Raw genomic sequence first — 144179 nt, forward strand, 5'->3', positions numbered from 1 at the left:
TCGCTAAAAGATTAATGTCATCTGTGGTCAGCGTGCACAGACCCACCGCAGGAAGGCAGGCGGGCAATTATAGCCATCTCGTGTTCCTAATCCTAACCGCTAGAATTTTGTAAAATAGACTGAGTGCAAGGGTTAGTTTTTTTTTTTGAGCGGAAGAATTAAAAATTAGTTTTCCTTTCTGGTGATAAAAGCCTAGATTTACTTTAGCGATCGACTAACTAGAAAACCACCAAAAAAAGTATAGAAAAAGTTCCTTTAGTTCAGCTATACTCCAGTCGATTTTGTTGAATGTATGGGATGAAGAACATGACTTTCCAGGAGGGAAAAAACCCGCTTGCTCATGTCAGAGATCGATTGAAATAAATCATATAAACCTGAGGTCGGCAACGCAGTGCCCGCAGTGAATGTTTAGTGCACCCTCAGAGAAATTATTGTAAACTGCTTTGGAGCTTGCAGCGGTAATTTCGCATCGTAGATCGCAGTATATCTGAGAGATACATTCATTACTAGTATGTGCTAAAATGCAAGAAAACATAAAGAAAAAAAATGCAAATATATTTAAGTGAATATTGAATCCACATTAATTCATAGCCGAATATAGAAACTACAAGTTTCGTGCCAAATATATAGAAACTAAAAGTTTCGGCAGATGCAAGCATAAGTAGTGCCTTATGGGCAACTCGTAGTAAAGGTGGAGCAAGCTCCAGACCTCTTTCCTTAGTATTTTCCATAAATGTAAAGCACATCTTACAGAGGTCAGCAACCTTTTTAATATGAAGAGCGCAATATAAAATTGGAAAATTACGGAGGGCTCATGACACAGGCATTTTTTCTCTCATTTCAGGCTTAGAAATTCTATGATTAGTTGTTTTTAGAAAAAATGAGATTTTAAATTTTAACATTATTTTATTTACCTCGCTTTTACAATTATATTCATTCATATTTTTGTCACATATGAATGAATATAAAATACCATAAAAAATAAAAATAAAAAACGAATACAAAAAGAATATTCATGTTAACATAAAAACGAGACTTTTTGTGGTTATGAGACCATCGGTACTTTATTAATATAATCCCGCCTACTAGTTTCGCTAGCGACTGTCTAGCTTTGTCAAGGCAACTGTACACACAAAAAATATCAGAGAATTCAGAAACGTTGCTAACTATTAGGCAGTTAAGTTTGAAACTATGCGTGACAATGCGTGCATGTGTCGAGAAGCTTCAGTCGGTATCGTGGATACGTGTTGTATGCATACGTGTTACATTATTTTTCGCGTATTGTAGTTCCGTTACACTGAGAGTTAAGTTTTTCCATATATCTTTCAGTATGGCACCCTGATTTCTGTTGAGGTTGTTACCAGTTCTTAATACCACTGCCGCTTCCTTGAAAATTCTGTAACCGTAATCATCATCCAAATACGCATAGGGCTATTTTCCCAGTCAAATGCATAGTTTGAAGTTTCAAAGTGATGTGCTAAGCCTGAGGAGACTGTCCTGTTGTAATTGACATTCCCAACACACTCCTTCTGTCTGATTTACAGGCTTCTTGAAGTTTGCCCAATATATGAAAGACCGCACGTACATGGAATTCTATAAACACCTGGATATTTGAAAAATGATACACTGTCTTTAGGAGATCTTAGTTCTTGTCTGATGGTAGTGGTAGGCTTAAATACCACTCTGATGTTGTGAGATTTTAACATGCTCGCTAATCTTGAAGAGACTGAATCTACATAAGGGATCACTACTGTTGAAGAATACCGGGTGACTGTTCCTTGTTGTTGGAGGTTATGTTTGTAGGAAAACCATTCTGCGATAGTGTTATAGCAATTTGAGAAAGTTCTGTCTGTACCTCTTCTTCGTCTGAAATAAACTTTTTGGCTCTGTTCCGTAACATGTGAATGATGCTATGTTTTTGTGATCTATGATGGTTGGAAGAATAATGTAAATAACGTCCAGTATCTGTAGGTTTTCTGTATATAGAAAGTTTAAAATTATTCTCCTGCCTTTTCATCAGTATGTCTAGGAAGGAGAATTGTCTGTTTTTTTCAACTTCTAGAGTAAATTTAATCCTGTTGTGAAGAAAGTTTATTCTCTCTAAAAACACCTGTAGATTTTGCATGTTTTCATTCCAAACGATGAAAATATCATCAACGTATCTCCACCATATCGATGGTTTAGGTGTAATTTTGGTAAAAATTTCATTTTCCAACTTTTCCATGAATAGGTCTGCACAAGGTGGTGACAGTGGGCTACCCATTGCTAGGCCTTCCAATTGTTGGTAAACTGTGTTGTTTACTTTGAAGGCATTTGATTTAAGGCAGTGATTGAACAGCTGTGTAATGTCTGTAGGGAAGAGATCTTTAATAATGTTAATGACCTCCTCCACTGGAACATTCGTAAATAAAGATACTACATGCAGGCTGGCTATTATGTCCATTTGTGATGTCTTGACGTACTTCAGTTTCTCTACAAATTGTTGAGCGTTCTTAATATAGGACTCTGTTTGTGTAATTTGTCTGATTTGTCTAAACCTACAGACTGGACGTTATTTACATTATTCTTCCAACCATCATAGATCACAAAAACATAGCATCATTCACATGTTACGGAACAGAGCCAAAACGTTTATTTCAGACGAAGAAGAGGTACAGGCAGAACTTTCTCAAATTGCTATAACACTATCGCAGAATGGTTTTCCTACAAACATCATAAACTAGTTCCTTTATAAAGACAACCTCCAACAACAAGGAACAGTCACCCGGTATTCTTCAACAATAGTGATCCCTTATGTAGATTCAGTCTCTTCAAGATTAGCGAGAATGTTAAAATCTCACAACATCAGAGTGGTATTTAAGCCTACCACTACCATCAGACAAGAACTAAGATCTCCTAAAGACAGTGTATCATTTTTCAAATATCCAGGTGTTTATAGAATTCCATGTATGTGCGGTCTTTCATATATTGGGCAAATTTCAAGAAGCCTGTAAATCAGACAGAAGGAGTGTGTTGGGAATGTCAATCACAATAGGACAGTCTCCTCAGGCTTAGCACATCATTTTGCAACTTCCAACATGCAATTGACTGGGAAAATAGCCCCCTATGCGTATTTGGATGATGATTACGGTTACAGAATTTTCAAGGAAGCGGCAGTAGTATTAAGAACTGGTAACAACCTCAACAGAAATCAGGGTGCCATACTGAAAGATATATGGAAAAACTTAATCAACTCACTCAGTTTAACGGAACTACAATACGCGAAAAATCATGTAACACGTGTGCATACAACACGTATCCACGATACTGACTGAAGCTTCTCAACTGAAGCTTTGAAACTATGCGTGACAATCGTGACATGCACGCATTGTCACGCATAGTTTCAAACTTAACTGCCTAATAGTTAGCAACGTTTCTGTATTCTCTCATATTTTTTGTGTGTACCATTGCCTTGACAAAGCTAGACATTCGCTAGCGAAACTAGTAGGCGGGATTATATTAATAAAGTACCTATGGTCTCATGACCACATAAAGTCTCGTTTTTAAGTATTTATGACCAAATGTGTATAATTTAAATTCATGTTAACAATTAGCATGTATCTGTCAGATCAGATGCGAGCACCTTGCTTTATCAATTATAATGGCTAATGTATTTGTTTATTATGCAATTATAGTGTGGCTGTTTCTAAAAAAAGTAATATAGAAAGACATTTCAAAACTATTCATGCCACTTGTAATTTAAAATTTAATTATTTAAATCAGGAGGAGTCGGTAACGTAGCGCCAGCGAGCGTCATGGCGCCCGCAGTAATGCGCCCTTCATATTAAAAAGATTGCCGACTACTCATATAAACAGTTATTAAATGGTGTGGGGTATCGCTTTTGACCTTTTCAGAAAAACTACGTTTTGTCACAATCGATCTTCTCTTATTCCCGTTTCGTGACATGATCATTAAGTGATCAATGATATTTTGGATATGATTCCTTATTCATTTTCTACTAATTTGTGTACAACAGTAATAAGAAAACCAACTGGTCTATAAGTTTCCATTTTATGTAAAGTCACCTTATCATCTGCGTCATTAGCTCAGTCAGTATAGATGAAGCCATTTGGTCAGAAAGAGCTGGGTTCGATTCCCGTCAGGTGACGTGAAGAACCTTTATCTGGTCTTTTTCGACTAAAGGTGAATAAGCGGTCTCATACAGAGGTAGGTTTTTTTCCCACCCCGAAACTCGGGTTTTTGGTCCCCCAGAACAGGCAAACCGACCCCGTGAACACACATGGATTACACTCATGAATACGTCCCAGCCATGCACTGGTTCCTGAGCCCGGATAAAATTGGGAGGTTGGGGAAATCAATGGTGAACTACCCTGTAAAAATCTCACCAGGAATACTTTGTGGTCAATGCATACAAAGTCACCTACGGTCAGAAAAGACTGAAAGGGAAAATCAGTCAGTCATCTTATTAACTGGAATAACATTGGAAATTTCCGGTCAGAAGATACTAATCTCAGTAATTCATTGAAGTTGTCTAAAGTGGACAATTACGCTCAGTGGACAACCTACCACACTCACCCAACGTAACCGTAGGGTGCTAAGAAGGATAATATGTAAAAACCGCCAGTCGTCGGGCGACATGTTCAATGTTGAGTTCCAAGCATAGACTACAAGACGAATCTGCAATTCAGAACCGATGATCACAACGTGGGTTTCTCTATGGTAGGATCTCAACTTGTATTACCCAAACCAACATTCAGCGTCGTCTTCAGTGGTGCAAAGAGCGTGTACGGTGGGACGTGGAAGCTTGGAAAGCTATGTTATGGAGCGACGAAACACGCTACATCCTTTACCGAGCAGATGAATGGGTGTGGTGTAGCGGATCCCTGGTGAACGTCTCTTACCAGAGCATGTAACCCTAACTATGACCTCTTTTTGTGGTGCGAAAAACATTGAACTGAGGTAGGTATCTGAACATTCTGGACAACGAAATGCTTCCTACTTTGTGGTGTTTCTACGGAATTGACCATTGTCTCCTTCAGCAAGACAGTACACCGTGTCATAAGACTGCTGCTGTAACTGCGTGATTTGCGGATATGAATGTCACCGCATTTGACTGGCTTCCACAGAACCATGACCTCAATCTCTTTGAACAACTGTAGGATTGCTGCAGTCATCACAGTGAAAGGATGTCCTATATTTTATTAAAGTGGGTGCCACGACTGTTTGTTATTCACACTACGGTGTCTGTTGACTCCTTTCCGAACAATACATATATAATTAAGAGAAAATATTGCAGTTAAGATTTTTTATAAAAACATGACTTGTTTTTTTTTTACATGATGCACTATTATGTCAAGTGGTTAAAATATCCTCCATTTTGATGAAGGCATTGCTGACATTCTTGAAAAACTGATCTATAAACACCAATTAATGTACCTCTTGTAACTGTGTGAAGTTCTCTTCGATTTTTTGTCAGAAATGTTTAAGCGTTGCAAGTTTCCATTTGCTAATTACAACTTCTCAGAATCATGAAACTGTAATTCTTTAGAGGTTTTGTTTGAAATTAATTTCTCCACCATTGCTGGACTTCATTTACGTTTTCACATTTCTAGTACCACTTCAGCAGAAATTTTCATCGTTCAAACGTAAGGCTGTTATTGCCCACTTCAAAGCCAAATTTCCACCCCAAAAAGAAAAGGCGTTGCATAGTTATGGGCCGATAAAATATTCATATATTTTATTTCGGACTTGCAGTATTAGGGTAAGGGACCACAAGAGAGCGGCACATGTCTGTCGATCTCTCTTCACAAGATGCCGTTTATAATCACTGATAGTCGTGGTTAAGGTATCTCTGATTGGCTAAGGGTGTAGACTGATACCCTCATTCAAATGATCAGAGACAATGTTTTGTAAAACGATAGGTGTGGTACGCATTATGTGCTAACAGGAAAACCTGGAAATAAAAAGAACAAAAAAACTCCACTAAAGTCTTTTGTTCCCTCTTAAAGGGCGTTATATATAGAAATAGTTTCTCTATTCAGCCACTAGAATTAAACATAGGTTTTTATTCGAGCGGTCAAGCTATGGATGCCAAAGCCATTTATGCTGAGCTACACTTCCTTTCGAAATTAAAAGAATATGAAAAGAAAACAACAACAAAAAATTACTGACTTTTTTTACATCTTTTTAATAATGAATGTGCTATGTGATAACGCGATAAGGTTTTTGGAAGAACAATTTATGATTCAAAGTATAGGCGATAATTTTAAATAAGATTTTTATATAGCAAATTTCTGAAGCACAGACATACTAAAAAATATAAATTGCATTACTGAGCTCAGTCGATGTGACGCTTGCTTCCTCTGAACTAAGCTGCACGAAGATAGACTTAAGATCAAGTCTAATAATAAAGAGATCGACTAACTCGGAATTGGTTGAAGAAAGGCTCAGAAAAGGTTCCTCTGGTTTGCTATTAGACTCGAAATTAAATCTATCTTTAGGTGGAAACGTCGCTTCCACTGAGCCACTCAAGCCCTGAACATCTTTAAAATAGTTCTTTCGGTTAAGAAAGTATGAGTATAGCAGTTGAGCAAGACTATCCTTTGAAGAAAAGAACTTAGTTCTTTTCTAACCGAAGGGTGCAATGCAATGTCCGGCTGTTTTACCAATTGCGCTATGGAGACGGCTATGTTTTAAGTTCGTTTTCGAACTTCATCATAGACTTTCTCGATTTAATCAGTTCGATAGTAAATTGTTTTTTATTTTTTAAATGGCGGATTAATACCCACTAATAAATGAAGAAAGTTCGTTTCTGCAGAAAGCTTCATTGGCTAAAATCGAAACTATATGTTTCTTAATATAAATTTGTTGATACATTTCTTAGTCGCCAGACGGCCCTGTTTCTTGTCAAAATAACGTATATTGTGCCTTTCTACAACTGTTATGCTATGTAAGATGTAGTGGTTTTGTTGTGTGTAGGTTGTTAAATATTTGTTACTGTGGTTTTTCTTGTTATTAATTACCGTTTATGGGCTTCCAGATATATGTCGCCTATATGAAAGCATGCATTTAATCGTGGGTTTCCTTTATATGGTGCAATATTTGAAATGTTACTTTACGGTAGCAACACGGATTAGTTCTCTTTGAGGTAAAATGTTTATTGCAGTATTTATAACGAATTTTAATTTTAGGTGGTATTCTACATTTTCATGTGCAAAAGTTTTTGTATGGAAAATTGATTGTTTAAAAATATAACTGTGAAGCAAAGTACATGCTTTAGCTTAAACAAAAGTTAAATATGTATGATAAGAATTATTATTAAAACCATATCTCGAGATGAGCATTTCGTGAGGTTCAGAGACAGAAGGGAGGAAGAGATTTTTGGAAGGGAATTTTCTCTCCAATAATTAATAAATAATGTTACCAGTTCCTTTTTATTTTTTACATAATAGATCGATAGATACATTTATATGACAATAAATTCCGAGTAGAGAAGTAATAAAAAATAAATCGAATTGTTGTTACACATAAATACCCAATATTATTATTATTATTATTATTAAAAATATTGGGTATTTATGGACTGTACAGCAGGTTTCTGTATCCTGTGGATTTCTGGAAGCAGTAATGTCTGAGATAGGACTGTGAGAGTGATGGTAGATTCCTTGTTCATTAGCACCTGTTTCCACTATAATTGGTTAAGTCGAGCATTGAAAAATTCTTGGAACATATAGACACTAATCATATTTGATATTTAATGGAATGAAAACAACACAAGGAAGAATGAATTAAATAACCACTTAATGTATCCAGAATTTTATCTCTGTCACAGACACATCTTTGAGGTAATGTACAGTATAAATTGTAACAAACACATAAGCAACACAAAGAAATTGTAAACTTAGTAGACCAGAGTCCTAGCATAAGAAGGGTGCCCTACATGACCTTTCTTATGCTAGGAATCCAGAGTTACAATCCAGACATAGTTTATAAAATAACATCCATATTTATAATTCAATTTTTTTTCCCTTAAAAAGACAGCTACAGATTCTTAAAATAAATAAACATTTGAACTTGCTGTGATTAAACACTGTTTTGTTTTTGTTTAATTCCGTGGATGGTTTCCAAGGCATGGTCTGTTAAGACCTAACCATAGTCATGCATATGGATGTATTTTTTATGTTCTTCAAAGTAGATGTTTGCTGATTTTTCCAATTTGCATGGAGTAGGCCAACTTGCAGGAAGAAGTTGGTCCTTAAGAAAATGGATAAAGGTAGCCAATTTCATGTTGGGGCCCTGAAAGTAGTGCAGAGATTGCATTTTTTAAATTCTGGCTATTTAACATAATCTGGACATAAGGAATAGTTAATTTGTTTCTATAATCTGTAATATAGAGAAGGCAGAGGATTTGGGAAAGGATTAATTCATTTCTATCTTAAGTTTGAATTTTTTTTTTGTAGCTAATTTGAAACAGAAAATATATTACCAGCTTTCCATAAACAACTATGATGGATATTGAAAGTTTATTTTTCACATGGTTAGACTATAATAAATTTAGTTTAATCCTTTATCCAAGTGTGAGCAAACAAAGTTTGCACCTGAAAGTATCTTTAGGACTGGGGTAAGGTAGTACAATGTGTTTTGTAGTACATGTGTTTTGCATTATGGGAGATACTGAGATAGGAGTGATGTTAGCTTGCTCCACCTTTGCAATGAGTTGCCTGGTGTTGTACCACCTTACCCCAGTCCTGAAGATACTTTCAGGTGCAAACTTTGTTTGCTCACACTTGGATAAAGGATTAAACTAAATTTATTATAGTCTAACCAAGTGAAAAATAAACTTTAAACATCTTTCTCTAAATCCAGAGTAATTTAATAAAAAGGTGGCACACCATTTGGCAATTCCTATAGGTAGAGATGACCTTGCTAATGCTTCTGCCTGGTATCTCCACTTGGGCCTTGCTCCCACTGAAGAGATCTCAATAAAGGTTGAAACTAGTCTGGGTAGTGGCCCTTCCCTTAATGCATAACATTATTCTGCAAGGAGATTTGTTTTGCATTATGGAAGATACTGAGATAGGAGTGATGTTAGCTTGCTCCTCCTTTGCAATGAGTTGCCTGGTGTTGTACTACCTTACTCCAGTCCTGAAGATACTTTCAGGTGCAAACTTTGTTTGCTCACACTTGGATAAAGGATTAAACCGAATTTATTATGATAAGGATAGCATAAACGTCTCTTTTGTCTGTAGATTTTCACAAAGAATTACTTATCATATGAGTATTTTATTATCATGAAACATGAAAAACATGAAGTCAAGAGACATTTCTAAGGTACGTAATGGTCTGTTATACTACTTAGTTGTTCATTCTGAGCAGTGTTCTCATTGCTCAGAACAACTGAGCAATTGCTCAGGCTGTGCATTCACTCACCATCTACTCTTCATGCAGAAAAATGTATTTCTCACTTTCTTGCTCCCATCTGCTTCATTCCCCTTGCAACTTCCAGGAATTTTCTATCTTTTGTTTTGATATCTTCTGGAAAATCTGTGGTGCCTATTTGATAAGCATTTTTAACTTATATTTTCAAATCTGTGAATTGCACTGCCTTTGTCTATTCTTATCATTGTAGAGTCCTCATGTCATCTTTGTTTCCTGTCTTTTGTATTTTCTGTAAAGTTGTTCATCCCCTTGAAATTTAAGCAACCAGATCTATGCATAGTAGCAAAAAAAAAAAACAAAAAAACTGTCCTCCTGTTCATCATCTTAAAATTCTTTGCTTTTTCTTCTTTTAGTATAGTTGTACCAGTAGAATATATACTGTGGATTTCCAAAGTTTTCAGTCTTGAAATTAAAGTAAACCTCTTGAAAACTTCTTGAAAAGCTGTGTGAGCACATTCCTAATATTTTCCCTGGCTGTGCATCCTCTTCAAAGCTATTCTTCAAACAGCTATCTCCTTGCAATTTGTTTGTTTATCATATTAATAAATTTAGTTTAATCCTTTATCCAAGTGTGAGCAAACAAAGTCCTGATGATACTTTTAGGTGCAAACTTTGTTTGCTCACACTTGGATAAAGGATTAAACTAAATTTATTATTAGTCTAACCAAGTGAAAAATAAACTTTCAACTTGTTTATCATATTGTTGCCATAAAGGCTGAATAGGAATGATTTCAATAGTGGGCTCTCTGAAGCTCTATGAAATACTTCCCCCCCCCCCAATTCACTTGCGACTAATGGGTTAGCTTTCTATCAGACAGCGAGTAGCTAAACTCATTTGGTGTAACTTAAATTTGTCATATTGTAACCTGTATACAAATCCAACTTAATTTTCCCAGTCTTTACTTGGTAAAAATTAATCCTAATTAATTTTTTCAAAGTTTTCATTTTGGAAAAATGCAAAACTAATTTTTTTTTTTCAAAAATGAAGGGAAAAAAACAACTCTCCTACAAATTGCATTTATACTTTATCATTTCTATTTTATTACCATCCTGAAGTGCATAATATAACCTCTCCTACTCCAATGACAACTTCATCCTGTGATTAACCATGTTCTGGGTGGTATAATCCTAATACTCTTGAGACAAATTGCTGTTAGAAATACCTGTCCAGCCATGATATGCCACTTTGCTCCCATTAAGGGAAATGTGTATACATTTTTCTATATCACATCTTCCCCTCCATGACTATATTTTTATGCAAGCCTCTCTGGGGCTCTTCACTGCATATACAGGTCTAGAGATAGATAAACTTCCTACTTACATGAATAATTAATTTTCACTTAAGCTATTCTTCAAACAGCTATCTCCTTGCAATTTGTTAGTTTATCATATTGTTGCCATAAAGGCTAAATAGTAATGATTTCAATAGTGGGCTCTCTGAAGCTCTGTTATGAAATACTCCCCCCCCCCAATTCACTTGCGACTGTTATTATTAAAAAAATATTATTACCCCCAAGACCTTATGGAGTCAAAGACTCATCTGGGAGGTCTCTTTAATCACACACACAGCTCATCATACCGTGTCTTAAACACATTCACACTTCTTGCAGACACCACACTCTCAGGCAAGGCATTCCAATCATTTACAACTCTGCACGAAAAAAACCTGCCTCTCACTCCCCTACTCAAACCTCTTTATACAGTTTCCAGGGATGACCTCTGGTTCTCCCCTGATCTCCCACTATTTTCTGTAGAACTACTCCAACATTGATCCTATAACAACCCCTTACCAACTTGTAGGTCTCTATCATAACTCCCCTCTTCCTCCTGTCCACCAGACTGCAAATTACATCTTCTCAATCTTTCCTCATACTCAACATTCCAGAGGTCAGAAACTACCTTAGTCAGCTGCCTTTGGACCCTTTCCGACATCTCTTCATCCTTATGAAAACCAGGTGACCAAATCTGGGCACAATAGTCCATGTGTGTCTAATCAAAGTCTTATACAACGGAAGAAGAATCTCCCCACTTCTACATGTCAGTGTCCTCCGCATCATTCCCAGAAGCCTTTGTGTTTTCTTCACAATTTTGGCTGTGTCCCCTAAATTTTAGATCCTTATCCACTATCACCCCCAGATCTCTTATTTCCTCTGCCTCCAACAATATATCCTCACCAAGCATAAATTCTGCATCCCATCTTTGTTTTCCAAATTTTAACAGGTTCGCTGCCAACTACGAGTATACTCGTAATTGGTAAACCAGCTACACAAGCCAGCTACAAGTATACTTGTATGACGCTTACTGCTGGCAACGAGATTACTGTACTGATCTTGAAGAAGTGAAAATGCTTGGCTTGTGGAGCTAGCATCAAAACTGTGTATTCTCATAGACGGTATATGCTCTGCACAAGCCAACTACAAGTATACTCGTATGATGCTTACCGCCGACCTTGAAGAAGTGAAATTGCTCGGCGTACGGGAACAGACCATGCCGAAGTAGCGTGGCAGCGAACGTGTTAAAACCTTACATTTTGCAACATTGAACTCGCATCGCCATTTCCATGTCCAGTCACTCAATTTATTCAAGTCTTCTGGTAAGGCCACTACATCTTCATGGCTCGTCCCAACTTTGAATCATCTGCAAAACAACTGAATATCTCCATCCAAATCTTCACCAATATCATTAATATACAAGTTAAACAGTAATGGTCCTAAAACAGACCCCTGAGGCACTTCTCTAGTGACTTTCCCTTTCCTTGATATTGCTCATCCATACACAATTTGTTGATACCTATCAGATAGCCAGTCTCCAATCCAATGCACTAATCTAATATCCAACCCCATCTGCTCTTTTGACTGTTAACTTATCATGAGGTACTGTATCAAAACCCTTTGCGAAATCCAAGTATATTACTGTGTATCCTTCTCATCTGTACAAGGAAGCAGTCACTTTATTATAATAAGTAAGTAGATTACTAAAACATGATCTCCCTTTAGCAAATCCATGCTGTCCATCAAAGATAATACCATTGTAGTCAACCCAACTCTGGATCCTAGTTCTCACAAGCTTCTCCAACAACTTAATGCAACACCTGACACACAGATAGGCCTCTAGTTTGATGCTTGAGTTCGATCACCTCCTTTATGAAGTGGCACAATCTTGCCCTCCTTCCACTCCTTAGGAACTTGACTGAACGCAAGACTCATTAAAAAAAATATGTCAAGGCAGGTGTCAACTCCCTGGCACATTCTTTCAGTATACGTGGTGATATATTATTAAGTCCCATAGCCTTATTAACATCTAGTTTACTCAGCTTCCCATACACCTCTTGCTCACTTACAGTCAGTCTCTCTTCCCCATCATCAACTGAGCTCAATCTCTCCATGAAGTCACATTCACAAGATTGAAAGACCTTTATGAACTGCTCATTAAGTATCTCCACCACACTGTCCTCAACAGCTGTCTTTATACCATTTTCTCCAATCAATGTCATCCTTCCATAATCATTCTTTCTTTTGTTGGCCACATATCGAAAGAACTCCTTAGGATTCTTTTTGGCTTCATTAGCTAACTGCTGTTCATGCCTCTCTTTAGCTACTCTCACCAACCAAGTCACTCGCCTTGCCTGGTCTTTGTAGACCTCATGGAATTGGTTATTTCCACTTCTCTTATGCTGCCTCCACAATGTCCTTTTTCTCTGTATTGCATGCTTAATCTCTTTATTCATCTATCTCACACCCACCTTATTTAACTTTCTCACCCTTGGAATACATTCAGACATTGCATCTACTAGACTTTTTGAAAATCCTCCAAGCTGTATTGATCTCTTTTCTAGATAACTCCTCATTCCATGCTACACCTGCAAGCTATCTCCTGAGCTCTTCATAATCACCCCCCCCCCTTGTAGTTCCACATATACCCTCTTCTTGCAGAGGCCCTTGCACTGCTGGCAACCACCCAGGTAATCACCTCATGGTCACTCTCACCATTTGGTGGATGATTTGACACCTCATTGATGATTATATCCTCTGATGAGAGATGACCAAATCCAAGAGCCTCAATCCTCGTGTTCCCTCTGTTACATACTGTCTGAGGTAGTTATCCCTCAAAAACTCACTCATTTTCTTTACTTCCAGTTGTTATCTCATCATTCCAGTCTATATTGCCATAATTAAAATCACCCATAATGATCACCCTTTTCTTATTTGCTTGGCTAATTTGATTATACATTTCATTATCACCACCATCCACATTTCCTGGTCTATAACAACATCCCACCAAGTATTTGATTCCATTCACCTCTTCTCACACCATACTGCCTCAAAACCACTATTTCCCTCTTGCATCTCTACTTTGTATGGACATAACTCTTTCTCTATCATCAATAGTACTCTCTTCCCTTTTTACCCCTTCTATCCTCGTGTAACACATCATACCTTTCCATCTCTATTCCTGCCAGGATGTCATCCTCTTCCGACCATGTTTCACTTATTCTGACAATCTTTGGGTGAACAAACGCAATTAGTGCAACCATTTCATCTGCCTTGTTTCTTATACTTCTAGCATTTGTATACAAACACAACAGCTCATTTCTGGATCTACAGCTAGTTCCACTGATACCACTCACTCGATGTGATTTCTCCATGCGCCGCTTGTGCCATTTCCCTTTCTCCTTCATTTTAGAACCCTTTTCAATTCCAACTGTTTCCTCCCGTTCCTTTCTACACATGCTCTCGCCTCCTCTTGGAGCATCCACCTTTCTCATGCTGTGCACCCTGAGCCTCCCTGTTTCCCTGCTCCTCTTGCACACCCATTCTCTCATTTTCTATACTCATTCAACTCCCTTCCCCATTCATAACCACCTCTTCCATCTCTCCTGTCACATGGTGCGACTCACACCATAACCATTCAAATGCAGTCCATCACACCCATACAGCTCACTTTGTCCCTTAAACTCATTCCACACATTAACAAACTGTACTCCTGTCTCATCTCGCATTTCAGCCAGCATATCATTCATAATCCTTGCTCTCTGCATTAGCTACATCTATGTTGAATTGCATTGCTATTTTGAAACCAATATCTTTGCTGTATGTTTCTAAAAAAATGTAACATCTATGGCAAGGTTTGACACATCTGAAAAAATCAAAAAACTAAATGCATTAATAGGATTAAATTCCTCAAAAAGTGTAAGCTAAACCATTTAATTACTACTTGTGAAATTAAAGAGAATTTTTGGTGTATTAAAGCCCATTGGATTTATGTGATTGTGATGGCAGATCATTTGCTTTATAATATGTCAACTTGAAGAAGTCAGAAATCCTTAGCCCTCTTAGATATCGACATCAATTCCATTAAGGTTCTTCATACATCAGTTTTGACTACATAATCATTCATCATATATCTCCTCTCCACCATGTGGAGAGGAGATATATGATTTGGTAGTAGGGGACCATCTCTTTGTAGGGGACCTCTCAGATGTTACTGGCCCTTTTCACCTTTGCCTATTCTTCTCTTACTATAGTCTTTGCTCTATTTCTGAGTTTCTTTTACTGTCCTATTTTCCAGACCACTGCTTGTGCTATGTTTGTTTGTAGCATGACCATGGACATCCTGGTAGTGTTTTACTGATTTGGCCCCTGCTTCAGACCAGATGTGTATCCTGGGATGGCCCAGCCAGGATAAGTTAGCTAGTGGGCTTACCTACAGTGGTCACTGGTACATGTCTCCTTTCCCATTACCTGGGGACAGGGCCCTAAGCTTGCTGTGGTACGAGTATGGCATCCAGAGTAGTGCTGACCTTACACTTCAGAGTACAGTCATTGATAGTGGGTGTCCACATGCAGTTCTGCAATGAGTGTGGGAGTTCTGGTACTGAATTTTAATTTCATTTAAGAATGAGTCTTTCATCTTCATATTTATCAAGGGGACTTCAACAAGCCCTAATCAGATAAAAAAAAAAAAAAAAAAAAATCAAAACACTAGACACCTATAACCAGGGTGGGCTCAACAAATATGCTAAAAAAGTCAAACGATATACAATTTTTTTTTTAAAAAATGACAAACGCTAGACACTTTTAACCAGGGTTCGACAAATATGCTTGCCCATTGCAAGTAGATTTTGTCAACTAGTGAGTAACTGCAGATAGGACAAAATAGAATATTTTTTATTTAATAAAAATCAAATTTAAACAATAAATTTTAACTTTAAAAAGCATAGACACCACTGATCAGTTTATGGAACCCCTGTTGACTTATTGAATTGAGACATATCATTAAAAAATTGGAGGGTCTTGGGCAAGTACATTTTTTACATGGCGAGTGAGATTTTGCATAATTTGTCAAAGCCTGTGTATAACTATACCATCATGTCTAATGATATACTGGACAGGTAAATGTCCCCTTTATTTATTTATTTATTTTTATTCAGAAGGGCTTGAAATGGCTTGGCAGGATCTCAAGAATCCATGATAAAATGCAATTCAGGAGTTATTCTCATTGAAACATCCTCCCAGAAACACTGGGAGTGATTCTTTTGTGCAGTGTGAATTCAGAATACCAGTTATGGTAACTCCCCTTACAAAATTAAATATTGTGAGTGTGATATTGGAGAAAGACCTCTTCAAAGTTCTTGATGAGATTTGCTTTGAATTAAAAGCACAAGGAGTGACTGTTGTAAGAATTATTCTTATATGTAGGGATAGTATTTTAATTTCTATTCTGGTATAAAATATCATCCTTTATTTAACATTCTGAAACCTTACCATCAGTGAAAGCTGGGTATACATCCTGAATCCTTTGCACTGTTTCAAATGCTAGATATATGCTAGAAGCTCATGTTGCCTGTTGTGGCTTTGTCATCTGGGCCTGATGCAGCAGTAAAGAGCATGAAAATAAAAATTGCAAAAAGTAAAATACTGAAATATTCTAACTGCAAGGGAGATTATCCAGCAGTGTAAAGATATAGTGATGACAGAGCAAAAGATATTGAATCAGGAGACAAAGAGGAAGTATTCCACAACATTTATTGGAAAACCTCTTGTGCTGAGAAGTAATAGTAACAAGACATTAATATTCATGATTATCACCTTTTCACAACTATACCATCCCTGAACGATGTGTAATCTCAACAAAGTGAATCCGAGGACAGGAAAAAAAAAATGGTCTTACTTCTGAAGATACACCAAAAGTGATTTCATTACATCAAAACCCACAAATTACAAATATATTAGTAATGTACTCCAAAGGATAAAGGACATATCTCCAGATCTGCTAATAGTTAAGATCGATACCTCTTCCCATTCCAGAGAAAAATTATATAACTACCCAGTATTCTGAATGGAGTAGAATTTGACAACATGGGCTATTTTTCACCAAGGAAGAATGGATACTGGCCATCCAAAATTCATCAAACAGGAAAAATTCAAGACTGATTAAAAAAAAAAAAAAAAAAAAAAAAAAACGCCCTCATAACACGAAGCCAGATAGATACGTCAAAAATAAGTAATGAAATTATTCCTAAACTGGAACAATCATGGATTCTCCAAGAATATTGATTAAATTGAGACCCTTCTACAGAAGTATAAACTAGTGTATTTTTGTGTGCAGGAGACATTCTTCAAACCTACCTGCCCACAGAAGAGCTTCATCCTTGTGGGCAACTATTCTCATTTCTACCAAGTCCCACTCAACATAAATATAGAAGTTGCTGCTGTTCATCTCAGTCAGACCTGTTATTACAATATGCTGCATTTGTTTACCATCCACTCTAGATATCTCCCAGGATGACTTTGATGATCTAATTTTGCAGCCCCCCCTCGCAATGGGGAGATTTAAATAGCCACTGCAGCATGGGGATAGTGCTCATACTAGCTTTAGGAATAGTGTAGAATGTGCATGACAGCAATCTCACTATTTAAGTGGGAAACCAATAACATATAGGAGTCATTTCCCAATGATATTTACTGTTTTACAACAATGTACTCCATTTTGAATATTACATTGGGAATATTGAATAAGTTGACTGGTTCACTCTGTAATCCTTAGCAGAAGTGGATTCTGTGTAGTCAGGTTATCTTCTATCAAAGAAGTAGTGAATCATGTATAAAGTATATAATAGAAGTTGCTATAATTGCAATACTGAAAACATTTGGTCAGTTTCCAACTTTCTCTAAACCAGGGTGGAATGCTGAATGCATAGCATCCAAGATCTTCAGAACAAACTTGGGGTATCTTCAACAGATACCTCACATTCAATTACTTTGAAACATGCCTGAACTCCAGCATGATATATCCACTGTCAGCCAAAAAAAAAGTGATTCCTGAATCTAGCACATATCTTCAGTAACCAGATTCAACCTACACTAAAGAGGTCTGTGATAATTGGACAATGAAGGGCAGATATACTACCCACTCACTTTGCTCGTGGAACACAGTAGATGCACAGCTCATTTAAAAGCAGTTGTTCTTGGGGAGAGTTTTGTCAAAACAGTGGCAGTATCCTATTTTCATCCCACAAGTTCCTGGTCATGAAAAGCGAAGCAGAAAAACATCAAATTTCTTTCACTTCGAATGCTTGAAATCTTAGAACAGGCTGTTTATGAATCTATCATAACATATTAATAATGGAATCACTTACATTAATTTAAATGTAAAATTTTATTTGTAAAATTTTTGACTGTTTCATAGCCATTGTGAATACAGTTGTAGGAAAACGTAAAATAAGAGAACAATTCAATTGAAAGTGCATGATATTATGGGCCCTATCGGCTTCAGGAGAATAGTTCCATATGCATTAATAGGTATCCAAAATAAATTACAATAAAATAATTTAGTTAATAAATTATTTTTAAATATAAACAATAAATTAATTACAAATTAAGGAATACGTGGATGGTGATCACGTATTATTAGTCAGTATAACTTCCCCAAATTGAGAAAGTGTAAGGCAATTGTTTGTGTTCCGGTTTGGGTTGTGAATGTGTGTATGTGTGTGCTTCGCAACTTTCTTTGTATAGTCATTTTCAAAAGAAAATGACTTTTGTGTAACACTTTGGTTTTGCTCCACCGAATCCTGTGTTTTGTAGATAATGTGTAGCTTGCTAAACCAGATTTGTTTGTTTTTTAAGTGAAATGTATTCTTGATGTTCTTCAAGACAAATTTATGCAGAGTGACCAGTCTATCCATAATAACATAAGCTGCAAGAGCAGAGGATTCTGTGAACTCTAGGATAAGAAAGAGGATGATATTTGTTTTTGTGAGAGATAAAGACAGTATTCAGCTTGCAAACTAGATAGACTTGTAAGTTAATCTGTTGAAGTAGTCTTGCAATTTTTCTGAAAGTCCTTTAACATATGGAATACAAATTCTGGTAATTTCTTCATGAGGCAGGGTTAAGACAATGACCATAATTATTGATTATTTTATTGATAGGTTTGTATTATAACCATTAGATATAAAGGTAGTTCTGATAATAAACAGTTCTTTGTTTGGAAAAGAATCTGTAGAACATATTTTATGTTCTATGGATTCTTTTCTTTTTTTGTTTTCCTATAATTTGTATTGACAATGACTATGAAACTTTGCTGAAAATTTTACAAATAAAGACATTTAAATTGATGTGATTTCCTTATTATTCGTTATGATGAATTCTTCCTCTTACGTTCTCAGTTTTTAGAACAAGTTTATGACTCTACTGAAAGCTGCTTTGCTTTAATGCTGACCAACTGCTGTTAGCACCAAATGACATCCATTGGTTTGGTTTTTTAACCTGTATTTTCTAAACTGCTGGGTAAAGGCCTCTCCCATTGCAAGAGGTTGGGTCTGCTTCTCCCATGGTGACCCACTCCATCTTGGGAGTGTATATATAATTGTATAAATGAACGTGTGAAGGTGAAAGATAATCTCAAACATTTATGCCCGTGGCAGGATTCGAACCTGCAGCATTTTAGCTGGAGAGCGAGTATGCTAACCACTCAGCCCACAAGGCTGATATGACATCCATTATGAGATGCTTATAATATATTGCCATTCTCCATACATCTGCTGCTGTACTAGTCAGCAGAATGTTCTCTGAGAATCTATTTCTAGGAAAAAATTATTATTAGCTTTTTTTTAAACCAGGTAAGAATCTCAAAAATATACCAAAAAATTATTGTTGTGCATGGTCTTGTTAATAATGGTTAACTCTTGACTTTTATGGTTTCAAGAGTAACCACCTTTTTTTTTCCCCCAAGATGTAATCTACTTCCTGTAAACATTCAACATTAGATCATTTTATGACCTTTTTTTTTGACCACTAGTATTAATAAATTAAAGACTTAATTCGGTATGTTAGTCAAGTAAATAATTGTTTAATATCCAACTAGTTTCACTGACTAATATCTGTCAGCATTTTCAGGGATACACTGGTAAGCAATGGAAAGTAACAGAAACTAACTGACAATTCTAAAAATTATATAAAGTTATCACTGTGCATGATACAATACGTGTGTTGCAAGTACAACATTTTGTTTGTTGAGATATTTATTGTAATTTCATGAAAGTTAAATGATCTAATTAGTTTTCCATATATCTGGTAGGATTAGGCCTTGATTCTTATTTAAGTTACCTGTTGAATGGGCGACTGTAGTAGCTTCTTTGAATGTTCTGGAATGGTAGTTCTCTTCTATGTAGGGCATATGACTCATATCCCATTCAATATTATGGTTGGTAGAGGCAAAGTGGGAAGCAAGACCTGATATATCTTGTCTGTTATTCCTTACATAGCCTATGTGCTCTTTCTTTCTTGTTCCAAAACTTCTAGATGTCTGTCCGATGTAATTGATGCTGCATGAACAGGGTTCCAGAGTATTTGTAGAAAGGATGGCTATCTTTTGGGGATCATAAACTTTTGAATGGTCTCAATAGGTTTGAAGGTTACTCTGATATTGTATGGTTTAGAAGAAGAGCTAATTTTTTGGATATGGTACTAACAAATGGAATTATTATAGAGCTGATGTATTGGGTTTCATCTTGTTGTCTTTGTGGTATGTCATTAAAGAGAATTTTGTTGATGAGTCTTGTAGGGTAGCCATTTAGGGATAGATCTCTGGATATTTTCATTAATTCTTCTTGTAAGTCACCAGGGTCTGTAGTTCACTGTATAGCTCTTTTTTTTTTTTTTTTAAACATATGGATAATGCTGAGTTTCTGGGATATGTGGTGAGATGAGTCAAAATGGAGGTAGCATCCAGTGTTGGTAGATTTCTATATACCGACAGGTTGATGCTATTGTCAGTTTGTTTCTTAATAAGGACGTCTGGGAATGGAAGTTTATTATCTTTTTCTAGTTCCATTGTGAACTTGATAGTGTTGTGGAAGCAATTAATTTTGTTTAGATAATCTATTAGTTCTTCTTTTTCATGATTCCAAATGATGAAGATGTCGTCAACATAGAATTTAAGTTACCTGTTGAATGGGCGACTGTAGCAGCTTCTTTGACTGTTCTGGAATGGTAGTTCTTTTCTATGTAGGACATATGACTCATATCCCATTCAAATTATGGTTGGTAACAATAACTAGGTTAGTTTCCTAGTTTTTGTTACTTTCCATTGCTTACCGGTGTATCCCTGAAAATGCTGACAGATATTAGTCAGTGAAACTAGTCGGATATTAAACAATTATTTACTTGACTAACATACTAAATTAAGTCTTTAATTTATTAGATCATTTTATTTGAATGAAGATATCATTATAGAATTTTCCCTTAAGAATGAGCACCTGGTATCAGTTTTCATTAACATAGAAAAAAATATATGACACAACTTGGAGGTTCAGCATACCAAAGAACCTATGCAACTTTAGAAGGAATCTCCCACTTTTCATCAAAAACTTTCTAACTGAACCTTTCAAGTCCATGTGGGAACCTCTCTCTCTTCTCCAAGAGGAAAGTCCTGTAAAGGTCAGTTTTAAGTATCATGCTATCTGCAGTCGATTGAACTTGATAACAAAACAACTTCACCCTAAGCATTTGCCTTCTCTGTAGATGACTTCACCATACAAGACCATTAATGTGTGCTTTTGCTGCAAACATAGTCTTCATCCTCCCAAGCTAAGATCAAGACCAACAGTAATCTTAGTTGCATAAGAAAGTTCCTGGGACTCATATTTAATAAAAACATTCTTGCTCCACAGTGGGATAAGTGCCAAAGAGTAGTAAATGTCCTTTGCAACCTGTTTTCCACCTTCTGGGGCACAGACAGATGTTCTTTACTTAGTCTCTACTGAGAACTTATTCAACTAAGATTCCATTATGGATCCCAAGTCTCTGACTGAGGGAATGATTCAGCATTTGGATCTTACTTACCATCAGGCAATTAGAATTGCAACTGGAGCATTCTGGAGGTCACCTTTTTCTAGTTATGTTGAATCCATATGAGAACTATCACCCATATATTGAACCACTATTCACATTTGGTCAACAATATCTTTCTTAGCAAAATACAATCAAAATAAAATCCTTGCCAAATCATTCCACCCTTTTTTAGTCAATGTTGGGGAAACTTATATAACACAGAGGATGTTAGCTTTTAAGTTACACTTTGATATACACATACTAGCCACTGAATTGGAAACTTTTATTTAATACCATGTTGGACATATAGGAATGCAACTGCCAATACTGATCCTCTTCAATTTCATCGGTCAGGAATAGCCTTCATCAAATGCTTCAGTCGTTTAGTCAATTGCTCTGCACAGGAAGTTTTGTTTATCTTTACAAGCCTTTTCAGGCGACAATGATCTTGTTCCGACTACAGTTATGCCTCTTAGATAAGCAATGTAGGTTATTTTTCCATTGATTAAACACCTGGGATATCTAACCTTTTGAGAAACCAATCAGCTCTGCTGTTTTCAAAATTGTTGCTCCAACCAGATAGGCATCCACAATAAGCCCTTTATCAAACTTCAAAAGATCCTTTGTTTTTCCTATTGTTATCGACAATATTGTCTATTACTGACCAGCAGCATTCTTAAATAGTTGCCTAGAACACGTGAATTTCCAAGTTTGCACATGAAATGACTTCACACCCAAATTTTGTTTGCCTACACTTGGATAAAGGATGAAACCAAGAATAAAATTTCTTGGCATCTTTAATTTATAGTTTAACCAAGTGAAATAACTTCCATCTATCTCTAATCCCAAGTATTTTAGTAATAAGGTGCGACATCTTTTGACATACTTGTATATGGAAATATGATTTCTGCATTACTTCATTACCTTGGTATAACTTCTCCCACTGATGAGACCTCAATAAAGGTCAAAACCAATCTGGGCAGTGGCTTTTCCCATAATGCATAGCATTATACATGTTTGTAAGGACATGTATAATGCTATTAGTATATCATAATGCAATGCAATATGTGCATTGCATTATGGGATACTAAGGCAATTGATGTGAAAGTAACCCACTTAGGAAGTGACTTCACACATAAACTTTGTTTGCCTACTCTTGGATAAAGCATGAAGCTGAGAATATAATTTCTTAGCATCTTTAATTTCTGATATAGGAAATGATTTAAGGGAAAATATTCCGTTATTTTCCAATGATGGAAAGCTCGGAAGAACAATAGTCAATCAATGAAGATTTATAGATCTTGCAGGATGACTTAGACTGGCAGTGGACAGAAGATAGTGATTTCATTATTGTGCAAATTGTTATCTACGGGATTGTGCACAGTAGGCCAAATGTGGCCTTATTAAAGACTAATAAAGGAGAATAATAACTTCCCCATTCCTGCTTGTTAGTGTGCTTAACAACTGAGTAATCTGATGTGTGCTTTTTTGGCCACCTTTACAGTGTGCCTTCTAAACAACTCTGTCTCCACAATTGTCCCCACAAATCCCTAACTTCAATTTCCTGCAGTCCATTGCCATCAGTGTAGTACACAGCTTGTAATCTCTTCATCCCAAAATGCATCGCCTTTCACTCGATCACATTAAAATGTGGCCAAGTATAAGGCCATGTGCTAGATTCTGTGTGGATGAGGAAGTGTCAGTAAGGAGGCAGAGGCGAGTGACCAAATTTGTGGCAGGTTTATTTCCTAGGATATATTGTAAGTTTATGGACCTCAAAGACTAATTAATAGGCAAAAAAGGGGAGGGACATAGTGAATTATACAGTAAGTTATTAAAGTGAGTTTTATGGCATTGACACTGTAGACTTTTCACTGTATGGCAAGAAGTGAGAGAACAAGGGTCACTCCCAAAAATTGTGTAAGAATATAGTTAACCAAAGTTGTTGCTTATAGGGTGGAGAATTGGTGGAATGGGTTGTTAGAGTGGTCGAGTGCTTTGTTAGTGAATGAGTTGTCAAGGAGAGGTATCATAAGTATTGTGTGAACAATGGTTAGAATGAGCCTCCTGCATTCTTATCTTTGCCACTCAGCCAACGACTAGGTTGGCATTACTAATAGTAATAAATTGTGCAATAGGTTTTTAACTTTTCATGGATGAGATAAAATTAATAAGTTGCTTTCATTCTTATATAATATACTTCATTTTGGGTGTTTTTAATTTCAGATTACTGCTTGAATTTTTCTGTTTGCATATTATTGATTGATGTCATAATGAGTGCTAATCTGACTGTAGCAGAAACTGTGGAAAAAGCTAGAGAATACCATTTGGAATTGCAGAATCTGTTGTTAAAGCTGGATGAAGCAGAATCTCAAGTATAGCTGTTATTTTGTACTTCACATAAACAAATGAATATTTAGTAATTTATGTGCATAATTTATTAAATTGAATATTATAAATAAGTGTGTTTTTAAAATTCAATGGTTATATTGTTTTGAAACAGACATATTAATAAGTAAGAATACTGAATAATTTTTTTCAAAATTTTAACGCTTGCTTTTTATATAGATCCAGCAGACTTCGGAGAAAGCTGAAGAGACAATTCAAGACCATTTTACTAGTATAATCAAAATAGTTGTCACAACTCTTGAGCATAGGAGGAGCAAATTACTGATGGATGTTGCTAACATACGTAGTTCTTCAATGAATCCATTGGCTGAATGCAGACAGTTAGTTGAGGAAAAGCTCTTAACTGCTATGTCACTTCTTGAAGAAGGTTTGCAGTTCTTGTCTTTTGAACTACTATACAGTGTGTTAATTCCATATAATATTTACTATTGTTAATAATTATGTTTGCATCCACATACATAAGCCAACTATTTATGTTTTCTGCCCTTGCTTAAGGGTCAGCACTAAATAACTATCAGAAGACTTTTGTATAATCTGTTCTATTCCATATGATAGAGTGCTACTTTTGATAAATAAGTTGTCTTCTGAGTAGAGAATTTGAATGAAATGGTACTAATGGTTTTGAAAGTGTGAAATAGAGGTGGGCAGGATAGGATATTTAGTGGGATATTGCTATAAGCCAGGGAACACAGAGAGTGATGAGCAGGAAATGTTTAGGCAGAAAAACTTAGCAAGTGATGGGAAGTATGAGAGATTTTAACTATAGCGGTATAAACTGGGCAGAGGAAACGGTGTATAGTAAAGGAATGGAATTTCTGGAATTCTTGAGATGCAGATATTTCAAGCAACATGTAGAAGGATCAGGAGCTATGGATTTGATTCTAGCATCAGAGGATTTGATTGTAACTGTCATCAGTGTGCCTGTTTAGTGAGAGTGATCATGTAGCCTTGATGTAGATGATGAATAGACACGCAGAAGTATCACGGAGAAAGGAATTTATGTGGAATTAAGGTAGATGACTATAATAATCTTAGAAATCAGCTAGGGACAGTTCCATGGGTGAAAGAATTGGGAGTGATATCAGCAGTGCATAGGAGCTAGTTAACATGTTCACACCAGGGTGATCATCACTCTCTCGCCATATCCCTAGCTATCTGACAGGGCAAGAGAAAAACACTATGCCTTTTGGAAAATTTGGCTTGCATATTGGCAAATATGCAAGCCTTTCATGTTGTGATGGTGCTTTGATTGCAACCAAATCTGCATGGGGGGGGGGGAACTGACATATTTGTTTTAGGATATATTAGGAAACAGTAATTAAGGAGAATGCTATATTTGGTTGGTATATTTGAATTACTAAAAGGTGTAAATATGCGAACCATCATTAATGAGGTCTGACACAGAAAAAAGGAGACTGTGCCTGTATCTCTTTTTATTTAACAAATTGAGAAAATCAATTACAATCTCCTTCAAAATAGTTCCGTTCTGAGTTGACACACACAGCTGCATACAATGTTGCCAATGTTCAAAGCAATTCTGCAGATCATTTTCTGAAAGGTTGTTGAGGATCTCCATCGTTTTTGCTTTCACATCTTCTATGATAAAAAATGGGTTCTTTTAAGTACCCACTTGATCTTTGGGAAGAGCTAAAAGTTGCAGGGAGCCTGGCAAATAGAGTGGGTGCTCAAGCACAGTGATATTGTGATTAGCTAAAAACTGCTTCACATACAAAGCATTGTGCTGGCACATTGTCTTGGTGCAAATTTCAACCGTTTCTCCAAAATTCTGGTCATTTCCTTCTCATGCGTTCGTGCAATTTTTGTCAATCAAGGTAATACTGCTGATTTATCATTTGACCACTGGGAACCCGCTCTGCCATTACAGTACCTTGGATATCGAAGAATCAACATGGCCTTGAACTTCGAACTACTCGTGTGCTTTTTTAGTCTTGGAGATGTTGCTGACTTTCACTGCATTTATTTAGCTTGGTTTCTGTATACGTAAATATCCAAGTTTCCTCACAAGTAATTACCGAATTCAACAAATCTGGTTCATCCTTAATGCTTTGCAAAAGGTGCAAACACAGTTCCTTGTGACGTTCTTTTTGTTCATTTGACAACATTTTTGGAACCATTTTTGAATAAACTCTTTTTGTTATTCAATTCTTCCATTAAAATGTGTCGAACATTTTCTCCTCTCCAAATGAACTTTCTCAGCTACAGCTTGAACACCCAACCTTTTGTCTTTTCGAATGACATCTTGCACTTTTTTAATGTTGTGAGCGGCCTGGGCAATCATTATCTTTCACTTTCTCTGCCTTTTGAAAATTGTTTGTGCCATTCAAAAACACATGCATGAGACATGCATTTCTTCACCTTAAGCCTTATTCTTCTGCAGCTTCGCTGTTTGTGGTGAGTCTCCTCTACAACTTCTTGTCTTGGGCTGTAGCCACATCCAAGTTCTTCGTCCTCAAGTCCTCCTCCTCCACCATCTCCCTCCATCTCTTCTTTGGCCGTCCGCGCTTCCTCTTTCCCTGCACATCCATCTGCATGACCTTTCTTCCCACATACTCTTCCTCTTTCCTCATGACGACCAAACCATCTCAAGCTTACCTCTTGTATCTTTGCTCCTAAGTTCGTAACTTCTTCTCTTGATTTTTTGTCCCTCAGTCAATAATTGAAAAGTTTCTGTCATGGATTTCTTTAGTTTCACAAGAAACTTGATGTTAACTCGCTGTTCGCTCTTGCACTCCAACATTTTCCCACCGAGGGTAAGAAAATGTCTATATTTGAACACGAGTCCACTTGTATTGAGTAAAGCGATGGAGTTGAGCTTTGTCTCATGGTGACAGGTTAGAACGTGCTCTGTAGCCATCTCTTTGTCTCTCTCCTCTCGCTCTCCATTCCCAAGCTATAGGGATAGTTGTTTTTTTGTGTCGGACCTTGTAAGCCGAGCCTCCATAGCTCAGTCGGTATAGGCGAAACCCTTTGTTTGGAAAGACCTGGGTTTGATTTCTGTTCATGATGAGGAACCCTTATCTGGTCTCTTTTGACTAAAAGTGAGTTAGCCAGTCTCATATGGAGGTAGATGGTTTTTCATCCCTCAGAACACATGGGTCTACAGTCATAAAATATATACTTAATCCCTCATTAGGAGGGCTCAATCTGCCCTAAGGGACGAGGGAAGAAAGGGGGGACCACCATACTAAATAAATCATTAAGCCACGCGAGGATGGAAAATATAAAGGAGAGAAAGAACAAGTGTAAATAGAAATGTTAATTTAATATCACATAATAATAATCACAAGTAATAATAGTATCACAAATGTTAATTCTTAATACTTTGCTTGCCAGTAATGAAAACATTACTGGCAAGCAAATTACTAATAATTAACATTTATGATATTATGTGTGTCCTATAAGTTGCTAAGTAAGGCAAATAGCATGTGATCCTATAAATTCTAAACATGCATATATGATGGCATAATTAAAAAAAAAAAAAAATTTATGAGGAGAGGGAAAGAGATTTGTTTGCAATTGGAGGGCCAATGAACTAATAATGTTCATTGGCCCTCCATATACATGTTGGTTGATGGAGCAGCAAATCATCAGCATTTAAAATTTGTTGTGCTTGTTATGTGTATTTATTTTTTTGTTTTATTCATATTTTACTCAGTTTTCTAAGAATTCTTTTGTTTACTAAGGATCAGTATATATACTTTTTATACAGTAATAGGATACATAAATAATTTGATTATCATCGGAATTCTCTACCCTTTCACCAATCCTACATTCATTAAAATTTTTTTGTCAGTGGCTGTTTTTCTTATCAGTAATAGATATCTCATATATAATTAAATAATGGTGAATATTGTTGGATTCTTTTGCAGGAATCCAGCAATATTCACCATTTGAATGCATGTTAAGTGATCACTGTCTCTAATTTTGAATCCAGTAAAACAAGTATTATAGACATAGATAAAAAAATGTGCAAGTTGAATAGTGTGACTAAATTTAATGTTTTAAAAAAGGATCAAAGATAACTTTTTTTTTTTAAATACATTTTATATAAAAATAGGTTTGAAAAAAAGAACCATATTATAAACTTGTGAAATATGAAAAGACTAAAAAAAATAAATGACAGCCAAGGAAGTCGTTTGCAAAGATATATAAAAAAAAACCCAAAAAATTTGCAAAATCAGGAGAGAAGAAATTATGCAAAATTTTTGTCAACTCAGGATGTTCCTTTTAAAGGACATGAAGAAAATGATAGAAAAACTAAATTATTTTTAAAAGTAAACAGTAAAAGTCATAGTAGTACAGAAGGTATATCATGAGGATTGCAATATTCTGAAGATTTTTAGTGATGTATAAAGATAGATACTCTAGATGTCTGGAGTAATTAAATGTTCCAGAATGGTAAAAATTTTTTATCATTAAATGGCAGAAAAAAAAAAGCTATCAAACTGAATGTGGAAAAGCAACTAGAGAAGATTACGTATAATCTATGTTTATATATATATATATATATATATATATAAGGTAATGATCTTCACATCTTCTGTAAAGAATTTGAGCAGACTAGGTTATCTTTTCATTGCTTTCATTGAATGTGTATCCTTTTATTAAGTATACGGATGATATTATTGAGCATACAAAGATTAACTGACAATTTAGCTGGCAATTACATTTTGTATTAACTAAATTTATGAAATTTCAATGTTTTCTGAGGTTAATTTTAAAACCTTGTCTCCTTTTAAATCTAGACAGATGGGTTAGTCTTTGTTCACAGTTTGACAGTGGACATTGCAGTAGGTAGTCCATGCAGTGTAAATGCGTGCATGCGCATGACATAGTAACAGTGGCATCTCTATGGTTGAGTAGTTCCAATACTTGCCCAGGAAAATCTCTTCTATGAATAAATTTTATTAAGCCTTTTCACCCAGGGCTAAGTTGAACTGAGACAGCAGTATTATTTCAAGAAATCCTACAAAAGGCAAACCAGCCTTTGAATAAACTCATTCAACAGACATAAAAGCTGCCATTGAAAACTTAAGCCAGCAGAATGTTAAAAATGATGCTTTATCAAATTCATGCAGGTGAAGAAGTGACTTGATATTTGTAATAGCTTTCATATTGTTATATATGAAGAGTTATTTATACTCTTGTACATGTGGCTTATCAGTTTTATCACTGGCTTTTGTGTACTGTTTTTTTTTTCTTTTCTAGTGCTTCTTGCATGGCTTGCAGAAACTTAAACTGCTTTCAGTAACTTCTGATAATAAACACTGAGTTTTGCAACATGCAAAACTCGTCAAATTCCTGATATGTACCTTCAGGGAAGTGTACAGAATATCTGATAGGTGATATGAATGTTACTGACCAATTTTCTCAGTTTTTATGATTAATGGTTCCAAATTAAGGATAGCAAACAATCTGAGCTTTCAGTGCATGGTGTTCTGATTGCTGTGAGAAAAGTTGAATATATTGTTATTACCAGATAACAAACATCCAGTACACCATTTACTGTTTACTCTACTATAGAAATATGTCACAAAAGTTATCTAGAAGTTTTTATACTTCAGATAGCATCTTACAGCACTTCTACCTAAGCTGTTGAGTAATGTCATGAGTCAACATGTTTTTGTAGCTGCAAGTAAGTATTGTAACTGTAACAGACAATTTCTAGATTAAAAACACTTTGGAATGAATCATCTGTTACATATGGTAGTTAGTTAAAGTAATTAATTTAGCTGGAATTTTTTTAAAGAAATTGATATCTTTAAGTTGATCCTTTTGCAGTGGGCTATTTAATGCAATAATAATTTAATTTCATAACCAAAATTGATGAAATCCACTATGTAGTTTTTTTTTATCAAATATGAAATAGAAATGTCTGTATGTTTTAAAATGTTTATTCACAGAAAATAATTCTTTTATATCATTTTTTAAGGGGATGGTATTTTGAAGAATAATTTTAATACAGATGAAGACAAAATATGTTCTTTGTTAGAAAAATCTTCAGTTTTAGGAAGGTGAGAGAAAATGTAATGCATACATTTGTTTCTCTTCATACTTTTTTCTGTTATAATTTTATTATAATACTTTATGAGTACAGTGCTAGCTGAGATTATATTTTCAAGTTCCATCATCTTACTATGGATTAAAATCCTCTTATATAGAAAAAATGAAAACTAGACCACTAATGCAAGGTCAGATAATAGGGATGCTCGAATGTATATTCCTCATAGATGTTTTATGCAGTAATATATGAATTTAATGTATATTTTATTATTACATGATATCTCACCTTCCATATATCCAGTGTTTTCAGACTCATGACTTAAAAATCCAAAAATTGTTTGCTCTGCTGTCTGCTATATGCAATTAAATTTATAGATTATTTCAATATAGAATAACTACTACTTAAAAGTCTAAAAATCAGTCACTCCAATATCTCTTTTCAGTGATTATCCAAATTTCCTATCCTAAGATACTCCCCCCCCCCTCCAGACCGAATGATTCTTATGTTATGTCTTGTTTATTGTAGTAGACTATGATAGAAAGCTTACTTTTGTGTAGAAGGGAAGGAGGAAGAGGGAGCCTGAATCATGAAATGACATAATGAGTTTATGCAAATATGGAGTTCGATGCCATCTTCTTGGTGTGAATTTCATCACTCAATGTAAGACTACTGTCTAACTTATTTGGAAGCTTGAAGTAGCTTGAAAAAGTTCCGTGTTTGGTCTTTAGAGCAGGGTTTCTGGATTGCATTAAAAAAAAAAATCATCTAATGCCTTTTATTCCCTTGTAGAGAGTAGGTAGGCAAGGCTGTTTTAGTAATATCTAACTTGTGGAGACAATGGCAGATCAATCCCCACTGTAGCTAATTAGAGATAACTGGCCCAAGGCTATCACTAATCTTAAACAGCACCCAGTGAAGAGATTAGGCTAACAAGTCGCTCCATCTCATGGTCCCTCACTTTAACACAATATTTTTAATGTCTGAAATATTGTGGGTCCATTTTTCTTGAGTTTAGAGGACAAAAAAAAATCCAAGTTTCTGACTGAAAAAATCAACTTGCCCTTGCCAGAAATAGACGGAAAAAAAAAAAAAATTTTTAGCCCACCCTTGGTACTAATCTACTATAGGATTACAACTTTTTGTGAGTGAGTGGGTTGGAGTTACATAAAAAAAAAAAAAAAAATTCTGTCTCTGAGATCTGCTCGGTAGTCAGTTTACAATAGTTGCTTTTTTTAAGGACATTTATAGTAATGTGACTTGTCTGTTCGATGTGGGAGAGTGATAACAGAGGTATAGACAATGCTGTTTCCAGGTTAGATCATGCCTGAGGCAAACAATTAAATATCACCCCTGACAGATTATAAAACAAAAATATAAGAAAATCTCCAATTGCTATTTTGTTTTTATTATAAGAGAAACATTAATGCAAAACGATTACAATAATAATATTAATTAAATGTTTGCTCTATTGGGATATCGCACAATAAAACTGTTTGTAAGCTCTTCTAAATTTAAATTATAAGGTATGTCTGCCTCTAGTTGCTAGACCAACCAATCTTTCTTGGGTCATTGCTGTTTGCAAATAATTTTTAATCAGTTGGCTTGGAAAAACTTCTTTCCACACTTTCTACACTAACAGGAATTGTTAGCATAGCAACGGCACCTACTGCAATATGGCTGAATGAGTGCCCTTATTAAGCCATGCCGTGAGGCAGGGTGCCTCTATGCTACACCTTGTCAACAGAACTGGATATAGATTTCTTCACTGGATTTAACTGTCTTATACTTGACAAGAAATTATATTCTTGTTTTCTCTCATATTTTATCTAAGCATAAGTTTAGTCTCTCAAGGAATCATGTTGGAGGTTTAATGGAAGATTAATAGCACAATGGAAAGGAGTAAAAACTAATTTAAATGCTTCCAATATTTCATCTCAGTCACTGAGACGTATTCAGGGATTACAAATAACTTTCGTAAAGCACAACAATCAAGACAACATAATATTAAATAAAGTGTGCACCATAGAGATTGCACCACTCTAGAGTGGTGCACCCTCTATGGGTGTTTGTAGGTAGCCTAGGATGTAAAGTGGGACCTCTGACAATTATTGTTTCCCAAATTTTTTTGAAGTTTTATGCATCCAGTTAGCTCAGGATAGAGAGACTTGGAAGATAATTTGCAATATTTAATTTTTAATATAAATCTCTTTTCACATTGTATCATATTGTGAATAAACTCTGATGGTTGTGGAGCATGGTTGTTTTCTTTCAGGAAATCCTGTGGGTTGTATTCAATGCAAGGCCAGATTGACCATAGTCGTGTTTGCAGATGTAAGATTTATATTCTTCTAAGCAGATAGATTAGCAACCATCTGTCTGTCCGAAATAAGCTAGCTTGCAGGAACAGGGTATCTTATATACTCCAAGCACTAAGAGAGGAGGGAGCTGATCTTTGGTAGATCAGATAAGGATAGCAAGTTTCCAGTGGGGTTTAAAAGCTATGTAGAGGTTGTACATTTTTTAAAGACCTGACTATTTTTTTTCTGATCTGCTATGGATGTAGGGGATGGTTCAGAAATGCCATCACCATCCCCTACATCTGTGGCACATCAGTTATATGGTTATATTATCATGTGGTATCATTTTATAACCTAACAGTTATAAAAATGACTGGGAACCTGACCCCATCTTAAATGGAGTTAGGTTTGCAGTGTGTGTGTGTGTGTGTGTGTGCACACACACACACTGGGAACTCAGAAATTTTACCAGGTTTTAAAGCAAACATTATTGTGGTTTAAAAGGATAATTGTTTTTAGAATCACTTTGACAAAATGCATAAGCAACTGTTGGATTCATTTTGTCTGTCTATAGGCAAGTTATTTTTGAGAATCTGGCTGGACCGAGTCAGTATTTGGAATCCTTACAAAAATTGGCGATCTTAATATTCATTTCAGTCCAACTATTTTCAGGGATGCAAAGGACAAATATTATTAAAATTATCTCATATCATCTACCCCTCACATGCTAGGCTCAGAGGCCTGTCATGTCCAGATTATTTTCAGAGTTTAATATAATCTCCATTCTGCCTTTACATTGTTTAACATTTTGTTAAGGTTTGTATTCCTGTCAGCAAACCTTTTTTGTTGATGTGTTTGATAAGTATGGTTACTTTAGTAGAAACTTCATCAGCGGTAATGAGGCATTTCTCATGGAGTAGTTCTTTTAACTTAGTATACATGTTAAAGTCCTCTAGAGGGCTTGTGTGAGGTCTATTGGGAAGGGGAATTGAGGAGGCACTTGTCATTCATACTTTGCCATATCACATACTTCGCGTGAAACACATGGCCTTGCAATGTCATGCAAAATGACTGTTTCATAGAATAAGAACACCAAGAAACAGAAAACATGTGCGCACACACACAATTTACTTAGCGCCTGGCATGCAACAGACATGAAGGTGGAAATTATTACATCACCACATTATCTACACACACACACACACACACACACAGTGTGTAAAACTTTTGAAATGATTCATCGAAACCTAATTAATGCTGCACTAGAGGCATTAATCCTGTTCAACATAATTTGCTATATCTGTCAGTTGGTGTATTCCAGGAGTGTTCAACCCGTCATCACGATTGACCGGTTATATAATGATATATAATGATATTATACATCTTCAATATATATATTATACATCTTCAATGATATATAAATGATATTATATATCATTATATATAATATAAATATTATATATAATGATAAATAATATTTTATTTATCATTATTTTGTATTATTTTTAATTCGCTTTAAGTTTATTGCTATTGTTTATTTATTTTTCGTTAAAATTGTCAAATCAATGGGCCGGGTAAATGAATTAATTTGAATCAGTGGAAGTCAAACAGCAAGCCGAGTGAATACAATTATAAGCAAAATGTAAAAACTCGATTGTAGCTTAAATATTAAATATTCCAAAGCACATCACACCGATTTTTTACTTAGGTTAAGTTCCATGTGAATATTGTAAAAAAAACAAACTTTGTTTGTCTCGGTATAGTTTGTATTAGATATTTTTGTAAATAACTCTTTTGAAGCTAACTGTATATACTGCTTTAATAAGAATATGTTAGAATGTTAAAAACAAAGGCAATGTTTCTGTTGCTAAAGCTGTACATGGCGGCATTAGAAAGATTGTTATTGAAACTTGTATGTATGAGAAAGGCTTGCAGGCGCTAAGTGTAAACATCTCCGAAGTCAGTCAGAAAGAGTTCAAACAACTTTACGATGGCCGGAAACTTACAATCAAAAGAAAGAGGAGAACAAAAGGCGTACCGAACTTGAAACTTAAGATGAAAGACTCGGAGCGATTCTTTGGGGATTGCCAAACTTCATGCGAGGTCTCAGAGGAAGCCTAATAAAAAGGGACTGAAGCAAGCAGAAGGGGTCCGGGTTCCAGAATTGCTGTCAGAAAGGAGGCGGCCGCCTGGTCCAGAGTTTCCGTCAGAAATACTGCCCGGATCCACTTTGCTTGAGAGAGGAGTTTCCCACTTCCAGAAAGGAGCTTCTCGGTTCGATACGTTGCTAGAGAGAGACTACTTTTAGGCTGCAGACAAGGTTTCAAATTGCCGAAAGGAAGAATTCCAATTGCCGGAGGAAAGTTTCCAGGCCAGGTTAATATCAGACATTCACCAGTGTGTTGTGTTTTCATTACAATTTGATGCAAACGACTTCACTGATATTGCTCAGTTAATGGTATTTCAAGATTATTCAAGTAAAGAAGAGCTTTTGAAAATTATACCATTATTGGGAAGGACTAGGGAAGAAGACATTTTTTCTGCATTTGATGAATTTGTGAAACAACACAAACTTCTGCTTTTTAAACCTGTGTCTATTACTACTGATGGTGCTCCTGCAATGATAGGTAATAAATCGGGCTTCATTTCATTATGTAAAAACGATGACAAATATCCAGATTTTTTAACGTACCACTGTATTATTCACCAACAAGTACTGTGTAGTAACAGATTAAACACAAAAGATGTTTTGGATGTTACATTTAAAATTGTAAATTCTGTTCGAGGAAAAGCCCTGCAATGGCGGTTATTTAAATTACAGGCAGATGATGATAGAGAACTTTTGTTGTACAATAATGTTCGCTGGATCAGCAGAAGTCAGTTTTTAGAAAAATTTCTTGTATTAATTAACGATATAAAAATATTTTCTTGATGAAAAAGGAGATATTATCCACAATTGAGTGATAAAAGATGGTTGTTACACTTATCATTTTTAGTAGATTTTTGTACGAAATTAAGCAATTTAAATTTAAATTTAAATTTAGGGTGCTTAAGGGTCAAAGCTGTATAACTGAGAGGAGACCTCCACATACCCTTTAAAGGAATGCGGAGAACCGACCAGGGCTTCTGGCCTAATGTCCAATCCTCACCTTCTCGTGGTGCACCCTGTTGGGTATCTACTTTGATACTGAACGAACGAGGATGGGCTGGCAATTTGGGATTTAGCTGACCAAATTGTATTCTTATTGGTTAAACCAAAATAAAAAAAAATGATGGTACAACATGACAAAATTTCATGCCGGCTGGGGCGTTGCCTGGTTGAACAAGGCCCCCATTGTTTTCGCCAGGGAACCAGGGCGAACAGCGAAAAGTCAGCTACTGGAACAAATCTGAAAACAAACCCCAATTCAACATCACCAGAGTTAAAGATCGGTACTATCAATGTAAGAAGCCTGAATGGCAAAGAAATGGAGCTAGCTGAGGAATTAGATAAGTACCAGATCGACATAATAGGGGTGACTGAAACAAAAAAGACCAAAACTGGTGAGATCTTTCTGAGCAATAAATACAAAATGTTATATTCAGGCAATGACAATCAAGGAAAAGAAGGAGTAGCCATAGTATTCAACACAAAATACGAGGCTAATCTTCTTGAATGGCAATCAGTCTCAAGTAGAGTAATGTGGGCAAATATGATAATGGGGAACTGGACAATGAGACTTATTTGTGCCTATGGTCCCACAGAAGGTTCTACTAAGGTAGAAGTGGAGAAATTTTTTGACGCTTTAGAAAAAGCAACTGACACAATGAAAAAGGAAAAGTTGGTCCTTGTTGGGGATCTAAATAGCAGAGTAGGAAATGATTGTGAGACATACAAAAATATTTTGGGAAAATTTGGAGAAAAGAGCAAAGCTAATAATAATGGCAAATATCTGTTGGATTTCTGCTCAGGACATGGACTGGTTATTACTAACACCATGTTCCAACATAAAAATGTGCACAAATTCACATGGAGAGAAGAGGCTAGGAATAAGAAAAGTCTCATTGAAAATGTTATTGTTAATAGTGATGTTTTCTCCCTGGTGCAGGACACCAGAGTGTATAGAGGATTTAAAATTGGAAGTGATCACTATTAGTCTTGAGCAGGATAAAATTGAATTTCATATTGAAAAGAATAACATGTAAGAAAGTTTTAAAGCGATTAAAAGTTGAGCAGCTCTCAGATGTGAACTGTAGACTAAAATACAGAAAGATTATTGAAAAGAAAATGAAAGAGTTTGAGAACAGGAATCAAACGTTAGAGATTCAGTGGCAAACTCTGAAGAAAACATTGATTGATTCTGCCAGAGAGGCATGTTGTGAGGTTGTGTGCAAGGATAAAAAAATCAGAACTCCCTGGTGAACACAGGAAGTTAAAGAGGCAGTGAAGGAAAAGAAGAAAGCATATCAAAAGTTCCTGGCAAATAAGTCACCTTTTACTCTCACAGAATACAGAGACAAATGTAAGAAAGCTAAACAGTGTGTAAAACTAGCTAAACAAAAGTCATGGGAGGACTTTGGCAAGAATATAGAAAATAAATATCAAGAAGGTGGGAAAATATTCTGGAGGTTGTTGAAGAAGCTTAGGAATGGAGGAAAGAGTGCTGTAAAAGGAGTTAGAGATGATAAAGGTGAAATGAAAACAGGAGAAAAAGATATCCTTGAAGTATGGAGTAATTACTTTGAAAAACTGCTAAATGAAACAAGCAGTGATGACAGCACAGTGATAAAAAAAAAACACTGACCAGGCATGCAGTCAGGAATACATATCCATACTTGAAGTAGAAAAAGCCATCAAAGGCTTGAAATGTGGAAAGGCAGCAGGAGTAGATGATATTCGACCTGAAATGCTCAAGTATGGAGGTATAAAAGTCTTACAGTGGCTGCACTGCATAGTTCAGAAAGCCTGGACAGAGGGACGAATTCCCGATGATTAGAGTAGAGCTCTCATAGTACCCATATATAAAAAGGGAAATAAAACTGAATGTGAGAATTACAGAGGTATTTCCCTACTGAGTGTTCCTGGCAAGATCTATGCAAGTATACTTGAGAAACGGTTGAGAAGAATTGTGGAAGAAAAGCTTGGTGAAGAACAAGCTGGATTCAGGCCAAATAGAGGCTGTCAGGATCAGATCTTCACTTTACGACAAATAGTCGAGAAAGCATGGGAATATAACAAAGATCTGTATCTAAGTTTTGTCGATCTGGAAAAGGCATATGACAAGGTGCCAAGAGAGAAGCTATTCAATACACTGCAGTTAATATGGTGTCGATGGGGCATTATATCAAGCAATACTTAGTCTTTATTTGAGTTGTAAGTCAGCAGTTAGAATTGAAGGAAGTACAGGAAGATGGTTTAATGTTAAATCTGGTGTGAGACAAGGATGTACATTATCCCCTCTGTTATTCATTATCTATATGGATCACATTATGAAAGAAAGTGGTATTAAACCTGATATCAAAATTGGAGATGTTAATGTCAGCTCTTTGCTTTATGCGGATGATGTTATACTTCTAAATAAATCTGCTACAAGTCTGCAAGATTCTCTGACTAAATTGAATAGCTGTTGTAATAGGTATGGTATGAAGGTCAGCAATAAAAAGACAAAGACAATGAAAATAGGCAGAATCATTGGAAATGTCAACTGCGTTGTGAATGGAGAACCTGTGGAACAAGTAAAACATTTCAGCTACTTAGGCACGATTTTTACTGAAGATGGTAAATTAAATATAGAAATAGACAACAGAATCGGCAAAGCTGGTATGGTGGGAAGTCATTTGAATAAATTCATATGGAATAAGAGAGAAATTAGTCGGAACACTAAATTAGCTGTGTACAAGACAGTGTTGAAACCAGTTTTAACTTATGGATCTGAGAGCTGGGTCAGAAGTAAAACACTTGACCAAAGACTAGAGACCACAGATATGAGAGTCCTGAGAAAGATTATAGGCATGAACAGATGGCATCAATGGCAATATCATATTAAAAACAAGGATATTAGGAAAGAACTTGACATTGTCAGTATCCAGGAATGCGTTAGCAGAGCTAATCTTAGGTGGTATGGTCACTTAAACAGAATGGGCGAGGAAAGATTAGCAAAACAAGTGTTCTCTGCCAGGTTGGCAGTAAAACGACCGAGAGGAAGACCAAGATATAGGTGGATTGATACGGTACAAAATGCTTTAGACGATAGAAATATAAGATCTGATAATGTTGGAGTCTTGACAAGTAACAGACTGATTTGGAGGAAAATTGTAGATAGGAAATTAATAATGATGTAATTTTTTTTCATGTAGTACTATCATATCCTGTACACCCCTTAAGGGTACATGGCAGGAATTTGATAATGATGATGACTTTCTTTTGCTGGGGAGATGTTCCATGCTCTGGCATTCCATTTCCAGATCAAAATGAAAACAAATTTAATTTCCATCTTCTAAAAATTGTATACCTAAGTAATGTTTGAAATGTTTTACTTGTTCTATAGGTTCTCCATTCATAATGCAGTTGATTCATAATTTTCAATACTTCTGCCAGAGCAGAAGCATTGAAACATAGGAGAAGCATTGAAACTCAAATAAAGACTAAGTATTGCTTGATATAATGCTCCATTGATGCCATACAATTGTAGTGCTTTGAATAGCTTTTCTCTTCTTTTTTCTTTTTTTCTCTATGCCTTTTCAGATGTGTGCAGCACAGACCTCGAATAAATCTTGCTATTATGCAAATCTCTTTCTAAGATTAATCTGGCCATTTTGTTTCCGACACAAGCTGTACATAGTAGCTTAATGGTTATTCATTTGTCACTAGGCAACAATTTGCTTAGCTTTCACCACATTTTCATTTCTGTGCAGAAACTGGCTGTCCACAACATGATTAATCCTACAGGGACTCCTACCCCTCTTTAAACATTAAAAACCAGTGGAACACCTGTGCATGGCTCAGATTGTCATCACTGTAAACTTTCAGTCTTGGTATGCAGCAGTTTTCTAATTTACAGTAAAACTTTGTCACTGCTCTTTGCTCCATGATGCAACTTCTGACATGCTGCACTCACACACTATTAGTTCAACAGTTGCCACATGAAAACTGCTTCATCACCCGACTCGAAAGTTGTACCTGCAATTTCAGCACACTTTAGCTGTCAAAACTATAAACACTTTTGTTACTTTTATTCAAAGGACTGTCCTAGAAAAAAAAAAATCAGTCTCATTATTTAACGGGCATACTGTGTATAATACGTATTATGTTGTGTATTAATAGAGTACTCATTCGATGTGTAATTCTTTAATAAATTTTCTTAATATTAATTTTTAATTAGTTAATTTGGTTCAATAGCAAGTAATTTTACAACAAACAAGTACCTGAGGGATTTCCAGGTTCAGTTAGTGTTGTTGTTAGGATAAATAATAAATGGGAGGGGGAAAGGAACCTGCTCTAGGGACCTAACCTGATACTTTTTCAAGCCACTTCAGTTTTTTGCTAAGCAGGATAGTGATCTCACGCTAAACGATGAAAATTTATATTCACAAATATTCATATTGCAGTGAGATTTGAATTCACAACTTGCAGGTTGGAAAGCAAAGATTGTCTACTCAGCCAACTAAATTTGGTAGAATTTAGAATTATCTGAATATTTATGGAATTCCAACTCATTGTTGGATTAGTCACAATGCCTATTGTAGTTCTTCTTAAACTTGTTTTATTGATATTGCACTCACTAGTCCCTCAATCAACCCATTCCATTCATTTCCCACTCTGAGCAAAAAAAAAAAAAAAAAATCTACTCTTTTAATCCCTGCTAACCACTGTCAGGGATGACTCCCCGTGTTCTCTCTTCTCCCGCCTTGCATTGATAAGTTTCAATACTACATGTATTGAAACTTATCTACATCTGTCTTAGAAAATCCTTTTAAGTGCATATAAAAATATATAAGATATATAAAAAGAGGATATGAAATTTCTTTTGTATTCTCTTTTCTAATTTATCAACCAAATTTTGCAGTCCAATTCAATGTTATTGTTCACATTTCATTTTATTATCATTATTATTTATGCAATATGTCCAGGGAGTCCAAAGACTCATCAAGGGAGGATGCCTTGATGACGCTTTGGATTCCACCACTCAATCCACCAACTACAGCTACACCAACACCATCTACCACCCACCACCATCACTAGTATTTTCACAGACAATCACAAACATCCATGCCCACGGCAGGACTCGAACCTACAGCCTTTTGGCTGGAGAGCAAATATGCCAACCAGGCCAGCTATGTCTTCTCTGACAAGAAGAATGAAGCAAGAAAACTGTTTCTGTACTGTATCTTGCTTACCTTTCTCAAAATTTTCTCCACCACTTTCTTTTTACAAAGCCCATTTGATCAAATATGAGCAGCATAGTCCAGATGCATTCATATTAAGACCATATAAAGAGAAACACATGTTTTTATATGTCCTACTAGTAAATGATCCTCTGATCACATGCCTATCTTTTTGTGCTTTTTTGCGCACTTTCACAGTATGTTTCCTGAATTTCACGTATTGAATTTCATTTTGGTTTCTTGCAGTGTAGTCCAAATCTACATGATATACATCTTGCAAATTCCTCAATCCAGACATTGAATATTGAACTAGTAACCTTTATCCATTACTCAGTGTCAGGCTCTTCAAGGCTTCCTGCAGGATTTCTGTGTTACCTTTATTTACTAGTGTTCATCAGCACAGAACTGAATACCCTTCCCATTCATCAAAGTTATCTCCAGCAGCATGAACATGCAAATTAAACAGCATGCAGAGTTCTGTGTACTCTGTGACAAATCACTGGCCATTTGTCACAGACATAGCCCATTTGTCTTTGTCACTAGTAATGTCTGTCCTAATTAATGATATCTTTCAAAGTTCAGTATCATGATGTAACTATTTACTTTATCCATTTTACTTTCTTCATTATAGACAGTGAATAAATTTCTATAGCCTCCCCTCCCCTTTCACAAAGACTCTCCCTTCATTAATAAAATATATTCCTGACCAACTATTTTTGAATTCTGGTCTTAACTAACTTTTCTGGTATCTTAACTACTACTCCTGAGATACTAACTGGTATTTATAATTTGTCATGGTGTCTTGAAGCTTCCTTAGGTCCACTCCTTGGGATCCTGTCAATACTGAGATTTCAAAGAGACCCAGTCATAGTTTCTGCTGATTATCTCACACTTTAAAAATAAATTAATAAATAAAATAAGAGAATCAGCATTGTAGTATATGGGAGAACCCGTTTAATCCTATTGTTGTACTCTCATTAAGATTAGGCCCTTGACATGTTTGCATAATTTTAGTCTTACTTCAGGAAAGATCTCACAGGAATGGAAAGAATGTATGATAATCCCATTTACTGGGAAAATAGGATTACACAAAGGTGGTGCAAAGACTGATGTGTCTATTGACCTATCAGTATCTCTGGAATGATGGTGAAGATTTTAGAGAAGTAAGTAAGAATTCATATATAGAAATGGATGGACAAAGAAGCTATACTTTCCAAGGAACAGCATGGGTTTATTAAAGGGAGGTCATGTCTGAGCTTGCTCATATTTTATGTTATGGCAGGTTTTGATAAAGGGAATGGATATGCTGTGATACTGTTGCACTTTGCTAAGGCTTTGATAGGATACCACATGAAAGGCTGTTGCATAAACTGGAGAATATGAGATTGGAATGTAAATGTTGGCTTTGATAAGTGAGTGGCCACTGGACAGGTATCAGAGAGTAGTATATTGAAGAGTGTGTGTGGGGGAAGTGAATCTGTCAAGTTTAAGAAGTAGTAGTAATAGTGTATTCCAGGGTTCAGTCCTTGGGCCATTGTTTGGGCCACTAATGAGTCGGGATGTGTAATATAACAGCCTCACCCTGTTAAGTCACCTCTACATTCCTATGGTGTGGCCTGTTTCCATAAAAGAGGCTCTGGCAAAGCCAGTTAATATTCCTGCACAAAGGGATACCGTTCTAGTCAGAGGAAATGTCAACTAGACCAGCGATTCCCAAACTGTGGGCCGTAAGTTTTGTTGAGTGAGGCCTATGAAATAATGAAAACAAATTTAAAATGTTTTAAGACTAAGTAGTTGTTTTTTTTTTAATCTTAAAAGAAACACTGAAAAAAAAAAACAGAGGCAAAAGGCTTCACTCCAGCGATGCAAAATTATTCAAATTAAGTGGATATTGAATCCAACATTATTTCAAAGCCGAATAGAGAAGCTACAAGAGTTTCGTGCTGAATATAAAAACTATAAAAGTTTCGGCAGATCCAAGCGGTAAGTGAACCTTTCATGACGGGCAGAGCTTACTCCACCTTTACTACGAGTTACCTCTGTCATGAAGGGTTCGCTTACACTTGGATCTGCAGAAACTTTTATCATTTCTATATTCAGCATGAAACTCTTGTAGTTTCTCTATTCGGCTTTGAAATAATGTTGGATTCAATATCCACGTAATTGGATTAAAAGAAACATATTTACATTTTATTATTTATTTTTTGTTATTTTTTATATTTTAATGATCGCACATTATATTTTGATGATTGCACAAATTTGTGAACCAACACTAATGTGCGAAAAAAATCACACGTTGGTGTTGTTTCACAAATTTTGCTTAATGAATATTAGTAAATATATGCTTATTCATAAGTTTCATTTCAAAGGTATTGATAAGAAGCACAAATTTCAAAGGTCTTGATAAGAAGCACAAAGCCTTGAATATAAATTGTATTGAATATAAATATTATAATAATATATGCCTTTATTATGATTTTTTTTCAATGGGGGGGGGCGTGACATATTTTAATTTTTCCAAAGGGGACCTTTACATCCAGAAGTTTGGGAGGCACTGAACTAGACGACCATCATGTGGTGAAATAATATCATCTACTTTATTTGAGGTCTGAAGTGGCATATGCCATATTTGGTGTCAGAGTAGGGATTCTGGTTTTCCCCCTTCCTTCTCATCTGTGCAGTATGAATGATACCCTTCAGGGCCATGAGAAATATACTTAGAAACACATAACCTGCTCCATTTCGAGAGTACATCAGTTAAAATGGTAGTGCTGTGGGCTGGTCACCAGTTAGTGCCATGGACCTAAACCTGTCAGTAATGAGTCAAGAGGCTTCCTCTTCAACTGATGCATAATCCAGCTGCCAGATCATGCCTGGAGAGGGAGTCCTAGTAGTGGTATGTGGGGGCACTGTTGGGATCACGTCTTGACACAGAGACTGATTTCTCTCTGTAATGGATGTTATGTCCAAGAGCATCTTCTGTTGCTACACGCCATCACTATATGCTTCCATCTAATTATAATTAAACTTATGAAGACTTGCAAACAATGACAGTGATACTGCAACAAAAGTGAATCTCCCTCATAAACTAATTGCATCAAAAAAAAAGTTACAACATACAAACTAAGCCAGAATCTCTTCTTTAAAAACTCACTTTCACCACATCCCCTTTACTAACATCCATGGCATTAACACAAAGTTAAATGACATTTACCATCACCTTCAGTCTACCAGACATCTTATTCCTCACAAAAAAAAAAAAAACTCAGATTGCATCTACTACTATTGTCCACCTCCAATGTCCGAACTACCCACTTCATAACTCTTTTTGCCATGAGGTTGACACCTGTGCTCTTGCGATATACAACATAGCCCACCAGAGAATGGCTAATTTAGAATCCCCTGCTTTTGACCTGCTCTGATTCAAGGTTTTTATTTGTTGCAATTACTGGTGTCCAGGCACTGATAACCACTCAGACCTCTTTACATTCCTTTCCATGAAACTTCACCATATGTAATCCAGCTATTGAAATAGTGAGGTAATCTTCCTGGGCCATTTCACTGTGCACAATTCCAACTGGCTTCCCTTTTTCAACACCACCAATCAAGTCGGATGAGAAACAGAAATCTTTGCTATAAATAATGACCTAACACAAATCGTACATCTACCTACTCAAATTCCTGATAACCCTCTTCACCTCCAAATACTCTTGATCTCTTTTTGACCAGTTCTCCTTCTAGATACACCATAGAGGTCACCTGGGTAACTCAGACCATAATCTTGTACAAGTTCTCTCTCTCTCTCGCACAGAATGCCCCTCTCCAACTACTCTTGCACCATAAAGAAGCCATTTGGAATGACCTCTGGAATTTTTACTTTTCCTTTCTCTGGTCTAACTATTCCACTCATCTGACCCTAATACCTGCTGCAAATAAATCACAGAAATTATCCTCATTGGCATGATGGTCTTCATTTCCCCATTCAACTCGTAATCCTCATCCACTTTCCATAGCCTTGGTTCAACCAAAAGTATATCAAAGCAGTTGTAAGAAAAAAAATTCAGCTTGCTGCATGTGGCTCACATCAAGAACTCTAGCTTCATGCTCTGCTTCAAAGGACAGTACATATGCAGATCAGTCATCAGCAGATCCAAATTATACTTTATAAAGACCAGTAGCAGAAGATTTGCTTCTTATCCAAATGGAGGCTGTGCCTTCTAGTCCCTTGCTAAGGCCATTGGACACAACTTCTGCTTATTTGCCCCCCCCCCCCCCACCTCTCCGAGACAGAGAGGGGAAGGTGGGAGTGATACCATTCTAATGGTATTAATGTTACTTCCTCCCAAAGATAAAGCTGACTTCCTGGAATCACTTTTTTCATTGAACTCCTGCATAGATGACAAGGGAGATTACCTCCTATCATAACAGAATCCAAATGCGTCCCTTAATTTTTCAGCAAAAAGACATTGGAAAACTACTAAATAACTTTGACACTAAAGTCTTCTGGCATTTCTCCAATTATTCTCAAACATTGTGTCCCAGAACTCACACCCATCCTACATAGTCTCTACATTCTATTATATACATAACTGGTATTTATTTCAGTGAATGGAAGAAATCTCATATCCTATTACAAAAATGCTGATAGAAGTCTGCCTCAAACTAGAAACCAATTGGCATCACCTCTGTCTTCCAAAATAAACGATAAATTCATCAATAGCCAACTCCTTCACTCCTTAGAGGCCCACCAATTACTCAACAACCACCAGGAAGAATTCTGCCATTCAGGATTCACAGATGACCTTGTAGCTTACATCACCCACCACTGAACAAAAGCATTTGACTGTGTGTGTGTGTGTGTGTGTGTGTGTGGCACTGAGGTAAGCTAAACAAATTGTCAATTTTTGGTTTCTATGCCACCCTCTGTAATTGGGTAGCTAGCTTTCTCTTGTCTCCCTCTCTTTGAGCTTCACCACCAGTGCTGGAATACCTCAAGGCTCTATCCTATCATCTGCTCGTTCTCCTGTACATAAATGACTTATTCACTATCACTACTGATCTTATCCACAGCTCTTTAGATGATAGTACTCTCAAGTCATCTTATTCATTTGACAAACTATGCAGTACTCTGGCATCCCAGGTTACAAGATCATATACATACTATCCTTCAGTGGGGCGAAGAAAACCTTCTCATTTTCAATGCCACCAAAACACAGTCTTACCTTTTTTCTCTTGCAAAAGAGATCTGATCTCACCTACACTTACCCTCGGTAATACACAAATCACCAGACAAGATCAGATCTGTCTGCTTGGACTAATGTTTACTTCCAATTTCTCCTGGCATAAACACATTAATAGCCTTCTCAGCATTGAAAACATCTTTCATTCAAGATCCAACCAATTCTTAACTATATGCAAATCCCAAATCTGCTCATGCTTAGAATACTGCTCATATGTTTGGTGGTGCACCTAAAACTTCCCTTAAAATCATTGATTCTGTCTAGAGTTCTTCTCTTCCTCTTTTATTCTATCCAGCTCTGTTCTCTGACCTCTGGAACAACCTTCTTCGTGAATTATTCCCAAACTTTCTCCTGCAGCTCTTCAAATAATAATAAAATAAATAAATAAAAACATCAGTAAACATTTATCTCAGTCCTCATCTTCACCCCCATACATTGTACTTGATGTGCTTATAGGGCTTTTGACCTCTCATGCATAGGATCAATAAAAGGATATTGAAAAAGGGCCTTGACAGGGAATCAATTTGTTTGTTGATGGTGCAAAGAGAGGCAATGTAGTCATATGCTACTGAGCATTTACAGGGTGATTTGAATAGGCTGTACATGTGGGCAATGAAAATGACTATTAATTCAATGTTAGTAAGTGTAAAGTTATGCACATTGGCATGATGAGATTTCCATTGCCATATTATATTGATGTGATTAGCCTTGGAGTAACTTACGAGGCTAGTGATCTTGGAGTTATGGTGGATAGAGATTTGAAGGTTGGAGATTACATAACAAAAATTGCAAATACAACTCGCAGGATAATTGCAGTGTTGAAACAAACACTAACATGTAAGGATATGGAAGTCATTTTGCCTCTTTGCAAGGCCTTGATACGACTGCACCCAGTCTTCTGTGCAGATTTTTTCTTGGGTTCCAAAGGAATAAAGAAGCTGTGGAAAGACTACAAAGAAGAGTTCAAAGATGATATTAGGATTATTACATGTAGATTATGGAGACACATTCAGAGTATGTAGGCTGCAGACATTTGCGGACAGTAGGAAGAGGGACAATATGATAGGAATATATAAACTTTTGATAGGGTGTTTATAGAATATCAGTTGATAAAATTTTTCATTATATGGTAGGTGAGGAGTGGACAAGGTGGAATCTGTGGAAGTTAAGTTTGTGTGCAGTTAAGAAAGGGGCAAGAGCTAAATTTTTCCCTTACAGAATGGTGAGCAAGTGGAACAGTTTGCCTGTTGAAGTAATGAGTGTGAATGAGTTTAAGAGAAGATATGACAGCTTGGTTGGATGATGTATGGCCTCAATGAATCCTCAACTCCCTGGAGGTCTAATAATAATATTTTGCAATATTCTGAGCAGCTCCAGTTCATCTCCATTCTTACATTTCTTCCCATCATATTAATCAGTGTATTATCTCTATGTGGATAAAACATCTTGTCATTGTGATCACTCAGTAATTACTTTTTTTTCTGCTCTCACCTTCTTAGTTTGTATTCATTAAAGATATCTTGTTATGGTCATGTTTCTTTATTTTTCACATACCAAGAGGGTGTTTTGGAGAGCATGGGGGGTGTGTTTTGACATGGGAAAAATAAATTTGGAAACCCGGGTTTTGTGTTAATAATATATATATATTTGGAAACCCGGGTTTCCAAATTTATTTTTCCCAAATTAATGTGTGTGTGTGTGTGTGTGTGTGTGTGTGTATATGTATGTGACGTGAGGAGCTGAAGGATCTTCCTCAGCCATGGCCAAGTTAGCCAGTCTTGGGCATGGACAGCAGGGTTTTTTCCCAGTCAGTTTATTCTGGGGTTTTTCATCCCGCAAAGCAGGCAAACTGGCCTTGAGAACTCAACACTACAGGCCATAGGATACACCGAGGCATAAGGCTGACCACCTTATCCTGTAAACGGAGTGAGGTCCAATGATCAATGGACTCTCGACACCGCAAGGTAAAAGAGGGTATAAGGAAGATGAGATATATATATATATATATATATATGCTATTGTGTTTAGGGGCACATATTGGGGGGGGGGGGAAGGAGAGGGTGTACTTATGGGGAAACTGGGGCAGGGGAGAGCGTTAACGGGGTGTGGACTGTTTCGGTTGACTGACCATCATCTGAACATTTTCGGAATGAGTGTAGGGCTATGTCAAGACTGGAAGTCGAATCTGCCAAATAAGGGTGTTTGTTGTTGCTAAATGGCTGGAGGCGTGGCTTAATTTGTAAGTTCTGGATAGTCCAACATTCAGAAATTAGGTAGGGGTGGTGGACGTTGATTGAATTTTCATCGCATTTTATGGCAATAGTTTCGGATATTCTAAGCATTGTTTCATTGTCTTGTTTGTCTATGATTATGGCCTTGTCGATTTGGGGGATATGTTTCAGTTCAAGAGCATGAGCTGCAATTTCTGTTTTCCCTGTAGTCTGTGTTTTATTTTTCTGTACCATAAGTTGCCAAGAGGAAAGAAGGGGAAAAAACAAAAAAAAAAACAATAAAAATACATAACACTGTATGGTGCAAAAGAAACAATATATGGAATGGTATGTATTTTATACAGTAGAAGGACATAGGAATAGTTTGTAGTGGAAAATTTGCTCTAGTGAATTTATTATAATGGTATTTGCTATAGTGAGAGTTGACTGTACTTAGGTTGCAAGTTGCTAGTTAGTTGAAAGATTTACAAGAAATTAGTTTAATGTTAAATTGGATATAAGAATGTATTCTCAATTGGAACGTAAGAAAGAAAAGTGATGGTAAAGTGAGCGCAAAAATAGGAAGTGTTGAATTGAATTATTTCCTCTGTGCTATATAGCTTTTGCTAGTGTGTTATAAAGACTTTTCAGCAAGATAATGTGCATTTAAGTCATGATATAATGACCTTGGTTGCTTCATCTGTAATTTTGTCCAAACCAGTAGGTTGTAGTATAGTCATCTCTCACTATAGCAAATGCCACTATCACAGTATCTCTCACTATAACATATTGCTGAAAAGTCTTGCCCAGAGTCTCCATAGGTATAATGCTGCATTCAAAGAAATTCATTATAATAATCCATTTCTCTTTAGTCTCTACAGGTTTGAGTAAATACAGTCAGTTCTCAATGTAGCATTCTCTTCATTCATCATTCCTTCCTCTGTCTTGTGGAATAGTTTCTTCTAGCCTCTAGAAACCAAGGAAATTTAGTCTGCAGTTATTCAAAAGAATGTAAACTCCTGGCTTGCCCATTATATACTACTGTAAAAATCTCCCATAATCATATGTTTGTTTTTTATCATTATCATATGTACTAAATATAAATTTCCTAAATAGGAATAAGTTTTGTTATGTGATAGTGTGCATTTTTTTTTTTTTTTTAAATTTGTATTTAATAGTACAATTGTATATGTTAGTATCACTAGATACTGCCATGGCATAACAAAGGAAATTGATTTTATATATATATATATATATATATATATATATATATATATATATATATATATATATATATATATATATATATATATATATATAAGTTGTAAATTTGCTCATTGTATTTTGTAATCCTTAGTGATTTACATAGAAATAACATTGCACGTATATTATTGTATGTTTGTAGTAGTGTTCTTATGCTATACACTATTACGACAAGTGCTGTAATAATGGCAGCTGTTTTGTCACTAGAGTTTTGCTTTGAATTTCAGTAGAGGGCATTCATGTTAGTAGTGAGTTAATAGTGAGCTTTCACTGGGGGTGATGGAAATACTAGCAAGCAACCAATTATACAAAAAGGGAAGATCTGTAAAGAAAGAAAAAAAAAGCTACTGAGTTAAGTTCTGTGATCTCAGAAGAGCATTTTTAAATGCATCTCTATATACTCTTCAGTGAGGAACTTCACAGTATAATGACAGTATAAGGACAGTATAATGTATCAAGCCTTCATATATTAGTGAGAATATTATGTGCTTAATGAGAGGCAAGAAATATATTCCATGGAGCAAAATGGAATCTGCTGTAAAGTTCTTTTGATTGGAAGTGTCCTTACAACTGCTCAGTTAAATGTGCTCCTATTGTCATAGCAATTATCTTGCCTACTTCAGAAAAGTGAAGCAAAGATGTGTTTAAGGAAGCTTGCTTACTTCAAGATACATGCAAGTATATTAGTCAAGTGAGATCTTCACCTTCTTTTATTGTGAGAGTAGGAATTTCAAAGGTGAGACAGGATGAATGACTATGTAAGTAGAAACTTTAAAAAAAGAAACAGATGATGAAAAGCACAGGAAATTTCTGTATAGTCAAAAGAAACAAAGAACTGCCTGGCTGTTCTAATTCTAGAATGGTCAGGCAGTTATCCTCTATATTTAATCAGAATTTAAGAGTTAGATATATAGAATATTAAAATTTACTGATTGCAATTCTATAGAGAATATGAATGACAGATCTTCTGTGAAAGAGAGAGAGAGAGAGATTATTAAATATACGTAATTTTATCTATTGTATATATTTATGTTTACAATAAATAGTTTCATTTTTTATATATTTGAGCCTCATTCTTTGGATAAACACATGTCGATTTTGAAGTCAATGCACCATCATTAGCACTAATCTGAAATATTTTAACCAACTACTAAACAAGAAAAATAAAAATTATATATAAATATTGTTATATGCAAAATTATATTGCCCTCCCTGCAAAATTATATGAAATATAATTTTGCAGGGAGGGCAAATTAAATATGAGATTGAGCAGGTTTCAAAAAATAAGGTAACAGCTTGTGATAGAGATTGGTTGGTCATCTTACAGGAGAGTACTTTGAGGCCAATCTAAGTATAGAGACCTGAAAGGTTACCAAAACACAAGTGTTTTAGTAACCTGTTTAATTATCTAGTCACTTTATCTCATTTTCTTATTACAAAATTCAGGTGCCCATTCTCTTTCACCCTTCTATCCCTAGATCAGGCCTCTGATATTCTAATCCCTAATGAGTTTCAGCATTTCTAATTCGTCATACCTAGGCATCCCCCTGGTATAAATGCTAGGTATTCCAGACTACACAGAACAACTCTTTGAATTCAGGTCACCTATTATGTCACACTTATCTGATCACTATGTCCTTAGACCAGTTTGTCAGTCTATAAGTTGAAAATCCAAAGTTACCTGGGAGGGGAATCCCTTCCTCTCCATATATTTAGTTTAAAAAAAAAGAAAAAAAAAAGTCCTTTTATTCCAAGATGAAGTTCCTTGCACATTGGCAAGATTTGAATCTAGATCTTTTCCATTACCAAAATGTACACGTCATATCATCCATTTGACTGCATTTTGACCTATCATGCATATGGTTATGTGTATGATAGGTTAAAACACATACCTTGCAAGGGGAAATAACAAGTTGAATGGTAGGTTAAGCAGTATTTGCATTTTCTTTTATCATGCAACAGAGATAACATCAGTGAGACGACTGGAAACAGTCATATAAAGAGGTGCATAACATGATCTGATTTTTGAACAAGGAAGGTGTTGTGTTAGCAGGAATTCATTGCTACTTGGCATAAGTATATAAAGCAAGCATCATAGAAACAGGCTTGTATTTGGTTTGTTCTTTAATAGATTTTTTTCCTTGCAGGATAGATGGCTCACTGCACTGGTAGGTGAGACAAATGTATAAATATCCTTGGTGATTTGATTGTCATACACATTTATGTTGGAATAAAGTCCATCAAATAAGAGTGACCGAGAGCTAGTTGAATACATTTTATATGCATACATAGACAAATAATCTGAAATGATAAACTAGCAATATACAGGTATCCGTTGATCATCATCATCATCAAATTCCTGCCATGTACCCTCAAGGGGTGTACAGGATATGACAGTACTACATGAAAAAATTACATCATTACTAACTTCCTATCTACAATTTTCCTCCAAATCAGTCTGTTACTTGTCAAGACTCCAACATTATCAGATCTTATATTTCTATCGTCTAAGGCACTTTGTACCGTATCAATCCACCTATATCTTGGTCTTCCTCTGGGTCGTTTTCCTGCCAACCTGGCAGAGAACACTTGTTTTGCTAATCTTTCCTCTCCCATTCTATTTAAGTGACCATACCACCTGAGATTAGCTCTGCTAACGCATTCCTGGATGCTGACAATGTCAAGTTCTTTCCTGATATCCTCATTTTTAATATGATATTGCCATTGATGCCATCTGTTCATGCCTCTAATCTTTCTCAGGACTCTCATATCTGCGGACTCTAGTCTTTGGTCAAGTGTTTTACTTCTGACCCAGCTCTCAGATCCATAAGTTAAAATTGGTTTGAACACAGTCTTGTATACAGCTAATTTAGTGTTCCGACTAATTTCTTTCTTATTCCATATGAATTTATTCAATTGACTTCCCACGATACCAGCTTTGCTGATTCTGTTGTCTATTTCTATATTTAGTTTACCATCTTCAGTAAAAATTGTGCCTAAGTAGCTGAAATGTTTTACTTGTTCCACAGGTTCTCCATTCACAACACAGTTGACATTTTCAATGATTCTGCCTATTTTCATTGTCTTTGTCTTTTTATTGCTGACCTTCATACCATATCTATTACAACAGCTATTCAATTTAGTCAAAGAATCTTGCAGACTTGAAGCGGATTTATTTAGAAGTATAACATCATCCGCATAAAGCAAAGAGCTGACATTAACATCTCCAATTTTGATATCAGGTTTAATACCACATTCCTTCATAATGTGATCCATATAGATAATGAATAACAGAGGGGATAATGTACATCCTTGTCTCACACCAGATTTAACATTAAACCATCTTCCTGTACTTCCTTCAATTCTAACTGCTGACTCACAACTCAAATAAAGACTAAGTATTGCTTGATATAATGCCCCATTGACACCATATAACTGCAGCGTATTGAATAGCTTCTCTCTTGGCACCTTGTCATATATCCCTTGATATATGAGGTTAATTAATCCTTGATGGACGCCGCATATATTCAAAATATCAAAATCACATTATTCAATGTTAAGAATTAATGGGAATAATTATAATTAATCCTGCAAAATATAAAAATTTAAACATCATTTATTTTTTAAGGTGACATGTATTTATGTATTTTATTTATACATATTTGTTACATAAAAGCTTATCTAAATATTTATTTTTTTTATAAAAAAAAAAGTTATCTAACGTAAATTGAACATTGGTAGCTTTTTTTCTCCTCCATGATTTTGTAATAACAATCAATTTGTTTATCTAAACCGTGACTAATTCATGCTTCTCTCTACATTTGGATCTATCTCTAGTATAAGTTCTTTTGCCTTCTCAGTTGTCCTAAACAATTCAAGTTCTTTGATAGTGATTTCTTTAGATACATCTTCCATTTCTTCAGTTTCCTTTTTTTCTTCCTCTTTGTATGCCTGTTGATGTTAGATTCTAAGAAGATCTTCGTTACTCAGGTCTTTCGAATGTGATTCAAATAATTTCCGAATATTTTCTGAATCGATATTCTCAAAGCCAAGAGCACTTCCAATCAAAACAATAATATCGATAACTTTGTTGACGGGATTAATAGAACTACCAAAATTATTTGCAGATTCAGGCAAAAGATTCTTCCAGGCTGCTCTCATACAGTTTGCTGTCACTTCTTTCCAAGACTCGTGAATGTTTATAACTGCTTGTTTAATATCGTATTTTTTCCAAAATTTCTCTAGAGTGATTGGATCGTCTCCAGTTGTAGCTTGAATTGCCTGGGCGAAAGTTCTTCTAATATAGTAAGCCTTGAATGCCGCTCTGTGGTCCATAGACTGTATCAAAGATGTCGTATTCAGTGGTAAAAATACAACCTGCACATTACTATTTAAATCATTAAGTGAGGTGGGATATCCAGGGGCATTATCCAATACTAAAATAACTTTGAACGTTAAATTATTTTCATTGCAGTATTTTTCAACTGCAGGACAAAAATGCGAAGTGAACCATTCTTCAAACAACTGTTTGGTAAGCCATGCCTTTTTATTTGAGTCCCATATTACTGGAAGGGATTGTTTGTTACAGCCTTTAAAATCCCTTGGGTTCATTGTTCGATAAATTAGCATTGACTTTAATTTAAAATCACCTTCAGCATTACCTCCAAGTAAAAGTGTTAAGCGATCTTTGGATGCTTTATAACCAGGTGTGGTTCGTTCTTTTCTTTGCTAAAAATGTTTTTGTTGGCATTTTCTTCCAAAACAAGCTAGTTTCGTCTACGTTGAATATTTGACGATCGTTGTACCCATTTTTTTCGATTATTTTCTTTAATTCAACTGGATATCTGCCTGCAACATCTTTATCAGCACTTGCTGCTTCGGCTGTTAATTTTACAATTTCCTGGATCGAGATTTGAAATTTTCTAACCACTCTTTGCTTGCAGAAAATGTTGCAGTCACATCTTTATTTGTTTTCTTTAAGTGTAGAAAAAAGGCTTAAAGCCTTGAGCCTAAGATTATTGCTGTCAATGGGAATAACCTTCTGATTACAATCTTCTAGCCAAAGAAATAGTAAATCTTCCATTTTGATCATTAATGGGCTTCTGTTCTCAGTACATTGTATACTCAAAGATGCAGATGCCACTTTGCCTTGTTTGCAGTACTCAATCGCTTTATTTAAAATGGCTCGTATAGTTGATTCACCAAATCCTAGAGCTCTTCCGATGTTTGCTTTGTTTTCTCCATTATCAAACCTTTTAATAATGTCAATTTTAGTATCCAAAGTGATAAGTTTTTGTTTATTACACTTTTCCGAGGCCATGGTTACGAAGGGTAATGCTTTACATAATTTGAAAATTACGTGATATGCAGATAGGCCGTAAGCGTACACTGTAATACATACACATATATACGTCTGTACGCACCATGCTCTGCTGATAAATTGAAGCACTGAGAGTGAGTTACTAATGTTGGAGCACGACTCGTACCACATGATCTGATTGGTTTCATTGACCAAGTCTAACGCTTCACTTATTTTCAAACTTTTTGGGCCGCACTAATCAAATTTGAACCTGCATATATCAAGTTTATGGTCACAATTTTTTGTGCACTAATCAAAGCCACATATATCAAGGGATACCTGTACTTGCTGTTTAAACTAATTTTAACACGTAGGTTTGAGTTAGAAATAAAAACATTGATCAAAGATTAGAAGTGAGGATTTTGAGGGAAACTGGGAAAGTGGAAAATTATGGCATTAATGGCAGAACAGTATTAAAAATGAAGAAAGGGCCTTAATATTCAAGAATATTTAAGCCAAACTAATTAAAAAAAAAAAAAAAAAAAATTCATATTTATTTAAATAGAACAGAAAATGAACAAGAATTTTATGCAAAAATGGAAAGGAAAAGATTCTAAGGATAATAATGAGTTTTTAATGTATTTGTGACATAACATAAATTATTACACATATTCGTAAGAATAAGGAAGAATTTTTATTATTACAAATATTTTGGCCAGAAAGTGGCCCATCATAAAAATATAATGCTGCGACATTCAATCATTTTATTTAATTTTTGTATTTCAAATCGTTTTAATTTTAACTTTAATATGGTCTCATTTTATTTTGTAACCACTGTATGGTAGTGCATATTTAGGTGACATTCTTTGTTCTAGCTTCACCTTGTGATTATGTTGGCACGCTGATGATGGCTCATCAATTTCTTGCAATTTTAAAAATATTTATTCTTGTGAATACATGTCTAATAATCTGTGATAGGTATAGATTGATATAGTTAGAACTTCCAAAATCCATCTAGAACTAGTTGAAGTTAACTATAGCTTACTGATTAAAGAAACATTAATCAGCTGAAAGATTCTGCAGTTTATATGTTAGAGAGCAAGTGCACATAATTCTGTGCTAATCTAATGTATAACAATTATTCCAGTTATTATTGGTGACATTTTTCTGATAATTTTAGGATAAAAGTATTGGATTTTCTGTATTCCTGAAATGGATGTCTTCATGTTTCATATTTTATTGATGACAAAAATGTAGTATTTTTGATGATTCAATAGATAAATGAATTACTGTAAATGGAAATTTAAAGTGTGCCTTTATTTTAGTATACCAGAAGTTCCAGATGTCACCCGTGTTCCCAATATCTCTGTTCACTTTGGTAGTAACTTTCTTTCTCAGTTAAATGTTGCAGCAGAAGCTCATGGCAAAGTTTCAGCTTTTAGCCATGTAAAAATTATAGGAGTGGAAGAGAGGCCTGGAGGGCTTGTAATTACATGGACGGAGGTAAGCAATTGGTAATGTGAAATTAATTTCAAGTAGTTGCTATTTTGATTTTTCATTATTTTGTAATGTGCAGTAAATAAACCTTCGTGTACCAGGCTGAAGAAGATGATGGATGCCAGGAGATTCAACTGTACCGACTTCAGGGTTGCCATGGAGATGTCCATAAAAATCCACAACTTACAACTTCTTTTGATGATGTCTACAAAGGACCTGAATGCAGTTTTCATATGCGTGACTTGCGTGCAAATGATCCATATTCATTCCGTGTTTCTTATTGCAATAGTGAGGATAGTGAATGGCAGCCATGGTCTTTACCATATGTTGCTACAACAACGTTACCTCACTATGGTGAGTGATGGTTAGCCATTCATATTTTGAATAAGTTTGAAAATATAAACATAACTACTATTTTATGAATCACATGTTTAATAGGTTATGTGAATTATTATATAATATTTGTCTGTTTATACTAAAATTTGAAGATTGCCCATTTCATGATTGTTCTGGTTTTGCAGATATCACCTAGAGCAAACAGTACTTCACACATCTTACTTAATCAGAAATTATTAAACTATGTTCATGCAGAGTGAAAAAAAATAAACAGCTTATATATAACAAATGGTAAAACGAAATTACAAAACAGAGAAGATACTACATACCTTTTTAGGTATTATTGGTAACCATATCATCCAATGCCTGATAATGCTTGCATATTTAGTCAGACTGCCAGTTTGTAATGACTTGATAGTGTCATTGAGATTGCTACATAGGTGATGCTTTGAAGGTTAGCAGCATACACACACACATTGCTGGCAGTGTTTACAGTGCTTCCAGAACAGAACCTGTGATTTGTCATCTTCTTTTTATGGGACACTGCACCTCCATACACTACTTGTTGGCTTCTATTAGTCAACTAGCCTTGTAACTAAGCTACCAAATGAGTTGACTGTCCATCAGTATCCTTCCCAGTTTCAACAGCAGCTTATCATGTAATACTCGATTAAATGATTGAGCAAAATCACTATATAAGCATTTCCCTTGTCCAGTACGCTAGGCACTCTATTATAAAATGTAGCCAGGTTACTAAAGCATGACCTCCCTTTAACAAATCCATGCTGCTCTCTGGAAAGATTTCCATTCTCGTCAATCCAGGTTTGTATTGTCTCTAACTAGCCTTTAGCGTCCTCAACACCTTCACCACTACACTTGATATACACACTAACCTTTAGTTCGACACTACTGACTTGGATTCTCCTTTATGCAATGCCACTGTTTTTCCTTCTTTCCACTCTTCTGAACTGTTCCTGTTGCCAGACTTCTGTTGAACAACCAAGCTACATGCATTGCCAGCTCTTTTGTACATTCCCTTAATATATGTGGTGATATGCCATCCAATCCCACTGCCTTATTAACATCAGGGTTACTTAATATTCTAAGCATTTCCCATTCTCGAATTGTCAGTTTTCTGTCCTTTTTTGCTATTGCTATTGAACATTACTCTTAACCCCATGCATGTTGATAACACTAACGAAATGTTAATTTGAACATTTCCACCATATCTTCAGCAGATGTGACGTGTGTTTCATTTTCAGCAATTAAAGTCAGTCTTCCATATTCACCCTTTCTTCAGCTATGTGTTTTTTTCTACTGTTAACATAACTATAGAATTCTCTAGGGTTTTGCTTTACTGCTGCAGCCAGTCCCTTTTCATATGCCAATTTCTCTCTCCTGACTACACTTATCACCTTCCTAACTTGCACCTTATACTCCTCATGCTGTTGATGGGTACACTGTTCTTTATATCTCCTCCATAATATTCTCTTTCTCAGAAGTTCATGCATAATTCATGATTCATACATTTCACTCCTACATCCTTTGAACCTTAGGATTACAATCACATTGCCATAAGTAATTGATTCCAGACCAAATCCCAGGCATTACTGATTTCTCTCCCTTTCAACTGATCAAGCCACTGCACATCACCAATCTGTTTCCTTAATTTATTATAGTTCCCTGCTCTGTAATTCCACACATCTTGTTCTATGATCACTTTCCCCAATTGGTGGTGTCATGTTGACATCTTCTGTCATCACTGTATGAAATGGTATTGTTAAATCTAACACTTGAATCCCGTGTGTTGTTTCATATTGCACGAGATAACTGTCTCTGAGTAGCTCAAGAAGTTTGATCTTCTTACTTGCATATGATATTTCTGGCTTTCAATCAATACTTTCATAGTTCACTCATTATTGTCATCCTCCTGTAACTCACCAGTCTCATTTATTTGAACATTTTAGAATCAAATTCCTCTGCATTCCCTGCAGCCTATAGCAACATTCTGTTAAATATCTAAAATTTGTGCAAACCTCACACCAAATTGACTCAAAGCCATTATCATCGTTTTCTTCAAGTTCCACATTGAGAGGATATAACTGCACTGAAATCAGTACCTCACTTTCTTGTATCTTTTTTATTGTTTCAAAGAGTGCTATAACCTTCATATTCTATTCCCACGAGCATATCATCCTCTGTTAACCATGTCTCACTGACGCCAATGAATTTATGGACTCACTGTATTAAGGCTGCAAACTCTGTGCCCTTATTCCTAATGCCCTTTGCATTGGTATACAAGTATCATTGACTCTGTTATTCCTATTGAGGCCATCCTTGCATCCCTACCTTGTCTTCCTTTGTCCCTTATCTCACACCAATTTTAGCATCTTATACTCACAGTCCCAGTGTTTACTTTTCATTTCCTTGACTGGCCACACACTCTCCTGCTCTCATTAACAATCTACCCAACTTTACACTACTACTACTCTCACTCAAATGCAGGCCATTTATAGCAAACGGCTCTCCTACCTTCAAATTTCCCACATGTCAACAAACTCACGTCTTCTCTCCCTGCACATTCTAGCTATCATGGCATTAACGATCATTGCTCTTCTCATCAGTTCTCTACTGTCATGCCTTGGTAATACACTCAAAATTCTCACACTCTTTCGCTTCACTGTCTCTAGCAACAATCACAAATCATGTGCTACCTCATTCACAGTTGCAAGCCATTTGTTCCAACCAGCACAGTCAACTCCTCTGTGTTTCCTCTCCTCTCCATATCCTTAGTCTTCCTATTATTGCTTTCTCAGATATACTATTTTATCTGAGATATAAAATAGTATAATAACAGTATACTATTTTACACCATTCCACTGATACCTTTCTTCTGACTCATCTGCCGCCTTCCTTACACTTCCAACTGCCGATCTCTTCTCTCGTTCTGAACATGCCTTAATTCATTTCTCAGCCTTACCAATTCTTTACTTATATCTTCACTTACATCTTTTATGCTGTTTTCTTTACCATTCCTCATTTGTTCTACCAATCCATCATCTTTCTCATCATCTTTTGTCTTGCTACACTCTGTCGTGCCATTTACCACATTTACACTACATTCACTACTCCTGACTTTTGCTATGCTGTATCACTTATGTCATTTATGCTACCATCAGTTGTTTCGTAACTGTTTTACTACTCATTCACTGCTTTTTTTTTATTAATCAAACAAACACTCATTTTTCTCATTCCATTCTCACTACTATCACCTTCAGTCACCAATACGTTACTGCCTATGAAGTCCACATTCAAATCACACTTCACACACATACACACTCTCCTTCCATCTACCTTAAAAATTCATAATTTATCAGCATAATCCAATGAATGCATATAGCACACTTCACATTTCATAAAATGATTAAAATCAAAATTTAACTGTTGTACAGAGAAAGCTGCTGTCATCTTGCTTTTGATACCAGTTAATATACCTTGCTCTAAGTTTAACAATTTTATAAATGAACTCGAACAAACAAGCCCACACACTACAAACACTGCAAGTATACAACTTCTACCACAACTTGCAGATAAACATGCAATTATTATCCACGATTAATTAATCAAAAAAATTATCTGAACTGGGAGCCTTCTTTCACAAACCTGCCATCGAACACCACCTGATGTTCTAAAAAGTGAGTTTTGTTACAGTTTATACAGGGTTAAAGACAGTTTCCAGGAATGGAAAACCTTCTTTCTCTTGCAGAATATAGACTAAGTGGTGTATAATTCTCCATCTGATGAATCTACAATATGAATATTATGTTGTGCCTGTTGAGCTGTGGAAATGGCATTTGCTTCCATGGCACCAGGCTGTCTAAAGATACTGTTTAAGATTCAATTCTAGTCACCCAACAAGAAGGCGAACAACAACTTTTTCTAACCTTTTTTTTTGACCAGCTCCTGAGTTACTCATTTTTATGAAGAAGTTACAAGGGAAATAAGTTGTAATGTTATTTGTGATGTGACATATTTGAATTTCACCAAAGCCTATGATTTCGTTCTGCATTTGTCATATTGATTAGTTGAGTGGATAGTAATTTGCTCTCTATTTACATTCAACAGCCTGTGGATTCAGAATCCACTGTGGTAATGGATGTTTGTGAAAGTTTATGGGATAGATGAATTTCATAACCCAGTGTTTGACTATGCTGCTTATCGAAGTCCTGAAAATGGCTTGAAAAAAGTTTCATGTTTGGTCTCCAGAGCAAAATTTATGGATTATCTAATTCATAATACAGCCATAGTATACTTATGTATTGGGTTGGAAAATAAGTTAATTCAGTTTTTCAGAGTGGAATGAAATGCATTTTATTTAATATATATAATACATACTAGTCGTTATATATTGACCCTCTTTATCAATGACCTCTTACCATCTGTCCACCAACTTCATTATGCCGCGTTCATAAAACTCCCAAGGTTTACTGGTGTTAAATTGTTGTTAATTTTTAAATATGCTATCAAATGTCTTCACAATTATATCTCATCTTCTGCGCCTTTCTAAAAACTATAATTATCCATTTAAACCTTTCTTCTTAACCTTTACTATACTTCTGACTTATGGCCGCAAATAATAAAGCTCACGTGTGCAAAACTTACAGAACAAAGAAATCGCCTCTGGCTGGAGCCAATCTCTTTGTCTGACCTACTGGTGTTTATTCTCGAATTTGGAAAATTTATTTAGTTTCTAGCTGTGCCATCAAATTCGTGGGTGGGAGGTGAATCTCCCTCCAGAGAATAACACACAGTAAACCACACTGAACTTTTCTCTCTCAATTCTAAGTAAATCTATCAACTTAAATTTTCTATTATGCAGTCGTGACAATATCTATTTTTAAGGCTCACACAGATTCGAATTAATGAGTAGTGCATTAGAAATAGAAATCAGGCAAGTTTTTTAAACAAGGAAACAATTTATTTAACATCAATGAATTGTACAATGGGTTAATTTTTAGTTCTAAGTAAATTAGCTTCTATGCTTCAAATCGCAACTAATGATTACGTTTACAATTTAGTTCATCATAATCAATTCTAGTAAGACCATGTGTCCATAATTTTCTCTCATTAAACTTAGTAAAACTCGGATCAATTTTTACATAACATTCTGCAGGTTTAGACAATAGCTATAACATTAAATACTCGATGTTTCACCTTAAATTTCAGCCAGACCTTCTCTCACATATAACAAAATATTTCAAATATCAGCATAAGGCCTAAAGTCCTCAATTATCACTATAAAACAAGTCCCTTAATTAAATCACCGTCACAATCTTTTTCTCTAGCTAAACAATGAAAAGATCTTACTTGAACAGAAGTCTGTACCTCTCTGAATGATCCTTGACATCTCCTTCTGTTCCCGTTTCACTTTAGTATTGAACTGGGTTATCCTCTTCTGGGGCTTGTGAGATCCTTCTTAATTATCAGCGGACATCAGGAACTTGGAGGCATGGAAAATCGTCATCTAATTTCTTCTAAAACAGCTTATCTCAGTCACATTGGTCCCTTGCCAATTTTCTATCTGGAACACAGGTCTCCGATGGCGATTACAAATTATCTCTGACAATGTGAGCAAAACTCCGCTGCTGTAGCGTACATCGTAACTTCAGGTCTTAACCCCACGTGACCTTGGATCTCCTTGCTGACCCAGGACCGGATTGACTAGAACTCGTACTCCAAGAAAAGACAAGACCCCGTTTCAACATAGCGAACTGCTATTTATACGGTCCCGATGACCTTCGTTTTTGCTTACGTCATCGTCCACTGGGTACCGTAATTTTCTGCACCCGACACCCACGTCTATTGGTGCAATTAGATGAGCTACCCCCGTGTAATATCACGCTGCACGTGTACAGTAGCCTCAGGTCATGACTTAATCTTGTTAATCCTGTCTGGAATTTTTTTGTTCACTATGGCATACTTAGACACAATACAATCTCCTTTGTTCTTACGCAAAACTATTTATAATACATTATTCATAATTCAAAGAAAAACATTATTTCTATTACAATTACACCAAGTTTATTCATTGATATAAAAGTATTTTAGCAGGATTTAGTATACTTGTAAAATCTGAATAAAAGGTATTATATTACTAAAATCCCTTTTGTTCAAGATTTAACACTGGTGAAAAACTGATCCAGGTGTCTTTTGACAGCTTCCTCATTAGCGAAGGTATCCCGTTCAAAGAATTCTGCAATGATCGGAATAAGTGGTAATCAGAAGGTGCCAGGTCCGGTGAATATGGAGGATGCGGCAAAACATCCCAGTCAAGACGTAACAATTTACTCCAGGTTGTTAACGATGTGTGGGGGTCTGGCGTTGTGGTGAAAGACAACTCCTTTCTGATTTACCAATTCGGGACATTTTGTGCTAATTGCATGGGCCAGTCGCGTGAACTGTGAACAATAGACAGTTGAATCAATCATTCTGCCTGATGGTAACACCTCGTAGTGGACAACACCTTTATAATCCCACTACACAGAGAGGATGATCTTCTTTGGGTGCAGTCCTGCTTTCGAAGTTGTTTGCAGTGGTTTGTTCTTGTGCCCCCATGAACTTTTACATACCACGTTATCGTACATGACTCATTTTTCATCTCCCATAATCATCTGCTTAAATTTCTTGGCATCGTTTTCTTGGTGACGTTGCAGTGAATCACAGATGGATATGCAAGCAATCATATTGGCCTCAGTCAATTCATGCGGCACCGAAACATCGAGTTTTGAAATCCCAGCTTGTGTAAATGGTTTTCAACGCTTATATGGGGCGCATCACTGATGTCGAAATCTCCAGAACAGAATTTGGCAAACCACTTTTGGTATAAATGTTCTGTTAAGGAACCATCCCCATTTGCTTTTTTGAAATAAAAAAAGCAAAATAAGCCTGTATTGTACGTTATTTCCTTCTATTTCTAAAAATATGTTACACACACGCAACTGAAGTAGGCCGAATGAAAATTTACTGAAAGGTTATGTGAAATGTCGCCTTTCAACTGTGCAATAGCGTTGAAATACAATAATAGTAACAGGTGAAGTGGCGTAAACTTGTACTAACGCATAAACCGAACGAACTTATTTGCCAACCCAATATTACAGGTGTAGACCTGTAGTGGTGCATCGATGACTGTCTAATGAGATAGCTAGGAAACATAAAATATCATTTAGAAAGCAGCCCTAAGAGTTACTCGGTTACTGTTAGCATTTAAATTTTGTGGAATGATCTTAGTAACAGGCTATGGAAGCAATGAATTTATATAACTTTAATAAAGAATAATAATGGAAAATACCTGTTGGATTTCTGCTCATGACATGGACTGTTTATTAGTAACACCACCATGTTCCAACGTAAAAATGTGCACAAATTCACATGGAGAGAAGAGGCAAGGAATAAGAAAAGTCTTATTGACTATGTTATTGTTGATAGTGATGTTTTCTCCCTGGTGCAGATCCAGAGTGTACAGAGGATTTGAAATTGGAAGTGATCACTATTTAGTCTTGAGCAGGATAAAATTGAATTTTATATTGAAAAGAATAACATGTAAGAAAGTTTTAAAGCGAATAAAAGTTGAGCAGCTCTCAGATGTGAACTGTAGACTAAAATACACAAAGATTATTGAAGGGAAAAAAAATGAAAGAGTTTGAGAACAGGAACCAAACATTGGAGATTCAGTGGCAAACCTTGAAGAAAATCCTGATTGATTCAGCCAGAGAGGTATGTGGTGAGGTTGGCTGCAAGGATAGAAAAATCAGAGCTCCATGGTGGACACAGAAAGTAAAAGAGGCAGTGAAGGAAAAGAAGAAATCATATGAAAAATTCCTGGTAAATAAGTCAACTTGTGCTCTTAGAGAATAGAGAGACAAATGTAAGAAAGCTAAACACTGTGTAAAAGCTAAACACTGTGTAAAACTAGCTAAACAAAAGTCATGGGAAGACTTTGGCAAGAACATAGAAAATAAATATCAAGAAGTGGCAAACTATTTTGGAGGTTGTTGAAGAAGCTCAAAAATGGATGAAAGTGTGCTGTAAAAGGAGTTAGAGATGATAAAGGTGACATGAAAATGGGAGAAAAAGATATCCTTGAAATATGGAGTAATTACTTCGAAAAATTGCTAAATGAAATGAGCAGTGATAGCAGTGGTAAAAATCACTCAACAAACATATACTCAGGAATACATATCCATACTTGAAGTAGAAAAGGCCATCAAAGGCTTGAAATGTGGATAGGCAGCAGGAGTAGATGATATTCGACCAAAAATGCTTAAGTATGGTGGCATAAAAGTCTTGCAGTGGCTGCACTGCATAGTTCAGAAGGCATGGACAAAAGGATGAATTCCCGATGATTAGAGTAGAGCTCTCATAGTACCCATATATAAAAAGGGAAACAAAACTGAAAGTGAAAATTACAAAGGTATTTCCTTACTGAGTGTTCCTGGTAAGATTTATGCTAGTATACTTGAGAAACTGTTGAGAAGAATTCTGGAAGAAATGCTTGGTGAAGAACAAGCTGGATTCAGGCCAAATAGAGGCTGCCAGGATCAGATCTTCACTTTACGACAAATAGTTGAGAAATCATGGGAATATAGCAAAGATTTGTATATAAGTTTTGAAGATCTGGAAAAGGCATATAACAAGGTGCCAAGAGAGAAGCTATTCGAAATGCTACAGTTATGAAGTCAATGGAGCAATATATATCAAGCAATACTTAGTCTTTATTTGAGTTGTAAATCAGCAGTTAGGATTGAAAGAAGCACAGGAAGGTGGTTTAATGTTAAATCTGGTGTGAGACAAGGATGTACATTATCCCCCCTCTGTTATTCATTATCTATATGAATCATATTATGAAGGAAAGTGGTATTAACTTTGATATCAAAATTGGAGATGTTAATGTCAGCTCTTTGCTTTATGCAGACGATGTTATACTTCTAAATATAACATCGTCTGCAAGATTCCCTGACTAAATTGAATGACTGTTGTAATAGATATGGTATGAAGGTTAGTATTGAAAAGACAAAGAAAATAGGTAGAATCGTTGAAAATGTCAACTGCGTTGTGAATGGAGAACCTGTGGAACAACTAAAACAATTCAGCTACTTAGGCACGATTTTTAGTGAAGATGGTAAATTAAATATGGAAATTGACAACAGAATCAGCAAAGCTGGTATGGTGGGAAGTCAATTGAATAAATTCATATGGAATAAGAGAGAAATTAGTCGGAACACTAAATTAGTTGTATACAAGACAGTGTTGAAACCAGTTTTAACTTATGGATCTGAGAACTGGGTCAGAAGTAAAACACTTGACCAAAGACTAGAGACCACAGATATGAGAGTGCTGAGAAAGATTAGTGGCATGAACAGATAGCATCAATGGCAATATCATATTAAAAATGAAGATATTAGTAAAGAACTTGACATATCAGCATCCAGGATGGCATTAGCAGAGCTAATCTCAGGCGGTATGGTCGCTTAAACAGAATGGGCGAGGAAAGATTAGCAAAACAATTGTTGTCCTCCAGGTTTGCAGGAAAACGACTCAGAGGAAGACCAAGATATAGATGGATTGATATGGTACAAAGTGTCTTAGACGATAGAAATATATGATCTGATAATATTGGCGTCTTGACAAGTAACAGACTGATTTGGAGGAAAATTGTAGATAGGAAGTTAGTAATGATGTAAATTTTTCGTGTAGTACTATCATATCCTGTACACCCCTTAAGGGTACATGGCAAGAATTTGATGATGATAATAAAGTATTAAGTATTTGTTATAACCAGAGGATGAGTTAATTAAAAACTGATGCATAATAATCTGATTTAACTTAATATGTTTGTATATAAATATGTATGTTAAAGGCAGATTGCTTAATCAAAGAAAAGTAACTGGAAGGGATAACCATGTAATCTGTCAGTGAATCTGAAGTAAGTAATCTGAATGTGGAGAACTAACTAGGGATTCTAACCATGTCCAGTTTCGTCTTCCTGTTCTGGGTGCATCATCAGGGAAGAACAGGATGAATAGGAAAAAGTCTATTACTGGAACATCTTTATACTTAACAGAAGTGAAGAAAATATCATCAATATGAAAAGCATCGATGATAAAAAAGAGTGGAGCTGGTAGAGGAATTGCAGAAGTACCATATTGTCAATATATTACCATCCTGGTTGGACAAGCTCTCCAATCACTGTCCATGTACCACTCTCCATCCAGCAGGTTGGAGGTTTGAATCCTGCTTGGCCATAGATGTTTGTGACTTGTCTTTAGGTGCGAGATGAATTTCATTGCCATGTGAGACCACTTCCCTGCTTATTGAAGGAAAGAAATAATTTTTGCATTATATACAAATAAATAAAAAATGGGAAAAAAAAATTAAAATGATTCAAATGAATTCCTTACCCCAAACTTAATAATGATGTATTATAGGTTTAAAAGCTTTCATGGCTGGGAGATGCATAAAACCTTTTATATATAATTGATGTAATTGAGACTAAGAAAAAAAATGTGGAAGAGAAAAACTTGGAAGAACTAGAAGAAGAACAAGCTGAGTTTAGGCCAAATAGAGGTTGTCAGGTTTAGGTTTTCACTTCTCAGGAAATAGTTTTGAGAAATCTTCAAAATACGAGAAGGATCTGTACTTAAGTTTTGCAGATCTGGAAAAGGCATATGATAAGGTGCCAAGAAAAATCTGTTCAAAATGCTACAATTATATGAAGTAAATGGAACATTATCATCATCAAATTCCAGCCATGTACCTTCAAGACTTATACAGGATGTGATAGTACTACATGAAAAATTTACATCATTACTAACTTCCTATCTACAATTTTCTTCTAAATCAATCTGTTACCTGTCAAGACTCAACATTATCAGATCTTATATTTCTATCTTTTAAGGCACTTTTTACCGTATCAATCCACCTATATCTTGGTCTTCCTCCTGGTCTTTTCTCTGCCAACCTGCAGAGAATGCTTGTTTTGCTAAACTTTCCTCTCCCATTCTGTTTAAGTGACCATACCACCTGAGATTAGTTCTGCTAATACCTTCCTGGATGCTAACAATGTCAAGTTCTTTCTTAATATCCTCATTTTTAATATGATATTGCCATTGATGCCATCTGTTCATGCCTCCCTAATCTTTCTCAGGACTCATATCTGCAGTCTCTAGTCTTTGGTCAAGTGTTTTACTTCTGACCCAGCTTGCAGATCCATAAGTTAAAATTGGTTTGAACACTGTCTTGTATACAGCTGATTTAGCGTTTTGACTAAGTTCTCTCTTATTTCATATAAATTTATTCAATTGACTTCCTACGATACCAGCTTTGTTGATTCTGTTGTCTATATCCATATTTAATTTACCATCTTCACTAAAAATCATGCCTAAGTAGCTGAAATGTTTTACTTGTTCTATTGGTTCTCTATTTACAATGAAGTTGATATTTTCAGTGCTTCTGGCTATTTTCATTGTCTTGTTATTGCTGACCTTCATACCATATCTATTACAACAGTTATTCAATTTAGTCAAAGAATCTTGCAGACTTGGGTAGCAGATTTTCATCTGTATAAAGCAAAGAGCTCACATTAACATCTTCAATCTTGATATCAGGTTTAATACCACTTTCCTTCATAATGTGATCCATATAGATAATGAATAACAGAGGGAACAATGTACATCCTTGTCTGACACCAGATTTAACCTCCCTACTGGCTGATTTGGATGAAATAATGAGACCAAATTGCATTTCTTATCCATGTTATTCAATGGGTGTTACAGAATCAGATCCAGATTTAGCTGGAAGTCTATAGACATCATGGCCAGTTGGGGGGTTAACATTAAACCATCTCCCTGTACTTCCTTCAATTCTAACTGCTGACTTACAATTCAAATAAAGACAAAGTATTGCTTGATATAATGCCCCATTGACACCATATAACTGTAGCGTTTTGAATAGCTTTTCTCTTGGCGCTTTGTCATATGCCTTTTCCATATCTACAAAACTTAAATACAGATCTTTGTTATATTCCCATGATTTCTCAACTATTTGTCGTAAAGTGAAAATCTGATCCTGACAGTCTCTATTTGGCCTGAATCCAGCTTTCTTAACCATTTCTCAAATATACTTGCATAAATCTTACCAGGAATGCTCAGTAGGCAGATACTTCTGTAATTCTCACATTCAGTTTTATTTCCCTTTTTATATATGGGTACTATGAGAGCTCTACTCAAATCATCTGGAATTTGTCCCTCTGTGCAGGCCTTCTGAACTATGCAGCCACTGTAAGACTTATACCTCCATACTTGAGCATTTCTTGTTGAATATCTACTCCTGCTGCTTTTCAGACTTTTGATGGCTTTTTTTCCTACTTCAAGTATGGATATATATTCCTGATTACATGCATGGTCATTGTTTTTTACCACTCTGCTGTCACTGATTGTTTCATTTAGCAATTTTTCGAAGTAATTACTCCATACTTCAAGGATATCTTTTTCTCGAGTTTTCATGTTTTTATCCTTTATAATCTCTAATTCCTTTTACAGCACTCTTTCTTTCATTTGTGAGCTTTTTCAACAGCCTCCAGAATATTTAGCCACCTTTGTGATATTTATTTTCTATGTTCTGACCAAAGTCTTCCCATGATTTCTGTTTAGTTAGTTTTACACAGTGTTTAGCTTTCTTACATTTGTCTCTGTATTCTCTAAGAGCACAAGCTTGACTTATTTGCCAGGAACTTTTGATATTCTTTCTTCTTTTCCTTCACTGCCTCTTTAACTTCCTGTATTCACCATGGAGTTCTGATTTTTCTATCCTTGCAGACAACCAAGACAACCATGGAACATTATAGAGAGTAATATATGGTCTATATTTGAGTCAGCAATTAGGATTGAAGGAATTACAGGAATGTGGGTTGATGTAAAATCGGTAAGATACATATGCACACTTTCTCCATTTTTATTCTTTTATTCATCATTTACATGGATCACGTTATGAAAGAAAGTGGCATTAGGTCTGATCCCTTACACAAGAGGTCAAAGGACTTATAAGCACGTCAGTGCCATGTGGGGAGGTGCAGATGAGGACTGAGATAGAAATTTATTGATGTATTTTTGTAGAGTTGTAGGTTGTTGTTTGGGAATACTTCATGAGGAAGGCTGTTCCAGAGGACAGAGTGGATGGAATGAAAGAGGAAAAGTATGATAAGCAGGTTCAGTGTGTTTGCAGCTGCACTATAAAGGGATGCTGGGCAGCTGTTGCTCTTGTATTAACAGGTACAACAGAAAGTGGAGGAATGATGGTGACCAGTTCAGTGGAGTAATAGATGTGAGATAGAGGTTGAAGTGAATCTATAAGAGAGGAATCATCTATGAGCCGAATTGCTTTTCTATGGATGGCATCAAGGATTTTAAGGGAAGTTTTAGTTGCCCCCACTCCAAACATGTAAACAGCATTCTAAGCATGGGCAGGTTTGGGACTTGTATATAGTTAAGTGTTGGTTGAGTGTAAAATAGCATCTTGAATGAAAGAGAACACCTAGTTTTTTGGAGATGCTGAGGAAGCTATTAATGTGATGTGTTTATATCAGGAGAGATTGAAAATAAATGTTAGTCCAAGCAGATATATCTGATTTTGTCTCGTAATTTGTGTATTACTGAGGGTAAGTGAGCTGAGATCCCTTTTACTAGAGAGATGGCATTGAGCATGATAAGATTGTCCTCATCACATTGAAGGAGTATAATATGTAGATCAGTGTTTGTCTCTGGTTGTAGATGATCTTGTAACTTGAAATGTCAGAGTACTGCATTGTTTGTTAAAAAGTAAGATGAATGGAGAGAACTATTATCTGCAAAGCTGTGGATAGGATTTAAATGATGTTACTTCATGTAAATGATTTTATACTACTAAACGTTATAATACAAAAAATTTTTTTGTATGAAAATGTGGTCAAAAGACAGACTATGATATAGGGCAGGAACACTGAAAGCATCTGCATCCTAATAAGGGAAACTTAAGTAAGACATTTCAGCTGTTTTTAGTGAAGATGAAAAATTAAATATGGAAATAGGGAACAGAATTAACAAAGGATTTAACTGAGTAAATTTATATGGAATGAGAGAAATTAGTTATGAAATAGCTGAATACAAGACATAGTTAAAACCAATTTTAACTTATGGATCTGGAATGCATGTTAGAAGGAAAAGTTGATTAAAGATTAGACCAAAGATATGAGTTGTGAGAAAAATTGGAGGAGTGAAGATGAAAATAATTTATATTTTAGAGTTTCAGTAAGGATGTTTCTGTGCTGCTGTTACAAGGAGAATACAAGATAGTCATTTTGTGCTATCTCATGTTATTTAAATATGTGGAAATTGTTTTCTTAAAATGTTTCTAAACCTGTGGAGAGATGTCAGTAAGACTGATGGCATTGAGACCATCACTCTGGAAGTCTGAAATAGCTTGAAAAAAAAAAAAAAAGTTTGGTCTCTAGAGCAGGGTTTCTGGATTATTTAACCCTTAGCCCACTCATGATCCTAATACTAATATACCATCAGTTTGCAAGTTTTCACGGTATTCACATAAAATATACACATGTACAGTAGCAAATAAATTAATCTGAACACTTGTGTTTTAAAGAAAAATTTTAATTTTGCAAGATAATAAGTACAAAAATTAAACTGCAATTTTACCTAACAATTTATATGTATTCCTCTAATAAGTTCATGCCTAAGCAAATTATTTAAGCAAATTCATTGTAGAACACATTTTTCTTATTTCTGCATCCCTAAACCATATTTTTATAATGGATTGTATTAAGTTATCTTTGTATCACAATTTAATTTTCCAAGTCCTCTTTCTCACTATGGCCACAAATTTTCTTTTGGATTAGTGTCAGGAGAGCTACCTGGCCACTAAAGCAATCGGATGTTATGATTTTTAAGGAAATCTTTCACTTTTTTTTTTAAATGTGGATCCTGTTTGAAGATGAGTTCTTTGTCTTTCTGGATCTGTGGATCACTCTTTTCTTCAATTTATTTTTATATATTGGCCACTTTTCATCATGGACCATCATGTGTAAATGATGAACATCTTTTTTAGCCGGGTGTTTAAGAGCTTTTTGAAAGTGGCAGGAGAAGTCTTCTCAGCTGTTGATTTGCAAACGTAGTGTACCTGCTCTCCTTGGATAAAGAAATGGCTCTCATCTGAGAATATGATCTTCTTTCACTTCTCAACAGTCCAACCTTTGTACACTTTTGCCCACTGGAGCCTCTTTTTTTTGCATAGCCTTCATCAACAATCGTTTCTTTTTTGGTCTGTGAGCAGTCTTCCCTACTTCCAACAATCTTCAATGGACTGTCATGCCAGAAACATTAATCCTAGTAGTTGCCAAGTCTCTGTTTAAGTCTACAGCAGGCAATCTTGGATTCATTTTGCTTTTTCTAACTAGTAAATGATCTTGAGTAAGTGTAGTTTTCCTTTTTTGCCCATATTCACCTTTTCTGTAAGGGGAAAAGATTCCTGTCTTCCCAAACCTCTTTAAAATTGCATTAACAGTACCCAAACATAAAGCACGATGAATGTCAACTTGTTTTCACTATTAAAAATGCACAACACTATTAATAAACATTGTAGAGGTAGTTAAAACACGTAGCACTCAACCAAAGTAGTGAACTGAAACAAAAATCAAACGAAATCGAAAACTTGACAAAAAATTTGGCTTGTTTGAATTAATTTGTTTGCTACTGTATATAGTGGGGAGAATACCTTGAATGGAGTCAATTAATTGCATAATTTTTTTATGAAGCTAGTCCCATGCATGAATGTTACTTTTGATTCCTGACAATTTAGAATTACTTAATATTTCTCAAAAGCATATAAATCTGATTTATAGAATTGCTAGGTTTTGTAATTTCTTTTTACTTCTCAGAATGGGACTCTACCAATCTATGTTATATGCTTACCAATGAAGCAAAGATTGCTACAAGAAACAACAGACAGCCAGCTCTTGTGCTTTATTCCAAGTTACCTCTACAAAGGTATTTTGATTTAAAAAGAAAAATTGTGTAGTTAGTATAAATTACAATATTATCATAGCAGTTGGGGTGGGGAGAATTGAAAACCAGCTTGAAATAAATTAGAAATATGTTTAAAAGTCGATCTAAGTTGGTAGCAATGAACAAGAATAATTCATATTTTTTTAATTACTCTAGTTCATTCTGCAACATCTGGCATTTTGATTATATTGAAATGAAAAGAAAATTTAGATTTCAATACCCTACCTTATGATGATCCACTTATATAATGCTTTTTTCAGTCATTACCAGTGTCCATTTATATGATGCTACATCTGCTTGTGTGATTTGTTTCAGTGACATGATGCTACCGTGAATCAACTGATGCAAACTATTTGTGAACTCAGTTCATTTACGATGTTGTTACTCACTATACCTCTGTTTTTGTGTTTAGTTGTGAATTATAAACTGTTTATAACTATTTTATTGTTGTTAATAGTGATAGATTAAATTGAGAGTAAGGGTGCTGTTGCTCCAATGGAAAGAAGACACGTAAATCTATTACATGTTAAGATTAAATTTAGTAATAGTGTATCTCACACCAAGAGAGAGAGACCACAGGCTAACCTTACTGCAATACTCTTGTTACAGTGTACAGGTTAAAAACAAAGATACTTTTCTAAGTGAAAAAAAAGCTCTACACTAGTTAATACTACAGTTATCAGTAAGCATAATCTTATTGCTGAAATAGAAACTTTTAATGTAGATTGATGACCAAACTGTTACCTGGTTGGCAGGTTTCCTTAAGCCAAGCTATTCAGAATTAACTTTTTCATTTGTAAAAATTATTATTCTAAATTTTTCTTTTGCATATCTGACATAAATAAATGTTTTATTTTTTTTATTAGATCATTTATCCACATATGTGACTGCTTAAAAATGTCATTAAACCATTACATGCATTTTCAAGTAAAAAAAAAAAAAGGGTGTATGTGTATTTGTCAAGAAAATTAAAGAATATGTGGAAGGAAATTGAAACTGGAGAGAGAGAGAGAGAGAGAGAGAGAGAGAGAGAATATGTATTAAGTGTTTCAAAGTGAGTGTCTGTTAGGTGATGTGAACACAACAAATACAGACGGTAAGATTGAAAATGATGTTATTAATGTCAAATGTGCTTCAATGGAAATAGAGGAGAATGAAATGGATATTAATAAAGCAATAGCGTGCTTTTGTCTCTCTAAATTCGTAAATATGAATGCTGATCACTGTATAACCTTAAAAGAAAGAGCGTGCTTAAATGTTATCCTTCATAGGACAAAGCATGAAATTGAAAAATTGTAGAAATGGCAAGATTTATGCAGGGCTGAAAAAAGAAAGAAGCAGGTGATCTGAAGGAATAATAAAGACTGGCTGAACAAACAAGAAAAACAAGGAGAAAATTATGTATGGAGACTCAATGATCAGGGAAGTACTTAACAAAAGTATGACAAAATTGTGTTTCCCATATGCAAATATTCACAATATTAGCCATGCCATCTGGATGCAACAAGGTAAGTCAGAGGAAATGATTGTCTTGGTTGGTACAAATGATTTGTGAAGCGAGAAGTATTCTGTGAAGGGAGGATGTAAAGGACTTGTTAGAAGAGGAAAAACTGAAGACAGAGAAGATGAAAATTGTAAGTCTCTTACAATGCTATGATAGAGGTGAATTGAGGAGGAGGGCATTGATAGCTAACTAGTCTACATGTAGATTGTACAAAAAGAATGATGTAGAATTTGTGGATCTGTGGTCTGTTTGATGGAAAGAAGCATTTGTACAATGCTGATGGACTGCATATAAATTGTTTTGGTATTAGGTGTCTCTGGAGAGAGAGAGAGAGCTTTTTTTAACCAAGTATGCTGAATTGCAAATTCAGGGAAACTTAAGCAATTAGGGTGGAAGCAAGTGAGTTTGTATGAAGGCACCCATGAAGCGAGTCAGTGTGAGAATGACTAAGTGAGGAATCTAGTCTCTCAAGCAAAAATGTTGAATAGGGTAATCAGTTCAGAAAGTAAAGGTGGATGGGGAATAAAGGGATGCTATAGTTTCTATATACTAATGCCAGAAGTATCAGGAAAAAGGAGGAGGAGAGCTTTTGGCATTGGTTATTGGTTAGTGCAACCTTGCCAAGGCATTAGTGAGACTTGGCTGACGGCAGATGATGTAGTTGAATGTGAAGGGTTTAGTATTTTCAAGGAAGATAGAGAAGACAGGATGGGTGTGTATGTAGGGGGGGGGGTACTGCTGCTGATGATAGCATATGAATTGCAACCAAAAAGAATAGGAGACAGACAGGAGGATGGCCGTTCATTTGAAGCAATCTAGTGTGAGATTAAGGCCAGTAAGACAAAATATACAGTTGGTTGTTGCTATGGAGCCAGGGAGTTCCACAGATGATCTGGAAGACATGCATCACCAAATTAGTAAAATGAGTAGAGGTTGAGTAATTATTGTGGAGGACTTCAACTATGGAGATATAGACAGGAAGGAAGAAAGATCACATGGCAGGAAGGAAATAGAATTTACACACCTGCTTACTTAAGTTTCACCAATTGCTGAAAGTGATCATGCAGTCTTGATTTTGGGGATTGTAAAACATGAGGAATATTCTATCAGGAAGGGATATTTGTGGAACTACAAGGCAGGTGATTATAGCATGTATATGAAGAAACTTAAATTTGTACCATGGCATAAAACACTCCTTACCCCCTAGGCATATTAAATTGTATGCCTAGGGTAAGGAGGGTTAATCACGTAAGAGTTTGATGTGATGGATGAGTAATATCATTAAGCACAAGCTGCAGAAGAAGATTATGCTCTGGAGGGTATATAAAGAGAAAGGTGACCAGCAAACTCATGAACAGTGCTCAGGCAAGGAAGGCAAAATCAGATTATGAGAAGAATCTAGCCGAGTAGGCAAGAGGAAATCCCAAAGAGTTCTTGCGTTATCTGGCAAGTAAGAGGAAGAATGACTATGGAAAATTAACCTTAATGAGTGATGATGATCACGAAGAGACAGAAGTGGATAAAATAGTTGTTACTGAGTGACCACTTTGCAAGGGTATATCATCCTAGTGAGGTTAAAGCAGTGTTTGTCACTACTTTAACCTTGTGACAGACACTAATGTAGGAACAGAGGTGGATGAATTGTGGAGGTTCTTAGGATATTGCAGAATCTCACTGTTAAATATAGCTGTAGGATTAGATGGGATATCAGCTAGGGTTTTGAGAGAGTGTTCAAGAGAACTGGCAATGCATTTGACTAGGCTGTTTAATTTAAGTCTCAGCTCTGATAGAGTTCCAAGGGAGTGGAAAGAGGGCAAAGTAATTTCTTTGCATAAGGGAGGTTCTAAGACTGCATTAGCAAATCGTAGACCAATCAGTATCTCAGGCATGGTGGTAAAAGTACTAGAAAAATTGCTAAAAAGAGAATTCAAGAATGCATAGATAAAAAAAAAATATATATATATATACTGTATGAGGGTCAACATGGTTTTGTGAAGAATCAGTAATGCCTTAGTAATTTACTAACTTTTTATAATAGAGTAACAGCTGAGTTGGATAAAGGAAATGGTCACATGATGAGTTTGCTGGATTTTGCAAAGGCATTTGGCAGAATACCACATGGAACTCTGTTATGCATAAGTAGAACAAATGGGGATAGATACGACGCTTCTTAAGTGAATAAGAGGGTGGCTGGCGGACAGATATCAAAAAGTGGTGTGTGTGTGTGTGTGTGTGTGTGTGTGTGTGTGTGTGTGTATATGGAGGGGCAGAATTGAGGCAAAAAGAGGTGACTAGTGGTGCACTGCTGGGACCATTGCTGTTTAAGTTGTACATAAATGATTTAGGAAATAACCTAAAAAGAAATATGAAGTTGTTTGCTGATGATGCAAAATTAGGTACAGTTACTGAGTGACCACTTTGCAAGAGTATATCATCCTTGTGTAAATAGGCTCTCACTATGTGCAAAAGTTAATAGGTGTCGGTTTAATGTCGAGATATGTAAAGTTATTCATTTTAGATAAATAGATTACAAGCTGTGTATCACATTGATGGCACTGTACTCCAGGAAATAGATGAAGCTAGAGAATTAGGGGTGGTGGTAGACAGTTAAGTTAAAGTTTAGAGGATATATTGCTAAGGTAGCAAAAGCTTGGCTGTTGAACACATTAACAAGAGATAAGGAAGTTGTTATTCCTCTCTGTAAGGCCTTGATATGACCACATCTGGATTATTGTGCTCAAGTCTGGTCCCCTGGATTTCTTGGGGATGAGGAAGCAGTGGAGAGGATTCAGAAGCGAGTGACTAAGATGGTGAGTGGTTATGGAATGTTCCCTATGAGAGTAGATGGAAGGTGCGTGGATTGCAGAAGTTGGTTGATAGGAGAAAAAGAGGAGATATGATAGAAACATTTAAGTTGCTTAAAGGGTTTTATAAGATAGATGCAGGGGAAATGTTTCAGCACTAGGTTAGAGGGACCAAAACAGGGGATCATCCCTGGAAGTTGAATAAAGGTGTGGTTAGTAGGGGTATGAAGACTAGATGTTTTGCTTGGAGAGTTGTGAATGAGTGATTGTGGGAGAACTAGGGGCCATCCATGGGCCCTAGTTCTCCCACAACCACACCTGTTCTGACAAATTTTCTCTGAATTAATCTTGTGAAAACCCTCAGTAGTTCGAATGTCTCAATCATATCACCCATTTTCTGCCTATCAATCAGTTTCTGTAACCCACACATCTTCAACCTATTCTCTTAAGGTTCATTCCATAGACCAGCTACTAGTTTGGTCACTCTCCTCTGGATCCTCTCTACCTCCTTCCCATCACCAAGAAAACCTGGCACCCAGGTCTATGCACAGTAGTCAAGATGGGGTCTTATCAATTATTGTTCCTCGATAAAGAGAACAATAGCCTGCTTTTCTCTTCTTGTCAAGGTATTCTTCAGTAACCAAGTGATCTGATGAGATGCTTTAGCCACTTTTGCTGTGTGCCCCCCCCCCAAACTTTAACACCCTATCCACTAACACTCCCAAGTCTCTGGCTTCGTCAATTTCCTGGAGTACAGTTCCAGCAATGTGGTATAATGCTGCTAATATTTTCACCCCAAAATGCATAATCTTACAGTTTGTCACATTAATTTTGGCATCGTGTGTATTCACTTTTGCTCTGCCCAACTTTGCATCATCAGCAAATAACTGAACAGTTCCTCTCAGATCCTTTCCTATATCATTAATGAACAAATTAAATAGCAGTGGTCCAAGAACAGAACCCTGCTGCACACCACTAGTAACAGAACTTCTTTTGGACTCAACTCCTGAATAAATTACTCTCTGATATCTGTCCATCAACCACCCTCCTATCCATCTCACCAACCCTGTATCCATCCCCATGTGCTGCAGTTTAGTGATTAGAATTCCATGTGGTATCCTGCCAAAGGCCTTTTGTCAAGTCCAACAGTATAACTGTAAACCCACAGTTATAAAGCATGGAAATTAACCACAGAAGGCAGGCTTGAAAGATGACATTACCTGTTCACAATGAGTTTAACAACCAAGTTACAAACATTATGGAGCTTATGACAATATTTTTATTTTCTGATGAACCATCCTGAAATAACTTGGCAGTGTATCAAGAAAAATAGTTCAAATATCAAAGGCAGTCAACGTCAGAACAGCCTTCCAACCAGTCAACCCTTACGAAGCTTTCTACAATCTCCTTTTTATAAACATCTGGGTGTATACAAGATTCCATGTTCTTGTGGAAAGAGATGTATGTAGGTCAAACTGGGAGAAGTTTCAAAATCTGCAATAAAGAACATATAAGTGATGTTGAAAATAAAAGGGAAGATAAAAGTTGACTTGCAATGTACATCCTCAAAGAACACTTCAACAAGTTGTTCAAGGAGACCTCAGAGGTCAGCTCAAAAGGCACACTAAATAGGTACCAAGGAATGATGCTTCACAACATTTGGAAGTCTTTAATTAATATGTATAACATTCAAGACCTTTTCTGCATGGCATCGACTATGCCAACAATCAGTTTATACAACCATGTAGAAACTGCACATAACATGCTTAATGATACTTATGATTAAACTATATTCCAGTCTTTTCAATTTATATATATATTTCAATTTATGTGGAAAGGCAGCTGAAATAAATAATATTCAACCAGAAATGCTCAAATATGGAGGTATAAAAGTTTCATGGTAGCTGCACAGCATAATTCAGGTCAAAACAAATTCCAGATGATTGGAGATCTCTCACAGTACCCATCTATATCAGGGGTCAGCAACCCGCTCGCTGCATGCGGCCCAAACATGCATTTTTGGCGGCCCATAAAAGTTGACCATACTTATTTGGCATGTATGTTGAATTATTCAGTGATGTATTTTGTATGATGAATTAATCAGTTTTGCAAAGAAGATGTTAGTCGCATTTGGAAGCACATACATTTGCGAACAAGCATTTTCTGCCATGAGTTTTAGAAAAAACAGATTTTCTTCTCGACTGACTGATGAATATTTGCATGCTTTGATTCAAATTTGCACCTCAGATTATAAAGTGGTTATAAATAATTTGGCTAAGTGAAAACAATCTCAAAAGTCACATTAAGCAGGGAGACACGCATATTTGATGCATAAACTATATTACTTTGTTTTTAAGTGATATTAATTTTTCATTGAGTTTTATTTTCATGCTTATTTCATATCTCGTACTTTAAATATTTCTGTGTATTTTAAGATTGATATAATGAAAATAGATAACGTACGTATTTTTTAACTCACTATTTTCTCTTAATTAAATGCTTGCAGCCCGATCCTTAAAAATAAAAGTTTAATGTGGCCCAAGAGTCTGAAATGGTTGCTGACCCCTGATCTATATTATAAAAAAATAATAATAAAAAATAAAATAATGAGAATTACAGAGGAATTCCCTTATTTAGCATTACCAGGTAAGATTTATGCAAACATAATTAGGAGGTTAAGAAAAATTGTGGAGGAGAAACTTGGAGAAGACCAAGATAGCTTCAGGCCAAATACTAGTTGTCAGGATGAGATTTTCACTTTAAGGCAAATCAACAGAAGTCCTCCTGGAAATATAAAGAGGATGTGTATTCAAGCTCTGCAGATATCTGGAAAAGTCATATGAGAAGGTACCAAAAGAAAAGCTGTTCAAAACATCACAATTATATGGTGTGGTGTTTTAAGTGGATTAACTGCTCTCCCCACTTTGGGCAGCTAGTGCTACTTTCCCTTGCCCTCAGTGAAAAAGGGGGAGCAGCTAATCTTTTGTGCTCATTACTTGGCTGTCTTTTTTAAGAGATGTACTATATGTGTCAGTTCAAGGGAACCCGTGTAATATTTTTGTTTTCTCTTTATTTTTTCTAATTTTCTCTTATTTTATCTTTATTTAATCTTATTTATTCTATTTCTATAATTTCTTTGTTTTATCTCTGTTCATTATTTAACTTCATTAATCTTTACTCTACTTTTAGTATATCTTTCCTATACCAGAAGAACCCTAGACATTTATTTTTTTGATTAATTGACTGTGCACACTAGTGTTCTCCTTGTGGTATAAGATATATTAATACTTCCAGTAGAGTTCTCTTTCTATTGTAAAGCCATTCTCAACAATAAACAGTCGTGGCTATCATTAAACCCCCCCCCCTGCTCATTGGATCGTGTTTATTTTGAAATCAGGCGGCACACTTTGTAAACAAGACAAATATATTTATTTATGCTAATGTAATTATACAAATCACACAATACTGAAATATTCTTTCTTACTTCACTTTAAGCTTGAAACATTAGAGTAAATTAACCTTTAGTAAATTCACGGAGTTATACAACATATTACAAACTTATCAACATTTTAAAAGAAAACCATCAACCCATGTACATTCTAAGGAATATCATGCTCTGTTACTTGTAACTAGAAATTCCAACTATCACTTTATGCAAACTATTCTCAGACTATTTATAATAACTCTAAAAGAAACCTATCAGTCCTTCTTAGACAGTTTCACATTTCATAAGCATAATTACAATGGAAATCAACTCGCATATCTTCTTTATTGTGCACTCGTTCTTATTTTCAAGTTCCTTGACTTCTTTTCCATTTCAGGTTTTGGGCTTTCACTCAGAGATTCCATTGGCTCCCGGGTGCAGCCTGGAGCACGATTTCCCAGTGTTTAAGATTCGGGCGAGGGTCCGACGATTGAGGCCTATGCAGATTGTCTTAATGGCAACACACTCTGGTCCTGTGATGCTTCTCCCTCAGTAGTTTTTCACCTCCAGTAGCTGTCCGTGACTTCATTTGGATTGGCGAATACAGTGGATCGATTCCTACTGACGTTCTTTCCTCCTTTTCTTTTCCTGGCATCGATGTCTTTCTTCATTCTTGGATGACTTATATACAAATTTCTCAGGACTCTGGACGAAGGGTTAAGATCCCCGAACATTCCCGCGCAAGCTGTCTTGACCTTCACTTTAACGCTGACTTTTAGTTCACGCTGAAAGTGCACATTTACAAAATGGCAGAACTAGGTTAGATGTGTACCGTCCTTTTACCACTGACCTTGAAGGTGGTATCAGGCTGACTTTGAACACAATAAATTTCACTTGCACTTTATACAAAATACCGAGACATCAATACATTGCCGATTTCTATATTGCCTTTGAACCTTACATTTTCAGACATCTTCTGTTTTTTTACAATCTAGTATGCTAGTTCCTTGGGCTTAAATACATGGGCTGTTGAGATTATTTGCAACGTTAAATACAAAATTATTTTGGTATGTTATCGAGATGTAACTGCTGTAAAAGTCGATGCAAGAAAAGGAAAATTTATACTGCATTGAATTTTACACCTAAGCTTAATAGATCAAATAAAAGTACTCTGGACTTTTATAAACCTTCAACACTTTGGGGATTCATATAAAGCTCTTAAGGGGACCACTCAGTGCTTGTTGTAGGAGGAGTAGAGCAAAAATTTATGAAAGTTGAAAGCTGCAGCATTTCAGCACTACAACATTGTAATTGTTGCATGTATATTTTTGATTGTGTCAGGCTAAATACAAGTTAATTAGCTTGAGCTATGAAAGAACACTTGTAGAGAATTGCCAAGATCAGGACCAAGCAAACAAACATTGATTTGCATGAGGTTATCATTGTAAATGCCACTGCAAGTGATTTGGTATGATATCTACTTTAACAAAAGCTCATTAAATAATAAAATCATTTCCATCATCTTGTATCAGTTGTCTAAAGTGACAAACATTCTGCCTAATCTTGATTTTATGCTGCAGTTTCATTCATTCATGGTTAAATGTAGAGATGAACAATGACTGATTATCATCATGTAGACAGATGCAGCTCAGCTGATCTTTTGGTAATTGGAACTTTTACAAAAAGATGAACATGGTGAAAAACAAATCTCTGTATCAGTTACAAACATCCCTTTCCACCATGAGAAAATCACAAATATACTGAAACTTGAAACCATTGCAACTTGTACACAACTGATGCAATACGAGGGTGGTCTGAAAAGTTCTCGGCCTAACAATGAAAAAAAAAAACAAATTTATAATTTCAAAATTATTTTTCAACATAATCTCCCTTAAGACTAATGCATTTATTCCAGTGATGCTCTAGCACCATTATCCCCTTCCCGTAGTGGTTCTCAGTAAGATCTGCAAGGTACCCCTCTACAGCTGCAATCACCTCTTGACTTGAAGAAAAATGCTGACCATGAGGAAGAATTTTAGTTTTGGGAAGAGAAAGAAGTCAGAGGGAGCCAAATCTGGGAAATAGGGTAGATGTTCCAACAATTCATAGTTGCAGATCTCTTAATTTTTCCATTGCCAAAACACCTTTGTGGGCAGGTGCATTGTCCTGATGAAAGATGATTGTTTTCTTCTTTAAACTGGGTGTTTTCTCACGAATTTTTTCATCTAGTCTGGTTAAAAGATCACAATAATATTCCCTGGTTATTCTTTTCAAGATAATTAATAAACAAAAATGCCTTGAGCATCCCAAAACACCGATGCCATGACCTTTCCTGCTGATGAAACAGACTTTGTCTTCTTTGGCACTGAACAACCTGCTTCTGTCCACTGTTTTGATTGCTGTTCGGATTCTGGTGTGTAATGGTGAATCCAAGTCTCATCCATATTAATAAATCAACCCCAAAATCAGTTTTATTCTTGTTAAAATGCTCTAAGTCTGTTCAGAGATTTTTTTCATGCGAGTGCATTTTTGATCTGCTGTGAGAAAGCGTGGCACCCATATTGCACAAAGCTTTTTCATTTGCAATTCTTCATACAAAATATATCCTATTTCTTTTGAAATGCCTATAGTCTCAGCAATTTCACGCACTTTGACTCGCCTGTCATCCAATACCATATTGTGCACTTGATCCGTGATTTCTGGTGTTTTACACTTTTTGGACATCTTTCACTTGGATCAGCTTCAAGGCTGGTACAGTCATGTTTAAACTCGGTAGCCCATTTCTTAATTGTCGAAAATGAAGGAGAAGAGTGCCCATAAATTTTTATGAACTTCAAATGAATTTCTATTGGTATTTAAACCTTCTTTTACCAAGAATGTTATAACTGCACGACACTCAATTTTATCCATTTCAAGGGATACAGACTGCACTTTTGCTTCAGACAGCTGTATAAAACAAACTACTTGATAGAATGACTTGCAATTTCATATGGATGCTTATGACAGATGTAACAACTTAGAAAAAAAAATCTTGTCGATAGTGTTGCCATCTATGGTCAGGGCTGAACACTTTTCAGACCACCCTCATACGCACTACTCAGTTTGTTCATTACACGTGTATTTAAATTAAATGCATTTAAATTGTCACAAATGTGCATTAGGCAAACTATTTAAAAAAAATAAAATAAAATTATATCTACTTATGTGTGACAGGTACTCAAATTATCCAGCCATCCATATTTAACTTTAGATAACTTGTAATGCATGTCTACAGATGTTCCATTGTGAATAGTTGGTTGAGGCATATGTATTAACTAAAACTGTAGAAATAGAATAATAATAATTAGAAAATAAAAGCTTTCAGAGATCAAAGAATTCAAATCAATAATGTTTGCAGCATTACTGAAATTATTCCAGTTAGGAAAATTTTTTTGTTTTTTTATATAGAACTTGGGACAGTTTTCAACATCTTTCAATTTTTCTTCCAGTTGTAACCATTCACTGATGTTTCGTATCTTGGAAACTGGAAAGGAGCGAAGACAAGATGAAGGACTTGCTGTACTCGATAGACACAATATGGGAGAAGGAGATGGAGAATATATGCAACCTGGTGTCATCTTCATTAATTTAGAAGGTAATGTTAGTCTTTGTGACATATATGAACACGTGCAAGTTATACTATAATATGTTGAAGCATATCATAGAGCCTCACCTGAATTATTTTTACATTTCCTTTAAATATAATCCAGTTTTTTTCTGTCAATTCTGAAATTTTACATAGTTTTTAATTTTTTCTTATCAGGTGTAGTGTTTGTGGATGGAAATGAAATGACTACAAGGCTTCCACCCCTCCGCAGAGGCACAGCTGTTGTTTTTGGTGTGGAACCTCTCGTGTCATTGGGAAAAATAAGAGTTACCATAGAAAGAGGAGACAAGCAAGTCACTTACGATTGGAAAACACTAAACATAAAGAACTCTGATCTAGGTTTATATTTTGCCTTGTTTTGCTGGCAAGAAGGTTGGAAAGTCAGTGTTGAATAAGGAAGAAATCCCTCCTATGTGTTGCACAATAATACAAAATCTTTGAGGTATTTAGAAGTTTTCCTATTTAAAATTTTTAATATACATTCAATTAATGTTTTGTTTAAATATAGTAAATGCACTTAACTCATGATCATTTCTTTCACATATAGAAATTATGGTCAGATTAATTAGGAAACTCCATCTCACCTCTTTTTTTTTTTTTTTTTTTTCAACCTTTCCAAATAATCCATAACTTAGAAAAATGAACCAAGACTATAGGATATCTGAAGGATATCTCAATTACATTTAGAACACAAGAGGCAAAATGATATCTTTACACGTCAAGGTTTGTTTCAGCATTGCAGTTATTCTCAGAGTATTTGCAATTTTTGCTATATGGCCCCTGACTGGAACTTCAAGATGGCTACTAAAACTCCAGGAGTCCTAGCCTGAACAGCATCTTCTAGCATAATCCATGAATATAATATGACATTGGATATCTAATCTGACCAAAGTGCATGACTTTACATTTACTAACATTGAACTGACAGCCATTTTCACATGTGCACTGTTCAAGCCTATTCAAATCACTCTGAAAATACTGCATATCAGCAGCACTTCTGATTACCCTATCTATCTTTGCATCATATCATATCAGCTATTTGATGATGCAATGATAGTTAGGGTAGAGATAGGTAGGTTGCATGTCAAATCTTTCCCAATGTCATTAATATACAGATTGAATAACAATGGACCAAGGACTGATCCCTGTGGCATACCACACCTTAAATCTTGCTGACTCACATCCCCCATATATCACTTTTTGATATCTGTCAGTTAGCCATCCTCATATCAAATCCCATATTATCCATTTTATGCAACAGTCATGCTGTATTCTGTCAGAAGCCTTAGCAGAATCCAAAAGTATCATGGTTTATCCATTCACGTTGTCTTACTCAGCCATAACATTATTACAGAATGTCAGCAAGTTACTCAAACTTGACCTTCCCCCTCAGTAAACCCATGTTGTTCATTGTAAAGTATAGTTTCTCTGTCATCTCATTTCTATATGTGAGCTCTAACCAACTTTTCCAAAATCTTTACCATCACTCCAGAGATACTGATAGGTCGCTAGTTGGATACATCAGTCTGTACCACACTTCTGCAGTGGGATTACCATACATCCTTTCTGCCCCCGTGGAATCTTCCCTGTTCTGAGACTCAAATTGTATAACCTGGTTATAGAATAGCCAGTTCAGGTAAATACTCTTTTAGCATCTGTGCTGATATTCCCATCAATCCCTGTTGCAGAATTCTTATTCAATTTGTTCAACTGCTCTATTATCTCCTCCTCATACACCTGAGTTTCTCATATGGTGAAGAGGTAGTGATGAGTTCAATGTTGCATATACCAGGTTGATAGTTTCTAGCAAAATGGCCACTCATTAGTTGAACAATCCCTTCTGCATTAGTTGCCTGCATATCATCTGCATTCAGTAGTTATTTTTTCATATTCATGCTTTCTTTTACTTGTGGCATAACAATAGAATTCTTTTGGGTTGTCTTTAGCTTGCAGAGCCAGTTTCATTTCATAAAATTTGGCTTTCTGTGTAATAGTTGATTCTTCTAGCCTGCTGCTTATACTTTTCATGATTTCCTGCTTTGTAATTCAGCATGTGACCTTTTCTGAATGGAACATTCATAAACTTAGTCGCTTTCCAAGTGAATATGATCTGTATCACCAACTGAAGGCAGAATAGTTACATTTTTAACCAAAATCCTCCTTTGACACTCTTTGACCTTGAGTTCCTTCTGTCACATGCTGCTTGAGTTCAGCTGGAAGTTGTCTTGCAACAGCTCAGTAAATTCTGTTTCATTCTTCTCATAAGATTTCACAGCTACCTAATCAATGTTTGGATAATTAAAGTCCCCTGTTATGATTATTTTTTCCTCACCCATCTTTATTTGGTAATGCATTTCTTCTTCACTAGCAACTGATCCACTGGGTCTGTAAGACCAAATATATAGTGGTTTGTTGTTACAGACCCAGTGGATCAGTTGCTAATGAAGAAGAAATGCATAACCAAATAAAATCACTTTATGTAGCAGTGAGTTTGACTTCAACTTACACCAGATGGCTTCAACCTCACTACTACATGATAAACAGTTATTAGTATTGCAGTCAGAGGTCTCAACTCTAATTGGATTCATGTCATTTAATATCATTAATAGCTTAGTATGTCTGCTTCTGATAGCCTGTTTTCACTATTACTTACAATATGAGGTGCCAATGTATATTGTACAAGGCAGCAAACTTTACCCCTTTGTTTCTGATACTCTTAGCATTTGTGTACAGACAAAAGTTACCTGCATACCTTTTTTGTACACTCTTGTTTGTGTGACACTGTTCGACAGCTTGCAGATTTTTGTTCTTATATAATGCCTTACTTATGCAGACCTTTTTGTACATACTTGATAGGTCTGAACCAGATAAACACAAAATCCTCTTCTCATAATCATTTCCATAATAATATTCATTCTCATCATTAACAGTTATATAACATTAATGCATTTACACATAGATTCTCATCATTCCTTCCATCATAATTGTTTTTCTCTCTCTATGTTAGGTCATCATCAAATTCCTGACATGTATCCTGAAGGGGTGTACAGAATATGATAGTACTGTTACACCCTGATATCTTAAGAATGTAGAATTCTCAGTTATCATGGTGTAACATGAAGAGCAAATAAATTAAAAACCCCGCATTAAAGCTAAAAGATGAATTATTTAAAAGAAAAAGAAATATTCTTGCATCCAATAAAATAAAAAGGTGTTTGAACTAACTAACAAAAGAAAGAATATATTAATGTTGTGATATGATATAAAAGAGAAAATTTAACTAAATAAGCAGAAAAGGATTAGATAAAATATATAAAATAGAAAGTTTGTTTGAACTAACTAACAAAAGAAAGAACATATTAATATTGTAATATGATATAAATGAGAAAATTTAACTAAATAAGACAGAAAAGGATTAGTCATAAAAGATGGTATGTGAGAGGCTAGAGATTAAAATATTAAGTGAATTCATAGAGAAATTTTGGAAAGGGGATTAAGTTAAAGGCTAGCACAAGAAAAACAACAGACAATCGCTTAAGGTAAATTCCTGGATTGAGACATCGTTACGGGCTCGCCGACCAAAGGACGTTTGGCAGAAAAACGCCACCCAATTGGTCGGTAAAGTCAAGTCAAGAAGGGGGCGGAGAAAAGAAGTTAAAGAAGGTGCCGTTAGGAGAAAAAGTATAAAAGGGTTAGAACCCCCCCCCCCCCACACACACACAAGGCTTTTTTTTGGCTTTTGGTTTTTTTTGTTCAGTTCCTGGAGAGTTCTTGACGAGCTCCGTGGCATAGGTTTCACGCGGTTTTCCTGAGTGGCGAAATTGGGGTTATATCTTCGTCGTCACAATACGAAAACAAAAGTGAGCGGGATTTCGATTCTGTATTTCCTATGTAAGAAGCGAAGAATGCCATATAGTCAAGGAAAAGAAAGCATATTCTTTGTGCTTCAACTCCAGTGATAACTACGAGAAAGGGAAAGCTGTAAAGAAACCGATATCCACGTTGCGAGTTGCACAGCCGTTATATAGATGATTCAAAGTGTGTCCGGAATTACGAAAGGTTAAGACCGCATAAGCATAGTTCAATCCCAAAAGGAACGTAGGAGTAGCAGATTATTGGAGAGGTCATACCAGGATACTTCAATCAGAAAAAGGTAGAGGCCCATATGGAAAACTTGAGAAAGAAAGGTACTGTAAATTATATCTCGTGTTAACTAAGATTCGTCTGTAATAGATATCATTATTCTAATACTGAACTGTTGAGGTGACCAAAAAAAATTTATACTAGGACTTTAGTATCTGACAGAATATAATGAAAGTAAGCTTGTTAATGAATATTATATAAGTAATTACGTATCCTGAGAATTTTGCATTTCTATTGTAACGTATAGGAAAGTTTAAATGTCATAGTTATGTGTTAGTGCAGAAAAGGGTTTAGTTAAGCTACTTAAGTTTGGATAGTTAAATAGTGTGAATTAATCTTATATGTCCATGTCGTATGAATTTATATGTTCAATTGTTATGGCGGCATGATTAATACCCATTATAAGATCATAGCCTAATCACTTGTAATAAGCTAATGTTAGTTTGTAAATATTTAGTATAGCATTGAATTGAGTAATAACAAAAATTGAATTGTACCATGTTAAAGTTTTTAATAAACCTTTGTTCAATGATAAAAGAGGTTGTCTGAAATTGCTGACCAATGCACCACTTGAAAAATACGAACCTAATCACGCAGGAGATTAATGTGTTAAGAAACGAGATAAAGTGTCATGATTGCAACATAGTTTCACTTTCAGACATATTTTAGTTCTTTCTTTTTTGTGTATAATATCTTAAACTAAATGTCCCAAAATGCGCAGCATAATACAAATATTAGGGATACTAAGGGGAGAAATAACGTAAGTATTAGTAAGAAATTTTGGTGATATCTCGAGCATAGATAATAGTAGAACATAGATAAGAGGAAATTACTAGATAGAATAAAAATCATAAAATGGGACACAACAGTACTACATGAAAAATTTACGTCATTACTAACTTCCTATCTACAATTTTCCTCCAAATCAATCTGTTACCTGTCAAGACACCAATATTATCAGATCTAATATTTCTATCTTCTAAGGCACTTTTTACTATATCAATCCACTTATATCTTGGTCTTCCTGTGGATCTTTTTTCCTGCCAACCTGGTAGAAAAAACTGGTTTTGCTAATCTTTCCTCTCCCATTCTGTTTAAGTGACCATACCACCTGACATTAGCACTACTAACACATTCCTGGATGCTAACAATGTCAAGTTCTTTAATAATATCCTCGTTTTTAATATGATATTGATGTTATCTGTTCAGTCCCCTAATCTTTCTCGGGACTCTCATATCTGCAGTCTGTAGTCTTTGGTCAACTGTTTTACTTCTAACCCAGCTCTCAGATTCATAAGTTAAAATTGGTTTGAATACTGTCTTGTATATGTCAGCTAATTTAGTGTTTTGGATAATTTCTCTCTTACTCCATATAAATTTCTTCAGTTGACTTCCTTCCATACCAGCTTTGTTGATTCTGTTGTCTATTTCCATATTTAATTTACCATCTTCACTAAAAATCGTGCCTAAGTAGCTGAAATGTTTTACATGTTCTATAGGTTCTCCATTCACAATGCAGTTGATAATTTCAATGCTTCTGCCTATTTTCATTGTCTTGTTATTGCTGACCTTCATACCATATCTATTGCAACAGTTATTCAATTTAGTCAAGGAATCTTTCAAACTTGTAGCAGATTTTCGTCTGCATAAAGCAGACAGCTGACATTAACATCTCCAATCTTGATATCAGGTTTAATACTTTCCTTAATAATGTGATCCATATAGATAATGAATAATATAGTGGATAATGTACATCCTTGTCTGACACCAGATTTAACATAATCTTCCCGTACTTCAATTCTAACCGCTGACTTGCTACTCAAATAAAGACTAAGTATTGCTTGATATAATGCTCCATTGACACCACATAACTGTAGCATTTCAAATAGTTTCTCTCTTGGCACTTTAATATGTCTTTTCCACATCTACAAAACTTAAATACAGATCTTTGTTATATCCCATGATTTCTCAACTATTTGTCGTAAAGTGAAAATCTGATCCTGACAGCCTCTATTGGCCTGAATCCAGCTTGTTCTTCAGCAAGTTTCTCTTCAGCAATCCTTCACAACCGTTTCTCAAATATACTTGCGTAAATTACCAGGAACACTTAGTAAAGAAATAGCTCTGTAATTCTCACATTCAGTTTAATTTCCCTTTTTATATATGGTTACTATGAGAGCTCTATTCCAATCATCTGGAATTCGTCCCTCTGTCCAGGCCTTCTGAACTGTGCAGTGCAGCCACTGTAAGACTTTTATACCTCCATACTTGAGCATTTCTGGTCGAATATCATCTACTCCAGCTGCCCTTCCACATTTCAGGCTTTTGATGGCTTTTTCTACTTCATGTATAGTAATGTATTACTGATTGCATGCCTGATCAGTGTTTTTATCAGTGTGCTCTCACTGCTTGTTTCATGTAGCAAATTTTCAAAGTAATAACTTCATACATCAAGGATATCTTTTTCTCCCGTTTTCATGTCACCTTTATCATCTCTAATTTCTTTTACACACTCTTTTCTTCATTTCTGAGCTTTTTCAATAGCCTCTAGAATATTTTGCCACCTTTCTGATATTTATTTTCTATGTTCTTGCCAAAGTCTTCTCATGACTTTTGTTTAGCTAGTTTTACACACTGTTTAGCTTTCTTACATTTGTCTCTGTATTCTCTAAAAGCACAAGCTGACTTATTTTTCAGGAACTTTTGATATGCTTTCTTCTTTTCCTTTACTTCCTCTTTAACTTCCTGTGTCCACCATGGAGTTCTGATGTTTCTCTCTTTGCAGACAATCTCACCACATGCCTCTGGCTGAATCAATGTTTTCTTCAGGGCTTTCCACTGAGTCTCTAATGTTTACTTCCTGTTCTCAAACTCTCATTTTTTCTTGTTGCCAATGGTATGTTTTATGATAGTGGCCATACCAAATAACATCCTTCTTTTTACACACTCAACTTTACTTACCTGATTTTCGTTATGTACTTACTTACCTGATTTTCGTTATATACTTACTTACCTGATTCTGTGCTTTATTGTTTTCCATTTTGCTGCTTAACTTTCTTATTCTCTCTGTGTTCTTCTAAGTGAATCTCAACTTTCTTTCATAATATCATAATTTTCCTCAATTTATATTCCAGATAATACTAGAGATAGAGGACATTCTTGTCTAAGTCATCCTGTTACTTCAAATGTTTTGGGTTCTGTTTTTGCCTCTTTTATGGTTATTACTGTTTTCTCATGTAGGTTGCAGAGTGGTTTTAATAAATTTATAGATAACTCAAAGTTCTAACATTATATTTCCTGGATTATATGTTTCCAAATATACGAGTGACATTCTGCTTGTCATTATTAAGGTCAACATTTATTTATTAATATTATTTTTTTTATATATAGTTATGTTAACACTAAGTAACAAACTAAGGAATTTTATTCAAAAAGCTCTGATCTTTTCCCTATCCTCAAACAATGGTCAAGTAAGTGTGTGTGTGTCTGAGTCTGACAAATATGTTACTTCCTTGAGGCTTTAGGTGCATTGTATGTAGTAACCCATATAACACTAAAGGTGTAATGTATCTAATATTTTGCAATTTTATGTAACCATTCTTGTTTCACTTATTCCTCAAAATTAAGCATTTTTGTAACACCCATTTTTTTTTGGTAGACAGTTAATTCATTACGATAAGTATGAAAACAGTCTTGTGACTGTTTGAATATTACATTTCCTACCAAATGTATTTCTATCTGTTGTAATGCAGTTAAGAGCTTGGTGCATTCAAAGCTTGAAAGGTTAATATGAAATGATTCTCCTTAGGTAATTTGAATATTGTTAACTTCAGTCATTTGAACAGTACAGTTTAGAATTTTATGCTGAGCTAAAGCAATTACGAATCATCAATTTCCCAATATTCATCAATATTGGGAAATTGATTATGTCGATCTGGTATTTATCTAATTCCTCAGCTAGCTCCATTTCTTTGCCATTCAGGCTTCTTATGTTGATAGTACTGATCTTTAACTCTGGTGATGTTGAGTTAAGGTGTGCTTTCAGATTTGTTCCAGTAGCTGACTTTTCGTTGTTCACCCTAGTTCCCTGGTGAAAACACCAGGGGCCTTGTTTAAGCGGGCAACGCCCCAGCCGGCATGAAATTTTGTCATGTTGTTCTTGTTAAAATGCTCCAAGCACTGTTCAGGGATTTTCATGCAAGTGCATTTTTGATCTGCTGTGAGCAAGCGTGGTACCTATCTTGCGCAAAGCTTTTTCATTTGCAATTCTTCATGAAAATATAGTCTACACGTTCTTTAGAAATGCCTATATCTCAGCAATTTCACGCACTTTGACTCGCTGGTCATACATTACCATATCGTGCACTTGATCAATGATTTGTGGTGGTGTTACGCTTTTTGGACATTCTTCACGTGGATCATCTTCAATGCTGGTACGGCCATGTTTAAACTTGGCAGCCCATTTCTCAATTCTTGAAAAGGAATGAGAGGATTGCCCATAAACTTCTATGAACTTCAAATGAATTTCTTTTGTCATTAAACCTTTTACAAAGAATTTTATAACTGTGCGATACTCAATTTTATCCATTTCTTCAGACAGCTGTGTAAAATAAACTACTTGATAGACTGACTTGCAATTTCACATGGATGCTTCTGACAGATGTACCAACTTAGAAAAAAAATCTTGCCGATATGTTGCCATCTATGATCAAGGCCGAGAACTTTTCAGACCACCCTCATATTTTGTAGCATGTATTCAGTAAACTAATACCTCTGTAATTAGCAGGTTTTGTTTTATTCCCCTTTTTAAATATAGGTATTACTATACTTTTATTCCATTCTATTGGTATTTGTCCATTTGTATATATTTTATTTAAAATTTTTAGTAGTCTCTGATGAAATTTTTTTTCCAGCAAATTTATGCAGATTGGAGTTTATCCTATTTTCTATTTTACTTAAGTTGTTCTTTCTTTCATTGTTATTATATAATTTAAAGCATTTTGTAACTTTTGATGTAATTTTTTATGTTAGTATTATCTGTCCAAAGATCTCTTAACTGTATTATTTATATCATAATTAATTATATAATTAATAATTATATTATTAAATCAGTTAACTGTAGTAATTCTTTATTATCTGTTTGAAAGCATGTATACTTTTGATTGGCTTCGATTTCATTAAAGATGTGAGGAACAGTCTTGGGCTTTACAAACAAGATTGAGTTAACTGATCTTAGAAAGGGTTTCTCTTTCTATAGACATACGTTCCTGATCATAGGAATAATCAGAAGAATTTCAGTATTCCTTGAAAATATTTTGTTTCAAGTAGGTTTCTGTAAGAAAATGAATATTAGTGTTTAATATATATAAGATGTATTTGATGGAGAAGAGGTATTTTTACTTTTGAACTATAAAATTTGCACTTGAAAATGCAATAAATTGGTTTGAACTATATATTTGGGTTTTAAAATATATTCTGTTTCTAGGACATTTAATCCTATTATGAATTTTCTTTGGAAGACTGCACTTAGATCAGATTTTCTTTAAAAAAAAAATCCTCAAATTTCCCAAACGAAGCATTTTAAGAGTTGGAAATGCACAACACTGTTTTTTTTTTTTGTACTGAATATTTTTATATACTTAAGAGGAAGAAATGTATTTACATTCAAAAAAAGTTTAGTTTGTGTGAATAGATTATATTTAAAAAATTACTTATGAAAATATTTGTACAAAACAAAAATGGGCTTCAAAAGGAAGTATATATTACATGATAATTTTTGAAGAATGATACAGTGTAACTTGATCAGAATTTTTTATTTTCATATATGCAGAAACAGCTCTTGAAACTTTCATATCTTTGTAAACCACTATTGTAAAGAAAGCATTTCAGAGATTGAGAATATACTGTATATTCCAAAATGTTTAGTAGTTCAGAGTAGTACTTAAATTTGTTGAATTTTTGAACTTTAGTTTACATGGGAAATGAATCTTGGTATACTTAGATGCACTTTTCCAAATATTTAATTTAAATATCTTTATAATGCAAAATAAGTTTTTTGAAACAAGACAAAAGATTATTTTATTCCCTGGAAATGAAAGTTTTGAACATTTTTAAACACTTGTTGAATTGTAAGTTATTTAATTATGATGCTTTTTTATGTTACTCCTTAAAATAAAATATCCATTAAAAATCTAAGCAATATTTTTTTTAGGCTGAAGCATGAATAACATTTTTCAAGATGGCCATCAGGAGTCAAATGAAGAAAAATATTAAAATTGAGAGAAAAGTAATGTATAGAATAGGTGTTTATATGCTTATAAAAAAAAATCTACAAAACTTATTGCTGAAGAATTTTGTTAAAATTTAAATGCAATGTGGGTAAACACTTTTGTTTTTCATTCATTAATGTACCTTTTTGTGCTTCCAGATAAATTTTACAATTCGTTTTGTAAATATTTGTAGTTTATCTTTATTAAGCAATGTTTAGCATGACCTTTTTTATTTGTAGTTAGCAGTTGTTTAGCAAACATTTTTCACAAGTCTTAATTATCATACAAGCACATGTTCGGTATTTATTATGCTTACTTTTATTATTTGTTTCACTATTTTTTTTTTTTTTTTTGGCATTGTCGATATTTTTATGCACTGTACTTTTGTACAGTTTATTTAGTAATTGTGTTATATACTGTTATCCTTTACATGAAATATGCGTGCTAGTTAAATAATTACACTTCAGTTTTGCCTTCAGAGGACAAATTATAATTTGATTTTTGATGATCAAATTAAAGTTAATTATCAATCCAGCATTTAAAATATTTCATCTCATAGTTTCTAAAAAAAATCTTTATTTTTTTAAAAACACTTTGTCAATCAAGCTTGTGGAGTAGATGGTGAATCTACTGAAAAGTAGATTCTCCATCTACTGAAAAGTAGTTGGTTAAGAGTACAGTAATCCCTTGATTAAGGTAGTTAATTGTGCAGAGAAAACATCAAGTGAAATTGCACTACTGAATGTAATATTCAGTATTACATTCAGTAATTCAGAAAAAATTGCAAATTCAGAAAAAAATTGCAGTTAATCTGTGGACTTGAAAAAAAAATTTCCTAAATTTTTAACTGAAATATAACTGAAGGAGAATAAAAAATGGTTGCAGCAATTAAGTTCATTGTAATTACAATAGAAAACTGTTTGTAAAATATTTCCATGGGGTAAATTTGAACCAGATTTTCTTTTTCTCTGTATACATTTTGGAGTACTATTAAGTTAAAAGTTTTCTTCCATGTTTTGACAGACATGCATACTTTACTCAGTTAGGATCAGCATCCATAAGTTATTTGAGCATTTCTGAAGTGCAAAACAATTCATCAAATTCTTTTATAGTTATCTCCGTCACCTGCACATTTTCATCTTTCACAATCTTCATTGTCTGCATCTTCATATGTAAGCTGTTTGTCTAAGCTAAGAAGATTATCATTACTGATTTAGTTCTTCTGAATGTGATTTAAGTAATTTGCAAACATTTGTAGTATCCATTTCATCTAAACCAAGCTTTCCTCCAGTGTCAATTATTTCTTCAATAATATTATCCATTTGCTTGGGGAAATCAATAAAATGTTTCCAAACTGTTCTCACATTGCCTGATGTCACCTCATGCTTCATGAATATTTTAATTGGTATCTAAATTTTTCTAAAATTTGTTTACCATGTTCAAATCTTTTTATTTCCTCAGATTTTTCTTCTAAAATTTTCACCTTTTACTCCTTTTTAGCACAAGCACTGTTTATTTCATTCTTTCTTTATCCATAGCCAGTGATGGATATTCTTCATCATCACGAACCATGGGCTCACTGTCCGTTGGTGTCCGATGCCTCCTTCACCATCTTCTATTTTTCCACCTTTCTTTGTTCAGTGCAGTTTCTGTAAACCTCACACCAGTCCTTTATAGCAGTGGTCTCCAAAGTGTGGTACACGTACCTCGGGGTATGGGAGGCGATACGTGGGGGGGTACGTCAAAAAAAGTTTTATATTGATAGGGAAAAAATTAAGTAATTAATTAAAGATAAAGAATATTATTTTCTTTCTTCAATTAAACATATATCTAATATAGACAAAGACATTATAATGATCTTGTAAACTTAAATTTGCGGGTAGCGCACATTGGGCGACTTTGCACTCCTACCGTTTGGTTCTACTTATTTATGCGAGGTATCATTTTCTGCAATGACAGGTATTAAAACCAAATATCAAAATAAATTAAACTTGGAACCAGACCTTCGTATCACAATATCAGAATTCATCAAACCAGAATTTCAAGAAATTATGAAAGAAATGCAAGGCCATTGTTCACATTAAATATTGTAATAAATATGTTGGTAAGCTGTTAATAATAAAAATAATGTGTAAAAATATCTAGTGTTTTTAATTATTATATGATGATACAAAGCATATTTCCTCCTTATAATACTTATTACAAATAGATTTTTGCTCAATCAATTGGGGATATGTGCTATTTATTTTTTCTGTCTCGGGGGGTACGCGATCAAAAAAAGTTTGAAGACCACTGCTTTATATCATCTATCCATTCTCTGTATGGTCTATCTCTTCTGTTTACACCATCCATAATACCAAACATGAATATATGTTCTGGTCCTCACTTGTTCTGCAGATGTGTCCAAATAATTGCAGCTTGCATTGTATAATCTTCTGCATTAGATTCTCCTTTGGTTGTATTTTCCAGTATAGCTCTCCATTTGTGATTTTCTGTATCCATCCTATTCTTAGAATCTTCCTGTAATAAGTTCTTTCAAATGCCAGAACTCTTTTTCTTGATACTTATTTATTACCCACATTTCAGATCCATACAGTACACTGTTAAAGATGCATGTTTCCAGTACTCTTCACTTTGTTTGCAGGCTGATCACTTTACTTTTCCAGATGTTATTCATGGCCTTCAGATTTGTTCTTCCCTTTGCAATCTTGATCTTTATTTCTTTTTGCAGTCCAAATCATATGTCATTTTACTTCCAAAATATGTGAATTGTTCTACATTTTCAATATCAATTCCATCCACTTGTATCTTTTGTTTCATGTTCTTCTCACCAAATACCATTGTCTTTGTTTTTTCCCCAAGTTCATAACAAGTTCAAATCTCCTTCCTTCCTCATTTAATAGTTTGTGTTTTTTTGTATTTCTCTTTGGTCTTCTTCAATAATAACAATATCATCTGCAAATCTCAGATTATTAATTCTCATCTAATGTACTGATATTCCTTTTGCATCTTCCTTCATTTTATCCATTGCTCTTTCAAAATGTGTGATGAAAATGCTTGGTGATATTTTAGCACTCTGTCTAGCACCTCTGCTTGTTCTAAACCATTTCCCCAAATCACCTATTCTAACTGCTACAATTGCATTCTTATAAGCATCTTTTAATATAGCTATTAGTTTTCTATCAATTCCATAGGATTTTAGCACTGCTATTGTCACTTTCTGGTTGATACTGTCAAATGCCTCCTGAAAATCAAAGCAAGTATGTATGTTTTTGTTTTTTCTCGTAGCTTTCTCTGCTATTAACCACATTGTCAAAATCTATAGAATTGTAGTTCTATCTTTCCTAAATCCTGCTTGCTTGTCTGCAAGGTATGCTTCCAATTGTGTTCTCAATCTTTCTGTCAATATCATCATCACCTTACCAAGGTGACTTGTCAAACAATTGTTCTATAATTTTTACGTTCTAGCTTATATCCTTTCTTGTATGATATCACTAATATCGATTTCACCCACTCCTCTGGTTAAAATTAATCACTACCATTAGTTCTAATTTAATTAATTTTAAGCTACTTTGATTTCTCTGATCTGTCCATTTAAGTGTTCATCATTGAGAACATTCTCTCAGTGTGGGCATTTGAGCCCGGAATACTTAACACAAAGCCTAAAATTTGTGTTGTTTAAGTCCTTACTTGTGTTACCGAAAAAGAGGTTCAAATTCGAAGAAGTCTTCACATCTTTCGCTCTTCGTTTATGTCCTTCAGTGCTAGAATGTTGCTTGCAGTCATTATTACCCCCATGGGCGATACTGAAGTCACGTTTACATAATATACAATTAGCTTTGTGAACATTCGATGGCACGGGTTTTAGCCATGTGTACTGTTCTTCCCATTTCTTCAGACAAACACCCAAATATTTAAATTTCTTTTTTGGTGGCGTTTTTACATTATTATTTTCCGTTTCACCGTCATTATCCATCACAAAAAAATACTGTGGCACTCGATTTTCAAGGATACTGAAAATACTCTGAGAATGAATGCAGACACAATGGCTGGTAAGAATGCAAGATAGGAAACGGACAAACAAAATCCGGAAGTGTGTATCGAAAATCACTACCAATGATTTGATTATACCGAATGGGTATCGATTATTAAAATGGTGCCAAAGGTTACGAGATCAACGCAATGATATAACATCTTTGCTGGAACACCCATGTATATTCGTTAGCCAGAACAGAATTGTATCGATTAGAATTTTCCAAACTATCTATATTAGTGTCAAATTGTATTTGACAGTTATAATATACATTGAAAAATTAACAACAATGATTGATTATGAAAAATACAGGAGTATTTGAAGATCAATATGGGAGGCCAGGATGATCCAAAAAAATTAGCTAAAATACGGGAGAGTTGATCTCCCTAGTTGCCACCTTCTATTAATGGTTCTAATCATTTTGTACACCCTCCCTAGTCCCTAGTTTTATGCTCTCCCTAGTGCTGTTCTGTATTACTGGGCTTCTAACCATTTCATCTTATCCATTCCGACTGCTTTTTTCACCTCATTACACTTTTTTCTATATTGTTCCTCTATTTATTCTGATGTTTATCTTGAACATTCTCTTTTTCTGGTACTGTTTCTTCAACTGTGTTTTCTATCCTTCATTACTACTTTCACTCTTAGATTTCAATTTTTTTTTTTTTCCTTTGTCTACAGTTTTAAGTTTGTCTTCTAACACTGTTCTGTACCTTCTTCCTATTTCTGTTTCACTTATTCTTGCTGCATTTCTCCATTTCTGATGATGGAGTTTATATTTTCTTTTTAATTTAAACTTGATGTTTGCAATCACTAAACTATGATCCTAATCTATATCTGCTCCTTAAAAAGTTTTACTTTTTAAGTTTTTTTTGCTGTACTGATGTTATCCATCTTCTTTTAATCATAATCATATCAATCATGTTCTTGATTTTCTCATCATTTGATTGCCATGTTCATTTTCTACATCCTTTTGCTGGAATCTTGTGTTACAGATCATCTCGTGGTCCACAGCAAATCCTAACATTTTTTCACCTTGTTAATTTCTTTCTCCAAAACCATATTTCCCATGATGCTTTCCCAACCATCATTATCTATTCTGACTTTGGCATTCCAATCTCCTTCAATAATTAGTACATCTTGCTTGCTTTGGTATTGTTTTTGTCAGATCTTTATAAAATAAATCAATATCCTCATCTGTGCTGTCAGATGTGGGTGCATATATCTGAAATGTTGATATATTAAACGGTTTTTCTTTAAATCTTGCTACTATGATTCATTCATTGAGTGATTTATAACCTAACAGTGCCTTTCTAGCATTTTTGTTAAGAAGGAAACCAACTCCTGCTTCGTGCTTGGTGTCATGCCCTGACCATATGACTTCGCATCTATTTATCAGAGCATCGATACTCATCTGCCTGATCCTCCTCCTTTATCCAGGCTTGGGACTGGCATGAGATCCTTAAGGAATCCATGGCAGAGATAGATATTAGAAAGTTTTTAATTTAAAATACACTGCATACATAATTGTAAGAGATAAGTAACCAACACATATCCACCCATTGACAGCTGAAATAAACTGAGGTAGTTGGCATGTGTGCTGTCATTCATTTTGCAGACTAATTTTACATACATATCATCTTTCCCTTCATGTTAGGCTCAATTGCCTAACATGAAGTAACTTAGCTTCTTAGAAACCAGATGCTACTTAATGATAAGGCAGTTAATCCTATCTGCTGTCTGCAAATTGTGTGTTCTTCTGGCCAGTTTGTCTGTTTTCATGAGGGGGGGGGGGGGAACCCTGCCACTTCTATATGAGACTGGCTAACTCACCTTTAGTTGAAAAGCTCTGATAAAGGTTCTTTGTCTTAAATGGGATTTGAACCTAGGTCTTTCCAAATGAAGGGATTTGTCTATATCACTTAAGCTTTTTTTGAGATTAAAAGCAACGTTTAATTTTAAAAAAATGCTGGCCTGTATGGGGATCGAACCCATGTTCGCATTATTAGCATGAAGCTCTAACTGAGAATTTTACCATGAAATAACATTTATATACAATCATATACAGAATTTCTTCTATTATATTACAATGTAGCTGTTATATTATAATCATATACATAGCTTTTGCGTATATTACATAAAATAATAGTATCTTTTAGTTTTTCTTATCCTCTTCACAACCAGTGATTATAAGATTAATTTAAATTTAAAAAATGTTACAAAACCATACTCTGCTTTGAAAAATGAGAACATTTTACCATTGGTGCCATACTGCCAGGTGGGCCATTTTGGCTGTGAGGTATGTCAACATTTATTGATAATTTTGGCTTAATTGTGCATTTTGTGATATATATATATATTGTACAGTATATAGAAAGTATATCCAAGAAAAGCCATCTGACATGTAACTTCCTAATTTTTTATAAATTGAACAGTAAACATTATCAAATGGAAAAAAAACTCTTTATTTCTACTGAATCCACTGATTACAATACCATAGCAGTTTTATAAAAACAGCAAAATAAATCGTTAATTATAAAAACCATAACATGTTTGAAAAGTAACTTGTGAACTTGCACATATTTGAAATGGTAAACAGAAACTGCATATATTTTTATGCAGTCATTGATGAAAATCTTTTTTTTTTTAAAAAATTACAGCCTTTTAATTATATGAAAATCAGCAAAACAGTTTCTCCTTGCTGATAAACATAAAAATACATGGCATGTTGAACACATGACATGAGTATGACCATTGCATCTTTCCATTCGACAGCGACTGGCTTGCTTACTGAAAATATGTTTTGGTAGATGCATATTTGAGGCTCATACAATTTTGTTGGGAACTTTAACAATCTTCCTCCTTTTCTGATTTGATGGGCCTGCTACCTTTTCTTCATAATAAGATTCACTGCTTGTGCTATCTTCAAAGTTTTTTGCTTCTATTATGAGGTTCTTTGCAAGCTCCATCTTAAAGTTCCAAAGGTCTAAAATTTCTTTTTTCTTCATTTTCTTTTGATAGCAAATTTTACGGTACTCTAACCAGCTATTAACTGTTGCTAGATCAAACAGATGGAAAATCACTCTTGCAGTCCATTTCTTTGTTCTGTGTCTCATGGGGTAGCATGAAATCAATCTGTCCATTAAATCGACACCACCCATAAACATGTTGTACTTCTTAACAACAGATGGTCTATTAATCTCTATTATATTGTTTGTTTTCTTTTGACCAGCATCTGCATTTTTCAATTGGTTCTTGTTCAGATTCTGTGCTGGCTAAAATTACAGCCTTTTTGTCAAACCACTTAGAAACTGCCACCGAGCATTCTCTATTTATAATCGTCACCATCACTCCTCATTCCAGGTTTTTTCATCACCATATCTGAAGGGAATTTGGTACTAACTTCTTTCGAAATTCTATTATTCATAATTCCAGCACCCTTAGAGCAGCAGTTCCCAATCTTTTTGACGCGGAGATCTTTTTGGAATCAATTTCTATGGCGGAGCTCCTTAGGCCTACCGTATGTCTTACAACATCTTTATATTGTAAAGATATACCTACCCTATATCGTACAATATCTTTATATTGTAAGACATAGATAGACAATGTCTGTCTGTGTCTTACAATAAGGTCCATACAATAAACTCAGTTCCTCCAATTTAATCATTATTCAATTCAAATACATATTCATTCATTACTTGTTATTCGAAATTTTTATTATTCATTATAGAAGACAATTCCTATTTAATTTTACTAACTAGAGTGCACTGTAGTGCAACAGTAGGCCTAAATTAAGATAAAATAACATATAAACGTTTAAAGGCTACCACAGGTGTCTACCTGTGGTAGTCTTTTTTTTTTTTTTGCACAGTTTTCTTATTTTAGGTTCAATTGATGATAATTGCAGGCAAATGTCTGGTTCTGTATTTTGTTTTGTTACCTGTATAGGTGGAGAATCCCACTTCACAGAGATATGTAGTTGAGAAAGGCAGCAATACTAATTTTGCTTTCTCAGATAAGATTTTGAATTCATCTTGTAAATGCAGCCCAAACTCTGGTAGACTTTGGTTTTGAAACGCGATTTTTAGTTTGCTGTGAGATGTGAAATCTATGAGGCCCTCGTATTCCGCTGAGTTTAAGCTGGGTGGTTTTTTGTTCACACTGAATACGTTCAGTACCCGTTTAAAGTCATCAAGCAGCTTCTCTTGAGCTGTCGGAAAATAATGTTCAAACAAGTCTTTCAAAGCTTCGAGATGTGTCTGAATATTTTTCTGTATTTTTTCTTGATTCTTGATGTTATTTTCATTCAAGAAGCTTTTTGTAAGAAGGAAGCAATCGATATCTTCAATAGATTCATTTCATTCATTTTGCTAAAAATGTCGGCCAAATTCCAGTTTGCACACCCAATCTCATTTAAAACCGTCACCAATATACCGTGATTTGTCCTCTTCTTAATTCTCTATGTTGTGGTATGGGAAAGGTTATTCTACTTAGTTCGTAGTATGTTGCTTTTTGGGGGGGGGGGCTTATTAAGGTTTCGGTGCTGATGTGCTCTGTCACAAATACATATATCTTCGCCATCTCTGTAGACATCCTGGGAGCACTTCCATGAATCTCTGATATTGTGCTGATTATTCTGGGTGGGAGACATTTCTGTAGGAATGCTATTGCATATCCATGGTAGGACTTAGTGTTTGGTGTTTCTGCACTCTTTGCTCTGTTGATAATTGTTTTCAAGTGGATATTAGTAGACCTAGGCCTCCAGCTTCTAATCCATGAAAGAGTGTTGTTCTCCTTATTGGTTTGTACCAAGAGCCCCAGATGTAGGTGGTACACAGTTTGCGGATGATGTCTGCCCACTGCTCATGGTATAGAATGTTGTGTGCTTTGTACCAGAGGTGAGAGGATAAATATGTGTTGCACATTCTTGCTTTTCCTCTTAGAGATAGTTATCTTGGGTACTACTTACTTACTTACTTATCCTCTTCATTCCCTGTGGAGCATAGGGCCTTAGTCAATGCTTTCCATTGGACTCTGTTTGCTGTCTCTCTTAAATTCACTCCAGGTGTTGCATATTTAGATTGTATTTAGGATTGTAAGATGCTTTCCAAATTCACAAGGAACGTTGTGCATTTGATACTTTACATAAAATCCTATAAAAATAAACAAACTCAGCTTTAAGAACATAGGTAGGAGTCGGGTTCATGATAAGTAAATACAATCAATACTTGAAAAAAGATAATTTTTTCCTCTGGATTCTATTCCATGGCTGTCCTAGCTGTCTTTATCAGGATTTCTGATAGTATGTCCAATCCATTTCCTCTTTTTTATTTCTATTGCGATAGTGGTTTGGTTTGTTCTTTTCTATTATGCCATATTCGAAATTTTATCTAGCCAGCACATTCCCAATAATTTTCTTAAACATTTATTTATATATATAGTTTGTTTGCATTTTCCTTAGTTAATTTAGAGGTTTCTGATTCATATAGTAGAATAGTTGTAACATTAGTGTTGAAAAGTCTTAGTTTAGTTCATCATCAAATTCCTGCCATGTACCCTCAAGGGATGTACAGGATATGATAGTGCTACATGAAAAATTTACATCATTACTAACTTCCTATCTACAATTTTCCTCCAAATCAGTCTGTTACTTGTCAAGACTCCAACATTATCAGATCTTATATTTCTATCATCTAAGGCACTTTGTACCATATCAATCCACCTATATCTTGGTCTTCCTCTGGGTTGTTTTCCTGCTTAGTTTAGTTTTAAGTTTAATTCTTTACTTCTTTTCATTGTATTGAAGATACTTTGAGTTTTTTATGTTCTGTTTTTTTTATATCTTCTTCTGTTCCTCCTGTGGTACTTACCACTGATCTCAGGTTGACAAAAGTGTCTATCTGTTCCAGTGATTCTTCTATTATTTTAAAAGTTAGATTTTGTTTAGGGCAGGGGCCTTCAACCTTTCAGACAGTGCAGGCTGCATTAAAAATTTCAGTGAAGCCTGCGGGCCACTAAGCTATACTGTGGTATTTAGAATTGTAAGATGCTTCCCAGATTCACAAGGAACGCTGTACATTTGATACTTTACATAAAATCCTATAAAAATAAACAAACTCAGCTTTAAGAGCATAGGTAGGAGTCTGGTTCATGATAAGTAAATACAATCAATACTCGAAAAAAGATAATTTAATGAAGAAAATGTCAATGGGCAAATTGGCAATGTTTTTCCTTGACCAGCTTATCAATGTTGGAAGTCGCTATGCGCAGAGTATTCTCGAGATGTTGGTCCGTAATCTAAGTCCTTGTCTTGGCCTTCACGTGCTTAATTCTGGAGAAGAACTGTTCACATTAGTATGTGCTTCCTAACAAAGCACACATCTTCAAAGTATGCTGGCGAAGATTAGGGAATGTGTCCTCAGAAATGTAGTCTTTGTAAAATGTAAGCAAAGGCACATCTCAAAGAAGAGTTGTTTTTGAGTTCAAGCAGCCTCCATTTGTACTGAGCCTGGCATTTCGGCAGCATGGACACTCAATGGCATTGAAAATAAATCTAAAGACTATTGGTTATGAAAATCACTAAATCTCTCTCTCTGAACTCGCTTCACAACATGGCTAATTTTGTAACGTTATTCATCAAGAGATGAACAGTTGGACTTGGCAAGAAGCTGAAAATGAGTTAAGTCTATTTTTGCGAGTTGTGCCTCCCAAAGTTTGAGCTTGGCTACAAAAGCTATGATGTGATCAAATAGAGTGTGCACCAGTTGATCTTTGGATTGAAGCTCTGTATTTAGGTCATTCATATGCAATGAGATATTGGTCACAAAGGCCAAGTCTGTCATCCACTTCGGATTGTGAAATTCCGCAATCGGATTCCCCTTGGTTCAAGTCAAAGACTTTTAAGAACCCTTCCTCTGCTCAACCAATGCACATCACTATAATAAACCACATTGCTGTGATCTGCTTCGCACTCTCCAGTCAAAAACTCTTGGAATTGACGACGATTCAATCCTCTTATCCTAATAATGTTGACGACAGTCACAATAACTTTCATGACATTCTCAAATCCAATAGTTTTCATGCACAAATTCTCCTGGTGGATTAAACAGTGGTAATAGATGAAATATTTTCCTTCTAGTTCTGGTTCTTTCTGTAACAAACCCTTCGTTCGTTCCTGCCATAGCAGGGGCACCATCAGTTACCACACCCTCGAGGTTGGTTAAGCTGAGGTCAAAATGCTGGAGCATTTTCTTGGCAACTTCAAGAATATCAGTGCCTTTCGTCGTTCCCTTCGAAGGTACGAGTGCTAGCAGTTCTTCTGTCACGTTGAATTGTTGAGCAATGCCATGGACAAAGATAGATAGTTGTGCTGTGTCCTTCACATTTGTGTTCCCATCTGAAGCAAGTGAATATGACATAAATTCGAATGACCATTTTTTTTTAAAGTTACTTCAATGTCATTGGCAAGTTCTTTGACACGTCATGCTACAGTTATCCCAGACAAACTCGTTTTTTTAAACACTTCCTTATTATTTGGGCACAGAATATTGCCAGCAGCAATGAGATGCTCTTTCACAAACTCACTGTCCAAGAAGGCTTGATTTTTTAGCAATTTTTTCAGCTATTACATAATAGCTGAAAGAATCACATGATTTATGCTTTTTACTCGTAGATGCCATAGTGATGGAAGGTGAACCCAAAAATGATCCAAAATGGCCGTGTAACAGTTATTATCCACTGAATATGTCTCACACTAATGAAAAAAGTGTGGCAATATAAAACCACAATAGACTATGGCTGACGCGACGAACCTGCGTGCGCTTATACGTGAATATCACACCGTTCACGACTGATTGACTATGGATACTCTTTTGCTAATTCTCTTGCTTTGCATGAAACATTTTGAAATTCATCATCAGACCTATAATTTTCTAAATATTTTTTTAAATTTTGTAATACTTCTATACCATTTTCAATACTAGAATCAATTTTTTCTAACACTTTACTAGCTATCACTCGTGACAAAATATTGTACCATATCACAACTGAGCAGATAAATTTAAATGATTTTATTTTAATTGCCAAATACTTTGCCTGAAATTTTGAATTTGCATCTCTACTCATATCCTCAGACAATTCATATAATGTGTCATAGATTTCTCCTAAATTATATTTTAAGGGTTTCATGGCTGATACTCTGCTTTCCCATCTATTATCACAAAGAGGGTTTAACAGTTAATGTAGGTATGTGATTTTTGAAGAATGTGCCGATGATAAGTGGAAGAAAAAAAAAATAGACAAATTTCTTGAATTAAAGAAAAAAAATTCCACTAAATGGGGAAACAATTGTGGCTGTGACATTTATTACTAAATTTAAGCTATGGGCAGCACAAGGTACATAAAATGCCCTAGGATTTATATCTAATATTTTTCTGTGAAGGCTGTTATTTTTTCCTCTCGCGTTCGAACCGTTATCGTAACCCTGCCCGTGCATATCGTGAATATTTATTATTTTTTTTTCTAAAATAATCTAATACAAATGTTTCTAAGCCAGCACCAGTAGTATGTTATAGGACAGGAAGCTAAAAAATGCTCACGTATTTCTACTTTTTTACTGTTGTAATTAAAAAATATGAATTGTATAATGATTATCTGTTCTTCGTGTGGAATTGAGAGTGGTGCAATCTAATATTATTGAATAATATTTTGAATACTTAAGCATATCTAATATTTTGTGTTTAATTTTTGTTGCTAGTGTTGAAATTATTTCATGTATCTTATTTCCTGAATAATGTGGCATGTAATAATTTTTTTTCCTCAATATGTTTTGTATGATCGGCCATAACGGAGTCAAATTTTGCTATAGTTTCTACCAATTTTAGAAAGTTTCTGTTACTTTTTTGATAAAGTTTATTATTTGTTCCTATAAATGCTAAATTGTGTGTGGCTAAATATTGAATAATATACGAGGGACATCCAGAAAGTAAGTTCTGATGGGCTGTCAGAGAAGCAGAAATATACTTATAAAAAACTTTATTGGAAATTAAAGTAGACATCTTTCACTGCTTTTCTACATAATTTCTGCCATTGTTCAAGCACTTATCACAATGGGGCACCAAGAGTTGTATACCTTTGTCATAGAAGGTTCCTACCTCTGATGCAAACAACATATTGACTGCCTCTTTGACCTCATCGTAGTCTTGAAGTCGCTGGACACCAAGGAAAGATTTCAGATGTTTGAACAGGTGAAAGTTGCTTGGCGCAAGGTCAGGACTATATAACGTATGATGGAATTGTTCCCAGCCGAAGGTGGTGAGAAGTTCTTGTGTTACGCTGGCTGTGTATGGGCAGGCATTTATCATGAATCAAAACAATGCTCCTGGTAAGCATGCCACGTCGTTTATTCTGCATCACACAATACAGTTTCTTAAGAGTTTGGCAGTACATACTTGCATTGATTGTGGAGCCTTAACCCAAGAAGTCTACCAGCAAATACAGTGTACAGTGCACATGATTATCCGAGTGGAAACTGTTGTCTTCAATTTCGTCTTGACTGGTGATGAGGTATACCTTGTTGAGGCACTCCATGGACTGTTGTCTGGATTCAGGGGTTGCGTGCAACACCCAAGTCTTGTCCCCAAGTCTGCTCAGGAAAGCATCACCATCTTCATGGTAGCGTGACAAGAATTCCAATGAACTGCCTAGCTGATTCACTTTGTGTTGTTCTGTAAGCAACTTCAGCACCCAGCGTGCACACAATTTCCGATAATTCAGTTTCTCCAACATGATTTCATGAAGACATGAACGTGAAACTTCTGGAAATTGCAGCGAGAGTGACGTCATAGTGAATCCCCTATTCTGCCGAATCTTCTCTTCAACTGAATGCACCAAATCATCACTCACTAAAGATAGTCACCCACTCCATTTTGTGCATACCTATCCTTCCTTCATTAAAAAGTCTTATCCATCTTCATACCATTGAATTACTCGTGTATTCTCCATAAGCCTCAATAATTCCATTAACCCCATTCCATTATGTATTAAGCATATATACATAGTTTATTCACAATATGATATAATGTGAAAAGGGAAAAGAGATTGCAATTAAATATTGCAAATTATGGTCTTCCAAGTCTCTATCTTGAGCTAACTGGTAGGTCAGATGGAGTTTTTCAGTTCAGCCTACTGATGGTTTCACGTATGTATTGCCAAAATTGTTTGCAAACTGATGAATTTCAGTTGCGTTAACGTTCCTCATATTAGAAACAGATAACTGACCTAATTTCACATGGGGTGGGTGATTCGATTTTACATGCGGCAGGCGATTCGATTTTCTTAGACATTATAAACACACCTGCGAGAATGTCTGAAAATGGCACCAACACCTTGCTAATGAATCAACAAACTTGGCACGCATGCTCATTGTGATCGCAGCACTGCAGTGGAAATATTTAAAAATGGAACTTACTTTCTGGACGTCCCTCGTATATAATTCTTTCTAAAACTTTTATCCACCATTTCTTTTCTAACAGAATCTGGTTTCTGTTTTCTAACAACTTTTCACTAACAGAATCTGGTTAGAGCCAGTTTTTAATTAACTCCATCCATAATTTATAAGACTGTACATGTACAGGTCCTTTCTCATGTCTGAATGGTGCTCTCGACAAATGAACCCAATCATTGAAACCATTTGAGCTACTCGGTGTGCTCTTGTCTTTCATAAAAATTTTACAATAAAAACAAAAAATCGTATTCTTTGCCTTAAATATACTAGGAAATTTATTTTTATTTTTTTCATCGTTTTCTAGTGTTCTATTAAAATATGTATTGGAAAAACTATGACCGTTCACATCTTAAGGATATATTAAATTTTGAGTTTGAATAGGACCAATTTCTATTAGTCATTCTTAATTTATCATTTATGTCTTCAGGCCATAAACCAGGATCAGCATATTTTTCCCTGGGATCTTTAGTTATCGTTTCATCTTACATATCTGTAAGAAGTTCTTCATTTTTTGTGGACCATGATGATGATATACTGCCAGACGAAGATGATCTGGAGAGTTGCAAGATTGGCAATTTAAATTCTTCTATGCTTGTACTCGTACTTGGTATTGGTTCTTCATCAATAGATGTTTTAGCAGTAGAAAACTAATTTGTAGCAGATAAACTTAAATTTTGTTAAGCTAGAAGTATGTTTTTTTAATTCTTCTCCTTTTTTAATTTTAATTTTTCTATACACAGCTTCCGACAATCGTTTCATTTCTTCCGACATCTAGAAAATGGGAATGTTTTTCTTTAAGTAAAAAATAACTTCAATAATAATTTAAAAATTTTATTTCAGTTAAACAGAAGAGTTAAACTCCTTTAAATTTGTACTGTAAAAAGAAAACCAACTTTTTAGAGAGCTTAAGATTGCATATCTGCTTTTACTGCACAGTGGAGAAAGAAATAAATTAGCAAATTAATATTAAAACTTACCTTCTTTAATACTAACATAGATATTTACTAAAAATCAACTGTGTACTATGAGCACACAATTGATTATGTATATTATTAATTTTTGAGAAACAACTCTATGCTCTAGGCCAGTGGTCGCCAAAGTGGTAGATATTGACCCCCAGCGGTCGATATAACATTGTTAGGGGTCGATTCAGGCTCAGGGGTCGATAGAAAAATATAAGACATCATTGTATGGGTAATATTCAATTCGGTTAACTTGGATTACCTCCATCCTGAATGACAATGCAATTAAGAGTGAATCATGGGAACGGTGACATGAATATGACTTGTAAGATGGAGCAAGGTCATGAAAATAGTTATGGAGGCCAATCATGTAGGCCAAAATGAAGTATTTACCAATAAACGGAAGTCAGTGGTTCCAGCATGGCAGGAGCAAGATTGCAACACTTGCGTGGTTGCTTATTTACTTACACGTATTCGATCCCATTCTAATATTTGCACATCGACATACAAGTGAGCGTTAATGTTCTAAAATTCATCAACATGCATATTATAATTCAATCGTTATTCATTCATGAACTAAGCTTCTCTATGTTGAAGAGTTGAGCAGGGCTGGTAGTTTTGTACATCCTATATATATATACCTATAGGAAGATTATATTATTGTTATTTTGTTACCTAAATTAAATTTTATATTTTATATATTATTTATCCCTCCTATCAAATATGTAATGTTAAGGACGTCAAAAACAAAAACGTATCCCTTTGACGTTAAGCCAATATAATAATATATACTATATTATACATACAATAAACACTGTAACTATAAAATAAATAATCTAAAAACCCACATAAGCATCTTTTTTTTCTTGTCCTATTATAATTACGTAATAGTAAAATAGAGGGGATCGATGAAACATCAAGAAACTCTTGAAGGGGTCGACGGTCAAAGAAGTTTGGCGACCCCTGCTCTAGGCCATTCTAGGTTAAGTAAGACGAAAAAAATGCGGAAGAAGCTTACTCAAGTAATGTTTATTTTCATTATGAAAACGAGATTCCATTATGTATTAAGCATACATACATAGTTTATTCATAATATGATGCAATGTGAAAAGGGAAAAGAGATTTATATTAAATATTGTAAATTATGGTCTTCCAAGTCTCTCTGTCTTGAGCTAACTGGTAGATGTCAGATGGAATTTTTCAGTTCAACCTACTGATGGTTTCACATGTGTATTGCCAAAATTTTTTGCATGGTCTTCCTCTACTGCATTTGCTATCTTCTGGTTTGTACAGGATGAGGGATTTCAAAAAGGGCAAGACTTCAGGCTGTCTGAGTTGATGCCCAAGCCATCTGAGTTGTAATTTTTGACTATACTGACAAGTGGTTCTTGCTTAGCCAGATTTAGCACAGTAGAGTTAGTGATGCACTCCATCCAGGTGTATCCAAGGATCAGTCTGAGACGTAGTTCCAAAGGAGTTAATTAGATCTGTAGTGTTTTTGGTGATGGATCTATTGGTTGCATGGTATAGTCTTAATTTTGTCTTTAATGATTCTAATGATGATTTCCAGATGGGGCATATTTGTTATGGAAGACTAGAGCCAGCTGGAATTTTGTCATCCAAGGTATTGAAAGTCCTTTAATCTTTCTAAAGGTTTATTGTTGATATGAAGTATAAAGTTTTCACAACCTATTGAGAATACTTTGGACTTTTGGATGTTGATCTGCAGACCAATAAGTTTAGCCTGCGACTCTAGTAGACTGATATGTTTTTGTGCATTTGTTGGTTCTGTATCAATAAGTACAACATCGTCAGCAAAGCTAAAATCAGTTATTTGCATGGCATGGGTGGATGTTTTAATGTTAAAACCAAGATCTTCTGTGTTGATGGTCCGGAAGATGTAGTCCAAGCATATTAAAAACAAACAAGGTGCTAGTACATCACCTTGCAGGACTTCTGTTGTTACGGAAATGATTCGGATGTTTCTGTTTTAAAGATTACTGTAGCATTGTAATCTTTATTGGGTGCTGAGATTGCTTGTATGAGTTTTGAGGGTAGACCATAGAAGCTTAGTATTTTAAACATTGCTTCTCTATTAATTTAGTTGAAGACTTTTTTGAAGTCTATAAATGTTAAAATGAGTGGTAAGTTTTTATCATGTGAACCTTCTATGATTCTTCTGATGCAGTGTATCTGTTCTATTGTACATCGTTTTATTAGAAATCCAGCTTCGTTTTTTCTTAAAAGTGGTGTTAAGTAAGGTTCTATTCTATTGAGTATCATCCTATTGTAGATTAACTGTAGTTATCCATTCTATTAAGATTGCTCTTTTTGGGCATGGGGGACAATAAGACCTTGTTTCCATTGTTGAGATATTATTCCAGTGTTTAAAGCTTGATTCATTATGGCAAGGAGATTGGAATATGTATTATACCCAGCATTTTTGAAAGCTTCTGCTCTAATTCCATCAATCCCTGGGGACTTTCCTGCTTTGGTTCGATCTATTATTATTTTTAGTTCCTTTTCAGTGAAGTCTTCACAATTTATTGGTAGAGTGGTGGTTAGATGCAGGTCAGCTAGCTGACTTGAATGTTGGGGATTATCAACATTTAGTAATTCTTGAATAGCTGTCTACTGTTTTTGTCATGTGTGACAATATTTCCACTTCTTTTTGTTTTATGGTGACAGATATAATTTATCATTTGAAGAGTGTTTCTAGTATCCCCAGTTTTATTATAATTTTCCAGTTCCTCGCAGTATTTATTTATTTGATTTTCTTTGTCTCTGGTCATTAGTTCATTGAACTTGTTATTTAAAATGTCTAGTTTATCTTTATTTATTTCATTCCTGTTTAAGCAGTAGAGTTTCCTTGCTTTATTTCTTTCATCTATATATTTTTCAGTTTCAGGAGTAATCCATTTTTCTGAGTCTTTTGTTGCTGTTTCCAAGAATTTTGTTGGGTGTTATGTTTATTGCTTCAATGATACTTTTCATTGTGAAAATTGTACTTTTCACAACCCTTATACTTTTCATTAACTGGATCTCTTAAAAATGTTTTCCATATTGTCTTCTAATGTGCTGTAGAAAGATGCTACAATTTATGGGTTATTTAGTTTGTCCCAGTTGTATTGTTTCTTTTTAGGCTTGTTATTTTTAGAGGCTTTTAGTGAAAAGTTTAATGTGGGCACTGATTATTCTGTGGTCAGAGTTTAGTTCAATCATGTTATATGTTTGACAGTTCTTGATTGATCTGATCCACTTTCCATTGATTAGTATGTGGTCTGTTTGGGAATGAGAACCATTTGGATGTTCCCAGGTACACAGTCTTCCTTTTGGACCGGGAAATTTCGTTTGGGTGATTACCATGTTATGGCTATTGCAGAAGTTCATAAGAGAATGTCCATTGTTATTTGTGATTTCATGATAAGTGTATTTACCCACGTTTTTAGTAGTATTGGCAATGTTTACCAATTTGGGCATTAAAATCGCCACCAATGAGTGTGACACTGTGAACTGGGATGTTCCTGACTGTTTCAGAAAGATCTTTATAATAGGTGTCTTTTGTCTTCTAGTGGAGCACATTCTGTAGGAGCATATGTGGATATTATTGTCAGTTTTGGGTTGGTACATATGGTTATGAGGAGAATTCTTTCAGACACTTTTTCAATTAATGTTACTTTTTCTGCAAGTTCCTTCTTGAGCATTATTCCAACCCCTCCAGTGCCATCATTGTTTGCTGAGTTCAGTGGCAGATTAAGGATAGTTGGGGCCCCCTAGGCAAATTATATTTGGGACCCCCCCCCAAAAAAAAAATAATAATTAAAAAGTAAGTTAGGTGGCAAATAAATGAAAGTTTGTACTTTTGAATTTTCTCAACTTTTGGATTTTTCTGCCTGTTGAAGGGTTAAAGGATGATAAATAATAAAACTTTTTAGTTTAATAATTTTTTATGTCATTTTTACAAATTTTCTTTACGAATTTTAGAATTTGCGAATTTATTGATTATGTCTTCAAAGTTTATTTTTTTGGCAAATTCGTGTTCAATGGAAATTAGGGATAAGGCATTTAATCGCTCTTGGCTCATTACAGCCCTCTTTTGATTTTTTTATTAATGCCATCTTAGAAAAAGATTGCTCACCTTCACACACTCTGCACGGCAATGTCAAATATAGTCGAAATGCGATACTCACATTTGGATAGCATTTCATGGACAAAACTTTCTTAAATGTGTCTATGATATTTCCTTAATTTTTGCCCTTTTCCTTGATGTGAAGCACGACATGTTGATGAAGTTGAATTATTTCATTTTCTAAAAGTTCTTTGAGATCGTTTGAATATTTTGTGACCAGTTGTTTAGCTGCCTGTTGTTTCTGCTGTAAATTAAAATCTGAATATTCAAAGAGAAACGAAAAGTTTGAAGTTTTTCATAGGCAACAGAGTGTTTTGCCATATGTTTCAATTTTGAACCGAACCTTTGCTGAAAATTTATCATGGTATGTGGAGCGAGGCATGGTATGTGGAGCGAGTTTTTCATCTGTGAAAAACTTCAATTTCATTTTACGCTTCTTTAGTTGTCGAACAGTTCAAACTCATTAAAATTTTTGATGGACTCTAAAATTTTTTTCCTTCTGTTTCAAATTGATCAAAACTTCCTCGAATTTGTTTTAGGTATTCTATTAAACTTCTTAAATGATCTATAACCTCTTTCAATATGACTGCATCTTTTTGAAATATTTTATTGACCTTATCAATTCTTTCCAAAATATTGTACCAAAATATACATAGTATACATGTTTCTATTTTGCATAGTTTGAAAAAAATGTTTGCTGCTTCACTTCTTGTGTTGCAGTTTTGTTCAATGTCTACTGCTAACATTTTTAAAAATTTAAGGATTGAAATATAATTTGATTTTAAAGATCTAACTGCGTCAAATCACGCAGACCATTTTGTATCGGAAAAGGATTTAATCATAAAAGGCCAATTATTGCTTAAATTATTTAAGCGAATTTGTTCCTTTAATAAATTCCATCTGTAAGTAGATCCAGACACAAAGTTAAATAGTTTTTGAATAAGTCCAAAAAACGAAGTTGCTTCAACACAAATACTCGCAGCAGTTTGTCCCATGAGATTTAGAGAATGAGCGCCGCATGGTATGTATTCGGCCAGATCATTGATTTCTTTTATTTGACTTTGCACTCCACTGTATTTCCCTGACATGTTTGCTGCATTGTCATAACTTTGAGAACGACAGTTTTTTATATCAAGGTTGCAATCTTGAATAAATTGTAAAATCTCTTGAGATAATGCACTGTCTTTGTGACTTTTAATAGGCAAAAATTTGAGCAACTTCTCGTGTACTTCAAAAGTACTTGGATTTACATATCTTATTATAAAAGCCAGCTGATCGACATGCTGCAAATCAGGAGTGGAATATACTATAATACCAAAGTATTTTGCTTATTTAACTTCTTTTAGAATTTTGTCAAGTACACACTCTCCTAACAGTTGAATAAATTCGTCACAAATAGTTGTCGACAGGTATGACATTTCCATGTCCACAATTTGCAAATTTCTCTGTGATTTGCCAGAAACACATCATATTTTGCTAATAATTCGAGCATACCCAAATAATTGCCATTGAAAGGCGATCCAAACATTTCATTTTTTCCTCTAATAAAAAACGTATCCAAACCCTTCTTGTTAGATCAAATGGACCAACTCATAACCGATCTTGAATGAGCCGCATTATTTTCATGGGTCGAAAGCCGAGATCCGGTGGTTTTACAGTCATTAAGTCCAACTATTAGTTGATCCCAAACTTCAACTGAAGAAAATAACTTGCAAAATCCGCAATACACCATTTTTGTTTTTGGTAAAAAAAAACTAGCGAAGAACGATCAATTTCTTCGCCATTCTCAGCATTTTCCATTTGAAAAAGGATTTTGAAATGAACCGTTCAACTCCTCCACTTATTTGCAGCGTAGACTTTATTGTTTCTTTGTCATCAAAATCTGTTTTGTGGAAAATAACCTTTTTGAACAAAATATTGAATAAACTGTTCTTGCTCACAATTATTTCATTCAGCAGGGTCATTATTTGGCGAAACACGAACAGTCACCGTGTGTGATGCACTTTCTTGTCCATTATTATCATTAAGCACAAATTTTCATCTCTCCTTAAAATTTTCACCATTTGAACCAGAACTAGGCGGAGAAGAAGGCGATTACTTGTTCATCATTTTCATTTTTCATAATAGAGCTCTCGGATGTCGATGTTGAAGAAACACTACTGGCATCATTAGCTTTTAATTCAAGAAATCCTAAATTTGCTAAAGATGTTTGCCCCGTCGCTTCTCGTTTTTCTTTCTGCTCCACTTGGGTACTGCCACTTCATAGTTAAACACTGAAGGGTAAAATAAGTAAATTTAAAAAATTTTTACGAGATTTAGTTTTGAGTTTTCCAAAAAAAAAAAAAATGTTTATTACTTACATTTGCTCTTTAACCTGATTGTTTATCAGTTTTTTTTTTACAATTTGACAAAGTTTTTTTTTTTACTTGCACTACACTCAAATAATGAAAATATGAAAAGTCATACTAAAAAGTTATTTTTGAAACAAACGCCTCACTCTTACACGATTCAATAACAAATAAAGTTAAGGAGCAACCAGGCTAAACTTCCTATCTCGGCAATGCATTCAGTTTTCGTGACCTCGAAGCTGTCAACAGTGCTGTGCGCAGACATTGGTAATGCGGTTTAACTTAAAGCGTAGATAGTGTGTGCTGTTCAAAATACGAAGCTTGTCAACTAGCGCCGACATTGGTATTGCAGCATTATTTAAAGCGTAGATAGTGCGCGATGTTCAAAATACGTATTAAAATGTAATAATTATTTTGAAAAAATTTTTGCTTAAAATAATCAAGATTTTTATGATGTTTACTGAAAACATGAATCTATTTTAGGAAAATGTCTAGGCTTGGGGCCCTTAAGCATGTGCCTCAATGGGTAATCTGCCACTGGCTGAGTTATAAATAAATCTCCATTCTTTTGTCAGCTGATGATGTTTCTTTCACTTCATGATTGTCAGTTTTCCATCCATGTTCTTGTATACATATGTCTATGTTGACTTGTTGACTTTTTCTGCTCCTCTGAGTAGCTCGTAAAATTTTCCAGTTTTCTTGAGTGTCCGTATGTTATATATTGAAAAGATGAGATTAGATTTCCATAATTTAATTTGATCACACTTTCTTGTACATTTATTCAACCAAAAACTTCCTGGAAGACTTTGATCCTTGGTATGCATAGTAACTGTATCAGCAGTTGAGGCACAATTCTGTGTGGAAGTAACTGATATTATCTCATTTCCTTTCACAATCATTTATTATCCACATATTGGGTGATTGGCCCTAATATGTTTTACCAGTTACATTAGTCTACTAGGGATTAACCAAGGGTCTCCAGGTGCACCACGTGGAGGTGTGACTTGGATTTTTACCCCCATATTAAGCATAAAATATTTATATTTTTGTTTAGTGTTAATTATTTTATGTTTTTGTATATTTATATATCCATTCTTATTTATTGTATGCAGCCATTATTACATGCACCCACTGTGCATTCTCTATTTTACTCCTAGAATGTTTGTTCAGTGTGCTGAGAGCAGCGATTAAAGTAAGTTGTGTTGAAACTCGTACCATTTATTTAACTACCTAACGACTCAGCCCCTCACTAAAATCTCTAACATACGAAGGTGACAAATATGCATAAACAGTTCAGTGTATTATTCATTCCCTATTTTTTATGAACATGTTCGATTATATCCCCAAATTGTGCCACTTGAGTTCTTTGCACCCCGGTACGGAACTGGCATCTGGAGTACACACACACACACACACACACACAGATATATATATATATATATATATATATATATATATATATATACATACACACAAAGAAACAAGCTGTACTACAATCTACATGGTATGCTAAAGTTCCTGATCAACCTTTAAAACTAACGGCCTGACCTCTGGTGGGAGAAAAAAACTTAATACATCAAAGCTAGAATCCTGTTGTTGTTATTATCATCATCTGTTAGGTTACAAAATTAAATTAAGCTGGAACGTAACATGTTCACACACACAAAAATATAAATAAAATAAAAAATAGAAATTAAAAAAATATACTTATATAAGTATTCATATAAATTACAACAAACTGGTATGGATAGTTGCCAATAAAAGTTACCCGAAAAATTACTTAGGGTCCTAAAGTCAGGGTTTGCTGGAAAACTAAGTGGGCTGAATGTGTGCCATCCAAATTCTAGGGATTTTTATGCCACCATTATTATTAAGGTATTTAATCAAAATTTCATAGGCTTCTTTAAATTTCCATTCATACCAAGTTTTTGTATGATGTAAAAAACAATGTTCTTTTCTGATTGCTTTACAGCTGTATTGAGTTTTTCTTCCTATTTTTGCATTAAAATCATCCATAATTATAAGAATGTCATGTTTGGGCATTTTATCTATTACTTTTTGCAGTTGTTCATAAATTTTTCCTTTTTCTCATCATCAGCATTATTTGTAGATACTGTAAATTTTAAGTTGCATTTTGGTAACACCAGTTGACTCTTTTTCCGTCTTAGAGCTTCCAAAAGGATTTCACTCTGAAACTTCATTTTAGCTGTTTTTACTTCCCAGCTGGGATAGTCACTGTCTGGTGTTTTGCAGAGTATTCTGTTCCTTTAATCAGTTATGGTTTGTTTAAGATACTTAGTTTCCATATCCATTTATTTCTTGGGTGGCCATCCTTTTATAGTTCATGCGTCAATTTTTTCATTTTTTAGTTAAGATGCGTCATACAAACTTATACCACTTTTCAGCCCTTTTAAAATAAATTAATATGGATATATTTAACAGTTATGCATAAAATGATTTATTATATATATATATATATATATATATGGTAATATAGACACTTTTAGCAGTTTTAAATAAAAGGATTTCATATAAAGACAAGATAAACATTAATTATTTTATTGACTTGTGAAATTGCTTTGCTTTTGCTAAGCTTGTAATGTTTGGAGTTAAATCAGTTACAGAAAGCATCAAATAGTTTTTCAAATTTCAATCAGTCAGTCGCGATCGTAGTTTGTTCTTAATCATTTTCATTGATGAAAATGCTTGTTCGCATCTGTATGTAGTTCCAAAACGACAGATATAACTCTGAGTAAATTTTCTCAGTTCTGGAAAATGTTCACAGGGTAACGATCGCCAGAAATTAATTATATCAGAAGCATCTGGGAGTGATGGAAATTCATTAAATTTCATTTTCAATAAAGAATTGGTTTTGAGATCAATAAGTTCCATTTGTATGTTACTAGGCATCATCAAGATTTTTTGTTCAGTAAGTGAAAAGGGATTTATAAATGCAAGTATGCAGTCTCCTTCTTCGGCAAAAGTCGCTAAAACGAATGTCAAAGGACTCTTGTAATAATCTGAGTTTCTCAGTATATTCTGTAACGTTGCCATTATTTTCAACAGATTCACAATATTCTTTGAAATGTGGAAATTGAATTCATCATCATCATCAAATTCCTGCCATGTACCCTCAAGGGGTGTACAGGATATGACAGTACTACATGAAAAAATTACATCATTACTAACTTCCTATCTACAATTTTCCTCCAAATCAGTCTGTTACTTGTCAAGACTCCAACATTATCAGATCTTATATTTCTATCGTCTAAGGCACTTTGTACCGTATCAATCCACCTATATCTTGGTCTTCCTCTGGGTCGTTTTCCTGTCAACCTGGCAGAGAACACTTGTTTTGCTAATCTTTCCTCTCCCATTCTGTTTAAGTGACCATACCATCTGAGATTAGCTCTGCTAACGCATTCCTGGATGCTGACAATGTCAAGTTCTTTCCTAATATCCTCATTTTTAATATGATATTGCCATTGATGCCATCTGTTCACGCCTCTAATCTTTCTCAGAACTCTCATATCTGCGGTCTCTAGTCTTTGGTCAAGTGTTTTACTTCTGACCCAGCTCTCAGATCCATAAGTTAAAATTGGTTTGAACACAGTCTTGTATACAGCTAATTTAGTGTTCCGACTAATTTCTTTCTTATTCCATATGAATTTATTCAATTGACTTCCCACGATACCAGCTTTGCTGATTCTGTTGTCTATTTCTATATTTAGTTTACCATCTTCAGTAAAAATTGTGCCTAAGTAGCTGAAATGTTTTACTTGTTCCACAGGTTCTCCATTCACAACACAGTTGACATTTTCAATGATTCTGCCTATTTTCATTGTCTTTGTCTTTTTATTGCTGACCTTATTACCATATCTATTACAACAGCTATTCAATTTAGTCAGAGAATCTTGCAGACTTGTAGCGGATTTATTTAGAAGTATAACATCATCCGCATAAAGCAAAGAGCTGACATTAACATCTCCAATTTTGATATCAGGTTTAATACCACATTCCTTCATAATGTGATCCATATAGATAATGAATAACAGAGGGGATAATGTACATCCTTGTCTCACACCAGATTTAACATTAAACCATCTTCCTGTGCTTCCTTCAATTCTAACTGCTGACTCACAACTCAAATAAAGACTAAGTATTGCTTGATATAATGCCCCATTGACACCATATAACTGCAGCGTGTTGGATAGCTTCTCTCTTGGCACCTTGTCGTATGCCTTTTTCCAAATTGACAAAACTTAAATACAGATCTTTGTTATATTCCTATGCTTTCTCGACTATTTGTCGTAAAGTGAAGATCTGATCCTGACAGCCTCTATTTGGCCTGAATCCAGCTTGTTCTTCACCAAGCTTTTCTTCCACAATTCTTCTCAACCGTTTCTCAAGTATACTTGCATAGATCTTGCCAGGAACACTCAGTAGGGAAATACCTCTGTAATTCTCACATTCAGTTTTATTTCCCTTTTTATATATGGGTACTATGAGAGCTCTACTCCAATCATCTGGAATTCGTCCCTCTGTCCAGGCTTTCTGAACTATGCAGTGCAGCCACTGTAAGACTCTTATACCACCATACTTCAGCATTTCTGGTCGAATATCATCTACTCCTGCTGCCTTTCCACATTTCAAGCCTTTGATGGCTTTTTCTACTTCAAGTATGGATATGTATTCCTGACTGCATGCCTGGTCAGTGTTTTTTATCACTGTGCTGTCATCACTGCTTGTTTCATTTAGCAGTTTTTCAAAGTAATTACTCCATACTTCAAGGATATCTTTTTCTCCTGTTTTCATTTCACCTTTATCATCTCTAATTCCTTTTACAGCACTCTTTCCTCCATTCCTAAGCTTCTTCAACAACCTCCAGAATATTTTGCCACCTTCTTGATATTTATTTTCTATATTCTTGCCAAATTCCTCCCATGACTTTTGTTTAGCTAGTTTTACACACTGTTTAGCTTTCTTACATTTGTCTCTGTATTCTGTAAGAGTAAAAGCTGACTTATTTGCCAGGAACTTTTGATATGCTTTCTTCTTTTCCTTCACTGCCTCTTTAACTTCCTGTGTCCACCAGGGAGTTCTGATTTTTTTATCTTTGCACACAACCTCACCACATGCCTCTCTGGCAGAATCAATCAATGTTTCCTTCAGAGTTTGCCACTGAATCTCCAAGGTTTGATTCCTGTTCTCAAACTCTTTCATTTTCTTTTCAATAATATTTCTGTATTTTAGTCTACAGTTCACATCTGAGAGCTGCTCAACTTTTATTCGCTTTAAAACTTTCTTACATGTTATTCTTTTCAATATGAAATTCAATTTTATCCTGCTCAAGACTAAATAGTGATCACTTCCAATTTCAAATCCTCTGTACACTCTGGTGTCCTGCACCAGGGAGAAAACATCACTATCAACAATAACATAGTCAATGAGACTTTTCTTATTCCTAGCCTCTTCTCTCCATGTGAATTTGTGCACATTTTTATGTTGGAACATGGTGTTAGTAATAACCAGTCCATGTCCTGAGCAGAAATCCAACAGATATTTGCCATTATTATTAGCTTTGCTCTTTTCTCCAAATTTTCCCAAAATATTTTTGTATGTCTCACAGTCATTTCCTACTCTGCTATTTAGATCTCCAACAAAGACTAACTTTTCCTTTTTCATTGTGTCAGTTGCTTTTTCTAAAGCCTCAAAAAATTCCTCCACTTCTACCTTAGTAGAACCTTCTGTGGGACCATAGTCACAAATAAGTCTCATTGTCCAGTTCCCCATTCTCATATTTGCCCATATTACTCTACTTGAGACTGACTGCCATTCAAAAAGATTAGCCTCGTATTTTGTGTTGAATACTATGGCTACTCCTTCTTTTCCTTGATTGTTATTGCCTGAATATAACATTTTGTATTTATTGCTCAGAAAGATCTCACCAGTTTTGGTCTTTTTTTGTTTCAGTCACCCCTATTATGTCGATCTGGTACTTATCTAATTCCTCAGCTAGCTCCATTTCTTTGCCATTCAGGCTTCTTACGTTGATAGTACCGATCTTTAACTCTGGTGATGTTGAGTTGGGGTTTGTTTTCAGATTTGTTCCAGTAGCTGACTTTTCGCTGTTCGCCCTGGTTCCCTGGCGAAAACAACGGGGGCCTTGTTTAACCGGGCGACGCCCCAGCCGGCATGAAATTTTGTCATGTTGTACCATCATTTTTTATTTTGGTTTAACCAATAAGAATACAATTTGGTCGGCTAAATCCCAAATTGCCAGCCCATCCTCGTTCGTTCAGTATCAAAGTAGATACCCAACAGGGTGCACCACGAGAAGGTGAGGATTGGACATTAGGTCAGAAGCCCTGGTCGGTTCTCCGCATTCCTTTATAGGCTATGTGGAGGTCTCCTCTCAGTTATACAGCTTTGACCCTTAAGCACCCCGGAAATTGACCTAAATCCCCATTTTCTAACTGGGAGATGAACAGTCTTCATTTAATTTTGAATGCACTAAAATCATTTACTAAGCTAGGAAGCAATTTGTTCTTGCCCTGCAGTTTCAAATTTAGATCATTGAGGTGGCTGGTAACATCAACTAAAAATGCTAAATCAAATAGCCATTTCTCATCACACAACAGGGCTTTTTCCTCATGCAGCTCATCCTTCTATTCCAGAAAATTACAAACACTTTCTTTCAGCTTCCAAAATCTACTGAGAACTTGTCCTTTAGAAAGCCAGCGCACCGCACAATGAAGGATGAGATCACCACATTCCATATCTGGCAGTTCACAATATTCTCTGAATTCTCTTCTGTTTAACCCTCTTGCTCTAATTTTATTCACACACTTTACAACTGGTAACATAACATGCTTCAAATTTAGAGTTTTCCCACACAGAGATTCTTCATGTATAATCCGGTGATACTTTAGTAGAGAACGACCTAAAAACCTTTCAAGTAAAGTTACAGTTCCAGAAACTCTACCTATCATTGACGGTGCTCTATCAGTGCAAACACTGATGAGCTTACCAGAATCTAGCTGTTGATTTTCTAGACATGACTTTACTTTGTCAAATATGTCGGACCCTCTGGTTTTTCCATGAAGTGACTCAAGACCGATAAGTTCTTCAAAGATGTTAAAATTACCATCAATTCCTCTTATAAAAATGCTTAATTGGGCTACATCACATATGTCAGCAGATACGTCCAAGGCTAAAGAAAAGAAAGAACAAGCATGAACACAGTCTTTTAATTGCTCAGTAACATCATGGGAAAGTTCTTTGATGCGTCTTGTAATTGTTTGCTTGGACAGAGCAATTTGGTTTACTTTTCTTACAACATTCTTATCACCAAGACATTTTGCAAATTTTTCAGGACAGCACTTAACAACTTCCTCTCCATCACAGAAAGGCTTGTGTTTTTTAGCCAACACAAAGGCAATTTCATAAGACGCCTCCAGCATTGCCACACTTTCACAACTTCGTTTCAGAAATATATTTTGTTTCTTTTTTATTTCTTCCTTTTTCTTAACCACCTATTCTTTCCACAACTCAGACCCAGGAACTAACTTCAGTTTTTCTTCTAATTCAGCTTGATGGTTTCTATAGTTTCTGTTAAGATCATGTCTTCTATTATCTGAGAGTGAGTGCTTTCACAAACAATGTACAACGGTTTTCCTGAAGGACCCACAATAAATAAGAACTAATTTTCCCACAGTTCATTAAACTGGCGTTTGCTATCACTTTCTGCTTTTCTTCTGTTCATTTTCTTTTGCAAAGTAATGGGTAACTGACTGTAAACAAAATTATTTCAAAAAGTAATGCTTATTATTAAATAATTTATTTAAATTATTTTATGGTTTTAAACATTATGAACATTCAAAAACAGTTCTACAAATTTAAGATAAGATTCCTGTTTTTATGAAGGCCTAATGCAGTTCTATAAGTTTAAAAATATTATATATAATTTTTTTCATAGTGTTTTTGTCTCTCTCTTGTATTATTATGTCTTATTATTATTATATTATTATTAATAATATATTCTTCTTATTATTAATATATCATATATTATGTCCAATGAAATACGAGATCGCTTCCTGCCATAAAACAGTCGATCAGCTGGCAATCACGCACACAACCCAAACATCCTCATTATGAAAGCTTTGTTGATGATCAGTTAAATTTTAGGAATAAATCTACTATACGTAAATAAAAAGGAAAGATATCGTATAAAAAAAAAAACATAAAGACGCACACATACAAATACACCGAATAATTACAGGTTTCAGTATCAGCAAATTAGGGGAGCGGGCAAGAACATAAGCGTTCAAAATGAAAAAAATTATTTTTAAATTTACAGAACTATATTAAGCCTTCATGAAAACAGAAATCTTATCTTAAACTTAAAGAACTGTTAATAAAAACATAAAAGTTCGAAAACACAGAATTGTTCACTCACATTGAATCAGAAGTTCATCGAATGTTCTGACGAGAGTCAGCTGTAAACTGATTGAGTAATTGGTGACGTATGTCAGCATTTGCCGGCCTGTTGCTTCAAGATACAACAAGTATAATAAGTGCGCACGCTAGAATTCAGTGGTAAGTTAATTGTATTTTTATATATATAAATCATATACAACATATTTTAAAATTTTTCTCTGGGGTTCAGTGAGCCACTTCTAATCATGCAATGTGCCACTTTTGGTGCATGCGTCATACGTTGGCCACCCCTCATTTAGTTTTATTGGAAAGGGCGATTATCCCTTTGCCAAACTCTCCTCCTTTCTCAACTGGGCTTGCGACCAGCTATGGTGGAGTTCTTTGGTGTTTAGCTCATTACAATTTGGGCTTAATAGCTTCATTTTGGTTCAGATTGATTTTGTGTTAGAATTGTTCTGATTCTATTTCTTTCTTTTTATCTTTTTCTGTTACTTACTTTACTTTCCGAGTCCAGACCAACAATCATATCCATCATCATCAAATTCCTGACATGTATCTTCAAGGGGTGTACAGGATGTGATAGTACTACATGAAAAATTTACATCATTACTAACTTCCTGTATACAATTTTCCTCCAAATCAGTCTGTTACTTGTCAAGACTCCAACATTATCAGATTGTATTTCTGTCATCTAAAGCACATTGTCCCATATCAATCCACCTATATCTTGGTCTTCCTCTGGGTCGTTTCCCTGCCAACCTGGAAGAGAACACTTGTTTTGCTAATCTTTCCTTGCCCATTCTGTTTAAGTGAACATACCACCTGAGATTAGCTCTGCTAATGCATTCCTGGATGCTGACAATGTCAAGTTCTTTCCTAATATCCTCATTTTTAATATGATATTGCCATTGATGCCATCTGTTCACGCCTATAACCTTTCTCAGGACTCTCATATCTGCGGTCTCTAGTCTTTGGTCAAGTGTTTTACTTCTGACCCAGCTCTCAGATCCATAAGTTAAAACTGGTTTGAACACTGTCTTGTATACAGCTAATTTAGTGTTCCAACTAATTTCTCTCTTATTCTATATGAATTTATTCAATTGACTTCCTACCATACCATCTTTGTTGATTCTGTTGTCTATTTCCATATTTAATTTACCATCATCATCAGTAAAAATCATGCCTAAGTAGCTGAAATGTTTTACTTGTTCCACAGGTTCCCCGTTCACAACACAGTTGACATTTTCAACGATTCTACCTATTTTCATTGTCTTTGTGTTTTTAATGCTGACCTTCATACTGTTGTGTCCCTACCTACGATTATTAAACTTTCTTTTATCCTTTCAAGTGAATCTCTGCTTATCTTTATTCAAAATTTAACCATGTACGAGATATTACAAAATTCAAATATTTAAGCATTTTCTTCCCTTAGTGTCCCTAATATTTATATTATGCTGCGCCTTTCAGGACATTTAGTTTAAGATATATTCGAAAACAAGGAGCAATCACAAAAATATATCTGAGTGTAAAACTATTTTGCAGTCGTTACCCTTTATCTCGTAACTTACCACATTAATTTCCTGCGTGATTAGGTTCGTACGTTTTTTCAAGTGGTGCATTAGCAGCAATTTCAGACAACTGTATTATCAATGAACAAAAGTTTATTTAAAATCTTAGACATGGTACAATTCAATTTCTATTCTATAAAGCACAATTCAATACTAAGAATAAAATTACAAAATTACACCAGCAAAATACAAGTACTACGGCAAAATTCTATATGGGAATTTGCGATCATGCCATCATAACAGATTTTATACATATAATCCTGGAACAAATTTACACTTTACCTAACTTTATACTAGTCAGAATGCTCTATGTTGCTATAATACCATGGACATTTATATTTATATTCAGTTTACCTTATCTAACTTACAAAACAAATCAATATAGGTTAAACTATCCTTTCGCTATGCCCATACATACATTTGACCTTTAAGACACTGATATGAAATACCATGCGCATACATAAATCTCTAGCACATGAATGCTTATCAAATAATACAAACTAGATTACTCTCATTCTACTCTGACTTGTACTAAAGACCTAGTTTATCTTCAACTGTCCATCATGTGGGTGGGCTTCTGTATGGATTTTCTTTCCCTTTTTTTTGAGTACTGGATGATGAAATACATAGACAATTTCTTTCTTCTTGTAACTACACGGCGTTCCTCGTCTCATGCAATAGGAATATGGAATCGAATTCCTGCACACTTTGTTTCCTTGTTGTGTCGGACGGAGATAACTCCTACGCCATCACTCAGGAAAACCACATGTTACCTATACGAAAATTTCGTGAAGAAACTCCGAGGGAAAAAAGCCTCGTGGGGGGGTGCCTAACCCTTTTATCTCCTTCAATTCTCCTCCCTCCCTCCAATGGAGTCAATCGTACTCGCCAATTAAAGTCGCGTTTTTCTGTCCAAAACATGCTACTGTTCCTTTGCACACGACTCTCACGTGACAACGTCTCACTTCAGGAATTGACCTTGAGCGATCGTCATTTGTTTTAAGTTAGCCTCTATACTAAATTAATCCCCATTTTAGAATTTACTTGAATATTTTAATCTCCTTTTTTTTCAAGTGTTAAACTAGCCTCTCACATACAATTTCTTGTCACTAATCTTCTTTGTCTTACTTAACCTATTTTTTTCCATATCCTTTTTTTTTTTATAAGATTCCCTTCTTTATTATTTAGTTAAATAAACAATATTTGCTATAATCATTTTACTTGGATGCAAGCATATTTTCTGACTTTAAATATTTTGTATTAGCAACTTACATAGGACTTTATATTTTTATTTTCTTGTTACACCATGATAACTGAAATTTTTTTTCTTGGTTATCAGGGTGTAACAATACCATATCTATTACAACAGATATTCAATTTAGTCAGGGAATCTTGCAAACTTGTGGATTTATTTAGAAGTATAATATCTTGTACTTCAATTCTAACTGCTGACTTACGACTCAAATAAAGACTAAGTATTGCTTGATATAATGTCCCATTGATACCATATAACTCTAACATTTTGAATAGCTTCTCTCTCTTGCCACTTTGTCATATGCATTTTCTAGATCTACAAAACTTAAATACAAATCTTTGTTATATTCCCATGCTTTCTCAACTGTTTGTCGTAAAGTGAAGATCTGATCCTGACAGTCTCTATTTGGCCTGAATCCAGCTTGTTCTTCACGAAGCTTTTCTTCCACAATTCTTCTCAACAATTTCTCAAGTATACTGGCATAGATCTTGCCAGGAACACTCAGTAGGGAACTACCTCTGTAAGTCTTGCATTCAGTTTTATTTCCCTTTTTATATATGGGTACTATTAGAGCTCTATTCCAATCACCAGGAATTCGTCCCTCTGTCGAGGCTTTCTGAACAATGCAGTGCAGCCACTATAAGACTTTTATACCATGTTTCTGTTCGAATGTCATCTACTCCTGCTGCCTTTTCACATTTCCAGCCTTTCGTGGCCTTTTCTACTTAAAGTATGGATATGTATTCTGACTGTATACCTGTTGAATGTTTTTTACCACTGTGCTATCACTGCTTGTTTCATTTAGCAATTTTTTGAAGTAATTACTCCATACTTGAAGGATATCTTTTTCTCCCATTTTCATGTCACCTTTATCATCTCTAACTCCTTTTACAGCACTCTTTCCTCCATTTCTAAGTTTCTTCAACAACCTCCAAAATATCTTGCCACCTTCTTGATATTTATTTTCTAAGTTCTTGCCAAAGTCCTCTCATGACTTTTATTTAGCTAGTTTTGCACAGTGTCTTGCTTTTTTACATTTGTCTCTGTATTCTCTAAGAGCACCTGCTTATTTGCTAGGAACTTTTGATATTCTTTCTTCTTTTCCTTCACTTCCTGTGTCCAACATGGAGTTCTGATTTTTCTATCCTTGCAGACAACTTCACCACATGCCTCTCTGGCTGAATCAATCCAGGTTTTCTTCAAGGCTTTCCACTGAATCTCTAAGGTTTGGTTTCTGTTCTCAAACTTTTTAATTTTTTTCTTCAATAATCTTTGTGTATTTTAGTCTACTGTTCACATCTGAAAGATGCTCAGCTTTTATTTGCTTTAACACGTTGACCGCCGTATGAATCAAATACGATTCACACTACATTTGTTCAATGCGTTGCGTGAATCATATTTGATTCGCATAAAGATTTTTCTTTCAGGCCGTGTAGTTCACCCGTGATTCGTATCTAAATGAAATGCTTATGGGTAATGGAAATGTGGGGCCTGGTAAACAGGTTTATATGGTTAGCACAGTAGAATTTCAACTACACGACCTATTATAGGGGTTTTATTTTTACCTGATTTAGGCCAATTTCTAATGTTGAATAAAACAATAACAATGGTGCTAAATATTTATTTATAATATATGTCATTAGAAATGTTACAAATCATAAATTTTTCTTCTAAACAATTGAAAAACTAATAAACAAAAAAATGTCAAATAATAGACAAATTGATATGAAAAAAATAATTAGGTGAAATTATTACAATTACAAACTACAGTTATGCACAATAGTAAAACAACGAACACAGTAAAATTTTTTGCACTGAACACATTTCCACCGTGTTTGTGTCGCCTTAGATGTTGCATATTTTCTATTATGTTCTTCGGTTAACTTTTTGTAGCAAGATGTACATCTTCTCCTATTACTGGTACCAACCTCTTCTAAAATATGTTTTTCCTTGTCTGAAGTCGAAGCGACATTATTTTCCTTTGGTGTAATTCCTAATAACTCTTTTGCGATTTTTTCTCTAAATTCTGTGATGCTAATGTTTTTATCAGTAACTCGCTTATATACTATAAAAGCGTTCACCACAGCAGAACCTAAAAGAATTTCAACTGCGAGTTTTCGATACCATTTCACACTTCTTCGAAGACAAGAAGCATAGGCTTTTATCTGATCAGATAGATCAATAAAACTTTTGCTTTTGTTATAGTCCATAATAGCTTCCGGCTTTTGCACTTCATTACCATTTCTTGCTGTAAGGGATTTCATTTTGTTTGTGTGTTTTGTTGATAACATAAGCACTTCACGTTTATCGCACCATTTTATTACCACCACCCCTGTGTCACTTTCTTTACCAATTATTTCACCCTTTTTCAATTTCTTCTGGGTAACATCCTGTGGAATTCCCTTTCGATTTTTTCTCAAAGTGCCTACAAGGTGTGTTTGTCTATTCAAAAGTTTGTGCGCTAATTCAATACTGGTATAATAATTATCTACAAATATTGTGCGTCCATGGTCAAGAAGATTCTCACAAAGTCCCATAACAATTGAAGTTGGAACACTATTAGTAGCATTGGTCTTTTCTGCGCCGCAGTATATCTTGAAATCATATGTATATCCATCTTCAATACACAATTTGAATAGTTTTATGCCAAATTTGTGTCGTTTATTCTTGATGTACTGTCGAAAGGCAATACGACCTCGGAAAGGAACTAAAGTTTCATCAACGCAAATATTACTCGAAGGCGTCATTATTTTCTGGAAATTTTTTCTTATATGATTTATGAGAGGTGTAATTTTATAAAGTCTTTCAGAAGTATTTCCACCCTCGTTGTCTGTGAAGTGCCAGTTACTGAGAAGAAGATCGAACCGATTCCTTGACATAACTTGTTTGATTTCTGTAGAATAGAGGATGTTATTCGACCAATAACACTCTAATTTTGGCATCTGCACTAAACCGAACCAAATTTGCAGACCCAAAAATATCTTCATTTCATTGGGATTTGTGTTTTTCCACTTTCTTATCCTTGCTTTTGGTAAACTTCTCTTACTGAGTTTTTGAAGAGCGTATCTGTTAGTTTCTTGCACCATTAGGTCCAGCAGTCCTTCATCAACAAACATAAAAAAGAAGTCTACAGGCTGTTTATCATGCATTTCTTCAATAACATTTTGTTTTATTCCAAAATTATTATCCACAAACTGAAAATGTTTTAGTTTATCACCTGTAATTTCATTCCATTGTAGGTCGGTTGAATTCACATTTCCAAGTATTTCATCTGAGGAATTTCTTATAACATCATCAATTGTTTGGTCTACAGAATGAGCAGCAGTAAACTGAGATGTACTAGGAGCGAAAACTTCGGTATTACCAGTTGTAGATACTTTTATTCTCTTCCTAGCAATGAGAGAATCAGAATCTGAAGACACAGAACTAAGATCACTTCCGTAGTAACTTTCCGTAGAATATTCATATGGTTCGTCATCAGATAGAACTTCATTTATCAAGGCTTCTAAATGACGTTGCTCTTTTTCGTAGTCTCCCATATTAGGGCAATTTATAACAATATTTATCACTATAACAAATTTATTCCACCGGACAAAACACTCAACACATATAACTGTTCGTAAGCGTCATATATATCCAAGTTTGACCTTGTGTGAAGTGCGAATCACGTGTGCACCGCTCGGCCCAGCAGTAAAAAAATTCTTCTCAGGCCGCGCGGTGCACACGTGATTCGCACTTAAAAAATCTATTTAGCTGCATGAAATAAATAAAAAATCATAAAATATGATTATTTTATGTTACTTTAAGCAAATTGTAAAACAAAAAGAAGTTGGCCTGGGGATCAAAAAATTTTTTAACATTACGGCAGTCAACGTGTTAAAACTTTCTTACATGTTATTCTTTTCAATATGAAATTAAATTTTATCCTACTCAAGACTAGATAGTGATCACTTCCAATTTCAAATCCTCTGTACACTCTGGTGTCCTGCACCAGGGAGAAAACATCACTATCAACAACAACACAGTCGATGAGATTTTTCTTATTCCTTGCCTCTTCTCTCCATGTGAATTTGTACACATTTTTATGTTGGAACATTCTGTTAGTAATAACCAGTCCATGTCCTGAGCAGAAATCCAACAGGCATTTGCCATTATTATTAGCTTTGCTCTTTTCTCCAAATTTCCCCAAAATATTTTTGTATGTCTGACAATCATTTCCTACTCTGCTATTTAGATCTCCAACAAAGACTAACTTTTCCTTTTTCATTGTGTCAGTTGCTTTCTCTAAAGCAGTGGGTCGTAACCTTTTTAGTGATCGACACCCCTTTGAATCTAAAAATAAGTTCTCGCATCCCCTTGAAAAATGTGTTTCTATTTCTTTATTTAGGAAATTACATCTGTTGCAAGATAATTTATTTATTCAAAAATAAACACATTTACATATACATACAAAACAATATCTCAATTTTTAATGGCTATGTTGTTGTTGTTTATTCATAATACTTTTGAAGCGAGGCTCCTTTTTTTTTTTTTTTTTTTTTTTGAAAGAGCCAAGCGTAAGTAATCACTTGCATTGAAGTGATTTCTGGCTTTTGTTTTTATGTGCAAAAGTGATAAATCCCATTTCACACAGGTAGGCGGTGGCAAATGGTAAAAGTGTCTGCAATGCTGCTTTTGCCTGCTGTGGATAAGGTTCTGTGTACTCCAGAATTGTTCTAAGTCCAGTTTTTCAAATTCCATTTGAATACGTGCATTGGCTCGTATTTCAATAAGATTGACTTTTATTAAATAGCTGTTGTCCATCGAATCTGGGTCAAATAGAAATGGATCCAGTATCCATCTCTGAATTTTGCTAATATTTCCTGTGGTAAAGTATTCATGAAATGATTCACTCAATTGTTGGAGGTGCATTGCAATTTAAGGTATAATATAATTATTTTCTCATTTTCCAGAACGATTGAATCAAGCAAAGGAGTTTGCAAAATTCCCATTTTCAACTCAACGTTTCCAAATTTTTAGTTTTTCAATAAATGAAGATAATTTTTCACTGGCTGTTATTATGTTCTTACCAAATCCTTACATTGACGTGTTTAATTCATGCAGGTGGCTAAATATATCTGCTAAGTAGGCTAGCCGAAGTATTGCTTCTCTTTTTTCAAAAGCTTTAACTAAATTACAATTTTGGTTAGTAAGAAACTGTATAATTTCCTCATGCAATTCAAAAACCCTGCTTAGCTTGCGGCCCTTGGAGAGCCACCGTATTTCAGTGTGATAAAGAAGCACAGTATGAATGAACAGTACCGATTTCTTCGCACAAAGCATGAAAGATACGATTAAGTGCTCATCCTCGGATATACTTTACTACATTTACTGCAGTAGTTAAGTGTTGTTTTAAATTCTCTGGCAAAGCTTTCGATGCAAGTGCATGGCAGTTCAGCATGCAATGCGTTATTGTAACTTGCGGTATTTCTGTCTTGATGTATGAAAAAAATCCAGAATTTTTGCCCAACATTGCAGGGGCACCATCAGTGCAAATTGAGCCTATCACATTCATGGGTATTTGATGTTTCAAAAAAAAAAGTTTTTAATATGATTGAATACATCAATTCCTTTTGTCATTGTTGGATCCTACTTCGTCTTAATCTATACTTTGGAGCCGATATTTAGTTATTACGATGTTCTTAACCAGTTGATAGGTTGCTAGTTTATTTCTAATTCAAATATATATTCTAATTCAAATATTAGTTCAAGAATTGAAGAAAAACTAACTCTCAACTATTTCTCTTTTATATGTTGTTATTATATATACTGGCCGAGTATATTTAACTCATTTAATTCACCTGCTTTGGTTCGAATATTTTATGAATGGTGCAGTAAAAGAGATTAAGGCAAAACACGACTTTAGATTAACAAAAACAAACATTTAATTTAGGATCATAAATTATACACTAAAGTTCAAATCACTAAATGAGATATTATAAACTTTTTAGCTCTTCTGATAATACAGTCATACAAACTCAGGCAATGGTTAATCTGGTTCTGAAATACAGTGTTTCACAAAATTCAATTAACCACTTGGTAAAGCTCAAAGTCATAAAGTTCTTCAGTAACCAATTACACAAATATCTCACACTTACTCAAGTTTCAAATACAATATAATGGTGGTAACACCTTTTCACAAGCACACACTTTTAAATCTACACTTCAGCTAATCTCTGCAATGGTTACTATTAATATAGGGATATTCTAGGATGAAACGCACTCATATCTCTGCACAGGAATATCAATGGTTGAAATATTCTTACCGACAATCCTCCTCCTACATCTACTTATATGCAAACACTTTTTGTAACTGTAAACACTTTAAACAGTTAACGGCACTCATTAAACAAATCTTCTCAGTAATAACTGAATTAATTAATGGTCACAATACACATAATTAAACATTCTTGCATGAAGTACTACTGATCACTCATGAATTAAGGTAACACACAATAATTCCTTAACTTGAAGTTTTATATGCACAGTTGCCCATTCTTCCGGCATTCAATTAATCCTTTAGGCACTATAATTCTAAACTCAGCTATCGTTAAACTCAACCTTGTTGCCTCTATTTATTCTCCAGTTACTCCGTGCTATGCTTCACGTTTCCGTGTGTCCTTGAAAGGTCGGCCCCGAAATTAAATCTCAACTCAAGTATTGCTAGTCTTTCGGTAGTCACTTAGCTATCTTCCGTTGCTTTATTTGTTATTCTGAAACTTTTAGCTAACCGCTTCTTGACTAGTAGACTTTAATTAGCTGCTTGAGTGATTCGCGACTCGCTATTATCGCACTCTGATTCCCCGAATCAATCTCCTTTTTGATTCCTTCTCCGAATGCCAAATTAGAATATTCATCTCTTTTTTTAGCGTTCCTAGCTTATATATCCCCTCTTCCCGCCTAAATTGTTCTCGTGCTCCCTTTAACTAAAATCCTTTTCAGTAAACTTTCTACATTCTCCCTCATGCTCTGTTCCAAACCCATGCAAGCTATCTAACATAAGTTTCCATGACAATAAAACAAAATATAATAAAATTGATGGATTGCATAATGCTATACCACTACAAACTGGAACAAATAAAGAATATTTACATTTCAATTAATGTGCAGTTAAGAATTTGTATTCAATATTTTTAACGTTATCATAGCAATAAATAAAATAAAATTAATATTTTAATACAGAGTCTTATTACTATTAATACATATCTTTGATTAAATAATTAAATATCAAATAAAGTTAAAGGTAGTTATATGAATATCAATTTATAAACAAGTGATTTACATTAATTATTAATTACAAGTCTAGCTTATGTGATGAAAGATCATGTTGGATTCTGAAGCAAATAATAATTACTCCAATCTCTATATATTCAGAATCCAACAGTCGTCAATTCCAGTGGCTCACAAAATAAAAATTCTTCCAACATTTCTTTTTCCTTAATGTATCGCACAAATACCAACAACTGACTACAATTATCAACATCAGTTGACTTGTCCAGTTGAATACTCACTTTTAGAGGACTGGCTTTGATATCTTCTACTACTTGTAGTAAAATATCAACACTGAGAGCTTGAAGGCGCAATGGAATCTGCTGAATTTTCCTTTGTGCTTCAGAACTCAATACAATACAATTTCAAGTGCACATGGTTTTACCAATTCCTCAGCTATTGTATGACCTTTTCTTTTCTTAGCACACAGATATGCCACTTGATAAGAAGCTTCTAACAAGGGCTTTTGAACTATCGCAACGTCAAATTTTGTGATAGTACCTCTGGTATCAAATCATGCCTTCTTAGACTTCAAGATGTTAAGAGTATGTCCTGCAGATTCACCACCATGCTGATTGTTGAAATGCTCTAACAACTTTGACGGTTTAAGATTGGAGTTTGAAAATATTTTGCAACATAAAATGCATTGTAGTTGTTGCATACCATCTTTTTCTGTTGTACAAGTGAATCCATAAGCAACATAATCGTCTTTCCATTGGCGTTTTTTCGACATAACGAGGGTTACTACAATCAATAAAATAATAATTATAATTTTTCAAAATTTGCAGAAAACCTTTATGTAATCAATTGATCGTATCCGGTATGGGCTTTAGTCACTGATTAATGTTGGTAAATTAAAGAAAATTAGTATTCGTTTCTGTGTCAAACCATCTCGTTAACGTTCATACTCAGAGTATGCAAACACGTATGTATCAACCAGTTTCTTATTGTACTGCATGTGCTGGTAAGTGCGATATGCTGAAGCAAAGGTAGAGAGGGTAGGAGTGGGGTCCCAAAAGTCGACATAGCGTTCGCTAGTTTCTCACAGGCAGTCAGGCGGTAGTTTCCATCGAAAATTTAGAAACTTCTCTCACACCCCTGGAAATGGTTTCTTGTACCCCCAGGGGGTGCATACACCCCAGGTTAAGAACCACTACTCTAAAGCAAAAATTCCTCCACTTCTACCTTAGTAGAACCTTTTGTGGGACCGTAGGCACAAATAAGTCTCATTGTCCAATTCCCCATTCTGATATTTGTCCACATCACTCTACTTGAGACTGTCTGCCATTCAAGAAGATTAGCCTCATATTTTGTGTTGAATACTATGGCTACTCCTTCTTTTCCTTGATTGTCATTTCTTGAATATAACATTTTGTATTTATTGCTCAGAAAGATCTCACCAGTCTTTGTCTTTTTTTGTTTCAGTCACCCCTATTATGTCGATCTGGTACTTATCTAATTCCTCAGCTAGCTGCATTTCTTTGCCATTCAGGCTTCTTATGGTGAAAGTACCAATCTTTAACTCGGATGTAGAGTTGGGGTGTGCTTTCAGATTTGTTCCAGTAGCTGACTTTTCGCTGTTCACCCTGGTTCCCTGGCGAAAACATATGGGGGGGGGCTTGTTTAACCGGGCGATGCCCCGTGCTAGCATGAAATTTTGTCATATTGTACCATCATTTTGTATATTGGTTTAAGCCAATAAGAATACAATTTGGTCGGCTAAATCCCAAATTGCCGGCCTATCCTCTTTCGTTCAGTATCAAGGTGCATTGGACATTAGGTCAGAAGCCCTGGTCGATTCTCCTCATTCCTTTAAAGACTGTGTGGAAGTCCCCTCTCAGTTATGCAGCTTTAACCCTTAAGCACTTCCCTTCAAAAACAGTGGCTTGTATCGCCTTGTCATTAACCGTCAGAATGTCATCCGTGGAGCATGCGTTGGTTAGATTTGGGCAACTTAAAAGATGTTCGTTTGTTTGGACGTCTCCACAGTCACAGCTGTCATCATCTGCATAACCCCATTTCATTAAATTACTTCTGCATTTGGACACTCCCACTCTAAGATGGTTCAGAGTCCTCCAGATGCTGTAGGGTAGATATATTATCCCTTGGTTAACTCTTCCTTAATTATGGGGACTTTTTGAAATTGAACCGATTCTCTCCATAGAACAAGGTGTCGTTCCTCAGGTTTATGGATCAGTAGTTTTGTTCTTTGCATAAAACTACACCTTGATTTGAGTTGAGAAGCCGTGATGATATGGCCATACATTGGATGTCTCGTCTGTCATCTGCTTTATTCTCTCCATCTCACCCGGCCACTTGACATCTTATACCTGGTGGCGCTATGCCTGCTAGGGGATACAGCTTGTTGACTGGGGTTGGTCTTAGGCATCTGATTATGATTCTAATGGTATCATTTCAAGCCACATCCACATGTTTTGCATGGGCAGATGCTTGCCACACTCGGGCAGCGTACTCCCCCCCCGCATCAAAACACAATGCCAAAGCCGTCGAATGAAGTACCTCTGGTTGAGCGTCCCACGTTGTGCCGGTCATTTTTCTTATGTTATTTCTTGCTTAGATTTTTCCTTTTAGTTCCTGGCAAATGCATCTTATACGACAAGGTACAATCCCACTTAACTCCAAGATATTTGGGGTTGCTGTAATGTTTGAGGCATTTTCCTCTCCAGACAATGTTTAACGTTTTTCTTCTCTGTTGTGCAGATGGAAAGCGCAAACCTGGGTCTTGTTTGGGTTAGGCTTCAGGCAATTGGTCTCATAGTAAGTGGAGAGTATTTCTAAGGCTTCTGTCAGCCTCTTCTCAACTTCTTCAAAACTCCTTGCTTGACTGCATATAGCTGTGTCATCGGCATAGATAAATCTCCTCACTTGTGGGTGGGTTGGCTGATCGTTAGTATAAATATTGTAAAGCATCGGGACCAATAAGCTGCCGTGAGGTAAACCATTCTTCTGATTTCTCCATCTGCTCTTCTTTCCTTGCAAAGTTACGTAGAATTGTCGATTCTGGAGCATGGTTTTAACCATATTTGTGAGGTGAAAATCTTTCATTATTTGGTACAGCTTGACCAGCAGTTTCTTGTGATTAACAGTGTCATATGCCACTGAAAGATTGATGTAAGCTGCTCCGGTCACAAGCTTCTTCTTGTAACCATCTTCAATATGCTGTGTGAGATTCAGAATTTGGCCACAGCAGGACTTTCTGGGCCAGAAACCGGCTTGCTCGGGTTTAAGTTTCTCATCAATGTTTGCTGCTATTCTTTCCAAAATCATTTGTTCAAAAACTTGATACAAGTGGCAGAGGAGAGAAACGGTGAAAATTCTTCAACTCTAGGTTCCTTTCCTGGTTTAAGTAAAGCTGCCATTTGAGTTTCTTCCATAATTTGGGCAACTGTAGAGATTCTATCCACTTATTCATCAATTTCACCAACCATTTGATGGTTACTGGACTGAAATGCTTTAATCTGTTCTGTCTGAATGTCATCTGGACTAGCAGCTTTATTCTCTTTCAGGTGACCTATAGCTTTTCTTAGATCTTCTTCAGAGAACGGAGAGGCTAATAAATTAGTCTCAGCTTCTTTAATGTGTGTAAGATTAGTTTTCGGTATCTTCTTGTCTATCCTGCCATTCAATAATAGCTGGTGAGTAATTATTATATTACGTAAACTGGAGTTTTAGTTGAGTTGTTGCTTAAATTCTTCACCAGTTTCCATTCTCGTCTGCTGTTCTGTTTCATATCCAAGTCCCTGTAGTAACTTCATCTCTTTTTTCTACCATCCGTGAGTTTGTCCATCGGTTTTTCACCTGCCTCAATTGTGTCTACAGTGAAAGGATCCTCGTCATATCTGATTTTATATTCTTTTAGTTGTTCTGTCAGATCTTCATTAAGCCCAGCAATATATCGAGTTCTGCACCCTCGTGGTATGTGCTGTAGAGATACTATTTTGATGGTATTTACGAACTCCTCATAGTTACTTAGATCCGCTTCAAGAGTGTTTACTGTCTGATAGAGTTCCTTTGCAAATCCATCCCATCTTGCTGTTATAAAATTAAAACCGCCGCTTAAAAGGTACTATCTCTGGATTGATAACTGCTCTGACTTCACAAGTAACAGGTCTGTGCTGAGTTCTTGGAATCGGCTCTTCTACTTTCTTCGTCGCTTGCACGGCTACTTGTCACCGATAAAGGTGTTGTCCGGATTATAGCCTTTTCTCCACTATTAAATGATGGTCTTAGCTTGGGGTCATGGATTAGTTTCAATCCTTCTCTCTCATCCCTTTCTAGCTCAGTACTGTTCCTGTCAGTCATTTTGTTGCCCCCATGTTAAACTCTGGCAGTTAAAGTCTCTGAGTATTATTTTAACCTTCTGGGTAAATTGGCAGGTTCTTTGAAGACAAAATCTTCATTAGGTGGCTTATATACCGATATTGTGCAGGACTTGATCTCGATGGTTAATATCTCTATATTATTATTGGATATGTATAGATTTGATATCCAAGTCTGGTTTAGCAAATATAACACCCGTATTGCTCGTGTGGTCTCTCAGCTACTAATTTCATTTGAATTTTTGGTCTACTTTGGATGAAAAGTCCTTCAATATTTGTTGAAGTCGTCTTAAAAACTAACCTTGAAGAAGGCCGATTTATAGTTTGCATGATTGTTCCAGTAGCTGAAGGATTAGCCATTGAAAGGGCGATTTGTTACTTGTTTCCCCCTTGGGATTTAGGATTAGGGATTATTTGTGACTCATTTGGGGTTTCCTGTTTGTCATACAATTCTTTTCACTAGTCTGTTCTAGTAATACTGCTAATTGCTCAGGGTGACTTTCTGGAATTTTTTCTTGGCTTTCCTTCCCTCTTATCGTTTGATAGAGACATTTGGGGAAACAGTGGTGTGGTTGCCTTTTTGTAATCTGAAGTTTTTGTTATCTTCCCTTTTCATGTTGTCTGATGAATTATTGCTTCCATTGATATTCTCCTTATTTTGTTCTTTGCCTTTGTCATACCCTTCTGTGTCTTGCACATTCTCTTCTTTGCCTTCCGTGTCTGGGCAGCATTCTTTGTTTTGCTTCAGTATAGAAGCATATGTGCTATCCTTGCATTGATCTGCTGCATGACCTATGCAGTTGCACTTTTTACATTTTGGCTCATTGCAGTGTCAACATAGGTGTCAGATTTTTTTTTTTTTTACAGTGGAAGCAGGATGTGGCGTCCTCCCTAGGCTTCCCATAACCTTCTTCACTCGTATAATGTATTGGATGCTGTCAATTTTTGCCCCTTTATTGAGTTCTGTAACTTTTTTTTTTTTTTTTTTTTTGTTGCTTAGAAAATGCACCAGTCATTCTTATTTGTTGAGATGTTTTCCAGAAATTCTATTTTTCTGAATTTCTCAAAGTGGAGAGCAACTAAGTGATTTGGGATGTGGGGTGGCATCCAGTGTATTAAAATTTCTAGTTTCCTACATGCATTTATATTCATAATTTCACAGATACTATTTCTCACTTGGATTTTCCCCACACTGGCAAATCATTCTTTAACTGTCAGTTGTTTGAACAAAAGTAGGAACATATAGTCATATTTTAGATGCCCTAAATGCTACACGTCACTTCTTTTAATTTTGCTTTTAGTAAGACTTTTAATGTCCTCCTCGATGTAAGGACCATATTTTACATCGCATTTAAGAATTACAGTTTTAGACCAGTCTATTTCCTGTGGTAGGTTTAGCAATTTTAACAGGTCCTGTGAGTTATAAACTTCAGAACGATTTTCTTGTTCACTATATAATTTATTATTTTTATTCATAATGCATAGCATTATGAATAAAAGTACAGTTACTTTTATTCATAATACTATGCATATCACAAGAGGGCTGAAACAAAGAGGTACTTACAGTTCCTTCTTGGTTAACCTTCACAATAGTCTGTGAAGTGATGGTTGACCTTCAGTCTTCCTCTGTGGCCTGCAGCTTGGAGATGGGGTAGGGGTCGCATAGGTCACTAACAATAGGGAGCACTAGAAAACACGTCTGCACTCTGAGGGCTAGAAGCGAACTATATCACCTGATATATGAAGGCTCTTGATTTCACACAAATTATCTGAAAAAATACATCAACTCTTGCCATCCACATTCTTCTTCTTCAGCCTTCTGGTTCTGTCCACTGCTGGACGAAGGTCTCCCCCCATGATTTTTCAGATCACTCGGTTTTCTGTTTCTCCTATCCATCTCACTCCTGCAATTTGTTCCAGTTCATCTCTCCACCTTCTTCTCGGTCTTCCTCTTTGTCTTGCTCCATCCATTGGTCTCCACTCTGTTGTTTTTCTAGTCCATCTTCCGTCACTGCATCTGGCAATATGGCCAGCCCATCTCTACTTAGCCTGTTTAATGTATTTTACAATATCCATGACACCTGTTTGAGATCTTATCCAGATATTTGTCTTCCTATCTCTTAATGTTATTTTTAGCATACTTCTTTCCATGCGATGTTGTGTTGTTCTCAGCATTTTGTTTAGCGCTTCTGTCAAAGTCCATATTTCTCCTCCATATGTTAGGACAGGAAGTATGCACTGGTCGAAAGCTTTCCTTTTTAGACTCATAGGGATGTCACTTCTGAATATGTCTCTCATTTTTCCATAAGCCATCCATCCAAGGTGAATTCTTCGTTCAATCTCTTTTCTTTCGCACTGCTCAAAGGATAATAATTGGCCCAAATATACATATGAAGTAACTTGTTCTATTTCATGGTTTTCAACTTTGATAGTTCTGTGGTTTATGTATTTATTCATCATTATTTTTGTTTTTTCTCTATTTATTTTTAATCCTGTTTCTCTGGAGGCTTCGTTTAGCTGATTTAGCCTTTCTTCCAGATCTTCAAGATTATCTGTAATCAGGACAATATCATCTGCAAATTTCAGATGATGCAGCCTTTTTCCATTTATGTTTATTCCTTTTGTTTCCCAATCAAGGCTTCTAAAGACTTCCTCTAGTGCAGCTGTAAATAATTTGGGAGATATGGTGTTGGCTTGCCAGATGCTTTTTTGTATTGGGAACTTTTCACTGTTTTTATATAATTTAATTACAGAAGTTGCATTATTGTAAATATGTTTTAGTGTTTCAATATATGGTTTCTCAGTTCCCTGGGTTTCAAGTGCTTTTAGTGTTGCAGATGTTTTAACTGAATCAAATGCTTTTTCATAGTCTATATAGGCCAGACATAAGGGTTTATTGTATTCAATTGATTTTTCAATGAGCTGTCTTAATGTGTGAATATGGTCCAAAGTATTGTAATTCTTCCTAAATCCAGCTTATTCACAGGATTGCATTCCCTCTAGTTTAGATTTTATTCTATTATTTATAATTTTTGTGAAAACTTTATATATGGTGGGGAGTAGGCTTATAGGTCTGTAGTTTTTAATTTCTTCCTTATTGCCCTTTTTAAAAATTAATATTAGAAGTGAATTGTTCCAATTTTTTGGAATTTTTCTCTGTTTTAGGCATTTATTGAAGAGTTTACTCAACTGTTTGATGACAGGGCTTCCTCCCAGTTTTAAGAAGTTTACCATAATTTCATCTTCTCCTGGGACCTTTCCATTCTTCATTTCCTGCAGTTCCATTTCCACTTCACCTTGTAAGATCTCGGGGGCATCATGTTCTTCCTCACTTGAGTAATCCATAAATGATTCTTGGATGTCCCGGTCTTTGTCTTCATAGAGTTCAGTATAAAATTCCTGAATTCTTTTGATTATTGCATCTCTATTTTTTATCAGTTCACCATTTTTTCCTCTTACAGCAGCTATTTCCTTTGTTCCAACTGATAATGTTTGTCTTAGGACCCTCATATTACTATTGTTTTCTATTGTTTCTTTAAATTTCCTAGTATTATACTATCTAATTCATGTTTCATCCTTTTACATATAGTTTTACAAATTTCCATATATTCTATTTTATTGGTGTCATTCAAATCTCTTTTCATATCTCTTCTTTTCTTCATCAGATCTAAGGTTTCCTGTCTTAGTTTTTCCTCTCCTTGGTGCCTTTTTACACCTCCTATTTCTAGTGCACAATTCAAGATAGATTTTGTTAATATTTCATTAGCATCATCGATGGTAGTAGCTGTGTTTAACTTTTTTAGTTCATTTTTGAGTGATTCTCTATAACAGCTTTTATTGTGGTAGAAGTTTTGTAGATTCACTAAATTGGACATTTTTCTTATGAGCTTATTCCGTTCCCATTTTTTGTTGATCCATACTTTTGTCCTTACTAGTCTGTGGTCACTTCCTGTGTTAAATCTATTAAGCACTTTGGTATTATTTATTATATATCTTCTGTTGGAGAGGATAAAGTCTATTTCATTGTAAGTTTGTCCATTTGGGCTTCTCCAAGTCCATTTTTGGTTGATTTTCTTCTTAAAAAAGCTGTTCATAATAAAGAGGTTATTTTCTTCTGCAAATTCAATAAGTCTTTCTCCTCTTTCATTCCTCTGTCCAAATCCAAATTTACCGATGGAGTTCAGATGGTCATCTCTGCTTCCAATTTTGGCATTAAAATCACCCATTATAATTATGTAGAATTCTTTAGAATTATTGAATGTGGATTCTAATGTTTCATAGAAATCTTCTATCTCTTCATCTGGATCATAGTTGGGGCATATACTTTTGCCATCAACATTATATTAACATAATTTTAATCATGTTTAATTAGACTTTATTATTATTATCTGAGACCTCCAGGTAGTCAGACTCATTGAGGAAGGCTATAAATCATCCAAACACCAGCTATCATACCTTTCCCTAAATTCATTCACACAAGATGCACTCACTACCCCACGGACGAATTATTTCACTCACTCACCACTCCCTGGGAGAAAAACCTAGCTCTTATCCCTTTCTTGACTGCAAATAAATTTAACTTGCACGGATGCCACAGTGTTCTCTCCCCACCTTCCATATAACGAAAAATTTTATCAGATGATATCCTATAACATCCATTCAAATGTTTATAGACCTCTATCA

General features: G+C 35.2%; 1 protein-coding gene across 1 annotated transcript; it reads left to right on the forward strand.

The window, feature by feature from the left end:
* The first annotated feature begins 6973 nt into the window (after nt 1–6973).
* On the forward strand, nt 6974–94757 carry LOC150095047 (cytokine receptor-like factor 3). Its single transcript, XM_090411472.1, has 10 exons — nt 6974–7148; nt 24001–24149; nt 24343–24550; nt 30137–30218; nt 56207–56384; nt 56480–56732; nt 72694–72802; nt 84041–84186; nt 84355–84640; nt 94553–94757. Exons 2-9 carry the CDS (start codon nt 24048–24050, stop codon nt 84591–84593), a joined length of 1317 nt encoding a protein of 438 aa, XP_090267598.1. The 5' UTR covers nt 6974–7148; nt 24001–24047; the 3' UTR covers nt 84594–84640; nt 94553–94757.
* The last annotated feature ends 49422 nt before the right edge of the window (nt 94758–144179 follow it).

The sequence above is a fragment of the Typopeltis vanoorti genome, chromosome 21, assembly GCF_054136105.1.
Source record: "Typopeltis vanoorti isolate ZY-2024b chromosome 21, IOZ_Tvanoo_1.0, whole genome shotgun sequence".
Classification (NCBI taxonomy): Eukaryota; Metazoa; Arthropoda; class Arachnida; order Uropygi; family Thelyphonidae; genus Typopeltis; species Typopeltis vanoorti.

Bases quoted from the DNA above. Each gene is read 5' to 3' on its own strand.
- LOC150095047 (XM_090411472.1), top strand. From the start codon at position 24,048: ATGAGTGCTAATCTGACTGTAGCAGAAACTGTGGAAAAAGCTAGAGAA. The intron at 24,150-24,342 runs GTATAGCTGTTA...CTTTTTATATAG, and splicing joins TGGATGAAGCAGAATCTCAA to ATCCAGCAGACTTCGGAGAA. The intron at 30,219-56,206 runs GTGAGAGAAAAT...CCTTTATTTTAG, and splicing joins AAATCTTCAGTTTTAGGAAG to TATACCAGAAGTTCCAGATG.